At 48.2% G+C, this 141,449-nt stretch overlaps 2 protein-coding genes across 2 annotated transcripts in view; both read left to right on the top strand.

Moving 5' to 3' along the window:
* Positions 1–16,279: 16,279 nt before the first annotated feature.
* UBTD2 (ubiquitin domain containing 2) lies at positions 16,280–81,701 on the top strand. Its single transcript, XM_054168423.1, has 3 exons — positions 16,280–16,376; positions 49,172–49,408; positions 80,874–81,701. Exons 1-3 carry the CDS (start codon positions 16,307–16,309, stop codon positions 81,269–81,271), a joined length of 705 nt encoding a protein of 234 aa, XP_054024398.1. The 5' UTR covers positions 16,280–16,306; the 3' UTR covers positions 81,272–81,701.
* Positions 81,702–100,760: 19,059 nt separating this feature from the next.
* The window catches only part of STK10 (serine/threonine kinase 10), a 51,006-nt gene continuing 10,317 nt past the window's right edge, over positions 100,761–141,449 (top strand). Inside the window, exons 1-9 of the mRNA XM_054168379.1 lie at positions 100,761–101,011; positions 113,055–113,219; positions 130,117–130,165; positions 132,500–132,649; positions 134,007–134,079; positions 134,825–135,019; positions 136,092–136,173; positions 137,241–137,375; positions 138,158–138,691. Coding sequence (XP_054024354.1) covers positions 100,856–101,011; positions 113,055–113,219; positions 130,117–130,165; positions 132,500–132,649; positions 134,007–134,079; positions 134,825–135,019; positions 136,092–136,173; positions 137,241–137,375; positions 138,158–138,691 — 1,539 coding nt within the window. The 5' untranslated portion in view covers positions 100,761–100,855. The remainder of the gene's footprint in view (positions 101,012–113,054; positions 113,220–130,116; positions 130,166–132,499; positions 132,650–134,006; positions 134,080–134,824; positions 135,020–136,091; positions 136,174–137,240; positions 137,376–138,157; positions 138,692–141,449) is intronic.

Below are 141,449 nucleotides of genomic sequence, written 5' to 3' on the forward strand. Positions count from 1 at the left end.
GCTCTCCAGTCTGTGTTCATTGTTCCTGTTTCAAACAACGTGGTTTACCATAGCAACTACCAAAGAAGGAATCAACAGTTTTTGAGCAAACAAACACTTATTAAAACACCCTTCTGAAATATTTATGCTATGTTCCCTGAAGCCCACTAAGTGCAGTGACAGAGCGGTGCAGCACGGTGCTGCATGGCACCAGGAGCGTCAGAAGAGCTTTTACTCTGCTGCCTGGCAAAGTGGAAAAAACATTCTTCATCAGTCTGTTTATCAGCCCAGGAGTGTAACCATCTCTGCACAACGTGACTGGGAAGCTGGGAAATGGAAGGGACTCCATCAGAGATCAGGATAGCCTCAGTACCTCCTTCAGTCTCAGGTTAGCCTTGAAGAATGGCTCTAAATTCTATAGATATTTATTCATTTCATTTCATTTCATTTCATTTCAATTTGAAACCCCCCCCCCAAAAGAATTCACTCCAAAATCCAATGGACCAGTTTTTTGTCAAATTATACCTATGCTGATGTTTATAATGCATGGAAGGAGATAACAAACACAAAAAGAACTTGTGGGGTAGGAACTGGAAGGTGTTCAAGAAGCGAAGCAGAAAACCACACAGAAAAAGTAGGGAAAAGAGACTTAAGGACATCAAAGATGTCAGGTCATAACCACTCCCTTCAGCAGAGAAGGCAGCTATGAAAGTAGAATAGAATAGAATAGAATAGAATAGAATAGAATAGAACAGAATAGAATAGAATAAACCAGGTTAGAAGAGACCTTCAAGATCATCGTGTCCAACCTATCATCCAACACTACTTAATCAACTAAACCATGCAACCAAGTACCTTATAAAGTCTCCTCCTGAACACCTCCAGTGATGGTGACTCCACCACCTCCCCGGGCAGCACATTCCAATGGCCAATCACTCTCTCTGTGTAGACTTTCTTCCTAACCTCCAGCCTAAACCTCCCCTGGTACAGCCTGAGACTGTGTCCTCTTGTTCTGGTGTTGGTTGCCTGGGAGAAGAGACCAACCTCTGTCTGTCTACAACCTCCCTTCAGGGAGTTGTAGAGCGCAATAAGGTCTCCCCTGAGTCTCCTCTTCTCCAGGCTAAGCAACTCCAGCTCCCTCAGCTTCTCCTCATAAGGCTTGTGTTCCAAACCCCTCACCAACTTTGTTGCCCTTGTACTTGTCCTCCTCTTGCCTTGACCCACTTTGCTGGCATCTCAGGATGGCAGATGGACCACAGAAGCTGTTCTGAGAGCACTGAGTCCGTCTGGGATGGACAGCACCTTCCTGCAAACAGGATCAAGGAACAGGGATGGGGAGCATGGAAGGATGGAAAGACCTTTGAAATGGATTTTGCTGCTGTGTAATAGCAATCTGAGAGAAGTGCACTACTGAGAGCCACTTTTGTCTTTCATCCTTCATAGTTCATCACCCAGGACCTGCAGAATGGCCCTGTGGCCTCTTGTTGCCCAAGAAAGCTAAACACTGATGATTTTACAGGCATCTGCTCTTCTGGCCTGTGTTTCCCTCCCTCAGGAAGCAAATCAAACAGCTGCTTTTGCAAACAGGCTCCCCACAAAGCTCACTGTTGTAGGTGTGCGCCGGTATTTAGCGTGTCTTACACCAAGTGGCGTTTCCTTGACAGTGATGGAGCTGTTCAAAGCCAGGGCCATAAACCAGAATGAAACAGCTCTAGCTGAAGAAAAGTTGTTTATGATCATGTTTTCCTGCAGCTGTCAGCCAGCACTTACAAGTAAATATTATTTTACAAGTGAAAAACTGGCATGGGTCTGCCACTGTCGCTGGGTTTTTTTTAACTGGGGTGAGTTTTGTGCATAAATCAAGCTGGCAAGAAAATTGTGTACCACTAGACTGACAGGAAGGTTTAAAACACTTGAGGTGTTCAAACTAAACTGTGAGTCTTGTCGGAAACACCACAAACTGTGACAACAGGACACAGTCTCAAGCTGCACCAGGGGAAGTTTAGGCTCGAGGTGAGGAGAAAGTTCTTCACTGAGAGAGTTGTTAGCTATTGGAATGTGCTGCCCAGGGAGGTGGTGGAGTCACCGTCCCTGGAGGTGTTCAAGAGGGGATTGGACATGGCAATGAGTCATGAGGTCTGTGGTGACAGGCTGGACTTGATGGTCTTTGAGATTTCTACCAACCTTGGTGATTCTGTGATTCTATGAAGAACACTCTGCTGACTCTCTATCCATTTGCAGCTTCCAGAACCACCACAAGCTGGACTGGGAGATGGCCATTGCAGGAAGATTAGTGCACATTTGTACTTTATCTCATTGGTAGCTGGTGGATCTGGGGATGAAGGAAAATGTGTTCATTTCCCCATATTTTGCTTTGATAAGATGCAACACAAACTGTTAAGAAGGAGAAGGGGCTGCTGAAAGCAGCAGTGGGCATTGTTCACAAATGCAGTGAGGAAGTGGGTGCAATGGACCAAGCAAACATCTTGGAGGATGTCAGCCTGGCTGGTGGGATCTGCTTCAGTCTAGGCAGTCAGACTGGAAGGATGCAGAGAACATGACTGTCCCTCCTGTGCAAAGCTGATGCACACATGGTCAAAGTATGTCAAATATCCTCTACAGTGGGAAGCAAAGGAACATGAAGTAACACAAGCAAATGAATCAAAATCAGGCCCTGTTTTGATATACATTTAGATTGGCACTGCCATCAGCGTCCTTCATCCTGGATTCCTTTGCTTGTAGGCACTCTCCACACACTCTGCAGACAGGGATATCCATCTGCCCATGGAAAGAACTGCAGTGAGGTCTCCCTCAGCAGAGGTCAATCTAGATGGCTGTTTACCTTTCCTTCACACCAGGTTCCCTGGGCTGATTCACAGACACAGAGCAGAGGTGGTGGCACAGTGGCTGCAGTGAATGGCTGGGTTGAGGGGAGGCAGCCACTGCTGTCCACAGCTGCAGTGCCAGTTTAAACACACAGCCAACACAAAGAGCTCCTTTTGCTCCCAGGGCACATCTCCCCTCCACAGGCCCTTTGCTGTGTGCAGATACATGAGCAGGCTGTATCTTCTGAGCAGGATTCATGGGATATATGAGTTAACTCTGGCCATAGAAATGCAGCCTTTTGCACAAGCAAATTTCTTTGGAATGAATTTGCTAATCTCCATCCTACATTTCAGTGTGCTTTGAAGATGCAGGCAGCACAGATGGAAGATGTGGATTCCCTTAAGATTTTCAGTGTGATGGAGGGTCTCTGTCCTTTCAACCCCCGCTGTCACAAAACAGCAGAAAAGAGTTTGGAATGTAAACTCCTTTAATGGTTTGAAATGTCTCATTTTGCAAACCTAAAGGCTCTACAGTTCAGCTATCAATTGGATGCTTACAGAGCAGGAGATGAGTCAAGCTGAGAAAATGTGCTGCAGCACACTGCCCACCAAGAACCAGCCTAAACCACAGGCTCCCAGTGTCAATTCTCACTGGAACCAGAGCCAGCCCCTGCATGGACAGCAGTCTCCAAGCTGCTTGGCTACAGCAAAGCAGAGATTTTTGAGTCAAGCTTCAGGGGGGAAAAAAGGCAATTACTGCACCAGTTCAGCCACCCAGGGTCTATACAAAACCCACATTAACAAGGACATGCCACTGCCAGGGGTGATCTCCAAGAGGTGAAGTACTGTCCCACAGTGTCCATGGGCTCAACCTGCTCTGAGATAATAGACCACATTTCTTGCAGTTTGTTCAGGGCAGTAAAGCCCCCTAAAGGGCTATTCAGTGACTGACAGCAATGAATGCAGGGGATAAATAATGGCAAACTCCAGCTTTGATTTCTAGTGCTGGAAGAACATGAAGAAGGAAAATTATGTGAGTGTCTCACCTTAATGATGCCCAGCTGACTGTGTTAGCCTGCAGAGCCCTGTTTGTTTATCCAGTGATGCCAGACACAAGAATTTGGCAGGCTTCTCTCAAACTAAGAAGAAAAGAAGTTTTTCCTTAAATAAGAGAGCCCCACTGTCCTTTTCAGTGTTCCCTGTTGCAAGCAAACACAGATTTTCTCCAATGAAGGTTGTTACAAATCACCTAGATTTCCACCCAGCATGAAAAAAAACCAAGAAGGAGGGGGCACTGGTTTACTTCATGTATTTTTATGGCTTTGTTGCTGACACTTTTTCTTATGAAATCAGGCAGGCAGGTGTCTAAGGAGGAGTAACTGCCTTGCCAAAGCACCAAGGCTCCAACGTTCATCACCACAGTAAGCCACACACCCACGCTGGGTCACATAACAGGGGAGAGCCCAAGGAGCACACACTCACACCACACACAGGTACCACATCACACAATGTAGGGGCCAGGAGGTGTCCAAGACAAGGAACATCTCCTCTCTCATTTACAGATACCTGCAGCCCACGAGGCTCTTTCCAGCAGCTGAAAGGGACAGGGAGGAATTGTGGCCCTGCAGAGCAGCTGAGATTGTAAAGGCAGCAGTGCACCATTCTTGCTTTCTCTCCCCTTGTCCTGCTGATTAAGTTAAACTTAGAGCCACTGATCTCAGCCTCTACATAGCACTGTTTGCTCTTCCTCTTTGCCGAGGCGACGGGCATGAGCTCTAATCACACATTTTGACTCGTTTTGAATCTCATGATCTGAGACGTCGTCTCCATTTCACGCTACATCACCGCTGGCATAGGCTATAGTCTGGCTCACCCTAGTGGTCTGAAGCTTAATGAGATGTATGTAATGCTCTGTAATTGCTCTGGGGTGATTTAAGTATTAATGAAAAAGTCATCCAGTCACTTCTGAGCAGTGAAATTAAAAGCAAACTGGATTTTGCTAACTATGGTCTCCAGGTGATAAATGCTTTTTAACAAATCTCATAAACCCTTCCCTCTCTGCTGCACTGAATGTAATGGGGGTGGTTTATGGGTCTTTTTCATAGTTCCTCAAATAATTTCATCAGCCTGAAGTCTCCTCCTGGATGGAAACTTAATAAAAAGCTGAATTGCTGTGAAAGGTAGGAGCATGAGCTAATCTTTCCCAACTCCTATTCCCAGATCTTGTAAATGTATTCCTAACAGCCTGAGAGTCAATAATTAGCAAATGGAATAAATTACTTGGAGATTTCAAGCTTACACTGTGCTCTCCTCACCTGCCTGGACAATGGTCATTTAACACTTTAGAGTCTAAGCCAGATGCCTCAAAGCCTCTGGGGTCCAGTGTAGCCAACTGCACTACCCAAATAAAGACATGGAGTGTCCCATGCATTCTTCCCTTCATGACTGTGCCTGTGCCTTGGGCACCAGTGGGGTCTCTCTTGTTTGTAAAGCTGCACTAATGAGAGTTTGCTGGGTACAAACCTGGGCAAAAAAATCACCCAAATAAAGACACAGAAAACGCCTGATCCTTCTTTCAGGTCATGACAAGGCAGAACAACAGCCCAAGGACAGCAGCTATCATCTGGACCACGACTGAATCAATAATAAGATAAGGGTACCAAAGTCCCCAGTGCCAGTGATCTGTGTGCTGATGCTCCAGTTTCTTTACAAAGCCACAGCTGCAAGTTCAAAACCTGCCAGAACTCCCTGAATGCACTTACAGCCTTCTCTGGGTCACAGATGTCCTCACAGACCCGTTTGGGTGTATAACCAACAGCTGGTGAGGGGTTTGGAACACAATCCCTATGAGGAGAGGCTGAGGGAGCTGGGGTTGCTTAGCCTGGAGAGGAGAAGACTCAGGGGTGACCTTATTGCTCTCTACAACTACCTGAAGGGAGGTTGTAGACAGACGGATGTTGGTCTCTTCTCCCAGGCGGCCAGTACCAGAACAAGAGGACACAGTCTCAGGTTGTGCCAGGGGAGGTTTAGGCTGGATGTTAGGAAAAAGTTCTATACAGAAAGAGTGATTGCCCATTGGAATGGGCTGCCCGGGGAGGTGGTGGAGTCACCATCATTGGAGGTGTTCAGGAGACTTGATGGGGTGCTTGGTGCCATGGGTTAGTTGTTTAGGTGGTGTTGGATTGGTTGATGGGTTGGACGCGATGATCTTGAAGGTCTCTTCCAACCTAGCTTATTCTATTCTATTCTATTCTATTCTATTCTAGAGAGTTTGATAATCCATCTTATAATTCAGTAGCCTTACAATAGTGTTCTCCAGCTCAGAAGAGCAAGCACACCATCAGGAAATAATCCCTGTTTGGTGGCACGACTTTTAGGGACAACTGCTGCAAAAGCACAGGGTTACCTTTTTTCTGCAGAGCTGCATGAAAGGCAACATTCATTGAAATAAGCAGAAGTGGGTAAAGCAGCTCAGAGGTTGATTACAATCAGCCAGACCATGTTTGTGCTGTGGAGACCCAGACTTCCCATCTCCTTGCCTGGACACTTGCCTGTCTGTGCCTGGGCTCCCTTTCAGAGAGAGGCTGCTCTGCTCCATCTCGTTGTCTTCCCTCACACAAGGCATCACCTGGTGCGTGGGCTAGAAGGGAGATGTACATGCAGGCTAGAACAAGGGAGGAGCAGGTTTGGAAGTGTGTGGATGTCCTTAAGTCAGCAGAGCTAATGGAATTAATCCTGGAGCACTTGAGAACCAGCCAAGAAAATTTCTAAAGCATCAGTAAATATGTCAGAGAAGTGATGGTGGCAAGTCCCTGGGGACACAAGAAACAAACAGTGTCCTAGCTTTAGAAAGGAGAAAAGGAGGCCCCAGGAGTTATCCAGCAGCCTGCCTAACTCTATTTCTTGGAAAGATACTGGAACAAATTATGAAATAATCAATATAAACACCTAGAAGATAATAAAATGACAAGAAAAAGCCAGCATGGATTTCTCAAGAACAAATCACATCGAATCAATCTAATTTCCTCCTCTGACAGAGTAACAGGCCTGGTGGACAAGGAAGAAGCAGATGTGATATATCCTGACTGTAAAAAGGCTGTGTACTCAGTACTACATGACAGCCTCATGAGTAAATGAAGGGGATGGGAGCAAAACAGGAACATAAACAAAATCACCGTAACTCGTGTGCATAAACAGGAGGAAAAAACACTTCCCAGGCAGACCACTTCAAGTGGGAGCAGAGGAGCCTGGTTTGCTCATCGTGCCCATTAATAACTGATCTGTGTGATAGCAAAGATAACACAGTTTTATAAGCTGGGAGGCATTGTAAACAATGCAGAGGAGAGGATCTGAATTCAAATTGGTCTAGATAATGGGATGAAATCCGTCAGCTGAAACCCAATGAGAACAAATGCAAACCCACTCGGCTCAGTAGGCAAAAAATGGAATGTGCAGATGCAAAATGAGAAACAAATAACAAACATCATCAAAAGGATGATGATTGCAATTGCTTTATCACTTCTGTCTGTGTGCAGTATGTCTTTCCTGCTTTATTGCTGTGTGCTGATCCTCTCGACATTGACAGAGATGGTGAAAGTTGAAGTCTTCTTTATTTGGGGGGGGGGAAAGTATTGTTTTGAATGTTTACTCAATAAAAATTAACTTCTAGGAGGTGAGCTTAAGTGGAGAAAAGAAAAAAGCTGATGTTGCACATTAGAAGTGATCCTCTTCTCGTTTAAGGCAGAGTTTTACAGCAGCAGTGTGTGCAGTGTGCCATCAAGTGTCCATGAGCCTTCTGAGAGCTGGGCTGTCCACCTCATCACGTCCCCATGGGCACTCTGAGCCCTGGGATGTCCACCCGTGAAGGATGGAGCTTGCTATACTCATCCACTAAAGGCCCTGTACCTAGCACTGCACACTGGTCAAGCCCAAAGAAAGAGGGAACCTCAAAAATGGTCACTTATCAGCTACCATTCCCAGAAAGCTGTTTCCTGATAGATCCAGCAGCAAGGGTCCTGAAGCAGAAGTTTAAGAGCTCCTTCATGTTTCCATACCCAGTAAGTATGATGTTCTCATTCACTAACAGAAATATTTCAACCATTTTCCCATCTCTTCAGTTTTTCCCTATCACAGTTATCTTTGGTCAGCAGACTGCAGGGGTGACATGAGGTGACACGAATCCAGGCCACAGTGTTGACCATGACAAGGGAGGAGGTTTCCCGTAAGAAATGCTGGAGATCACTCCTTAACACCACTTCTGCTGGACTGGCTTCCTTTGAGGTTTCCAGCCCTGCCAGATTTACTCTAATCCCTTCAGTTTAAATTGCTGGAAGTGGTTCACAGAAGACTGAAGAGTGCTGAAGTGGAAATTAAAGCAACACTTCTCTGAATGAATGGATTTCTAAACTTGGCTCTGGGTTCCTTGCATGCACTGGAGGCCACGTCTCCACCAGGACAGGCCAAGGAGGGTCTCTTACACCGTGCTGCATCTCACACAGACATGTTATTTTCCATGATTCATACAAAGGCTATCTAATAAGGCAGGAGGAGAAACTGCTCTTTGTTTATTGGAAATAGAACAATAGGATCCTATTCTAAATCCCAAAGCAGTATACAGCGTGGAGGAGGACAAATAATAGTTGGAAGGAGACAAAATCTCTTCTTGTGTTTTTTTTGTTGTTGTTTTGGCTTTTTATAATATCACCATCAAAAGTTCAAACCAGATTTTCAGCCGAGTTTGTCATCCCTGATGCAATTCCACACACTCAATAGAGTTACAGTACACATGAAATAAGCTCCTCCTCAGAGACAATAGTGATAAGCAGAGACAAGCTTTTGCCACGCACCCAGGCAAAGCCATACAACAATTCAGTGTGAATATATTTGGCCATGCTGAGGATCTTGTTCAGATTTATTTTTCTTACTCCCACCATGTGAAGCTCAGTCACAGAACAGAGAACAAAAATATTTCACCTTTGGATACCACATGTCACTATTAGGAACCAGGACCTGGTGAAAACCTGGGAGTAGACAAGTTGCATCATTCCTCTTCTTGATAGCAGCTGGCCAGCAATAGCTATCATTGTCACTGCTGTTATTTCTGGTTTTCCCCACCTAGAAATTAAGAGGTTTGGGGACTATGCTCATTCACCCCTCACTCTTGTCCCATTCCCTCCCCTCTGCTGCTACAGGGATGATGCAGGAGCTCCCATTTCCCGGGGTCCTTTGGACGCCCTGCAAACATGGACAGCTGGCAGTGCCAGTGTTTCTGCCCTGCCCTGCCTGTGCAGTGAGCCCTTGTCCCTTTCCCTGTCTCCATTTCCCTTCTGGGTAAGCACCTGTCCAGACACACACACTCTTGTGACATGCTCCCAGCACTGAGTGGAGAAAGCAAAGGAACAGCTCAGCCAGATGTTTCCTGCTGCTGAGGAGAGCAGAGGAGCAGCGAGTATCTCACCAGAGCACTACTGTAGCCCAAATGAACGCTTCCCATGCATGTGCATCTTCCAGCCCCACAGTCCATGACAATGCTGAAGATACAAATTTCAAATATTTGGAATATTAACATCTATCAGTTTCTCACATTCCTTACAGTAACATATTTCTTGCATGACTGCTCCTGCCATATGGTAACATTAGCCTGTACCGTAACCATCTGGCTCAGTTTTAATTTTATCAGAAGCATTCTGACAGGAGGTAGCATCTTTCCTTTTCCACCCATCCCTCTCCTCCCGCCAAAACTTGTACAATTTCTCCTCAGATGAACCCAGTTTTTGGCCCTGCAGGAGGAGATTGTCTCTATATCCTCTCTAGGAAATAGCTCTTTAAATGCTTTGCGTTTGGAAAGCCGAGCTAAAGCCCAGGAACAAGGGAACTTTCAAACGTCTTTCCTGAAGGAATTTTTGGTGTCTTGGCTCAAAGCCAAGACAGAAGCCATGGATCCTTGGTGCCAATTACGTGCTCCACTGAAAAATTGTTCCTTCATCAGCCCTGGCTTACCCTGGTACCATTGCTAGTGTGTGCCTTCATTCTTGCACAGCAAAAAGTCTGGAAAAGAGAAGGTTCCAAGGTGACCTAACTGTGGCCTTCCAGTCTCTGAAGGGGGCCTACAGGAAGGCTGGGGAGGGACTTCACAGGATATCAGGTAGTGATAGGACTAGGGGAAATGGAATGAAGCTGGAGGTGGGGAGATTCAGGCTGGATGTGAGGAGGAAGTTCTTCACCATGAGAGTGGTGAAGCCCTGGAATGGGTTGTCCAGGGAGGTGGTTGAGGCCCCATCCCTGGAGGTGTTTAAGACCAGGCTGGCTGAGGCTCTGGCCAGCCTTGATCTAGTGTGGGGTGTCCCTGCCCATGGCAGGGGGGTTGGAACTAGATGATCCTTGTGGTCCCTTCCAACCCTGACTGATACTATGATACTAAAAACAGATTTAAAAAGGAAATCCAAATCTCTTGCTCTGTTTCTTCTCACTTATTCATGACCTCAGGTGTGTTTACCATGTCCCCTGCTACATTCCTTTTCTAAAGCAAACCACAGCCTATATACCCATGTCTTCCTTTTGAAACTTCAGTGTCCTTTCAGGTAGAGATATGGGATCCTGGGTGAGCTAATACAATATTGATAAGAGCAGCAAGTGAAGAAATAGCAATTACATAACCCATTGTGTGGCCTGTCCTTTTGTGCTGGCACAGTGACCCAGCAGCCTCTCAGACAGCTCCTGCAGTTTGCAGGTAGGCTCAGGGTCCTCATCCACGTTTGCTCTCTTTGTCCCACTGCTGCTAATCCTCTTCATTATTTAGCACAGCGATACACAACCCTCCTGCACCCACCCAGGCAGAGAATCAATTCAAATGCAGCTGAAAGAGGAGAAGTTGTCCACAAACAGCAGGTCGTAATGAGATAAGGTTCTCACAGCTTCTACCGCAGCCGATTAGCAAAAGCTGGCACTTGGTATGCGCCGGCAGCAGCCTCCGGCTTTGCAAACTGAAATCCAGCGCTGCAGCAATGACAGCGGGACGTGAATGACTGCTGGCCTGCAGCTTAGCAGGAAAGCAGCGCTCCTCAAATGTCCTCAGAATGGTAATACTGAAAAAAAATCACTTAAAATGTGCAATTTAGTCTGTCTGTCAGTGTGCAAGCAGGAAGGTCACCACAGGAGGGAAGCAGTGTTTCACTTTTGTTTCTTCGGCGGGCAAGGCTCGTTTTGGTTTGGTTTGGCTTTTTCTTTTTTTCCTTTTAATTCCATTTTTAATGTGTGTTTGGGCCATTATTAAAACCTCCCTGGCGTGACAAAACAATAAGTATCTCTTGTTCAGAGAATCCAAGTTGACAGGAGCTGGTTAAAGCTGGTGGGTTGCAAACGTCTGCTTTCGGAACAGCCTGCAGAATTCAGGCTTTATCAAAAATCAGAAGCATGTTTAAAAGGCAGAAGCAGCAATAAAGCTGTCATGAAACAGAGGATGCAAGTGGACAGCTCACTTGCCATCTGCATTTATGTGTGCCTTGTCACGACAGACAGCTGGTGGAAGGGCCTTGAACTGGTCTGCTGAGGAGCAGCTGAGGGGCCTGGGATTGTTCAGCCTGGAGAAGAGGAGGCTGAGGGGAGGCCTCATTGCTCTCTCTACAGCTCCCTGAGAGGAGGTTGGAGTGAGGTGGGAGTTGGTCAAGTGCCAGGACAAGAGGAAATGGCCCCAAGCTGTGCCTGGGGAGGTTCAGGTTGGACATTAGGAGAAATTTCTTCCCAGCAAGGGTTTCTCAGGCACTGTCCCAGGCTGCCCAGGGAGGTGGTAGAGTCCCCATCCCTGGAGCTGTTTAAAAGCTGCCTGCATGTGTTGCTGAGGGATGTGGCTCAGTGGCAGTGGCTGAGCAGCAATAATGGATTGTGAGCTCTGAGTGAGTGTTGGACTGCATGATCTCAAAGGTCTTTTCCAACCTCTACAGTTCTGTGTTTCTGTGACAGTACCTGCTGGCTAACAGTTAATACTTTAAGATACATGGTCCCTCTACTCGATTAAAACATTGCTTTGTTAAATTGCTGATTTCCAGTGCTGCCAACAAGAAATGGAACTTGGGGTGGAATTACTTCTACAGCCTGAAGTCAGAACAACTCTTTTCCTGCAGAAAAGACAAAACATGAGCTCCCAAAGTCTGGGTTTTAAAGATGTGAATGAAGAGACGAATATCTGATTCAACTCAGATTCAACTCAGGCTGATTCATTTATCCATTTCTGAGGTTTTTCAGGCTAAAAGGCACAATACTCCCATGGTCCCTGTAAAATAATATTGGTGCCAAAAAGCTCAATGAAAAATGAGCCTTTCCTCAGCAAACAGGCTGGGAGCAAAGGGTAGTGCCACTGGTGTATTCTGGGCAAAGCAAAACTGCCAGCAAGGAATACCTGCAGGGAATTTTATGGGTTTCTACAGCAGAATCAACCACTCCTGGAGCTTCTACAATCATCTCTGATGCTGCACTTTAAATAGCAATTTTTAGCCTTGCCAGTGAACCCTTTCTACAGCAGTTGAGAAGAGAAACCATTAAAGCCTTGCAGAAATGTTTAAAAGAAAGCTGAAATATCACCATTCCTTCTATTATTAAGAGAAGACACAAAGAGCCTGCAAAAGCAGTCCATAGGAGAGACCAGGAGAGAAATGCAACATGGTCTTCACAGTGATATACTCCTCACTTGATGGAAGTTCCCTCAGAAGCTCCAACTTCCCACCCCAGCATTTCCTGCAGCAGAAGTGTGTGCTGAGACATTGAGAGTAGGGTGGGTGTGCTCCTGGGGATATGCTGGAGGCACAGGCAGGACTAGACAGACATTCACTCTCTCTGTTCATAGTCAGCCAGCTCTGAATGTCCTGATGTCTGATGGGGTTCCTCAACCACACAGACCTCTGTGCAGTAGGGTTTTTTTTCTCTTGGTCATTCCAGGAAAACAAACTTTGCCCAGTTTGACATTGCTTTCACACAGCTTTGTGGTCTCTATCTAGGTGGTGGAGATGGATACCAGTTTCTTTGGCATGGCTTTTTAAGGGATAGATTGTATTAGCTTGGAGTCAGCCTAAAAATCAGTGGTGGGAGTTGTGGAAGAGGAGCTGGCATTCCTCAAAACCACATCTAAATGTGAGTGCTGTGCATCATACGGGGGCAGGGAAATCTCCAACATCTCGCTACAGCCTCATTAGCTTTCAGGAGGAGAGCCATGTGGAAGCAAATCTGAAAATGGCAACTTGCTACATTTCATCAGACTCTTTGAGGGAAAAGAAGGGCTCAGCATCACACAGTGGTTGGACTTCATGGTTCTTTCCCGCTTCAACTTCCTGTGGGACCTTTGGTGAATAATTTCATCTCTCATCTCCATTTCCCATCTATCAAAGGAGAATGAAAGAGATCTGAATAGACTTTCACTGACAGTGATAAGACTTTGATACTACAGTCCTGGGTAGCAATGATAAAAATCAAAATGTTGATGCCTCAGACAATTTGTCAGCATCTCATACTCGTTCCCACGCAAAGATGAATCATCAGAGAACGGGAATTCATCACACTGTACCATCGTGTGATGGCAAAACCCACCACCATTGACTGCAAGGAAACAGTGAGATCCCAGTCAGGGAGAAAAACTGGTGAACTCTACCAAATATTTTAATGCAGAGGAATATAGAGGAAGTATGTAGGAATACACAGGAAATAACCCACACGATGCAAATGTAAATCCACTTAGGGCTTTTCTACACGCTGCATTCCTTGGGCCACCAAACTCATTGCTCTGGCCTCCTTGGTACAACACACAGTCCAGTAGCACCTTGTGCCAGAATAAAACTCTCTAGCTGTGAGCACTGTAGGGTTTAGGACCCACAGAGAGTCATTTCCAACCACGCAGGACAGCCGTACCTGTATGGAATAGTCAATTCATTACACCACTTAATTTGTGAAATGACACTTCTCATCTTCAAAGTGTTTTACATCCTACACATTTCAGGCAGTTAACAAGCAATAAAGAGTAAGAATTAATTAATCCTCACCATGGCCCCAAGAGGTATGCAGACAAACATTAATCTGCTGATAGAAATAGAGCAACAGCGTCTATGTCCTGGGCCACACGGTGGGCATCCAGGGCAGAGCCAGGATTAAAATGCAGAAACTCTGATTGCAAAACCCAGTCCTTGCCTCTCCTGAAATTTAATTTTGAGAAGGAACACAACTTTCAAACCAGATAATCCATTTAGAAAAAGTCTGGGTTTGTCTTTTGTAAGTGCATTGCAAGTATATCCCGATACAGGGCTCAGGCAGCAAATAGTGACTTTGGCCCATCCTGGGTGTTTATATGCACACAAATACACATACATGGGTTATACAGAGCGTGTGTGAGAGAGGAACAAAGCATCTAGCTGAAGAGGTTCATACCACAACTGCAGAACAGCAAGCATGGATGTGCTATCACAGAGCTCCCCAGGCAGACTGCTGGCTCACTGTGGACATACTTTCCCACGCCAGCTCCCAGCCCTGCAACCACCCCAGCACGGAGCAGTCACACTATGTGCAAGCCCCTGCAGCCTCGCTGCTGGGCACTCTGGGGATGTCACCGGGCAAGGATGACATCCAGCGGCGGAACTGCCTGTCCCAAGCGCCTCACCACAACCTGTGCTTTCTCTGCAGAACTACCACACTATTGGGGATGGAGCATCCACATTGACACCTACTCTCACAATAACTTGCAAATATTCTGAACTTTCTTCTGTGTTCTCATAGTTTTGAACAAATTAAGTCCAAGCCAAAATAAAAACACCAGGAATACCTTTGATTCTGAGCAACCTGATCTGGCAAGAGGATGTCCCTGCAGGGGGGCTGGGCTAGATGACCTTGGGAGGTGCCTCCCAACCCAAACCACTCTGTGATTCTGCCTGTGTATGTTCAGGCAAACCCCTGTGTGGCTCTCAGACACAACCTGAAAAGAGAACTAGTAACAGCTGACCTCTGTGTTTCCTCTGTCTGGCTTCACCTTCTGCACAGACAAGGAATTTTGCTTGCCTTGTAATTAGTGTGTAGACTCTAATGATTTTTCCTTAGCTTTTCTTACCAGTCTTGACCTTCCTATTTGGCCCCATAAAGCAGACTGGCTCTGTCTTTCTGCTCTCACATGATAAAGTGCTTGGCATTTTGCACTGAGCTTATCTCATACAGTCGAGATTTTAATTATCGACACAAGTGCTTCCCCAAATGCTGGTTGGTCCTTCACTATGAAGAGTAGTTAGGCAAATTAATGGTAGGAAAATGGATTTGTCCATCTGTTCCTTTCAGTGTGGTGACTATGAGCTCTACAAACGGCTAGGCTATGTTAATTCTGAAAAATACATTTGCCGTGTCATCTTTAAGGAGGCAAAATATGCTCAGCTTGAGTTTTGTTTTCTGTGATTTTGTGTATCAGAACATGAAGCTGCCATGTATAGCAGAGCATGTGGGGAATCCAGAGCACAGTCTGTTACCAGGCTTTATTTTTTGCACTGTTTCCATTTTCCTGTGTTCTGACTTACTGCTGATTGTTTCAAAAAGCTACAGTGCATCTGACAGCGTATGAACCATAACTCCCCAAAGCCAGGGCGAGACTGCTACTGAAATGACATCACCCCTCTAGGCATTAAGCACACAACAGCCCAGCTTTTCTTCTCGGGACTGAACTCGGGTGCTGAGTGGCCAGGAAGCGCTGAACTTTGGGCTCAGTGTTACTCTAAGGGTCAGTCTGTCCACACCGAGCTGCTTAGACGATGAGCGGGATACGGTCTCACCTCGGGAGCGCGTACTTTATGTTCGTGTGCAGGCATCAATAACGCTGGAAAGCCCCAGACTGCGCGGCCAGAAAACATTAAATACATCTGGCCACCTCAGCGCGGCGACCCATCAGGAGCAGCCAGGCTGGCCCCTCTCACCCGGCCCCGCACCCTGCGCCTGGGAGCCGCCTGGGAGCCGCCTAGGAGCCGCCCGGGGCCGCCGCAGCGCTGCCCGCAACCGGGGGAGGGAGTCAGCCCCGCATTCCCTAGACAAAGCCCGCGGCCATCGACCTCCTCTCAAGGTTCACGCTGCGCCGGAGGCCGATCACGGCGCCTCAGGGCTGTCTGCCAACTTCCACTGGGGCTTCGTCCTGGCCCGTGGGGCCGCCGCCCGCCGTCACAGCCGCCGCCACCCGGGGAGCGAGAGGCGGCCTCGGTCCCGCCAGTGCCGAGCCGCGTCCCGTCCTATCCCGGCCTGCCAGCGGCTGCGGCTCAAGGCCTCGCGGGGCCGCCAGCCCACTCGGCCCGAAGCCGGGTCCGAGGCGAGTGCGGGGCCGGGGCGGGCCGGAGGCGGAGCCGGGCGGCGGGAGGAGGCCGCGCCTCGGGGGCGGTGTTGCAGAGCGAGGAGGCGGCTCCAGTGCTATCGCGCCTGCCCGGCTGGCGGCGGAGCTCGGCTACAGGGGGAGGGGGGTGGGGGGGCGGCTCGGCGGCGGGTCTGCGGGCCGGGCGGGCCCCATGGGCGGGTGTGTGGGCTCCCACCACGACTCCTCGGGCAGCCTCAACGAGAACTCGGACGGCACTGGAGGTGAGCGTCGGGTGCTGGGGCTGGGTTGGAAGGGGGCGAACGGGCGGGCGGGCCGCCCCCGGCGCCTCTGGGGGGACCCCCGGGCGGGCGCTGCGGGCCGGGGCCTGCGGCAGGGCCGGGCGAAGGGAACCGCGTTGCCCTCACCGGCCTCGGGGCGCCGCACTGGGCTTCGCTCCCCCGCGCCCGGCCCCGGCGCGGCCGCCCGGGCCCCAACTTTCCCGGGGCGGCGGAGGTGTGCGGGGGATTGCCTGCGGGACACCCCCGGGCCATGTACGGCGCCCGGGGGCTCGGCGGGGTGCCCCGGCGGGCGCACCCGCTGCGGGCAGAGCTCCCCCGCGCCCCGCAGACGCGGCCCCGGCGTGGCGGAGGGCTCCGCGGCACGGCCCCTTCGCCAGCCCGGGGCCAGCGGCTGATGAAATAAAGACAAGCTGGGGAAAGAGCCTGCCTGGGGCTCCCAAACTTTGTTTTCCTTGGGCTCAGCTCCTTGTGGTGTGCGGAAAAATAATTCTTCAGATAACTTAGATCCTGGCACTGCTGCGGGTTTGGGTTTTATTTTCCATTTTATTCTCTCCAAAAAGATGGATGCTTTCCTCCAGCCTAAATCACCCGTGCTAAATAATCAATTTCCAGCGACTTAAGATGCTGGAGCAGCGTGTTCTGATTCGTGTGCAAGTGTACACCTACTTGGTGAGCACAGCTTATATGGAAACACTGCTGCAGTGTAAGCGGCCTTTATTTAGCCCTTGGGTTTTTCTACCTAAATATCTGAATGATTGCTTTTTCAGTGTTCTTAGGTTTGTGGACCCCTGATGTTCTCCAGCTGAGCACTATATGCTTTATAGTCATTTAAAGTCAGTCTACCAACAGGACGCTTGACTTATAAGTTGTTCTCACACATGCAGGGTCCACAGATTTCAGGTTGAAAATTGCTGACCTAGGGCTGCATTTTTCCCTAGTGCTTTATGGAATATTATTTATCAATCTGGTTTTATTTTGGATGCCCTCGCTGCTGAGTGTTCTTTTGTAAGGGTGACTTTGCTGTCATTCCAGAGTGTAACAAAAAACATGCAGCACTTACAGTTATATCTGAAGCAGTCACCTGCTGATTAATGCCAGGTACATACAAATACCAGAAAGTCCAGCTGCTGAGAGCTGTGTAGGATCTAATCACATCATTGTCATTAAAAGGAACTTTAAGCTTTATCTAGGGTAAGTTTTCTTTGTTCTTCTCCATTATTACAAAGGGGAAGAAGTGAGTTAGCTGTAACACAGCTGTGCTAAGCAGACTTAACCAATTGGTAAAAAAAATGCCTTAAGAATGTCAGTACAGAAAGGACCACAGCATAGTAGAACTCAAAGGAAAAAGAAGGGTAGGAATCATCACATACACGAAAAACCTTGGCAAAAAATAGCATTAAAAGCTCTCCTGACAATTTGTTCTCAGACCTGCTTCAGTAAGTAGGTGTTACAAGGTGAGATCATGTCACAGAAATAGCCTCAGTTCAATTTCCGTGCTCTTGCATTACCTGTGATGTCAAATGAGTGAGATAGGGGGAGAAAAAAATTATCAGAGCTTGTCTGATATTGTAAAATAGTCTCATTACATGCCCAGCAGCTGCGTGTGAGATGAGTGGTGTCCATCCACGTTGTCTACAGAGTGCTGTTCTGGATGGAGTTGCTGGCAGCATGTTTCCTGCTTGATGCATACATGGCGTGAGACAGTGCTGCTTTGGGGTTAGACAACCTATTGTGCTTGGTGCATCAGAACAGCAGCTGGGCTTTTCAAGATGTAAGAGATGTGAAACGCATGTCAGCTGGCTTGTGTTGATTCATGCTCTAAGGGTAACGTTCCTTAAGGTTGTTTCACTGAAGAGAGGTGTGATGAAATTCCAGTTGAATTATGGGCTGCTTAGCACTGTCTTAAACAGTCAGCTGCAGTGTGCAGGAGCCTGTTTTGTAATGTTAGGTATCTGTTCGTGCCTCCCAACAAGACAAAAGGGAGTGCAGGTGAAGCTGAAAGAGCCTCAGAATATATTTCATAAATCTAACTCCCAAGATGTCCAAGTCTAGCCTGCATGAATTCTTAGCTTCACAAATTCTGCAAACATACCCATGCCAAGTATGAAATCTGACTTGATCTCTCAAGGGAGCTTATGTCTTGAGGCATCAGCAAGCAAACCAGCTGAAGCACAAGGAAGCACGATTTGGAGACTAGACCTGTGAGAAAGACGACTTAGTCCTGTCTCCTGTGTAAGGCTCATTTCCTCCAGCTCCTGGGCTGTGACCTCGTCTGGTGTATTCACTTTCAGCGTGCTGTCAATGAGCAGGGCCAGATGCTTTTATAAATCTCAAGGAGGTTGTTTTGTAAACAGGCATCTCGCTTTCAACAGGAGTGGTGTTGATGAGGGACTTACTTTAAGGAAGCTTTGTCTCTGCCTTAGAATGGAGAAGTTTCTTGGAGAATTACAAGTGGCCATGAGATTGATTAGACTAGTAATAGTAACCCTGGATGCTGCATAAAAGTAGGAACTGGATCCCAAGTCCAATACACACCAGCCTGAATCTATAGCAGTGCTGTGTGGGGTTGGTGGAGTCTTGCTCAATTGTATCACCGGACTTTAGATGAAGATTTGTCACATCCCTGTATTCTACTCAGTCCTTTTGTCAGGCTCTGGCACTTCCTGTTGCTTCTCCGCTTCTCAGCAAAGCAGACAGCATGTCCTGACTGCACTGCACTTCTTTTGTCTTTTACCATTGTTTTTTTCTCCAGGTTGAGATGCTTGTTTGTATCTGGAGAGCTGCTTCATACACTGGGGTGTGTAAGCTTGAACTAATCAAAAATATCAGCTCCCCTATCTGTGTGTACCAGCTTGTGTCATGTTTCTGTTCACACTGACTGAAGCAGGAATAGTTTGTTCCTTAACAAGAATTAAACAGATGCTGCGCTGCCCATCCTACTGGAAATGAAGTGGTCTTTGTAGATTGGTACCAGCTGTTTCGTTATCACTGCTCTTTTTAGCAAGTTTTCATTTCAACAGGACGTTGTTTGTTGTATTTGGGGGGGAAAGTTCCTGTCTCGATGTCTGGTCCAGCAGAGCTGCATCATGGTGGGTGGATGATCTGGGTGGCAAGATGGATTTCTTGGTGACTCTTTAAAGGAGATGCAAAGAAGAATAAATGATGGTCATTGTGATTTACAGACACATCCCTTTAGCTCAGCTGTCTCCTGTCAGATATACCAAGGTTTCAGGAGCTGAGCACAGCATCCTTTCTTGCTGTGCCTTGTCAAATGTGGCCGAGATCCTGCGGGATGTTGTGACGGGGGAAGAAATGGCTGTTCCCTGGCCTCATAAAGGTTATGTGACTTAGCTCTGTGTTCATAGAACACTGGGTTTGGATTTAACTGCTGGGAAACTCTGCCCTTGTGCCTGTACATAAGGTTTAACGGTTTATCAGGTATGTTTGGTTTAGCACCAGCAGGAGAGCTTGCATTGCCAACTTGCCATCCCCACAGCAAGTCCTTTCTGGAGGAGTCTTAGGTGGTGGGAAGGAAAAGGAGAAACAGCAACCCATTCATTTTCTTTTGGCAAACTGCTACCCGTGTTAGAAGCTGTATATTACTTTGTCTTACTTGGTGAAGTTCAGTAAGAGTTATTTGTGTGGAGTAACGAAAGGGCAGGAAATCCAATGTCTAGAAGTACAGGCATGACAAGTCATTACAGATTAAGCTTTGGGCTGCAGCTGTCTGGTTGCTGCTGCACTCTCCTTGACATGATGTTTGCCTGCCTGCTGGAGTTCTTATCGCCTTTCTTTGTTATAAAAGGCGGCGATTCTGTTTGGAATTTGTCTTCTTTACTGCTGCCCCTATCACCCAGCAGTGATAATGGGGACAAGTGGAAATAGGGCTGCACATTTGACTGACACACAAGAATGAGAGGTTATTAAAATTATAAACTCCTCCTGCAGTGTTTGAGGCAGTGCTGGAGCTTCATGGACTTCTAGAAAGCCAAATGTTGTGTTCAGCTTCTGCTTTTGATAACTGGACAACAGTTTCTTAATCATTTTCTTCAGAGGGCTGCATATCACATACCTAATTGGAAGTTACAATAACTGCTTTCGTGCTGCTTCTATGGAAGACTGACCAAGGGAATTTGCATATTAAGTAGTCAGATTTTTGCTCACAATTGGATTAATACAGGAGGGCAATGCATGGCTTGCACAGAGGGGTTAAACAAGCGTCCCATGACTGAGCAGTTAATAGCATTTAGTGCCTATGCCTTGTATCGGAGCATACAAAGAATCTCCCACTTCCAGATTGTGTTTTGCAGTGTGTTTGGGCTGTTGGTTGCAAGCTGTGATGGTGCATGCCTGCACACAGCACCTTGCTGGGGTTCTGTTGACATCTAAAGGAGGTAGCTCTGGACTCCAGGTTGTTTCTGCTGTTTTGTAATGCAGCCCTGAAATACGGTACTGGATGTGCTTTTGCAAAAGCAAGACTAGGTCAGAGCTGACCTAGCAGGTCTTTAGGTCTTTCTGTGGCTTCTTTTTTGCCTTTTTTAAACGGAAGAAACAGTTTTATAAGCTTAGCATGGCTCTTGCAGCTGGTTCTGAATCTCTCATGATGCCCGCAAGAGAAAGTGTGATTTTCATCAGGGCTTCGAATAGAAGCAGACTGGAATGACTTGGTTTCCTGATACTTCCTCTTGTGCTGAGAACAGCAGATAATTCAGTCCCAAGTATTTTTCTGCTGGAATTTCACTTTGGTGGTGTGGCACCTTCCATTTGTAAACTGATGGATTTTGTTTTGGTTTTTTTCAGGTGATAAACAAATAACTCTCAGAAACTGAAGGAGTGCTATTTTACTGTTAATAAGGGCGGAGGAATGCAGCTGTTCAGCTCCCTTTCTGGTGATGTTTTTTTCCATGTGATTGTTAATTTGGTTTCTAGATGGAAGTGATTTGTTTTAATTTCTCTGTTTGGCATTTCAGTGTTGTAAGCAGCCATGCCCTCCTCTGCTGAACATTAAATATTACAAACTGGGAACATTAATTGTGCTTTGGGGAGTTTTGATAAATGGAAAATATTAGTTGCCTGTTTGAATAAACCCTAAAAAGCAGGGATCCACTCTTACTGCAGCAGGTAATGTGAGAGCTATTATTTTTCATGTGAATGTTGAATAATGTAATGAATGAGTCACAAGTTGTAATGCAGTTGAAGGCAGGAGTAAAGTGTTTTTTCCTTTACAGTTAAGTCTTGCCAATTCCTGCAAGTCTTTCTGAAGGTACAAAGGAGGATCAAGTTGGCCACAGCTGGTCAGGCTACCCAGCTTCTGGGGGGAAAAAAAGAGTAAAATCAATATCTGCTAAACTTCTGTCCAGAAGTTGAGACATGAATACAACTCTTCTTTTGCTGGTTTATGAGAAGAAAAGGACCGTGGTATTTTTCGGGCTTGATGTAAAAAACCCCTTCCCCCTGTCTTGTAGATGAACACTGTGCATAAGTCAGGTGAGATTTTTTTTTAGGCAGTTGTTTCCAATTTGCTTCTTCTGCTTCACTCCTTTGAAATTCAGACTCCCTTGGTGCAAATACTTCAGGGTTTTTTTTTCCTCTCTAAGTCCTTCTTTTTCCTTTCAAATTGCTTATACCTCCTGCAGCGAAGTACACTGTGCTGGCCCGTAGGTGCTTCATGATCCTCCTAGTTCTTTCTCATCAGATTAAAAATTACTTTCTCAATAGAACTGGTGCAGCATGTCCATCTCCTCCTGCAGAGGAGCCAGATCCTTGTGTGTCTGCAGCTGTGCACCATGGCATTCCCATGTGCTGCTCTGAAAGAAAATGCAGGAACAGCTCCGTTTCCCTTTCCATGGAGTGCTTCCTGAGAAGTGCAGCTGGCAGTGCAGCCAAACATTCCCTTCACAGACTTGGTGGCATCCCTCTCTAAGGAAAGGAAGAGTATTTCTGTGTGGAGTTCTGCCACATTGCAGCCAGGATGAAGCAGGGAAGTTCAAATGTGGCAGCACTATGTGGGTGCATAGCACCTGGGCAGCAGCTTAAAGGCAGAAGCCTTCGTTTCTCCTACATGCAGGTTCTTCAGATGAAGTTTGTAGAGGTTTGTGGGTTTCATTTTTCTTCCAGCTGGAAGCTCTCTAGCACTCTTCCTTCTTTTGCAAAAGTCACATTATGAGATTGAGCCTTTCTGAATCTTCCTCATTCTAGTTGTAAAAGTTGCTCCATTTAGACAGCTGTAGTCATCATAACTGTGGTAAAAAAGTAAGCAGGCAGATGAGGTGGTCCTCAGGGACATCTGGCCAGTTTGGGATGCTCAGTTTCAACATGTGGAAAGGTGCTGACCTTGGATGGTGATGCAGTGTTGCATGTGTATGGTGGGGCTTTCAGAGGCATCTGCCTGCTTTGTTTACTGACAGCCTCCAGGCTCTGTTTGCACACAGTGATGCTAAGCCTTGGGCATTTGTATTGCAACTTGGCAGGGCTGGTGAATCCATGTGTTGAGACTGAGCACATAGGGTACCTCAGACCCACTTGCTGGGGAAGTGCCTTGCTTGCTTGTGCCACAGCTGCTGGGCCTGCTGGTGGGAGCCTGGTGCCTGATTTTGCTTGACACGGGTGTGTGACGAGAACGACAAGGCTCAGTTCCCTGCAATCAGGCTATGAAGTGACCCTTTCTGTGAAGCAGGTGGAGTACAAGGAAGAATAAAACAGCTGAAGTCATCAACCTGCTTTCTGGCTGTTAAATGAAACGCTTCACTTGCAATCTGAGGTTTTCAGGTGCAGCTTAATCAGCTGCCTGTACGTTGCCTGGCGGAAATCTAAGATTTGGCATGTTGTGCTACTTGGGAAGCAAAAGAAGTGTAAGTTGGGTTTGTTGGTTTGATTTTTCAAGAAAACTAAAGCCTTTCCTTCATGTGTTGATGTTTCAGTGTGAGAAGTGCAGAATCTCACTCAGTGTTTTATGCTGAGTTACTGATACCAGAGTGACACAAGCAAAAGAAGCATGAGTGCTCATTGCACTGCTGGTACAGTCGATGGAAAGCATCCATAGCATATAGTACGTAGCTTGATGTTTTACTGTCTTGACCTGTGTGCAGTAAAATATGCAGGATGTTTAATATGGTCTATTTCAGGTTCAGATGGAACCTGGATTTTGCATTTGCTGCCTTCTGCTGACCCTGGGCTCATCTCGCAGCTGTAAGCCATGTAGTAGCTTTCTCTCCTGGCACACTTGCATTAGGTATCTGCAAATGAGAGATGGACAAAAGATGAGGCAGCACAAAATGCACAAAGGGGTTTTATTCCATTTCTCATTAAAAACCATGTCTTAAATGCTGAATGGAGCTGGAGTTTCTTAGACTACCTTAAATATTTAATGACATAAGTAGCCTGCTATCCCAAGACTGTCCTGGGAGATGCAGGGGCACTGCAGGTTCTGCAGGTAATAAATGCCTGAGCAATTAATGCATGCTATCATAGAATCAATAAGGTTGGAAGAGACCTCAAAGATCATCAAGTCCAACCTGTCACCCAACACCTCATGACTACTAACCCGTGGCACTAAGTGCCACATCCAGTCCCCTCTTGAACACCTCCAGGGATGGTGACTCCACCACCTCCCTGGGCAGCCCATTCCAATGGCTAACAACTCTTTCTGTGAAGAACTTTCTCCTCACCTTCTCCTGGTGCAGCTTGAGACTGTGTCCTCTTGTTCTGGTGCTGGTTGCCTGGGAGAAGAGACCAACCCCCTTCTGGTTACAACCACCCTTCAGGTAGTTGTAGACAGCAATGAGGTCTCCCCTGAGCCTCCTCTTCTCTAGGCTAAGCATCCCCAGCTCCCTCAGCCTCTCCTGATAGGGCTTGTGCTGGAGGCTTCTCCCCAGCCTCGCTTCCCTTCTTTGGACACGTTCAAGAGTCTCAATGTCCTTCTTAAATTGAGGGGCCCAGAACTGGACACAGTACTCAAGGTGTGGCCTCTGTCAATTTGCAGGATCTGTTCTACATCCAGTTGACCTATTGGGCCCTACTGCAAAGCATTTGAAAATGGTGCTTCGTGCAGTAGCAGTGCTGGTGGGGATGGGAATTCTTGCTGCTGCGCTTGCATGTTACCGCTTCAACAGCTCCTCCCTTTATCCTTTTCTCCCTGTCCTTTCTATTCCCATCTCACCCCCTCCTTAGCGAGCAGGATTTAAAAGGGAAGACTCAAAGCCCAGCTTGAAAGGCATTTGTGGGAGGAGATGGGCACAGTTCTGAAGAAATGATTCTTCACTTCTATAGAAACTCAGATGTGCTGAAGGATTTTTTTCTGTATACATACATATATATAAAGGCATCCTTGTGCTGAAGATTAGGGCTAAGGGAGGGAGTTGGGGGAGTTTCTGCTCTATCCTGATTTCCACCCCCCCCCCCATCCTCAAACATGAAAGAAAAGGCACTTTACAAATGGAAGTGAAGAGTGCTTCAGTAGTTTTCAGAGAGAACAGGTGCTGCCTGGGGGGAAAAGATTAGAGACGAGAATGTGAAAACGCTGTAGATTGCATGTTATCTTTGCACGCATTTAATGGGGAAAGTTTACCTTCAAAGAGAGATTCAGCCTGCTGTTGTGGACACTTTACATAACTACAGTATTTTTCATGAAATGAAACTACAAACATTTTCTGGTTTATAATGATTTTGTAACAAATGTGACGCCTGCAAATCGTTCTCTTGGTTCAGACGATGGAGGAAGGCGTTTTCCTGTTCTCCCGGTGTGAGAGCGCTCCCAGGGCCCGAGCTGGCAGTGGGAGCAGAGTACAGTAGCTTGTGGCTGGATGCTTGTTAGCTTTGAATCTTTCAAATTCAGTTACAGAGCTCGATTTCTGCTCTCACGCTGTGATCAAGGGCACTCTGGATTCATGAGAAGGATCTTTCATGGCATTTACTTTGTCACTTTGCTGTGCTGCCACAGAGCTATCATCTCCTGTGATTTCTTGTCTGTATGGGTAAACACAGTCTTTTTGTAAAAGAGTACCTTCAAAATAGCAGACAGTGTCTGCAGCTGGCAAATGCCAGTTTGTCCTGCCAGTTTTTTTCTTGGTGACATGCTGCTGCTGGAGCCCCTGAACCTGCTGTGGAGCATCAGCAGCCACAGGGCAATGGCTGGCTGGTGAAAAGGTAAATAGAACAGAATAGAATAGAATTAACCAGGTTGGAAGAGACCTTTGAGATCATCGAGTCCAAGTGATCATCCAACACTGTCTTGGAATGGGCTGCCCAGGGAGGTGGTGGAGTCACCGTCCCTGGAGGTGTTCAAGAGGGGATTGGATGTGGCACTTGGTGCCATGGTTTAGTCATGAGGTCTGTGGTGACAGGTTGGACTCGATGATCTTTGAGGTCTCTTCCAACCTTAGTGATACTGTGTGATACTGTAATGAATTAAACCTGCTTACCCATGGCACCAAGCACCCCATCAAGTCTCTTCCTAAACACCTCCAGTGATGGTGACTCCACCACCAACCTGGGCAGCCCATTCCAACGGCCAATCACTCTGTGAAGAACTTCTTCCTAACAGCTAGCCTAAACCTCCCCTGGTGCAGCTTGAGACTGTGTCCTCTTGTTCTCCCAGGCTGGTTGCCTGGGAGAAGAGACCAACCCCTTCCTGGCTACAGCCTCCCTTCAGGTAGTTGTAGACAGCAATAAGGTCTCCCCTGAGCCTCCTCTTCTCTAGGCTAAGCAACCCCAGCTCCCTCAGCCTCTCACAGGGCTGTGCTCCAGTGGAAATTGCTGATTTTCCCCTTTCCTGTCTCCTGCACAGTATAGGGAAACAGTGCATTTATCACACATGCTGAACTTCTTGATGCCTTCCGAGTGGTTGCAGATGCACTTGCTGCAGCTCTGGTGCAGGAAAAGCTGTGTGCATCAAAATCTCTTTAATGCAAAATGCTTAGCTTGCAATTGGGCTCTCAACCAAGGATCACTTCTGAGCCTCTCTTGTGCGAGTTGCTGCATTGCATGTATGTACCTCATGGGGGTCAGGAAGGATCCCCACATGCACACAGGACCATGGTGGAAGTGGGGATGGAACATTCTATGTCTCTGAACATGGAAACATGTTCAAATGGGGTTTTTTGGTGCAGGTGAAATTCTAACTCTACTAATGACAGGCATTGTTTGCTCTAAGCTTGTTAACACAGACTGAAGGGAGGGTGAGGAGACCTAGGCATTAAGCAGTTTGGAAATGTTAATGGGAAGCAGAGAGTAGCATATGTGTGAAATAGTTTGGAAACCATAAACGTTATCTGAAGGTTGGGCTAACAATTTCACCAACTCTTGCTGGATGTATTCACAAGGCAGCTATATTTGGTGGCAGCGGTAGTTAAACATACGTTCAGCTGCAGCTTAGCACTCCAGTCCTTCACACCTCTAAGTAGCAGCTTCCTTCGCTGTTCCTGAATTTGCTCTGGTTGCCTGTTGGGGATGTGATGCGGATGCCCTGCTTGCTGAGGGCGAGTGAAGCCCTGCCTCTGCCTGAGCACTGCGCACACCCGGTGCATATAATGAGCAAACCCGCTGAGTCCAACAGGATGGCATTTAACAAGTCCAAGTGCTGGGGGCTGCACTTTGGCCACAACAACCCCATGCAGAGCTACAGGCTGGGGTCAGAGTGGCTGGAGAGCTGCCAAACAGAGAGGGACCTGGGGGTGCTGATTAACAGCTGCCTAAACATGAGCCAGCAGTGTGCCCAGGTGGCCAAGAAGGCCAATGGCATCCTGGCCTGCATTAGGAATAGTGTGGCCAGCAGGAGCAGGGAGGTCATTGTGCCCCTGTACTCTGCATTGGTTGGGCCACACCTTGAGTACTGTGTCCAGTTCTGGGCCCCTCAGTTTAAGAAGGACATTGAGACACTTGAACGTGTCCAGAGAAGGGCAACAAGGCTGGTGAGAGGCCTTGAGCACAGCCCTATGAGGAGAGGCTGAGGGAGCTGGGATTGTTTAGCCTGGAGAAGAGGAGGCTCAGGGGTGAACTCATTGCCCTCTACAACTACCTGAAAGGTGGTTGTAGCCAGGAAGGGGTTGGTCTCTTCTCCCAGGTAACCAGCACCAGAACAAGAGGACACAGTCTCAAGCTGCACCAGGGGAGGTTTAGGCTGGAGATGAGGAGAAAGTTCTTCACAGAAAGAGTTGTTAGCCATTGGAATGTGCTGCCCAGGGAGGTGGTGGAGTCACCATCCCTGGAGGTGTTCAAGAGGGGATTGGACGTGGCACTTGGTGCCATGGTCTAGTCATGAGGTCTGTGGTGACAGGTTGGACTCGATGATCCTCGAGGTCTCTTCCAGCCTTCGTGATACTGCGATACGGGTGGCACGTCACAGGTGCCAGCTGAGGGTGAGCGCTCTGGGAGGTGAAGGAGGGGAAAGCTGTCGAATTATCTATTTAAACTCTGTGTTTTTAAAGAGTTGGAACTGGGTGGTGAATTTCATATTGATGACTTGGCTCAGCAGAACACTTAACAGACTGATACTTATTTTTTTTAATTGGTTGGGTTGTTGTCATTGAGATATTTTTGGTGTTTGTTGTTTTGGGGTTGTTTGGGGTTGTTTTTTTTTTTTGCTGTGTGCCTACAGAAGTACATTACAAGCACATGGGTTGCTATAAATACATGCAATTATAGAATATGTTCTGCAAAGAACTTTTCAGTGTCTGATGTGACTCTGAGATAGGTTTAAATGTTCATTTGGGAGAAGTTCTTACTCATTTCTGTTTGAGTCCTCTTACTCATTTGTGTGTAGGTTTTTTCACATCTGTAGATCTCCCATTGTAGCTTTATCCAAATCTAACACTAATTCCGGTGCCAAACCAGCTTGATTTGCAACAGAAAAACCACATGAGTGTTGAGATCACGTTGCTGGATGGAGGTCACATGCTTTAAATCAGTCACGTCTTGTATAGCCTCCCGCTGCTGTTACTTAATGCAGTGTCCCATTGCTGCCTTAGTGCAACCAGAATGAGTGCGTTCATCACACGCACCCAGGACGCTCCAACTGCTGTGCTGGTATTACAGCGCAAAAATAGCTCCACACATACTACAGGCTGGGGGTTTGGCTCTAAGTGATACTCCTTTGGAAGGAAACAAGAGGGAATACACAATTTTAGTCTCTCCTCTGGGAGAATGAAGAAGCAGCAGCAGTGTCAGAACAAGTGAGCATGGATATTGTGATACGGTATTGCAAAGCAATACTCCTTTGAGAGTCTTTTAGGTGTAGATAATCTTCTAGTTCTTGAACTCTGGCTCAAGATAGAGACTTTCTAATCCAGTGTGCTTTTAAAATGGGGGGGGGGAACAATTCAGCATAGAGAAAGATTCCTGTAAACCTCTACAAACAGTTGGATTGTATTTGGAGTATCGTTTTTCTTCTAAGTGAACCCTTAGAACACACACCAAGATCTTCTCAACTGTGACTGATCTGCCTTGGAGAGATTGTGATGTGAATAATGCCATGTGTCCAGATGCAGGCTTCCAAAAGCTTTTTACCTTTTGTTTCTTACAGAGAGAAAGACTACCAAAATATGCTTCATTCTAGAGCTAAAGAAAAGCACAGTGTTTGGTGGCCATATGTATCTCTCATGGACTCTGTCCTGCAGGCCTCTTCTTAAAATCATGTTTCTTTGGGGCAGACAGGCTTACAGCTGGAAATGTGCTGTTCCTGAGTACTAGTTGTAGTCTGTGTCTCTGCTGAAGTAGCTCCTGAATACTGAATACATTGAACCAAAGCAACGGTAGTGGTCCCAAAGAGTTCTCAGTCTGATGACTGGCCCTTACAGGTTTGGTGACAGCAACTTCTTCATGTTATGAACTGTTTGTATTCCTGTGGGGTTTTTTTGGTTGAGTAAGCTTGAGCAGAAGGGAATTCTTGACTCCTAGCCATATCATCTTGCTGCTGTTTTTACCTTGCCTATTGAGCAGTAATTAATACTCCAAAGTATTTATGGTTTATCTCACTTCTGCATTGTTTGGCTCTGCAGTTGTTCACCCACCAAAGTCCAGCTAGGTGTTAGTAGATGTGAATCTTGAGACTTGTGTTTGCTTTGTCTCCCTGGGGATTTTTCACACCTTTTTTAGCAGAATGACTGCTCTGTTTTGCACTTCATTCCTCTTAGTACTATTCTTCTAGGAACTAGGTTTAAGTTGGGGAGGAAGAGAAGTCATGGCCGATGAGTCTGGACTTTTAGGGAGCTCGAAAAACCAATTATTCCACTGGTTTTTGGACAGTCAGAGAATCAATAAGGTTGGAAGAGACCTCAAAGATCATCAAGTCCAACCTGTCACCCAACACCTCATGACTACTAGACCATGGCACCAAGTGTCACGTCCAATCCCCTCTTGAACCCCTCCAGGGATGGTGACTCCACCACCTCCCTGGGCAGCACATTCCAATGGCTAACAACTCCCTCTGTAAAGAACTTTCTCCTCACCTCCAGCCTAAACCTCCCCTGGTACAGCTTGAGACTGTGTCCTCTTGTTCTGGTGCTGGTTGCCTGGGAGAAGAGACCCACCCCTTCCTGGCTACAACCTCCCTTCAGGTAGTTGTAGAGAGCAGTAAGGTCTCCCCTGAGCCTCCTCTTCTCCAGGCTAAGCAACCCCAGCTCCCTCAGCCCCTCCTGATAGGGCTTGTGCTCGAGGCCTCTCCCCAGCCTTGTTGCCCTTCTCTGGACATGTTCAAGAGTCTCAATGTCCTTCTTAAACTGAGGGGCCCAGAACAGGACACAGTACTCAAGGTGAGGCCTAACCAGTGCTGGTTACAGGGGCACAATGACTTCCCTGCTCCTGCTGGCCACACTGTTCTTGATGCAGGTTAGGATGCCATTGGCCTTCTTGGCCACCTGGGCACACTGCAGGCTCATGTTCAGCTAGCTGTCAATCAGTACCCCCAGGTCCCTTTCTGTTTGGCTGCTCTCCAGCCACTCTGACCCCAGTCACTGCCCAGCAGTGGAGAAAACAAAGTAACTCAGTTTGAAAAAAGGGGAATTTGGGTTCTTTATCTTTACCATAGTTGGTGTTACTTAGTGCTGCTGGTGGAGATGTCTAAGTGTTTTTTGGCAGAAGTTGACTGCTTACCAAACCAGCTGGGAGTAGAAATTCAAGGGTGCATTAGCTGAAACACCCTCTGTATCCATCCCCTTGATGGCGTTTGGCTAATAGCCTTACAGTAGTGGTTATGCATGCAGAATGGGTGAACTCTTTAACACACCTCATTGCCAGCCTTTGTCTGCCTCAGGATGTGATCAGTCATAATCAGGTCCTAGGGAGCAACTTTTCCTCAATAATTGCTAAGTAAACATATTTAAAGCAATGCTTACCACAGCTTCCTTGAAGTACTGCCTTGAAAAATAAGCAGGTATTTCTTTTGCATTCTATACAATTGTTAACTTGTAGAATTAACTTCTTTTTTACGTACCCCTGGCTTTATCCATCCCCAAGAAGACATGTGGTTTATCTCTTTTTTTTTTTCATTCCAATTATGTTCTTTCTGATGATTATATGTCAGGAAAATGGTGTGCCACAGGACCATGGAAGAAATGACATTAGCATTTTATCTTTCTGTGCTGGGAAACTTATTACCAAGAGTTAATAATTTGCACAGAGTTCCACAGTAGTTAGGAAAATACTATAGATACTTGGGGGGTGGGGGAGGAAGCATTTCAGTTCCTGCCAGTGTCCTACTTTTACATCTCTTGGCAGGCTCCATCCAGCGTTGATGAGAACACTGCTATCTGATCATCAAGCCTGTTAAAAAACCTGTTTTATTAAGTAGTGACAATCCAGCCTAAAACACGGTTGTGCAAAGTCCAAGGTGGCAGTGAGAGTAAAGGCTTCTGCATTTCCTAGTTCAGTGCTGTGTCAAACAGAAGATTCTGTCTTAGAAATTCTGCTGACTGATCTAATCTGGTCTTAAAACTCCTTGCAGGTTTGCCTACTCAAGTAGGCTGTCGCTATCTGATTGCTCTGCCTGCCAACTTTCCAAGCTGAATTCATCTCCCATTGATAAAGTGCATTTCTAGCTGCTCAGTGCAATCACCCTTCCTTCTTTCACATGTCTCATTTCATTACTATAAATTAATAGGAGACTCTTTTTTTTTTTCCCAGCTGAAGGACCTCTTGCCATGCAGTTCAGATTTGGGTATTTGCACCATTTATTTTCTTGTTCTTATTTTGAAACCTTCTAACTTCCAGTTATTTATGTCAAAGTAACCTTTTTTCTCACAAAACAGATATTTTTCTGTTAAGGTATTTGAATACAGATTATCATGGAATATAGCAATAGATGGAAGAGAAGACTCCAGGGGGATTTGATTGCTGCCTTCCAATACCTGAAGGGATCCTGCAGGAAGGCTGGAGAACACTTAAAAAGGGTGTCTAGCAATAGGACAAGAGGGAAAAGTTTTAAGTTGAGGGAGTGTAGGTTTAGACTGGATTTTAGGAAGAAGCTCTTCAGTATGAGGGTGGTGAGACTCAGAAACAGGCTGCTGAGGATGCTATGGGTGCCTCCTCCCTAGGGGTGTTCAAGGCCAGGTTGGATGAGGCCTTGAGCAGCCAAGTCTAGTTGAGAGGCATCCATGCCCATGACAGAGAGGTTGGAGGAGGTGATCCTTCAAACCTAAGCCATTCCATGTGTTAAAGTCAATCTTGATGTTAAATAATGAGTCTTTAAATTGAGCTCTTTTCAGCTGGGGGAGTTGGGGTGAGTGCTACTTGGATGTGACCATTTTCTGGTGAGTTTTTCTAACATTCATCCTTAAATGTGAAGCTAGGCTTATTTTCCCTTCAAGCAAGAGAAGACAGGGTGAAAAGAGGGTCTAACACCAAAAGTTCTGTGTGAACTCAGAACAAAAGATGTTTCCAGCAGAAATGTTAACTGTCACATCCAGAAACAACATACACTTACTTTAATCTGCTGTTACAGCACTCGTGTCTTAAATTATGTGGAAAAGTAGGAAAAGGGCATCTGTCCTGACAAATACTACTACTTTTGCTAATGATGATGACACTGGAGAAATGAGCCCCTTCCAGTGCTGAGTGCCTTTTGAGAAAAGACATGTGTAGGCCGTGGCCAAGACCTGCCTCAGTTGTTCCTGGGTACCTGATGGCTGATACCATTGCCAGCATAATTCTTGCACTGCCAGTTTTAGCTTGCTTCCAGCTGCTGAGAGTTAAATGCATTTGCAAGCAAATGATGTTCTGTAGTGATCCCTTCATTTGAAAGGCAGAGAGGTTACTTAAGGGATGTGCTGTTGTGTCTGTTGGAAACCTTGCCCTTTGGTACAGAACAAGCATCGCTCTATCCATTAATAGAGCTAAAGACTTAGGTGCTCAGGGACTTTTCAGAGAGATCAAATGAATTTGCTGAAGGTGGAAAGGCTCTGGCTACTTTAATCTATTTTCATGTGAGCAATTTAAATAAAGAGGGCAGTTTTCCTGTGCCTACTCCAGAGTCCTTCCACCTCACAGAGAGCTCCTGCAGAAGGAGGTTCACAGCAGAAGCTGATGTCCATGTCCAGTGCTGGTCAGAGGAGGCTGTGCCAGGGGAGGTTTAGACCAGGTGTTAAGAAGAAATTCTTCATAGAGAGAGTGATTGCCCACTGGAATGTGCTGCCCTTGGGAGGTGGTGGAGTCACCATCCCTGGAGGTGTTTAGGAGGAGACTTGTTGGGGTGCTTGGCTGCATGGTTTAGTTGATGAGATGGTGTTGGATGATGGGTTGGACACGATGATCTTGAAGGTCTCTTCCAACCTGGTTTATTCTATTCAGGTTTGTAATTCCAGCACCTTTGGTTAAATGCTTTAAAGTTGGATTGCACCAATGATCCTTAGCCATATACTATAATAGGTATGTATTTTTTTCCCCTCAGTACATCCACAGGGGGTTAAAATGGCCTTGAAAGGATGTAGTTTCAAGGCTGCTCTGTTCAAGTGCTTCCATTTAACAGCTGAGTGTTATTTTTGCCTGGATGTACGAGACCTACCTACAGGTTGCAACAAAGGCTTGCAGATCTCATTGCATATAGTTCATTGGAGGTTAGAGTGATGGATGATAGCTTTCTAATTATTTAAGCAATGCACTAGTGTCATTATGTGTTATTATTTGATTCTAACTCTGGGATAAATGTGTTTTGTTGACAAAAAGTGTACTTGAAAGGCAGGAGTTATAGATGGCTAAGAGGCTGGTATGTAGAAAACAGCTGGATGTCTTTTTCTAAAGGCAGCCTGGTTTTCTGAAGTTGCCTGGCCATTATTAGTAGATAGTACTTAAAATACTGTGGAAACATAGAATTTTTTGGGTTTAAGACCTTTAAGATCATCAAGTCCAACCATTAATTGCCAAGTCCACTACTAAATCATGTCCTGTCTTTAAAAATATCTCCAGGGATGGTGACCCCACTTCCCTGGGCAGCCTGTTCCAGGCCCTGACAACATTTTCTATGAAGAAGTTTTTCCTAATGTCCAACCTAAACCTCTAGCATAACTTGAGATTATTTCTCTTGTCCTATTGCTTGTTCCTTGGGCAGAGAGACTGACTCCCATCTCTCTACAATCTCTCTTCAGGTAGTTGTAGAGAGCAATAAGGTCACCCCTGAGCCTCCTGTTCCCCAGGATAAATAAGCCCAGTTCCCTTAGCCCTGTCTTATAAGACGTGTTCTAGACCCTTCACCAGATTCATTGCCCTTTTCTGGACACACTCCAGCACCTCATTGTCCCTCTTGTAGTGAGGGGCCCAAAACTGAATCTAAAATGTGGCCTCAGCAATACCAAGCATAGGGAAACAGTCAGTGCCCCAGTCCTGCCAGCCACACTATTGGTGATACAAGCCAGGGAGCTATTGAAAGAGGGGCATACAGGGTTTAGTGTTGGGCTTGGCAGTGCTGGGTTAACAGTTGAACTCAGTGATCACAGAGGTCTTTTCCAACCTAAGTGATTCCATTATTCTGTGTCTCTGTGATGTCACCATGTCCATGGAGAGTAGCAGTCAGCAGAAGAGATGTTGCCTCTTGCGTGATGGGAGCAGAGGAGGAGACCTGTAGGTGAGGCATGGAGTGGGATGCATGGATGGGTGGCAGGGGAGTTATCTAGCTTGCTTTTACTCAGAAGATGGTTTTTATCCTTTTTCTGCGCTGTCAGATGATCCTAATATGGGAGCTCCTCTCTTTACAAACACCTTTCAGGGCTTAGTTTTTATTTTCCTCCTGTGCTTCATAATCTTCTACATCTTTAGCTGGAGAACAGAGCTGCCTATCAGTTACACAGAGAGCTACTGCTTGAAAATTATCTTCAATTATTCTTTACCATATGTTCTAACTTTTGTTGGGAATGTGAGGAGCAATAGACTTTCTCAGGATCCCCAAACAACTGCTGATGGCTCCACATCCCTCTTGTCTGAGAAGCTCAAGTGTTCAACTTTTGAGCCATTGACGCTGCTTGTCTTTACACCCATTTGTAGACCTTCCAGCTGCTGAGCTTTCTCCAGCCTTGCTTGCTGGAGTTTCTTGGAGAATTATTGCCCAGAAGAAGAGACAGGAGTTTAGTATCAAAATTGCCTATTTAAAAACCTAAATTGCATCCTCATTTTTCCTTGGCTGTTTCCTTCCTTGCTTGTTTTGGATAACATGGTGTTGACCTGGAGGCTGGAGTTTGCGTAGGCTGTAAGCATATGTACTGACATGAACACATTTTCTAGTTTATTAACTGGATTGTGGATCCAGAAAGTGTTGACTGTAGAAGTAAATGAATGGTTTTGGTTTTCACTGGAGCATTAAGCCACTGGTCTCTCAGAAATCTGCCCTGCAGAAGTCAGTGTGCACAGTCAAATGTGGAAACATTCTAAGGAACCTAGTTCTTTGGTAACCTCGCTGCTTGGGAGCACCTGGAGGCTCAGTGATGTGATCATTTAGCTTCTGTGGTCTTAGTGATTTGTTAATGTAATGACCTGCTTTTTACTGATGGGAAAAAAGGGGCATTAGGGGAGGACAGTCAGTCCTGCTAGTTAAAGTATTGTGGCATGTAGAATCCTCCTCTCTGGATGAAGAGCCTTTTATGCTAAGGGCATCTGGACTGTGGAGGGGATTTTGTTAGACTGGGGCTTAGGGATGATTTTTAATCAACTTCCTGCAGAAATGAAGTTTCACCCTTGCAAGCCCTGGGGTTTTGTGATTTTGGGGGGTTGGTTTGTTTGTTTTCATCCTGTGGCTGTAAACTTGCCAGAAAGGACAAATATTCCAAAAAGATGGGCTTAGTGGAAAACCAGGTCCACATTCTGGGGGGGGTCTTGAGTGATGCTGTGGTGTCATGACTTGTGCTGTGTGACCTTAGAGGATAAATAGCAGCAAGTGGGGTACTAGATTTTCTACTCATAAATCACGAGTGTGCTGGTGCTGTGTATGGCAGGACTGACTTGACAGCTATTAAAGAAGACTTCACCACCTACTGTGAAGAGCTGGTTGAGGGATTACTTTGCAGAAGGAAGCTCTGTGCTATCTGAGGAGCATAGAGAATGCATTATCCCACCGTTACATGCCTGTCTGCAGGTGCCTGGCACGGCTGCATGCCCACAGGTCTGCCTTGTTCAGCTCGTACTGGCAGCTGCACTCAGAAATTACCAGGGCAGAGTCCCTGGGAAAGTGAGTGGGTAGCCTTCAGTTAGGCAGAACACTTTTTAAATGGGGATCACGTTGAAAGTACATAAAAAATGATACAAAAGCAATTTGTGATGAGTGTGAACTGGCAATTTCGTCGGGAAAAGCTGCCTCTTAAAATAGAGCTTAGGAAGGCAGCAAGTAGCATTCTAAGAAATACAGTTTCCTAGGTTAAATCTTCAAATGTTTGCTTCTGCATCTTTCACCTGCTCCTTCAACTTGGGAACTGCCTACCAGTCTTCCCAATGGCACCTGTGGAATGTAGTGTGGAGCTGTAAAATGGAGTCATTAAGAAGCTAATACGTGGTTGGTATGTGTGTCAGGTAAGATTTCTATTTTCAGCTTATACTGAGCTCTTAATTAACTGATGAGCTTAAGTAGCTGAGATACAGTAATAGTGCATTCAGTTAATTGGCTAATGTGAAACTTTATCCCTGCCAATAACTGTGACACTGGAATAAATTCAAGACGTGGTGTTAGATCTTGTAGCTAAGCTCATTTAACCATTGGTCATTGTAAAAGCAGTTACCCACTTGGAGACTTTTTAGTTCAGTCCCTTCTGGAATTTGTGAGTGCTGTGCATGGCAGAAGGGACATGGCAAGCAATGCCATGTTCACCTCAGTGTTCCTTAGGAACATAGTATTGGCTACCTGTCCTGTGCATTATACCCCTCGATTACACAGACTGGGGTAAATCTCAGATTTTGGTGTAAGGGTTTAAGGCAACATTGCCTGATGCAGATTAACACTGTGGTGAGATGGGACCTGAGAATTGGGTTGACTTCTGCAGCTCCTAGTAGCAATTTTACTTTAGGGGATGCCTGTGGGTTTTCTAAGATCTCTGCTTTCAAATTTTGAACCATAATGGTGACCTAAAAGGCTTTCAATGATGTTGAAACGAGTTCTGAATCTCTGTAGCGCTGCCTAAGCTTGTTTCCGTTGGGACGCTGAAGTGCCCCAGCTGTCCTTCCTCCTGATGCAGTAAATGGGCTGAGAGCTGCAGAAGTCTGGGTTACTTAATGTAGTAAGATGAATTCACTGGTGGCATCATTCAGTCTTCAGCGTGTACACACACTGCACGTGGGCCTGCTGTGGAGGGTGTGCCAGCTGCTTGCAGCACAGTTGCACCTAACTGAGGTGGAGCCAGCTTTATTCCTTAAAGGACATTACCAGCTTAATGTTTCGTGTCACTCTGGCAGGATGAAGGATAAGGCTGTCTTTTTTCCCTCTTTTTTTTTTTTAATGAAAATTGTGCTAGTGTTGAATATACTGGTGGTGCATTAAACAGACCAGGTGTACAACAGATGTCCCAGTCTGTTGCTTACCGAACGCAGAGCATTTGTGATAACCTTGCGGTGTCAGTCTGGCAGTGGCTGCTGCTGGTCGTGCTGCTCCCATGGATTAGGCCAAAATAAAAGCAGAAGAACTTTGGTTTGACCTCTGCTGAGCCAGACCCTGGTATGTGCCTTGCTCAAAGCATGAAGAACTTGGCTGTTAGCATGTGGAGAAGCACTTGCAGCATTTCCAGGTCTGTGTTTTTTTGACAGGAGGGATGTCAGCCTCCAGTAAACATCTAAACCTCTCCTTAGCATCTCATATAGATGCTAGTGGTGGGCATAGGGAGAACATGATCAAGGGATCTTCTGAGCCAGGATAGTGTTCATATGCAGCAGGGAATGCTGGATCTTTCCTTGTGTGAAATCCATGCTAGCAGATGAGACAGGTCTGTGCTGCAGGTGTGGAGCAGCAGGCAGGTTCCTGCACCACAGCCAGCATGGAGCTGACCATCAGAGGAACTCCACGCTGTACAGTTCTAGCTGATGTGTCTGAAGTTTCCTTATTAACTGAGTCAAGGGGAAGATACAAAAAAGGGTTAGTACGCTAAAAGTGTAGTTGCTGAGTTGCATTCTTCCTCATGAGGCACTGGGCTTTAATTTAGGTAAGCTCTGCAGCTTCCCATTGCATTCCCACAACTGCTTCCAGCTCCGTTGTGCGCTGCCCTTGTTTTGTTTTGCGTGTGAGAGGCTGCGTTGATGCCAGCTAAGACTGAATTTTAACTTAGCTATGCTTTGCAGAAGTCAAAAGAACCATGTGCTTCATGCAGCCTGTCTCAAACACAATATTGTTCCTTTCCTGGCAGCTCACTTAATGGTTCTTGTCACAGTTTCCAAAAGGTAGTCTACTTGTGTACTGAGGGTGGTACAGGTAAAGGTTTTGGTGCTTGCATGCTGTGATTTGGGAACGGGTAAATCTGTATCCTGTTCTGCATCCAGTTGAAAGCATGCATCTACCAGAGATAGGAGCAGTGTAAATTCTAGTGTAAACAGCACTGACAGGTAGTTGCATTGATAATGTCTGTCCCTCGAAGCTGTTCCACCTTAGTGCTGCTAGAACCTTGCTGTGAGGCTGAAGCTAATGCTGAGCAGCCAATATAGCTGCTGCCACTCTTCTTGTTGGTGTGGAAGCAGAATTGTTTGCTCTAAGTTTCTTCTGACGTTGTCAGGTAGAGACAGATGAGCATCCTCTGGCCTTTGCCCTGCCAGTCAGTGTTCTTGCTTCATTTGTCACCACCCCTTGACCAAGGCAGTAAGAATTTGAGGTGGTGACTCTAAAGGTGTTTACTCCTTAGGTATTTTATCTGTTGGGAGAAGTGGTGATGCATCATGAGCTTAATCCAGATGATCAAGAAATATTCTGCTTCTGCTTCCAGCTGGGCGCTGGGTGGGGAGGCCAGGCTCAGGAGTAACCACAAAGCTTTTGTGAGCTAGTAATAAAGCCACAGAATTAATGCTAGGAAATAGTGCTGAGCTTTTGAAGAGAGACTGGTGCAAAAAATTTCCTTTGAAAAATGTGATTTGAAATGTTGAGGCAAATGAGAGCAGAGAACTTCACAGCGGCTTTGTTTGCATTATTGCTCTGACACCACTTATTCGGGGCGTCTGTAACTGCCACGGTTTGCTGTCCTGCTCTCGCATCTCTGGCAGCAGTGCAATTGTCCTCACGAAACCTGCATGAACAGAGAGGAGGCTGAAGTTCACCTCTTGCCAGCTGGCTCTCAGCTGCGAATTTCTCCTCACCTGAGACAAAATATGACACATGGGACACACTGATACAGGTTCAGTGCCCGCGAAAGGCAGCCTAGATTATGGCAGTGTATCCCAGCGTGGTAAGCCGAATAGATCCTCTGTGTGCTGGGGGGAGGTGGGATGTTTGGATCTGGCATAGCATCAGGGAGCAAATCTCAAAAGTCAGAAGCATTTATTTCTTGATGCAGTACTGCTGGCTTCTTTGAAATGTGATGAGCTGCCTGGAAATACCAAGCTTGCTTGATTTCTTCTGCAGTTCCTGTTGAATTATGGAAGAAATGGAAAATACAGTGTAATGGCTGGTAATTAGAGTCAATTTTTCTTTGTCCAGCACATTCACATGCCCTCATCCTCTCATCAGTTTTCTGTCTCATGCTGTGAAGTCTCTGGATTGACTCTGCAAAGATTTAGTGTCTTGTGTATGCTGGGAGGCAGGGAAACTGCGCACATAGGAGTGTCCAACGCTGCCTGTAATTACGGGTGTAACTTGCATCTTACTCACTACAGCCTCTTCTGTGCAATTAACTCCTTTGGAGGAAGATGTTAAGAGTTGAGAAGACACCTGCACAGGCAGGGAAGGCACATTCCCTGCTCCCTCTTTGAGCAGTGCTTTGCAGCATCCCTAGTGCCAGCACAGGTGACCAGCTTCTAGGGGACAGAGCACTGTTTGGCTGGCTGGCATTGAGCATCGAGGTGGCACAAGTGATTGATGGCAGCCCTTTCCCCAGAGGGACCCCATACATCATTTAGCACCAGCACATGTCATGTCTGGCAGGCAGTTCTTGGAGAAGAATGATGGTGATCAGTCTGCTGTTCCCCACTGGTTCTTTCCTATCTCCATCTGATGTTTGTTTGGTTGGTTGTTTTTTTCCTTCTTTCCTTCATCCTCTTTAGGAGAAAGGGGAAATAACTGGGGCTGGTTGATGGGTTCACTGCTTATGTGCAGATGCATCTTTGCTGGGTTTGCTGCTGTAAAAAGCTTCAGGCCCCAAGTTCTTGTCTGGCTCAAAATTAGCTGGTTTGCCTACACCTTGATAATGTGGATTTGAGTCTGTAGCCTGGTGTTTTATTACATATCAGTTTAAAGACATAACTTGGATTTTTTTCCCCCAGGAAATGTAGTTGTTGTTTTAGTGGTTGTTTCACCCTCCCAAGTTCCCCCTCATGAAAAAAAGCTTCAAACTTAACTTTCAAGCATTGTCTGTGTCTCTCTCTGGGCCCCTCAATTTAAGAAGGGCATTGAGATACTTGAACAGAGAAGGGCAACGAGGCTGGGGAGAGGCCTCAAGCACAAACCCTATGAGGAGAGACTGAGGGAGCTGGGGTTGCTTAGCCTGGAGAAGAGGAGGCTCAGGGGAGACCTTATTGCTCTCTGTAATTACCTGAAGGGTGGTTGTAGCCAGGAGGGGGTTGGTCTCTTCTCCCAGGCAATCAGCACCAGAACAAGAGGACACAGTCTCAGGCTGTGCCAGGGGAGGTTTAGGCTGGAGGTGAGGAGAAAGTTCTTCACAGGGAGAGTCATTAGCCATTGGAATGTGCTGCCCAGGGAGGTGGTGGAATCACCATCCCTGGAGGTGTTCAAGAGGGGATTGGATGTGGCACTTGGTGCCATGGTCTAGTAGGCATGAGGTGTTGGGTGGCAGGTTGGACTTGATGATCTTTGAGGTCTTTTCCAACCTTGATTCTATTTATCTGCACAAAGCATTTGGGAAGCTCGTGTCTTTTTCGATGCCACAGGATCCCCAGGAATGTTACACTGCTCTGAACACTCTCAGGACCATATTAATAGGGATTTCCTGTAGTTTTAATTTGAAATCTCTGTGCTGCTTCATTTCCTTGTGAGGAAGGTTTAATTGTTCAGCATAATGTTTCATTTGTAAGGCTGAAAATCTTTGCTATTGTCTGGCAGCCCTTCCTTTCCAAAACACTGTTCTGGCCTTGCCGAAATGTCACCTTCTTAAGCAACAGAAACGCTGAACACCAGGCAATAAGCAGACAAGATTCTGCCATTTTCCTGTTGTTGTGTAAACCTGGGCTGCCTAATGTAATTTAAATTGTGTAAGTGCATGCTGCTTAATGTTATCCAAATTGTCTACTTTGTGGATGCAATACACTCCCCCCTGCCCCCTCCTCAGCTTTGTCTGCTCCTCTCCTTTCTACTGCCTTTTCCTCCAAACACTTCTGAAGGGATTACACCAGAGCACGATGCCAAGGTAATGATTAGGATGAACTGTACCTAGCTATTGATACCAAATTACAAGATAGCTTATGAGGAAATTGGAGCAAAACAGATTTAAAATGAGACTCATTTGACAGAACACTGCTCACTGGTTGTGGGAAGGGAAACCCTTGGGACTATTACTAAAAGAAAATGCATGGGTAATAAACTCTTACTTTGCGTTTCATTTATCTTAGAAAAATACTTTGTTAGCGAGTGATCCTCAACAGGGAAGCAGTTTTGGAAGGGAAATATTTTTTTTATCATTAGTTCAATTTGTGTAATATTTATTAGCTTTTCCTGACTGTCTTCAGATAATTACCCATTGCTGTTTCTCAAAGTGCACGACCCTGGGAGGATATTGCTTCTCCTGTGGAACCTCTGCGTGGCTGTGCTCTCAGAAAACCAACCAGTACCTGTGTGTCGTGGTCTCATGGCCTCAGCCTCTGCATGTCTGGGTCTGTGGTGTTTCCTTGACAGCTTATAATTTCTCTTCTCTCCTTTGGAGCCTGACAGTCATCAAATTTCCTTTTTATTCTATTGAGAATAGTTTCTGAAAACCTGTCTCATCCAGCCCGTTCAGACAGGCTGCTCTGGTGATTTTTCTGTCCTTCCTTCAGCACTTCTCGTGGGCACTCCTGCTCCTTTCCTCACAGTTCATTCAAAATCTTACTGGTCTCTCAACACTTAAGCAGTTGTCTCCATCTTTTAGATGGTTTCCTACCCCAAAAAAAAGGAGAAAAATATTACCAGAGCTTGCCAGATTCTCCTGTTACCAAGTGTCATTTCAGTGTCTTCCTAACACTTGGATTTTGTGGCACTTGCCTTTATCTGCTCTTACGTCCTGGTTGAGGGTCTTTCCATGACAGCCTTTCTCAGTGTTTGTTCCTTACTGTGTGTTGGTCTTCACACACATCAGCAAACACGTGAAAGCACAGAAAGGTCTCCTGTTTGCACAGCTGTTGGTAGATGCATGCAGATCAACAGCTTTGGGCTTCCGCTCCTGAAACGGAGTAAGTCCTGTTCAAGCATCTTCTCTTAGGAACTGCACTGCCAGGTTCTCTTCTCTCCATCCTCTGGGTTGGTTGTGTGTGCACAGAGACTTCTCCAGCATGTTTTGGCCAAATTGGGAGAGTTTCTCCTGCCTCTTACAGCAGCAGCAAAAGACTAATGCTGCAAGCAACATATGCTTCTGTTTCGAAAGAAAAGGAAGGAATTTGCTGTGGAGCACTTGCTTGAATTTTGAATGCCAAATTTCATTCCTAACATTATTTTAAGAAATAGGTGAAAGATACTTGAATGAAAGGAGGTGGGAAGGAAAAGCTCATGTAAGGCTGACTGACAGCAAAGGATACATTTCCCCAAATGCTTAAGTTTTTAGCTTGCTTGCCAGAGGTAACTTAGAGCTGCAGCAGGGGACCATATCCTATGGCCTCTCTTTACAGGGTTACCTGCATGGTCAGTAGCTGGAAAGGAAGAAATTCTAATTCACAATTGGAAGCAGAGGTCCACCTGTCCTTCTCCAGAGCCTATGAGCTATCTGATGCCTCCTTCAGCTGTTGCATATATGTTATTTGCTTTGACAGTGAGCCCTGTGGGGCAGAAATGCTTTCCAATTTGATGATCAAGTTCTGCAGTTCCTGGGTGTATAAACTGGGAGTTATGAGTGCTTTAGCTGGATATTGGCTTTTAGTATGGGGCTTTGCCATTACCAGCTGCTCCTCCTCATCTGCTCTGTTTTGGAGGAGGCAGCAGTGCTGTGATCCACAGTGACAGGGACATAACAAATACAACAGCTGTTAAAAAAAAGTCCTACAGAGAGGTTTTTTGACATTCTGTTCAGAAACTGATTTAAATATCTGGATTTATCTGTAAGCTGGCTGAAAAGAAGCATAGATAACCTTCTGATTCCATTGCTCTGATGGGAAGCTGTGGGAAGGGTTATAAAATAGACTTATTTTCCAAATCCTTGCAGACTTTCCTTCAGAAAAAGAGGACTTTGTAGTTTGCCAGGAGGTAAGAGTAGTGGGTCAGACAGTAGAATCCCAGGGTTCTCCTCTACCTTTGAAGGGGAAACTGATGGGGCAGAAACAGCCTGCTGCTTGTTTGACACTGGGTTTGGGTCATTTTGAGGTATTAAACAGTCTAATAAGGGATGCTTGACAAGGGAGGGGGGCTCAAGCAGTGCTTGGATTTTGCATGTGTGGGGACACCTGCATGGCAGACATGCTGGGTGGGTGGATACTGAGTTCAAATGAGATCAGCCTCTTCTTCACTGCTTCTCCATGTTGCTGCACACCACTGCAATCCTGTCTCCTGCATCAGTCCCCAATGTATCCCAGAGTGCCCAGCTAGTTGGATTTGGGTTAGGGTTTCTTCTCCTATGCATGCTGAACCCTCAGGAATTCATTCTGCAGCTAGTAGTTACTGGGATTTCTTTCCTGCTTAGCTATTGCTTCTGCCATTAACTGGAATGGACCTTAGCAGTTCCTAAAAATGCTATTTGATGTCAGTGCTCTGTGTACCCTGGAAGTAGAGGTGAAATTCGGACTGGCAGGGAACAGTGCAAGAGGCATCTTTAAGGCAACTCTCTGGCTGTAACAGGGCTGATACCCAAGAGGATAAAGAGCATCTGCAATCACTTTGCAGTAACCCCTTTGGTCCTTTGTAAGGCTGTGTGGCTCTCCTTTCTGAGAGGCTACTCTTAAGTAAGTTCCTGTTGGTCTCTTCTCTCTAACAACCAGCACCAGAACAAGGGGACACAGTCTCAAGCTGTGGCAGGGGAAGTTTAGGCTTGAGATGAGGAGAAAGTTCTTCATGGAGAGAGTCATTCATCATTGGAATGGGCTGCCCAGGGAGGTGGTGGAGTCACCATCCCTGGAGGTGTTCAAGAGGGGACTGGACGTGGCACTGGGTGCCATGGTCTAGTCATGAGGTCTGTGGTGACAGGTTGGACTTGATGATCTTTGAGGTCTCTTCCAACCTTCGTGATACTGTGATACTGCAGCTCGTCAGCAGTATCTTGCTCCTCTTTAGGATGTACAGCAGTACCTGAATATCTGTGAGCTATTAGAGCAGGAATAACCAGTCACTAATGTGCTGATTTTATTTTTTTTTTCCTGTTTGAAAACTAGGCTGTTGATGGTCTTCAGATTCCCTTCTAAATAAATCTCTTGCCAAAAATCTCGACCCTTGGCATCTCTTGCGATGGGCAGCTTGCAGCATCGCTTCAGAGCGAACATGCCTTCCTGGCATTTGTGAAACTATTCGTCATTTCAAGGAGGATATTAATAATTCCTTACTTATGTTGAAGTGATATAAGATGAAAAATTAATGCAGATGTTCCTTTCTCTTCCACATCTTGCAAACTGGTTGTGCCTGTGATGTGCGTGGCCTTAAACGAAGGCAGCGCTTGCTTTTGAGCTGTGGTTTACTTGCAAAGCAGGGAATCTAAAACTGACACCGTAAATACCTGACAAAAGTGTTTCAGATTGCTGTTGTGTTTCATTCATTGCCTATTCTGACTAGTCTTTGTCAGCCTTGTTACAGAAAAGGGGAAGTGCTTTGATGTGGTCCCAAACTTTGATTGTTAGCAATTCAGGTATTGCTGTTTCCCTTCAGTGACTAAAACAGGAGATGGAAAGTGAAAGATTTGGGCTCTTCTACACATTAGGGTTTTCACATGCCTTAAGTGTCTTATACCTCTGCTGCTCCATCTATCCACACAGCTAGAGAGACAGGGGATATTTCTTCAGGGGTGGCCTAAAGCTTTTAGGAGGGGATTTTTTTGCAGCACTTCTAAGACATGGTAATCACTCTAAAGATCTTTTCAAATACTGACTCAGGAAGCCAAGTTGTGTTGACAAACTTAGTACTGGGATGGATGGCTTGTTGGAATGGATTTGGCTTTAGAGGCATTTGTAGAGTCACTTTGTTCTGCCATCCTTCTCTCCAGCTTGAAAAAAAAAAAGAAAAGATGATTTTATCGCCAGGTTTATCATCACTGCTGTCAGGGTAGGAAGGATTGTATCTCCAGGGAGAAGTTATTTGAGACTGTTAGGATCTCTGTCTCTTTAGTCTCTATTCTTGTCCAGTGAAGAGCAATCTATTTGGATGCTGTCTTGGGCAGAGGAGGAAGCAGGAGAGAGAAATGGCCTGTTGGCAGCTTGTGTGGTGGTGCTGGATAAGGGGCAGGCAGGGCTGTGTGCAGGAGACGCTGCCGTGCTTGGGGACTGTGGGAAGTGCCTTTAACCCACTTTCATAATTAATGTTTGGGGAGAAGGAGAGGGCCTTGTGGGGTAAATTAGTATTCATTGAATGTACATGCAAACAGATGTTAGCTGAAGTAGATTGGAAGGAAAGATGCCCAGTGACCCAAATTTTTTACATTGCCCTGTTTGTCTGTCTGAAATGTTCTGACTGATGAGCCTTAATAAGGAAACAACTCCTTAAGTGTTTTACTACGTAGGTTTCTACACAATACACTGTTTAATGCATGCAGTCCATCTTCTCTGGGCTGCCTCCTTCACCATTGTTCCAGCCTGGACCATCATCAGCTCCCAGCTTGTGTGTGCTCAGCAAAGACTTGGACTAGTAATGGCTGAGCTTTGCCAGGAAACTTGGTGTTTTGTAAACTCCTGGGTCTGCTGTTCTGAAATCTGTTAACTGGTCAGCACTTCTTTGAAAAGCAAATGGAAGCAATTCCATGGAGGCAAAAAGCCATAAATGTTTGTGGTCACATGGAAGGTCTCAGAAGTTTATTATTGTTAGTTTCTGCATGGGATACAAAATAACAGCTGGAGACATTGTTGGTGTGCCAGGCAGTTGTAATTTGCTACTTCTAATTATCATCTGACTTTGTTTCCATGCAAAAAATATATTCTCTAATATTTATTTTGTCATTTTCTTTTTGAAATCTAACAGAAGGTTCATGCCTTCACATGGTTGGCAATGTCACCTTTCCAGCAGGAATTCTTTTAAGCATCCTATTTTTTTTCAGTCACTTCTGTCTCCGCTTCTGCAACGTGAATGGCATTTGGAATCCCAAGCTCAGGTATTTCTTTGGTAACATGAAGTTAGATCGTTAAAGGGTGTGAGGGGTGACCTTGTGTATGTCTTTTGGTCTCCCTAAAGCCTGTGTGAAGTTGAAATTGCTGTTGAAGTTGCTGCAACACCAGGCGCTGCTAGTCAACCCTGTGACCCAATGCTCAGAGTCAAGTGCCCCTCTGAAACCAGCTGAGTGCATCTGTGGCAGGAAAAAAAAGTGGTCAAGGAAGGAGGAGGAATATTTGAATTAAATCCTGGGTTTGCAAAACATTAGAGTTTACCTGAAATGAGTATTTCTGATACATTGACACCTAGTCTTCTCAGCCATGTTCCTCACCCCCACACATGCTGCCACGTGTAGTTAGCTGTAGAGATGCAATCTAAGTCTAGAGTAAGAACTAAGAAGAATATTTAGACATTGCTCTATTGTTCCAATGAAAGCAGAATGCTGGCCTAAGATTGAGGTGAAATGCAAGGGGTTTTTTTGTCAGCTATTGTCACCTTTCTGCCAGAAAAATGAAGAGGATCTGGAGAAAGGGAATCCCTAAGGTTGCACATGGGATACAGAATGCCGAATAGTCCTTGTGCTTGTCCTGGTGCTCTCCCATCCTTGCAGACTAGCCAGGAGCACCTGAGAAGCAGCAGCTTTACTTTGCAGGCTTTGATACTGTAGCAGCTGTGGTGTCTCATTCTTGAAAGAGAGATTTTATCCTTGGTAATGTGGATGTGGGGTGCCAAACTTCATCTCTTCATGCTTCCCTGGCCTGGCAACAGCTGGGGTTCCTTTGTTCTCTTGGGACAGCAAGGGCTCCCCAGCATCATACGTGGTGGGATCCTTAGTTGACTTCAGTCCTGTGTAGCTTACTTGCCTTTCAAGAGCCTTCAGTACTCATCACCCAATTTCTATGACCTGTCCTATGGAGGGTCTGCTTATTTTCAGCTGGAAGCACACTTAAATTTCATTTAACTGTTAAAGGTCACTCTATTCCCTGTGGACACATCTGAACTATTCAGAGTTTTGTGGTATTGAGCTGTGGTGAGAAGTGTTTTTGTGGTTTGTGAATGCACTCTTCCTTGACTGTCCTTGCTGGTTGTCAACCTTCCCACTGCCAGGAGGGGGTTGAAGGAAATAGGATTTTACCTCTTGCAGGGAGAAATTCAGGGCACTCTGAAGAAGTTTACTCCCTTGTTTTTCCTTTTTCTTTCAACAGAGGATGAAATAACCTCTTACTCACACAAATGGAAGTGAAGGGTTTACCACAGTCTTAGCCAAGCAGTTGAGCAGGTAGCTTTAATCCACCAACATCATCCCTATGTGCTTATCTTAACTGACTATTACACAAAAATAGCTGGAGCTAAAACAACACAAATGCTTCTGTGTTTATTGTGAATGAGAGAACCACTTTTCAAAGCTTGATGGCTTCCTGGATTATTCTTTAGGGATTCCTGTCTCTGACAATTCTAGCCTTTGTGTGTCTTATTTGCCTTTCTATAGATACTTCTACTAAATTAAATCTGTTTAAAAGGAGATGATACAAATAAATTCTTGTATTAATAAAGTCCCAGGGTTGCTGGGCAGAGAGTGTGGCTAGCAGTGTGCAGATGCAGTGCAGTTTCACCATCTGGGCTTTTTGTATTAATGAAGGACCAGGGCTGTTGAGCAGAGAGTGTGGCTAGCAGTGTGCAGATGCAGTGCAGTTTCACCATCTTGGCTTCTTGTATTAATAAAGGACCAGGGCTGTTGAGCAGAGCGTGTGGCTAGCAGTGTGCAGATGCAGTGCAGTTTCACCATCTTGGCTTCTTGTATTAATGAAGGACCAGGGTTGTTGAGCAGAGAGTGTGGCTAGCAGTGTGCAGATGCAGTGCAGTTTCACCATCTGGGCTTTTTGTATTAATGAAGGACCAGGGCTGTTGAGCAGAGCGTGTGGCTAGCAGTGTGCAGATGCAGTGCAGTTTCACCATCTGGGCTTTTTGTATTAATGAAGGACCAGGGCTGTTGAGCAGAGCGTGTGGCTAGCAGTGTGCAGATGCAGTGCAGTTTCACCATCTTGGCTTCTTGTATTAATAAAGGACCAGGGCTGTTGAGCAGAGAGTGTGGCTAGCAGTGTGCAGATGCAGTGCAGTTTCACCATCTGGGCTTTTTGTATTAATGAAGGACCAGGGCTGTTGAGCAGAGAGTGTGGCTAGCAGTGTGCAGATGCAGTGCAGTTTCACCATCTTGCTGTTCTGCTGCTACAGCCTTTGGAAGATGTCTCTGCTGTGTGTGAGTCTGCCAGTCAGGCACACACAGCCCAGGCAGAGGGTTGCTGAGTTTTTGGGGAGCCTGGGGAGAAGTTGTAGGGTGCTCAGGGGCTGAGGTGAAATCATAGTATCAGTCAGGGTTGGAAGGGACCACAAGGATCATCTAGTTCCAACCCCCGTGCCATGGGCAGGCACACCCCACACTGGATCAGGCTGGCCAGAGCCTCATCCAGCCTGGTCTTAAACCCCTCCAGGGACGGCGCCCCAACCGCCTCCCTGGACAACCCATGCCAGGGCTTCACCACTCTCATGGTGAAGAACTTCCCCCTCACGTCCAGAATCATCAGGAAGGTAGCCTTGGAGCCCAGGATAAGGGAGGTGATACCTCAGAAGACATGGAAAAAAGGATCAGGATTGACCCCAAACAAACTTTAGCTCCGTAGATCCTGAACAGAATAACCAAAGGGCATTTCAGTGATGTTTTTGGTACCGTGGCCTTGTTTTAATTTCCCTTCCTCTTTCTCCTCCACAGTTGCTCTTGGTCGGAACCAGCCCTTGAAAAAGGAGAAGCCGAAATGGAAGAGCGATTACCCCATGACAGACGGCCAGCTGCGCAGTAAGAGGGATGAGTTCTGGGACACCGCGCCGGCTTTCGAAGGCCGCAAGGAGATTTGGGACGCCCTCAAGGCTGCTGCTCACGCGTTCGAGAGCAACGATCACGAACTGGCACAAGCAATCGTTGATGGTGCAAACATAACACTGCCACATGGTAGGTTCACCTGAGGTGGATGTGGCCACCTGAAAGGTGGTTGTAGCCAGGAAGGGGTTGGTCTCTTCTCCCAGGCAACCAGCACCAGAACAAGGGGACACAGTCTCAAGCTGTACCAGGGGAAGTTTAGGCTGGAGGTGAGGAGAAAGTTCTTCACCAAGAGAGTCATTCGTTGTTGGAATGTGCTGCCCAGGGAGGTGGTGGAGTCACCGCCCCTGGAGGTGTTCAAGAGGGGACTGGACGTGGCACTTGGTGCTATGGTTTTGTCATGAGGTCTGTGGTGACAGGTTGGACTTGGTCTCTTCCACCCTTGGTGATTCTGTGATTCTGTGACTGCAGTGTTGGTGGATGGGTGGGTGTTGGGGGCAATGAATTTTTCAGGGGGAACCTGGTTCTCTTGCATGTGGGGACAGAGGATCAGGTTGGACTCGATGATCTTTGAGGTCTCTTCCAACCTTAGTGATACTGTGTGTGATACTGTGTGTGGCCTGGGAGAAGTGTTAACAGTGGGTTAAAGCAAATCAATTGAGACATCTCAGCGGTGGCGTAAAATACCTCTGTCTCAGGAGACACATCTTCCTATTTGCTGTTTCAAAGCAAAAATCACATTAGTGTGATTTTAGTACCTTTCTCTACTTACCTACACTTGAATCTTTAATGGAATGAAGCTGGAGGTGGGGAGATTCAGGCTGGATGTGAGGAGGAAGTTCTTCACCATGAGAGTGGTGAAGCCCTGGCATGGGTTGTCCAGGGAGGTGGTTGGGGTGCTGTCCCTGGAGGTGTTTAAGACCAGGCTGGATGAGGCTCTGGCCAGCCTGATCTAGTGTGGGGTGTCCCTGCCCATGGCAGGGGGGTTGGAACTAGATGATCCTTGTGGTCCCTTCCAACCCTGACTGATACTGTGATACTATGATCTGGTGCATGGAGTAATGCAGAGTTTAAGTGTCTGATCTCTATAGGCAACACCTGTGACTTTCTGTAATCTCTTGCAACACCTGGATGCTTGAAAGCACATTTTCTTTTTTCCAGCCTCCCTTAGTGAGTAGGTTTGTATATTCCCCCACACCACCCTCTTCCCCAGATCTTAAAGGTTTCTTTGACACACTAATTGTGGTTTTAAAGTATCTTATCTGTATGGAAAAACTTGCCCAAATACCTGATGTTGGCAAACTGCTCTAAGATCTTGTATGAGATGAACAGTCAGTGTTATTTTGGGTGCTTTCCCCTTTGCACAGTTGTTCTGAATTCTGTTGTGGCTTTTGGTTTTTTTTTTCAAGCTCTGTTCTCCCTCATTTCACCCTTCTGCAATTCATCATTTTCCTTTATTCCCAGGAGGAATGCTGCTCAAGTTCTGTATTGAAAAATGTTAAATTATAAAACTGAATGGATTTGTAGCCTAGGTAACATGAAACAATTAGGATGGAATTAAAATCAAGCCAAAAAAAACCCCAAAAACCCAAAACCCTAACCCACACTAAAAACTAATTAATAAAAAAACTTACCTGTAACAAAATGCACAGAACTGAGCCAAGCCTCTGTTTTGGTTAGGCTCTGCTTGGTGTCCTCTCCTCCAGAAGAGGTGTGAAGAGACTTGCTTCAAACAATGAACTTGTTCCTGATGCGTATAAAAGATATAAGTGTGCTGACTAGGGTCTCCTGGGAAGAGAAAAAAGATGATTTTAAAAGGTCATGTACCTGGCTTTCTGGGGTAACTAATCTTCATGAGACCAACTACTCATATTGCCTATTTAGAATAGAATAGACCAGGCTGGAAGAGACTTTCAAGATCATAGCATCCAACCCACCTAAACAACTAAACCATGGCACCAAGCACCCCATCAAGTCTCCTCCTGAACACTTCCAATGATGGTGACTCCACCACCTCCCCAGGCAGCCCATTCCAATGGGCAATCACTCTCTCTGTATAGAACTTCTTCCTAACATCCAGCCTAAACCTCCCCTGGTACAGCCTGAGGCTGTGTCCTCTTGTTCTGGTGCTGGCTGCCTGGGAGAAGAGACCAACCTCTGCCTGTCTACAAACTCCCTTCAGGTAGTTGTAGAGAGCAATAAGGTTACCCCTGAGTCTCCTCTTCTTCAGGCTAAGCAACCCCAGCTTCCTCAGCCTCTCCTCATAGGGCTTGTATTCCAAGCCCCTCACCAACTTTGTTGCCCTTCTCTGGACACACTCCAGCAAGTCAACATCCTTCCTAAACTGAGGGGCCCAGAACTGGACACAGTACTGGAGGTGTGGCCTAACCAGTGCAGTGTACAGGGGCAGAATGACCTCCCTGCTCCTGCTGGCCACACTGTTCTTGATACAAGCCAGGATGATTTTCCTGGCGCTGTTTAAAGCCTCACTTTCCTGAGGAAGGCACCATTGGTCATGTATTTATCTTGGAAGGGGTAGTTTGGGGAGCTCTCTGTCTTTTCCCATACTAAAGGCTGAAACATTTATAATACTTGTGGTTTAAGGTGTTGTTTTCCCCACTTCTGTCGAGCAGTCAGGATCTCTGAAGCATCACTGAGAGGTGGAAACTTCCAGGGCTGCAACACAACCTGGCTTTTCCATAATTCATGGGCAGTCTATTGTGGTCCTCCAGATCATTGTTTGTTTTCAGGGAGGTTTGTGTTTTGCTGGCTTGACTGATAATGAGGGAGGTTTTGTCAAGGGCAGTTGCACATAAGGAAATGGTTTCTGTAGTAGCTGTGGTTTTAAAGAGGATTTTGTCAATTATTTCCAGAATGGAAGTCTCAGGTTTGTCTTTGACAGACCTCTTGGAGGTCTGTGTATGTATTAGGCCCAACCCATGAGAGAGAGAGGATTTCCCTGCTCTCAGCTAATGTGGCTTTCAAAAGAGAGAGGAAGGAATCAAGTTATGTAGTGTTGAACTAGCATCAGAAGACCTCTTTCTGTGTTTATCATGTTTCCTTGCTCATAAAGCTGGTCAAAATCTGGAAATCCTAAATAACCTACCATACTACTTGATTTTACCTATCCGTGCTGTATTTTAGATAGAGTATTTTATTTATTCTGTGCCCAGAAAGCAACAGAAGATTCTCCTCCTAAATTGATGATCTTGTGGATTTTTGTCCTTCAAGAACCATCTGCCTTGCTGAAAATGTCCCAGAAGAAGCTAGATGCTTAGGCAGCTTGTGAGCTGGAGGGAATTGGAGGGGGTGGGGGGCGTGTCTGGCAAAGTGGATGACTGAAGTTACTGATCATTTGAAGTCACCATTCAGAAAAGATAATTAATATCTCAGAGGTTGAGTGTTTGCAGACCTAAAGTAGTCACTTTATTGTTTTGCTTAGTTGCTGAAATAAAAATAGTAGAGGTCAGGAAAACTCAAAGAGTTATATGTGGGGAAAGGTTACCAAAATACAAATTGCCTTCCGCTGTGGTCTTTCACTGCTTAAGTGATTTGCTTTCCAGATCAGACTTCAGCTTAGCCTGAAGAATTGTCTCTTGGTGTGTGAATGTTCCCTCTCCTCAGGGATGGTCTGAGCCTGCTTGTGGCCATACAAAGAAAACTGATAGCAATTTAATTCTTCTAGCAAATGGAGGTTTGAAACATGAACACGTCTCTGCAGTGAGGGGGATATTGTTTGTATAATGTGGCTTGTGGAACTTGACGAGACCCCAGTAATGAGCTATTTTGACAGCATTAGATTATGTATTCAGTTTAAATGTTGCACAAGTGTACATATGAACAGCACTTTCAAGGGAAACATTGAATTTATGGCATCAAAGCATAGAAAGGAAGCATAACAACTTGTAATTGCGGGGGAGGATTTTGTACAAGTGGGAAAGTTTAAGCTGTTTAAGCCTGTCTGGGAGATTAAGTCTGTCTTTGGGTTCTGAGATGAAGTCACTTGTGGGTCCACGTTCCTTGCTTATGACAAGACAGGATGTGTGATGTTTAGTTTCAACACTCCCAAATTTGCAAAGAGTGTTTCTTAATTTATGTGATGTATGGCTGCTTGTTAAGCTCAGACTTTCTAACTGTGTTTCAGGCTTTTTAAGTCCCTGCAGTTTCTGGTTGCAAGCAAGAATCTGGAACTGGGCAAATGACTCGGATTCTCTTTGAGCAGCCTGAGGAACGTGTGATGGATGCTGTGCCCTGGAAGTTATTCTTCTAATGTCATTGAATGCAATACTTAAGGGGGAAGAAGTATGTGAACTCTTAAATCTGGCTTTTCAGCAGATAACTTGCTTGGGTTCCTGCCTACTGCTGGCAGACCGTGGAGTGCTTTCTGAGGCCCACGTGCAGAATATTCAGAATATTTCATAAGTAAGTCAGAAATCAAACTTGTACCACAGGCTCCCTGGCCCAAGCCAGGCCTGACTTGAAGATAGATTACAAATACAGAGAGTGTGTTGAGTGTTTATCTAGAGTCTCAAGTTTAGTGGTGATTTTTGTACCTGCAAAATTGCTTTAATTGCTTTTTATTCAATGTTCTGCAGGTGACACTTTGTTGTGCCTCAGCTGCTTCTGTGGTTCTTTGTGCAGTGTGACCTTTCCACTGCAGAGAAAGCTGCTTCTGTCAGAAATTCAGGCATTTCTCAGCCCTCAGTATTGTTAGTGCAGCATACAAATAGATTATGAATAAAAAGCTTTCCATTTATGGGCTCAGTAATGCCTGTTCTCAGCAAACTGAGCTCATCTTCAGGCAGGTAGGACAAACAAACTCTACTTGTTCTAAGTGACACCAAAATCCTCCTTGGTTCTGTTTACAAAAAAACCCTCATTTTGCAAAATGTAAAATGAGGGGATAATGGATTTTTAAGAAATCCAGCTGCTGCATATGCATTAACTACAGAGTCCTGTGCTTATCTGGCTTAACGTTTCCACCTCGATCTACCTAGGTAACTGCAGAGCAGTGCAGTGTCCTGCACAGGGTGGTCTGTTCTCCCACTCTGCCCTGGGCCTCTGTGTGGGGACCTGGAGCACTGCAGGAGACCTGTGTCACATCTCAAATGAATCTTTTATACCCTTTTTATTGTCTGTAGCTATTCTTCTGGCTGGGCAGCACATACACATCCAATTCAGGCCGTGCCTTCTGCAGCAGAGGTAGGAGGGCATTTAAAGCGCTTGCAGAGCTTCCTGGAAGAAGACCTAAATGTTGACGTGCAATTTTTGTCTCCTGGTCTGCCTGAAACCCTAGTAGAAATTGCTTGGGTGTGGCAGAGTTTCTTCATGGAATTGAGGCTTTATTTCTTCAGTTGGGAGGGAAAAAGGAAAATGTTCTGCTCAGGCTGTACATGAAAACACTCTGTAGTTCCCCAAGGAAGGCAACTGTTGAGGAAGATGACATGTAGAAGTCAAGATTATTTGGGGGGGGGGGGGGGGCTTTTGTTGTTTGGTTTGGGGGGATTTTCTTCTTGAGTAGCTTGACATTTTTGTGTGTGAAAGCTTGTACTCGTGATGGGGCAGGCAAGGATGGGACATTCCCATTCTCACCACAGAAAACCAGCATCAGCTGAGAGAAATTCCTTTCACTCCATTGGAAAAAAAAAAAAATGGCAAATTTTAAATTGCTTTTTTTTTTTTCCCCCCCCTCTCCCAAAGGAAGAGGTCTTCCCAGAAGTGATGCAATACTAGGAGGCTATTGCATTTCTTCTCATTTATTTTCTGTGTGCACAACGGAGGCTTAGAAAAGGCAAATCAAAGCCATACATCTCCGTCTTAACGGCCCTTGTGCGCTAGGCGTGGTGTGGATGCCATCGCCCCGTGTGTTACGTACAGAATTAAACCTTGTGGGAAGGGGGGGGGGGGGGGTGGGGAGCAAGGGCTGACAGAGGCTTGCAGCTACAGATTCTGGATTAGCTGATGCTGCAAAACTAAAATTGCTTTTTGATTCCAGAGACCTGTAGGAAAAGGGAGGAAGCAACACCTCTCCTCTTAACCGCTGCATCCAGCCAGATCTCTCGCTTCTCTGACCCGTGTGAGGAGGACTCTTGCCGGTGTAATTTTTCTAATGGATGCTTTTTTTTTTTTTGCTGTCTTCTGCAGTTAAAAATAGCACATAAGAAGTATTAAATAAATAAATAAGCTTGTGGGCTGGGCTTAGCACTTCTCATCTATCTTGGGTGCCTCTGTGGGATGTATTTAAAAATAGAAATAATGTTATCACCGATTTATACTCTTCTTTTTCCTCTTCTCTTTTTTTTCCTTTTCCTGATGTCTCAAAGTAGCACATCCTCAATATTTTATTAATAAGCCTATTTAAATTTAATGGGGGATCAGTTTTACATACTTCTCAGCTATCAAAAAGGAAATGTTGGAGTGTGTAGTATTTTTTTTTTACTAGGCTCTGAACCGAATGTTTGAGTGTTGAGCTGATCTGGTCCTGAAACTAGTTTAATGTTAATTAGAACCTGTCTGGGGTTAAGTGGAGTTTTTGAGTTTCAGGATGGACACTTAATTTGCTGTAGCAGAGTTACTAGTGTATTAGATTTAACTCCTTTTAATGCTGTCTGAATGATAAAAAGGGGCTTCTCTGTTAAACAGTACCTTTGTGCTTGGGAGCAGGCAACTTCTCTGTGTTTTAAAGTACAGCTCCTGTAGCTCTCAGCATGCTCTCACAGTGAGCAGTCTTGCAGCAGTGGCTCTTTGTGCGTGAGAAGACCTGTCACATGTACTGGAGATCATGAAAAGTGGGGATGTGAGTGTTTAACTGAAATGCTGATGAAAAGTAGGTGAAATTACTGAAATGCTCTCGCTGTGAATATAGCATTTTCTTCCCCTTTGGGTGAAATACTCATCAGAAAGCCAGCAGTAGTGGTGTAAAGGAAAGCGTGCTTCACCTCTGCTGTTTACCCCTTTCCAGTCCAAACACAAATTCCTAGTGCCAGCAAAACTCTTTATCCTACTGAGCTGTAGCTGTGCATCCTAATGTGGTATTTGCTGCCTTTGGGCTTGATGTTTCCCTGCACTAAAGAGCAGCTTTTAGTGGCTGTGCCCGCAGTCCTCCATCCCTCTGTGCACTGCCTCCCCTTTGTGCGCTCTGGGGTTACAGAGGCTGTTGCTGCCTGAAAGGACACATTACATCACGTCATGTACCGGCTGCACCTTGCTGCAGCACTGTGGTTCAGTAGACCATTGGGATGCATGTCATCCTTGCTGATCAGGCTTGAGGGATTTTTGGTATTTTATTTGTTTAGCACTTACCCAGCACAGTGTGAGCATGCACTATTGTCAACCTGTACTCCACAGTCACCACCTCCTGTGCTGAAAACTCTGGGTTTGTATGCAAATGAAAGACTTCACACTGTTCCTTAAGAGCTTGGGGGAGTGTAAGGTGAAGGGCAGAGAGGATGATAGCTAAGGCTTAATGGAACAGGGTGATTTGGGGTGAACAGGAGAGCAGCCCATGGCACAAGTGTGGTTGGCAAGATGTCAGCGCTGCTTTTAGTGTTGCTCGCGTTCATTGTGCGAGAAGTTCCAAGGAGGTTTTTATGCTGCTCAAGTAAATTCACTGGGAGTGCTAGAAAAGTTCTGCTGCTGCTGGCCTTTCACCTTCTTCTTGAAGGATTTTGCCTTGCTTTAACTTTTCTGTAGTGGTTTTATGAAAAGTGTCCATACCAAGATTCTGCTGGTATGAGAAATACAGGATTTGCCCCAAACAGTTGTCCCCAGTGACCGAGTCTGAATGAAGAAACAAAGCATAAGCAAAATACCATTTTCCTCTTCTATGCAGGGCAGAGGAACACAGTAGTGATGGGAAATCTGAGCAGTACATGCCATCAGTGTATGTTAGTCATCCCAACCAGCCTCATCCTTGCTTATAAGGAAAGGGGAGGGTGTACAGACCCTCCTTTGCAGGACAAAAACATCCAAGGTTGTGTGCAGCTTGGAGTGAGGGAAGGGATGGCAATAGCTTATTTTTGTAGAAGCAGGAACTAAGGAAGAAAGTAGCACTCAATGCTTTTATTGAAAAGAAACCAGACTGTTCTCTGTCCAGGAGAAGGGAAACTTAGCACCCAAATGCCAGCAGTCCTTTTAAGGCTGTATCAGCTGTTAGTGCCTGTGCCACTTGGTATTAATTTAGTGAAAGGTACTATATATCATAGACATGTAATTTCTTTGTGTTAAAGCCAGTTCCTGTATCAGAAGTGAACTCAGACTTAACTCTGAGTTTTAGAAAATTCATCTGCTGTGCTATTTTTACCTATTAAATAGGGTCTCTTTAGCTTGGAGAACAGGAGACTTGAGAGGTGATCTCTGAAGCAGGAATACCTGCTAAACCCTGCTTCTTCGTGAGTGTTAAGGCTTGATCACATGCATGGCCTTCATTAACAGCCAAGAAGTGCTATGACTGCAAGTGCCAGAGATAGGATGCTACTGTAAATAAGCTTTCTGCAGGGACCTAGTGTTATCTGTCATGTACTGATTTTCCAAGTTCCCAAAACAATGATTGCTAAAAGTGAGTGGCCAGACATAGACGGGAGTGGGAGCAGTGGAAACAAAGCTACATCACAGCTCTTTCACACTGACCATTTAATGTACAGCTCCCATAAAATAAGTAGCTCCAGAAGTGTAACTCTTAATTTTTGCAGTGCTTTTTGTGTGGTGGCTTTATTGGACTTAAGTGTTGTATTGATGAAGTTGTGGTTGAGAGAATCTGCACAGTCAATATCACTGTGACATCTTCAGGGTTTAATTCGAATCTGCTGCTGTAAACTGCTGCCCATTAAGCCACAAGATCCTTGTGGTTTTTCCTCCCACCCTTCCCTGCAAGCTGCTGTACGCATCCTTTGCCCTTTGCTAGCAGGTTAAGGCTGTACAAATTGCTTTCTCAGTAGCTCATTTGTCTGAGGAGACTTTTAATTTTCATTGATAAAGTATTTTCTCTGTCACGGATGACATTGCTCTCCACACGGACAATAGCTTTTTGTCTGTGGATACAGAATGCTCAACCAGGCTTCTCTAATGTCTCTCTAAAAGGGTAGTGAAAGGTATTTTGGTGTCTGTGGCTGTCTAATTTTAGATTTCAGCAGTTATGAAAGCTTTGGGAGGTCTGACTACAAAAGTGTTATCTGTCAGTATGATCAGCAGCAGTACTGAGATGAGCAGGCAGGCCGTGAAAGTTAAGGAAATTAAAATCTTCCTGTAGTGAGTATCATAACATTTCCACTTGAGGCTACTACTGTTTGGCTTTTTGGGTTTGATTGTTTTGGGATATTGGATTTTACCCACCCCCCTCTAGACTCTGCTCAGCAGAAAGCAGGTTTTTTTTATTGTTTAGAATAGAGTAGAATAAACCAGGTTGGAAAAGACCTTCAAGATCATCACGTCCAACCTATCATCCAGCACCACCTAATTAACTAAACCATGGCACCAAGCACCCCATCAAATCTCCTAAACACCTCCAGTGATGGTGACTCCACCACCTCCCTGGGCAGCACATTCCAATGGCCAATCACTCTCTCTGTGAAGAATTTCTTCCTAACATCCAGTCTAAACCTCCCCTGGCACAGCTTGAGACTGTGTCCTCTTGTTCTGGTGCTGGTTGCCTGGGAGAGGAGACCAACCCCCACCGGTCTACAACCTCCCTTCAGGTAGTTGTAGAGAGCAATAAGATCTCCTCTGAGCTTCCTCTTCTGCAGGCTAAGCAACCCCAGCTCGCTCAGCCTCTCCTCACAGGGCTGTGCTCCAAACCCCTCCCCAGCTTTGTTGCCCTTCTCTGGACACATTCCAGCAAGTCAACATCTTTCCTAAACTGAGGGGCCCAGAACTGGACACAGGACTCGAGGTGTGGCCTAACCAGTGCAGTGTACAGGGGCAGAATGACCATTTTGGTTGGTTGGTTTTGGTGTAGGTTTTGGGTTTTTTTTCCTGTTTGGTTGGGTTTTTGGGGGGGGGTTGGAATTGGGTTGTGGTGTGGTGGTGGTTTTTTTTTTTTTTAAGGGGAGGGACTTTTTTTTTCCTGTTTGGTTTTTACTTCAGTTTAAAAAAAAAAAAAAAAAAAAAGGACCAAAAGTAAGGCATTAAAACCCCAAAATGGTGGTGTCTTGCAAGAAACCAGAATAGCTGCTGTGAGTGCTGAGCACATGAATGTGCATTAGGAGGATGCTTGTATTTTGGGATTTCTTCTGCTCATTAGTGTCTATTTTTGAATGTTGTTGACATCAAGTTCCCTCTTTAGGTGTATCTTGGCTGAAATAGTGAGTGCATCGAGCCTGGCTTTTAACAAGACTGCATCAAAACTGGGTTTGTGTCTTGCTGCCTGTGTGTGTGTGCATGGCACCAGCAGATACTCTGGAAAAGGGTTGCTCACCCAGGTGAGAGCTCTGATCCCAGTTTTGGTGGTGCCTCTCTCAAGCCTTGACTGTTCCAGTTGTAGTCTCCTCACTATGTTACTTCTGAAGTGTGAACATGGCATAAGAACACAAGAAGTGCAGAAAGAAATGCTGCCTTCCATATGCTGGGTGGGCACCTGCCCTGGTGAGAGAGGTGAGGGAGACAAACTCATCTTCAAATCCATTTCATGAAGCAACTTTGGGCATGCTCCTTCTGTCATCTCTGTCCTCAGAATGTACCTCCTGCTGATGAGAAACGTCTGAAATGCTCTGGCTGTTTCACTTCTGCTCAGGCACAGTAATTGCTTTGTTAGAAAGCTTCATCTAGGTTAGGGATCTTCAATCAACAGCCTCCAGGCTGTGTGCTCCTTGCTTGGACACTAAATTCAGCCTGATCCAGCCTTCTTCCTGGTGGCTGCTCAGAGACAGCTGGCAGGGTAGCAGCTCCTCGTCCTCTGCTGTCTCTCGCCTCTGTGATGCTCAGCATTTTCTGTGTCCACTGCTGAGCTGGCATGCCTGGGAAGGTGGTTTCATTGCCCTTGAAAAATACCTTATTCCAGGGAGGTCCATGTGCATGCAGTGCTAGGCAAAGGCAGCTGCACTGCTGCCCTGCTGCATGAGCAAAACACTTACAGATGTTACACTCTAGTCAAGAAAGGTCCCTTTGCACTTGAAAACTGGCCCAGTGCTTAGAAGGTCCAGCAAGTTGCCTGATAAAAGGAAGCAAACTCTTTCATTTTTTGGTTTTGATGTGAAATTTAAAAAGCCTAAAGTCAATTATTCAAACTTCTACTGTCCCTTGGAAGAGGAACTGCAGACTCAGAATGTAGATGCAAGCTGCCAAAGGTTCAGAGCTTTTGTTAAAGCCTTGTTTCTCGTTCTTTGGCCTCTTTCTGTTGTCATTTGGTTTAACGGTGCTGTCAAGGCCGAGCAGCCTCATCACATGCCTGTTGCACAATCGGCAGCTTTGGCTGCATTTTTCTTACCAAACCAGAACTTCAAGGAGGAGATACTCATTGTATAAAGGAGAGCGAGAAAAGAGCTCTTCCTAGCTGGAAATACAGCACGTTACTTCAATTCCTGGATGCTTAAAGCAATCCATTTGTTTACCTTCACACTGAAAAAAGGGCAAGTTAGCAGCATTAACATACAGACTGTAATGCAGCAGAAACACCTTGTTTTGTACCAGCCACTTCACAGCTGGGAGTTGAAAGCTTTGGAGAAGCTTTTGATTTGATTTTTATGTTTAAGTGGAGTTGTGAATGCTTATGCTGGAGTACTTTTCCCACTTACCCTTTGAAAGCCTTCTAGGGGAGTGAGGCAGAGGCTAATGTGAATAACCCCATCCTGCACTGACCTGGAGCGTCACAGCCCATTGGTTTTGCTCTCCAGCTGTGTTTTGTCTGTCTTCGCTCCAGCTTTTCCTCTTAACAGGATCCATGGAAAGCATAGTGTTGCTGTTGGGGGTGCCTGTAAAGTACAAAATAAACCAAGGAAGAGAAACCCTTGGTTTGTGTGAAGTGGTATAAAAGTTTTCTGAATTATCAAGTGCAGTTGTTGCTGTTGCTTGGATTGTTTTCACTTGAGTCAGAGGAGGGATATGAAGGAGCAGGGAGACAAGGCTGTACAGCAGGGTGGGGCTCTTGCTTTGCCAAGTCCCTTCTTTAGAGCGCTTTGGAGGGGAGAGTGTGCACCCTAGCAGCTCATGTCCTGAGAGCTAGCAACTCTGGAGTGTGTGGATGTGCTCAGTGTTTCTTTCAGGCATGAGGCACAGCGTGGAAGAAAGCAGAATGTGTATTGTCAGTTTGGCACAGTGGAGCTGGCTTCCCACAAACAGGGCTGTGGACCCTGAGTGCTTTAAGCAGTGGAGCAAGATGAGCAAGCTGCCTGCTTCACTTTACACAGCCTCCAGTTGCTGCCTCTCCAAATCTCTTTGCAGGGCCACAGAGCAAAGCAGGGTCAGTGAACGTCGCTGAGTTTGAAATGTCCTTTGCCATAATGTTTGATAGCTTTTGACATTCACCATCTTCCCTGTCCAGTTTGTGAGATAGCTGCAAGCACCTGTAGCAGGGCCACTCAGCTGCTACTACAGCAGCAGGAACAAGCAGATGCTGGGATCAGGCAGCTGTGAGGATGGCCTTGCTGCTGAGAAAATTGCCTCAGAAGTGGTTGGGAGGGACCACTTATGTAGGGCCTCTGCTGTCACAACCAGTGACTTGCGTGCCTTTCAGAAAGAGAAGGTTCTAAAGCAGCAGTGAGTTTGTTGGGTTTTTAAGATGCAGGGCACTGCAGAGGAAGCCTCATCTGCCATGTGATGAAGTGATTCTTAACAGCACCACCAAATGGGTTTTTCCATTTCCATGGACCCAGCGTGTGGCTGAGGAGAGAGGAGGCAGCTCGAGGAGCTCAGCACTGGGAGCTTGCTTCCAGTATCTGAAGGGGGCCTACAGGAAGGCTGGGGAGGGACTTCTCAGGATATCAGGTAGTGATAGGACTAGGGGGAATGGAATGAAGCTGGAGGTGGGGAGATTCAGGCTGGATGTGAGGAGGAAGTTCTTCACCATGAGAGTGGTGAAGCCCTGGAATGGGTTGTACAGGGAGGTGGTTGGGGTGCTGTCCCTGGAGGTGTTTAAGACCAGGCTGGATGAGGCTCTGGCCAGCCTGATCTAGTGTGGGGTGTCCCTGCCCATGGCAGGGGGGTTGGAACTAGATGATCCTTGTGGTCCCTTCCAACTCTGACTGATACTATGATACTATTTCCATCCCCTGAGCACGGTGTGACTCCAGGGTGTTTTAAGAGCACTGGGGTATAGCCCCTCTGTCTTGGGAGGACTGTGCTCCACTGGGTTGTGGTTAGATGCAGAGATGCCTGAGGAGATGCTTGGAGTGATTCTGTGACCATACCTCAGTAGGCTGACACCATGCACCTCGTGGCTGACTTGGAGCCGTGTGGCCTGTACAGTGTTTGTCTTAGCAAAATGCTTCTTGTAAAAGCGAGCTCTTCAGAGATCCCCTGACTGAAAATTAGAGGAAAAACCAATACATTCATTTGTAATTGGTGAATTCCCTGTGTGAAGCTGGGTCTGCAGCGCCTGCCAGGCAGTGCTGCACAGGGCTGGTGTTCCTCTTGTTCCTAAGGGAGGAAGTAACAGCCAGGCTAAGGCTTGGCCACTGTTCCTGTTCTCTCTGCGGTGCAACCGCTGTGCAGAGCGTCTGGTGGCAAGCTGAGCACAGTGATTTGTGAGCAGAGAATGGGGGGAAATGACAATGGCTAATCAATGAGGCAATTAAAGATAATTGTTGTAACAGGGTTTGTGTGGGGCTGCTGGAGGTGCTTTTATTCTAAGGGTGCACCCCTTTCTGTTACTTGAATGCTTGTTTTCCATCTTCCTGAAAATTCCAGATCGCTCTGCTGGGATCTCTTACTCTCTCCTCCTGTTCTTTTAAACCTAGCATGCTTGGGCCAGTGCTCAGACCCTGAGAGAAGTGCATGTGTTCACAGTGTCAAGTGCACCTTTTGCTTCAAAGCTTGAGTACTGTGTCCAGTTCTGGGCCCCTCAGTTTAGGAAAGATGTTGAGTTGCTGGAACGTGTCCAGAGAAGGGCAACAAAGCTGGGGAGGGGTTGGGAGCACAAGCCCTATGAGGAGAGGCTGAGGGAGCTGGGGGTGCTGAGCCTGGAGGCTCAGGGGAGACCTTATTGCTCTTTACAACTACCTGAAGGGAGGTTGTAGACCGGTGGGGGTTGGTCTCTTCTCCCAGGCAACCAGCACCAGAACAAGAGGACACAGTCCCAAGCTGTGCCAGGGGAGGTTTAGGCTGGATGTTAGGAAGAGATTCTTCATAGATAGAGTGATTGGCCATTGGAATGGGCTGCCCAGGGAGGTGGTGGAGTCATCATCACTGGAGGTGTTTAGGAAGAGACTGGATGGGGTGCTTGGTGCCATGGTTTAGTTGGTTAGATGGTGTTGGGTGATAGGTTGGACACAATGATCTTGAAGGTCTTTTCCAACCTGGTTCATTCTCTTCTATTCTACCAGGGAAGATGGTGAGGAGACCCACCCATATTTGGAGATTTCCTTACCCCCCATATAGCCTTGGTTGGCAGTTGCAGCACTGGGATATGTGATTCTGTGGCTGCTGGCTCATGTGTCAGGTGTTTTCTGTAGGAGTTGTACAAGCTCTCTGCTGTCCCAGCAGCACCGTGTTGGGGCTGGTGAGGGACCTGTCACAGGATATCACAAGATCACAAAATCACAGAATGTCAGGGGTTGGAAGGGACCCAAAGAGATGGAGTCCAACTCCCCTGCTGGAGCAGGACTGTATAATCTACTTCAGGTCACAGAGGAATGCATCCAGACAGGCCTTGAAAGTCTTCAGAGAAGGAGACTCCACAACCTCTCTGGGGAGCCTGTTCCAGTGCTCTGTGACCCTTACATGGTTTAGTTGATCAGGTGGTGTTGGATGATAGGTTGGACACGATGATCTTGAAGGTCTCTTCCAACCTGGTTATTCTATTCTAGTAAAGAAGTTCCCCCTTGTGTTGAGGTGGAACTTCCTGTGCTGCAACTTACATCCATTGCTCCTTGCTCAACGCTGTTGTGCTTCACCAGACTCCTCTTAACCTTGCAACAGAGTCTGTTTTCTCCAAAGCCTCTTCATTCCACAGCCACAATTAAGATGATGCTTTCTGTCACTTCTGCTGTGATTAATACTTCTTTTTAAACAATGCCCAGCATCCTTTCTGAGGCCTGCTGGATTTCCATCTTTCCTTCAAATGGAGCTTTGAGTCACATCATCAGGATGTCAAGCAGTTGTGGCTGGCTGAAATATTTATATATCTAAGTGCAGGTTAGGAACAATCAACCCTTCAAATGAAAACCTGCTTATAGCTGCATCCTACAGTTGTTTTCCTTAAATGTCTGTAACTTCTGCTCTGTTGGTTTTTTTTTTTTGAAAGGTATTTTTAGGAGCTTTGTCAACATAATTGCTTGGACTCTTCTCAAGTCTCTTACCCTGGTAGCATATGCCTGTCTGTTCTCTGTCTTTGGCTCCAATCTGCCTTTTCTGGTGCATTGTGGGCAACTGTACAGCGCTGTCTTCAGATCTGTGTGGTGGGTTTGGGTGCTTTTTGTTTGTTTGTTTTTAAGCCATTAGAGTGGAACCAGGAAACTGAAGCAAACTCTTAAGGGAAATTAAAATAAACACCACCCAAACAAGACTGAGTCTGTGTGATAGCTGTGAAATGCTCCAAATAAATCCAGGCTCATGACAAAAGAACATCTCAAATTCTTCATATAAGAAACTGCAGACTGGTTGTTAATTTGTGTGTTGAAGATCTTCCAGGCAAGCAGTATGTCTATTTAAAGTGAAAAATACTCCTCTAGTGTCTGATAGTGGTCAGGACATCAGGTCTAGTTTATTAGATGCTTCACTGGAGTAGACATTTACTCCATCATTGGCTACTTACAACATTGAGAATGAGGATCTGCTTCATGTGCCTATATGAGAAGAGGAAATATGGAATGTTTGCAGTGTATTCCTCATTGAAAACCTCAGTGCAAGCCAATGGGAGCCCCTGAAATGCTGCCTTCTGGGTGAAAAGGTGATCCTCAGAGGTGGTGTTGCTTCTGTAATTGTCAGCATTTTGCTCTGGAACTGGTATTCCTCAAGGAATTTGTGTCTTTCAGAGTGTCTCAATCAGTAACCGAGGGGTTCAGCCAGACCTTGAGTGCCTCACTTGCTCCTTGCCCATGGATGCATCCTGTTCTTCCTCCAGCTGACAAGTAGCCATGACATTTGTCATCCTGTTTTGGCTTCAAGTATTTAAGTAATAGAAAGATGGTAACTTTCTCCAAGACCAAGGCAAGATAATTATGGCCAGAAGTGTCTGAACCTCAGCAGAAGACTTCTTCCTAGCACAATGTTATTGGAAAGTCCTACCTGGGGTATGTTACAGAGAACCTGGGCAGTACTCTCCTGCCTGGTGGTGAGCCAAAAGGAGATACTCAGTGCTTCTAAATCTTCCATCACCTCTTTCAAGAAATACCTTGGGGTAGTAACTTCAAGTCATGACTGTGCTTCAGTGAGTGCACTACAGAACAAAGAAATCTCTTGAATAGCCTCAGAAATTAGCAGGCTGAGAAGGGTGCATTGGTGAAATCCAGATTTGCCAGCAAGGGGGAAAACACCAATTTCTAAGAAATGTAGTTTTTACCTTAGGCCTAACGTGTAGCTTGAAAAGACTAAAACAATAGGGGCACTTCTAAATCATAACTGGAAAGAGACCAAGCTTCTTCAGTCGCTGCTTTTGCTGACAGTTATGATTGAGAAGCTGAGTGGGCTTTCCTTTTTGCTGATACACGTCTGAGCCTTACACACAGCCTCGTGTGGAGTAAGCAGTGCGCGTGTGTATGGCGCTGCGTGGAGGAAGCGGGGGGCACGTGTGCGGGGCACTGCGTGGAGGAAGCGGGGGGCGCGCGTGCGGGGCGCTGCGTGGAGGAAGCGGGGGGCGCGCGTGTGTATGGCGCTGCGTGGAGGAAGCGGGGGGCGCGCGTGTGTATGGCGCCGCGTGGAGGAAGCGGGGGGCGCGCGTGTGTATGGCGCTGCGTGGAGGAAGCGGGGGGCGCGCGTGTGGCGCTGCGTGGAGGAAGCGGGGGGCGCGCGTGTGTATGGCGCTGCGTGGAGGAAGCGGGGGGCGCGCGTGTGTATGGCGCTGCGTGGAGGAAGCGGGGGGCGCGCGTGTGTATGGCGCTGCGTGGAGGAAGCGGGGGGCGCGCATGCGGGGCGCTGTGTGGAGGAAGCAGGGGGCGCGTGTGTATGGCGCTGCGTGGAGGAAGCGGGGGGCGCGCGTGTGTATGGCGCTGCGTGGAGGAAGCGGGGGGCGCACGTGCAGGGCGCTGCGTGGAGGAAGCGGGGGGCGCGCGTGTGTATGGCGCTGCGTGGAGGAAGCGGGGGGCGCGCGTGTGTATGGCGCTGCGTGGAGGAAGCGGGGGGGCGCGCGTGTGGCGCTGCGTGGAGGAAGCGGGGGGCGCGCGTGTGTATGGCGCTGCGTGGAGGAAGCGGGGGGCGCGCGTGTGTATGGCGCTGCGTGGAGGAAGCGGGGGGCGCGCGTGTGTATGGCGCTGCGTGGAGGAAGCGGGGGGCGCGCATGCGGGGCGCTGTGTGGAGGAAGCGGGGGGCGCGTGTGTATGGCGCTGCGTGGAGGAAGCGGGGGGCGCGCGTGTGTATGGCGCTGCGTGGAGGAAGCGGGGGGCGCACGTGCAGGGCGCTGCGTGGAGGAAGCGGGGGGCGCGCGTGTGTATGGCGCTGCGTGGAGGAAGCGGGGGGCGCGCGTGTGTATGGCGCTGCGTGGAGGAAGCGGGGGGCGCGCGTGTGGCGCTGCGTGGAGGAAGCGGGGGGCGCGCGTGTGTATGGTGCTGCGTGGAGGAAGCGGGGGGCGCGCGTGTGTATGGCGCTGCGTGGAGGAAGCGGGGGGCGCGCGTGTGTATGGCGCTGCGTGGAGGAAGCGGGGGGCGCGCGTGTGTATGGCGCTGCGTGGAGGAAGCGGGGGGCGCGCGTGCGGGGCGCTGCGTGGAGGAAGCGGGGTGTGCGTGTCTAAGGTGCTGTAACAAGGAAGCTTGCACCAAAATGTAGTGTATGTTTCTGTACGTGTTTTGACTCTTAGTCGTTGTGGAGGAAGAATGAGATCTCAGACCTGTCTCTTCTCTGTAGGGATCCAGCAGGGCTTTTTTTGTAGGTCATAGCTGTAGCAAGGCCTTGAGTTTTTAACCTCTTTAGTCTCTCGCTGCCTGTTCAGATCCCCAAATCTCTGCTAGGTGCACATCCAGGGCATGATGCACTTCTGACTAACATGCAGTAGTCTACCCTTATTCTTGGTCAATACTTTTTTTCCCCCTTTTTTTCGTTATAGGTAACTCTGAAGGAGCAGCATCTTGGAGGTGAAGAGGAGATTAGCTGGGATAAAGCTCTGCTGCAGCCTTCTGCTGCTTCAAATCTTTCCTGTAACCTTCCGTAATCCCCCTCCGCCTCCACCTTTTTAAACAGCTTTGTGGTGTTTTATTTTAGGCTGTAGGTACTAATGTGGGATCATGTCAGTTTGCTTGACCTCCCTGGAGCCTTTGACATTTCTGCTGGCTACACTTGGAGACTGAGCATGTGAATTAATGAGTTCCATGCTCATTAACAGGTCTTTGAATGTCAGCACAGGGATACAGGCAAGTTTGGGAGCAGTAAGAGAAAAATGGTGCAGGGCATGCTTCTGTCTAGATCATTCTGTGCTTTCTTTTTGTTCTCTGTTGCATATAGGATGGTCTTGGGGACAGTTGTTTAGTCCTAGAAAGTATTTTCCATATTCTTTTCTCATTGCAGACTGATGTGGGGCTTCTCTATACTCCATAAAAGCCAACATTATCCAAGGTGTGGTTTCTGCTGCTCTGTTAGCTGAAGCTGTAATAAATGTCACCTCAGGTTGAATCACTGCCCTTATCCACTTTGGACACAGATTAAACCAAGTCTCAAGCATCATTCTGCTGCCCAGAGTGGGCCTTGTGGTGGGCATGGGATTGTTCAAAGGTTAAGCACACTGGCACTGTGCATGCGACAGAGTTGGTGCCGCTCGAGCTGCTGCAGTCACTGAGTTGGTAATTGAACCTCTGTGTAGAATAGAAGACAATAAACCAGGTTGGAAGAGACCTTCAAGATCATCACAGCCAACTTATCATCCAATACCACCTGATCAATGAAACCATGGCACCAAGCACCCCATCTAGTCTCCTCCTAAACACCTCCAATGATGGCGACTCCACCACCTCCCCAGGCAGCTCATTCCAATGGCCAATCACTCTCTCTATGTAGAATTTCCTCCTAACATCCAGTCTGAACCTCCCCTGGTGCAGCTTGAGACTGTGTCCTCTTGTTCTGGTGCTGGTTGCCTGGGGAGAAGAGACCAACCCCCACCTGGCTACAACCTTCCTTAAGGTAGTTGTAGACAGCAATAAGGTCTCCCCTGAGCCCCTTATTCTCCAGGCTAAGCAACCCCAGCTCCCTCAGCCTCTCCTCACAGGGCTTGTGCTCCAAACCCCTCCTCAGCTTTGTTGCCCTTCTCTGGACTCATTCCAGCAAGTCAACATCCTTCCTAAACTGAGGGGCCCAGAACTGGACACAGTACTCAAGGTGTGGCCTAACCAGTGCAGTGTAGAGGGGCAGAATGACCTCCCTGCTCAGTGTGGTCAGACTATGCCTTCTGCACCTGGGGAGCAAAAGGGACCTGCTTTTTCTTGGGGTGGCTACAAGAGTCAGTCCAAGGTAGAACAAGCAGTTAAGGACAATTGGATTGCACGTAATGAGATCAGTCTCAAGCAAGGTGAAGTTTTCCTTGTGTCTTGTTCGGAAAGGAGCGCAGCAGCCTGTGGCATATTTGTTGGGTGATGATGCAGTCCACAGCACTAAAGGAAAATCCCCTTAAAGTAAAATGCAGATAGTATAGCAGTTACTTTGTCTTCCAGACTTACCTGGAAACAGCAAAGCAGTCTGTCACGTTAGGAAAGCAAGACAGAAGTGTTACATTTGGTAAGTGATTGTTAAGCAGAGCATCCTAATGTGATGGACAAAGGCTTTCTTCTTCTCCAAAAGCAGTGCTCACAAAACATGTTGCTTTCCATAGGATGGTGGAGCCTTCCTAAACATTAGGGTTAACAGGACTTGAGCAGTCCAAATGCCATCTTCTGCTGTTTTGTGTGAGAGTGAAGTCTTTGTACCTCCAGAGCCAGCACGCTACGTTTTCTGGTAGCCTTTCTGCAACGTCGTAGTCAAACATCGATGACTTCAAGCAGGCTTCTACAAGTCTGTTTTAGGGGAGCAGAGGAAAAGCTTTGTAGACCTGCAAAGAAAGGAAAAAAAAACCTGCTGAAGTCTTTGTGGTTGGCAAGAAAAAGGAAAACCTCCCTCAGCTGCACAAAACAGTGCTGTTAGCCTCCCATTTGATTTTCTGTTCTAACTGTGCTAGTTGTGAGATTTGCTATGCTGGGTGCTAGGTATTCACTCCTGGTTTATGGAAACAGCAAACTAGTTACAAATTCAGTGGTGACAGGCAGTAACAACTTCTATGCATCTGAGTTAAGCTTCTGGGCATCTTCACACTGAACAGATAACCTGGTCACTGGAACCACTGCCAAGTCAGCTGTCCATGCAGCAATATGATGCCGGCTCGGATGGTTGTGATACTGTGCTTTCTTTTTGCTTCCAAATCCCCTCACCCCTTTTAAGGAGACAGATAAAGGAGAACAGCAAATGTAAATGAAGAGGGTGTACAGAGAAAGTCTTTTACTTTTTATCTATTTATTTTTTATCTAAGAAGCCTGCCTAGACAGGCATTTATTTTAATGGCATGCAAAGCAGAATGATGCATGAATACTTCATTAGTGAAAAAAACAAACTTGTCAGCTTTGAACCCTGATGTAATGTTTCTTGGAAGCTGTTACCTTCTTACAATGTTGGATCCAAGATTTACAGAGTGGCACAAGTGGCAGTACATATGGTGCTGCTAACACAACAACTAGCAAGCATTAATGCACAACTGACTCTGTCAAATCTGATTTGGGTAAAGAATGTCTCACCTCTGAATTGGGCTGTTCAGGAGTTCATATTGTGGCAAAAGCCTGCAAGGAAAGGGATAGAATAAACCAGATTGGAAGAGACCTTTGAGATCATTGTGTCCAACCCATCATCCAACACCATCTAATCAACTAAACCATGGCACCAAGCACCCCATCAAGTCTCCTCCTAAACACCTCCAATGACGGTGACTCCACCACCTCCCCGGGCAGCACATTCCAATGGGCAATCACTCTCTCTATGAAGAATTTCTTCCTAACATCCAGTCTGAACCTCCCTTGGTGCAGCTTGTGACTGTGTCCTCTTGTTCTGCTGCTGGTTGCCTGGGAGAAGAGACCAACCCCCACCTGGCTACAACCTCCCTTCAGGTAGTTGTAGAAAGCAAGAAAGTCACCTCTGAGCCTCCTCTTCTCCAGGCTAAGCAACCCCAGCTCCCTCAGCCTCTCCTCATAGGACTTGTGCTCTAAACCCCTCCCCAGCCTTGTTGCCCTTCTCTGGACACGTTTCAGCAACTCAACATCTTTCCTGAACTGAGGGGCCCAGAACTGGACACAGTACTCGAGGTGTGGCCTAACCAGTGCAGTGTACAGGGGCAGAATGACCTCCCTGCTCCTGCTGGCCACACTGTACCTGATGCAGGCCAGGATGCCATTGGCCTTCTTGGCCACCTGGGCACACTGCAGGCTCATGTTCCACCTACTGTCAACCAGTACCCCCAGGTCCCTCTGGCTGCTCTCCAGCGACTCTGACCCCAGCCTGTAGCACTGCATGGGGTTGTTGTGGCCAATGTGTAGAACCTGGCACTGGATGTGATGAGGAGACTTAAAGGATGCCATGAGTGGGTGAGTGGTTAACCAGCCTCTGAACCCCTGGTTGTGGTTAAAATTCACCATCTTCCTGCACTGTGTAGTTCGTAGTTGTTGTTCGTAGTCCTGGTCTAGTAACTGGCAGTCCTCAGCCACATTGTGTATTGCAGGTGAGTTCCAGCCCAGTGAGTGTCTTAATGGTCTTCTATAACCAGAGCAGATGAAAATCCAAGGAGCTGTGTAGAGCGTAGATATTTGTCCTCCAGTAAAACTGTGTTAAGAAAGAATTAGCTCTGTTCTGTAAGTTGCACTGCTGTCAATTTTTGAGCTTTCTGATGTGGGTCCCCTCTTGCCTGGCTGCTTCTTTGGCAGATGAGCACAGGCTGAACATCCCAGATCATCTGACAAGATTGCTGCTGCTCTCATTGGCATTAGCAAGGATTTTAACGAGGACTTCTGAGGCAGTTTGTTCATGGGCCTGACCTCCCCTTTCCCACAGGCATTCTCCTTCCCAAATTGGTTTCCATCCCTACCCACCTCTCCTCACATGGCAGCTTCTCTCCTTGCCCTCCAGCACAGCAGAGGATGCACACCTACTGTGTCTAAAATGTGAAGGAAAGTGGCTTGCTTCCCTAGTGCAGAAATTCCTATCTTGCAGAAGACTCTTAATTACCTTTCACCTTCAGCCTAGTTAATTAGTGCTAACGAATAAACTGCTGCTGATGCTCTGCTATGATAAAGGGAGCAGATCAGCATGCCCAGCAGATCTGCACCAGCCCTTTTGCAAAGTAAACAGCTACTGCTCTTTCCCTACCCCCTCACCCCCCACCAAAATCCAACACAAAACTAAAGGCTTTAGACAAGCAATGGCATAGAGGCAGCCTGGCTTTCAGTTGCAACACACAGGTGAGACACACCTCAGGCTGGGTGGTGATAGTACATCCCTCTTAGCCAGCAGAGCAGTGCAGAAGGAGCTGCACAAACACCTAGTCTCACTTGGCTGTCCAGATGCACCTCGGTTTCTTTGGCAGGTGAGTGCAGGCAGTGCAGTGCTGCTGCCCTCTGCTTTCATTAGAATCATAGAACCATAGCTTTGTTTTGATTGGAAAAGATCTCTAAGGTCTTCTGTAGTTTCTGTAGGTACCCCTGTACTCTGCACTGGTTAGGCCACACCTTGAGTACTGTGTCCAGTTCTGGGCCCCTCAGTTTAAGAAGGACATTGAGACACTTGAATGCATCCAGAGAAGGGCAATGAGGCTGGGGAGAGGCCTCAAACACAAGCCCTATGAGGAGAGCCTGAGGGAGCTGGGGTTGTTTAGCCTGGAGAAGAGAAGGCTCAGGGGAGACCTTATTGCTGTCTACAACTACCTGAAGGGGGATTGTAGCCAGGAGGGAGTTGGTCTCTTCTCTCAGGCAACCAGCACCAGAATGAGAGGACACAGCCTCAAGCTGCACCAGGGGAAGTTTAGGCTCGAGGTGAGGAGAAAGTTCTTCACTGAGAGAGTCATTTGCCATTGGAATGTGCTGCCCAGGGAGGTGGTGGAGTCACCATCCCTGGAGGTGTTCAAGGGGGAACTGGACGTGGCACTTGGTGCCATGGTCTAGTCATAAGGTCTGTGGTGGCAGGCTGGACTTGATGATCTTTGAGGTTTCTTCCAACCTTGGTGATACTGTGATACTGGACCCCCCTGATTCAGCAATAGCAGTTTGGGTTTTCCTCCTGTGTGCCAACGTGCAGGCATGAGTTGCAAAACTGGTTTGAAGAATGGTTTGCTGATGAGATCTTGGTTCACAAAGCTACCCCACAGCAGGGTGCACTGTGCTGAGGTCCAAGTGTGATGACTTAGAGACATGGGGGGGGGGGAATCTTTGGTTAGATACTCAGACTGAGTTGCTGCCTCACAGAGCCTTTTCAGAGAGCTGAATGTACACTGTTTTACCAGTGATCCTGGAGCCTGGGTGAGCTCCATCCAAGAGTGGAGAGGAACATGAACTGTGCAATAGCTGATTCAGTGAACCAGCTGTGAGGTAGTTCTCCTGCCAGAGAACAGGGTGAGAGGATCACAAAGGCAGTAGCAAAGTATCTTAGTTTTCTTCTCCTTTCCCTTGTTGTAATGCACTAAGCACAGTTCCACTCTGTCTTGCACCAGCTGCTGCAAGTAACTAAGCTCACCAAGGATCTCCTGCTGGCTCTGGGAGCTGCTCTCCTCTGTGGAATCGAGCCAGACCAATAATGACCCCTTAATGGAAGAGCTGTTTTTCCACTGCATTTGAAATGAAAAATATTAAATGCTTACCAGTTCTTATCTACAAAACCCATTCTTTCAGGAGCTGGGCTAAGACCTTTATTATAAAAGCAGGCTGAAGAGGAGAGCAGAGCTGGGTTGTGTAAGCAATTGTGCTGTGGCTTGTCAGACAAGCCTGTAGCTTTATGGTAGCTGAAATTTGCATAGCCCATGGAAGTTTAGTGTGGAGGAAGCATGGGGGGAGGGGGGGGCTTATATGTGTGGGTTGCTATCAAGTGCTTCATCCACACCATTAACAATTATAGCTGCATTATTGTTCTCTGCACGTGGTACGAGGCACAGGCTGGCACGGGTGTGCCTACACATTGCCCTCCAGAAACCGGGAGAGCTCCAGTTGCTAGCTGCAGCATTCAACCATTTCAGTCACTATTAAGCTATGCAGGGATTGATGTGAAAGAGTAAGGGGTTTCTTTTCTATTAACTCCTCCCAGTTTGTGATGGTTGTAGGTGTGCTGGCACAAACCGCTGCCTGTGTTCCCTTGTTTTGTCTCGGTGCAGTTCACACGCTGAGCAGTTGCCCTTCACCACTCTCACAGACTCGTGGCGTCAGCACATTTGTTTTTCCCCTTTATAAGAGTCTTTACTTCCCAGCTGTTACCTCAAATCAGCAACCAATAAAGATTCAAGAGATAGTTCAACATTCCTGGCTCAGTCATTGCTCTCTAGGAATCATTGTACTGTAGGACCCAGAAGACGACCCCCTTGTTTTCTGCTGCTTATGATGAGTTTCAGGCATTAATGACCTATGTTGGATTCAAACCAATTGCCTACAGGTGAAAACTCTACTATGGCAAATTTATTCAGCAATCCAGGCTCAGCTTGGGTTTGGAATGGAGCTTTCCATTAAGAGTAAAACAAATGAACCAGCTGTTCCTCAGGCAAACATGTTATACACAGGCACTTAAGCTACTTAAAATTAGCCAGTCTTATTGCAATGCTAGATTTTGGGTTGTGTCATCTTAATTTCTGCTCCTGCAGCAAGTCTGTCTGGAGGAAGAGAAGGAAATCTGCACAGTTCTGAAGTTTTTGGCATTTCTGAGCAGTTCTTCTCAGAGCTGCTCAGAATCTTGAAGTAATAGAAGTATATCAAACGGAAAACAAATTTCCTGCTTTTTCTGGAGAGAGTGGTATGCAGCTTTAAAGTCATGCCAGAATGTCAGTGAAGTGCACTGCAATCTCCTATTGCTCTCAGATGAGTGTGGTCATATTCCCCATTTCAGTAACTCTTGCAAAAGTTTACTTCCATGTCATTTAGGTCTCTTTAAGTTGCTAGTTCTTTCTTATTTTAGGACAAGTCTAAACTCTGAACTGCTTAGAGGTGGAAGCAGTGTCTCAGCCACTCCTTTTTGTAGTGTTTTCCCTTAGCAATTCAGAGAAATCTCTCCAGCCTAATAATTAAAAAATGTGTTGGGTTTTTGGGGGGGTTGTGGCCTGCAAGGCAATTAATTTCAAAATGTTCCAATTCCACTTGCCTGATGATCACATCTGCTTATTTTCCACCCGAAACTCTCAAGCTGTCTCCTACCTGGCTAACAACCAACAAGAAGCTCTGCCTGGCAGCTCACTCCAGAATTCCTCAGTCTCTGAGCTGATAATACTTTTGAAATATTAAAACAATCCCATCTGCTGTGGTTGTAGCATTGTATCTTCTGTTCTGTCTGATGTAATCAAGCCTGGAAAGTTTGTCCTAACTGTGTTGCAGCACTGGTAGTGAATGTCTCAGGAGCCAGCTTGATGGAGTAAGTCTTTAACTGGCAACTTTTCAGAACAATTAATTGGTCTGAGAGAGCCTCAGAGTACTCAGACTGGATGTTAGGAAGAAATTCTACACAGAGAGAGAGAGATTGCCTGTTGGAATGTGTTGCCCTGGGAGGTGGTGGAGTCACCATCATTGGAGGTGTTTAGGAGGAGACTTGATAGGATGCTTGGTTGCATGGTTTAGTTGATTAGGTGGTGTTGGATGATGGGTTGGACATGATGATCTTGAAGGTCTCTTCCAACCTGGTCTATTCTATTCTATTCTACTCCGAAGATCACATGCCATGGCACCTGAGTTCTGAGTGATAGAGAGTTGGATTAGTCTTTTCCAACCTGGTTAATTCTATTCAATTAGGTGCCTAGGTTGGTTGGTTTGTTGGTTGTTTCTGTCACTGGCTTTCCTCAAAGGCTGTTTGTCGTATTGCTTCCAGGATGTTGTCCAGGTTTATTAAAGTCATGTCAGCATCTAAAGGAATATTTAAATACTTGAAGAATACTGAAGTATATGAAGTGAAGAACTTAATTTGTGCTTTCCTCAATATTATTGTAAGATCTTTGTATAACTTCCTGATCTGTCATGTCCAGTGTGGAATCCTTCACCTAGAGCTGCATGCCTGCCACCCACCCTCTCTGCTGCGCTTGCTTCCTGAAATCTGCCTCTTCTGTGTTGTTTCCTTGTATGATCCAGCAGTGAAAATTCAAACTACCAACTCAGTTTCTAGGCTTTGGTGTCAGAACTTGGTTAGGTTGCCTGATGCAGCATCCATCTGCAGTATCTGGGGAAAGAAGGGGGGAAGCAGGAAAGGGGAAACCTCTGCAAGTGGCAGAGCACAGTGCTGGCAGGGCTGGGCTGCAGCACAGGGCTGTGGCTGCACTGCGAGACCTCTGCTTGCATTGCATTTTCCTTCTCTGCTTTAAGGGAGGCTGCATCTTTTCTGTGCTCTAACTGGCTGGTGAGGACCCTGGTTGCCTAGGTAACAAGGAAACCTAAAAAAAAAAAAATCAAATACCATTTTTGTTGCTTTTTCCTCTGTATTCTCTCATAAAAGCTTGACATTCTCTTAGTGCTCTTTCCTACTGAATAACTTGTGTGGTCCAAGCCGAGAGGTCTTGCAGGAAGGATCAGAAACACGGTTTTCAATTATATCAGCAAAATTACAAAGGGTTTTGTAGTTTGGCTGTTTGATTTCCTGTGTGCTTGGCACTGTGTAAGGGACGCTGCAGCGAATGCCTCGGTGAAGAGCTGCCATCTGGCTGGTGAGATTGGCCTTGCCGTGGTGGCTGTGGGTAATTTAACCACCTTCTCTCTTCCTCTCCAACAAATTGGGTTTGCCTGCATCACTTAAAATAGCTCCACATTCACCATGCCTCCTGTTTAACACACTCAGCCATAGCTTTGCTTTGGAACTCCAGCCAGCGTGACACCCCTGAACACTCTGCCGTTGAGTTCGTTGACATTTACATCTTGAAGGCTGTAGCAGAGTCTGACCCTCTGCAAAGATCCCTTAACTGAAAGCCTTATAAAGACCATCAGGAATTATCTGGCTGCATGTACCTAGCTCCATGTCTCTTTGAAGGTGAGCACCAACACCTCCTCATCTCCTTAGAGGTCTGGCTCGGCTTTCAGCAGATGTGGTGTGCTAGTAAGGAGGTGCTGCCATTGTGAAGTATCTTTGGCTCACAGTGGTTATCTTCAACATAGCCAGTCTTGAAAGGCAGTAAGACTTGAGAATAGTATAGAGCAGTATGAGTGGAAGAATGGGATTACTGGTGAGATTTATGGTAGCCTGTTGTTGCATTAACAATTTGTTATGAAGCTTTTCTTAGACAGGGATGGGACTGTGCAGTTTTTACTGGCAAGAGGTTTCCTCTACTGTGTCTTTTTTCTTTCTTTTAGTTTTTTTGCTTGTGAAAAGGCAGACCTCCAACTTAGCTGCTGTTTCAGGGGATTTTTTTTTTCATATTGCTTATCTGATTATGATTAAGCAATCCAGTGTTTATAGCATATGCTTTGACCTTGATGTTGGTTCAGCTGTGCAAGGATATAAATGATGAAGAAATTCCTTTTGCAAGCTTATCCCATGATAGTTAAAGTTAACTCTTTGTGATGCTGTTCTAAAGTGGGATCCATGTAAAAAGCTTCAGGCCCCAAGTTCTTGTCTGGCTCAAAATTAGCTGGTTTGCCTACACCTTGATAATGTGGATTTGAGTCTGTAGCCTGGTGTTTTATTACATATCAGTTTAAAGACATAACTTGGATATTTTTTCCCCAGGAAATGTAGTTGTTCTTTTAGTGTTTGTTTCACCCTCCCAAGTTCCCCCTCATGAAAAAAAAACTTCAAACTTAACTTTCAAGCATTGTCTGTGTCTCTCTCTGGGCCCCTCAATTTAAGAAGGACATGGAGATACTTGAATAGAGAAGGGCAATGAGGCTGGGGAGAGGCCTTGAGCACAAGCCCTATGAGGAGAGACTGAGGGAGCTGGGATTGTTTAGCCTTGTGAAGAGGAGACTCAGGGGAGACCTTATTGCTGTCTACAACTACCTGAAGGGAGGTTGTAGCCAGGAGGGAGTTGGTCTCTTCTCCCAGGCAACCAACACCAGAACAAGAGGACACAGTCTCAAGCTGTGCCAGGGGAGGTTTAGGCTGGAGGTGAGGAGAAAGTTCTTCACAGAAAGAGTTGTTAGCCATTGGAATGTGCTGCCCAGGGAGGTGGTGGAGTCACCATCCCTGGAGGTGTTCAAGAGGGGATTGGATGTGGCCATGGTCTAGTAGTCATGAGGTGTTGGGTGACAGGTTGGACTTGATGATCTTTGAGGTCTTTTCCAACCTTGTTGATTCTATGATCCTATTTTTTTTAAGATACATGGTTGTTAAAGCTGCTGTGGCTATATCTAAAGGCTGTTGAAGTTTGGACTTGGGGTTGGTGGGGGTTTTTTTAGCATCAAACAATCTGCTTGTTTCTGTGAACTGCGATCCTGTGACATGTATGAAATAGATCAGGCGTAGAGAAGGAAATGAATGTTGCCAAACAAAAGTGAAGCATGGGGACTTTGGGCTTTAGCCTGTAAGCCACAAAGTACCATGAAAGGTGTGGGTTCAATGCAGTTTTGATACAAGCTGCTTTGCTCTGAGATTCCTAAGTGACACAGGCCTGCAATGAGTGGTATCACTTTTTCTGGGTTTGCTGCTTTGGTTTTGTTTTCACAGTGCACCTCAGGGCACAGCTGCCTTGGTGTGCTACCTGTACACACAGAAAAGCCTCCAAAAGCAGCTGCACCTAAAACATGGAATCATAGAATTGTTAAGATTGGAAGGGACCTCAAGGATCATCCAGTTCCAACCCCCCTGCCATGGGCAGGGACAGCTCACACTAGATCAGGTTGCTCAGAGCCACATCCAGCCTGGAACATCGGTCTTGCAGCCAAAGACTTTGTCCATGTGTTTTAGACAACACAAAATAACCTTTAAAAGAGCAGGGCTTCTGTCTGAAAGAAAGGTTTCCAGAGAAGATGCTGCTGTCACAGTGTGCTGAGTGACACAGTGTGTCCCCAGCTTACAGTTTCATATTGGGATAATTTTGCTGATCAAACAGCAAAGTCAAAGGCAGCTCACTGTCAGCATGACAAAACTTCCAACTGAGAAACCACCCTTAGTTTCCAGCAAGGAGCAGCTGGGTGTTGTGTGTTGGGAGCTGTTAAAATACTCTGTAGCTCAAGGACTTCCTCCTCTTCAGACACTCCTGGCTGCAGAAGGATGGGTCATCTCGCAAGGGAATGTGCCCCCTCTAGGGGCAAGGCTGTGGAAACCCGTGAGGGCACGTAGATTGAAAATGAGGGAAGTGTTTGTTTGGAGCGTTGCCTCTTGGGGTTTCTGTAAGCACAGTGAGAAGAGATTTCTGCTGTGATTCAGGATGCAGCCTCCTGAGCACCTCTGGCTTGCTACAAGAGCTGAGGCGTGCTGTGTGCTGCAGGGCTCTGCTTTCAGCCTGCTCTAACTCTGAACAGACATTTTTTAAGATGTGCTGCTGGTTTTCTCAGGTGGTTCTTTGAAATATCTTCATGAAGTGTCTCTCACAGTGTGGAAAAGTCAACTTGTCTTTGTTCTTTCAGTCAGCATTACAAGTCTTGAGCCATTCTGAGCACGTTGTACCATGCTGGTAGGAAGGAGTGCTGGGTGCAGGGCAGCACACCACTGCCCCATCATCCTTAACACAAACACCCAGGTTATCCCAAGGAACCTCTCAGGAGTCTGGGCAAATAAAAAATCACTCCTGAAACTTAAGGTCTTTGAACATGAGAGTTGCAGATGCTGTGCAAATATAAGAAGCATGTGCTGAGTGTCACTGCTGTGGTGGTGACACCGTGCTCTGGCCGGAGCCACAGAGTTGTCTGGCTTGGGCGCTCATGTTTGTTTGTTCTGGCAGTGCTCACTGAGACCTGAGTCCTATATGAAACCATTTCAGCAGCCTTTGAATGTTTGAGAAGTTACAAAGTCTTTCTTTCACAGTGACCTTTGGTCTCTGCCATTTCACAGGTTGAGGATTGTGTCGTTCGTCCAAGTAGTATTTTCTTCTTGCACGTGTGCCCGGAACTGAGGATGTGCTGCTGGAGAAATAGTCCCCTTGTAAATGGCACGTGGGGAGAGCAGCATTCTGCCTTGCCTCTTCCTGTGGGCTGCTCTTGAAGTTTATCCTGGTTTCTCTGGGGGGAGGGATGTGTTTGGCTTTTAGGAGGTGCTTTTCACTCACCCACAAGTTTTGATACGAAACCAAGATGAAAACTTGAGATTTTTGTGTCCATTTCGAAAGCCTGAATTCAGACCTCGTCATTTGGACGGTTCTGCACATTGGCAACAGCAACCCCATGCAGTGCTACAGGCTGGGGTTAGAGTGGCTGGAGAGCAGCCAGGCAGAGAGGGGCCTGGGGGTACTGGTTGATGGTAGGCTGAACATGAGCCTGCAGTGTGCCCAGGTGGCCAAGAGGGCCAATGGCATCCTGGCCTGTATCAGGAACAGTGTGGCCAGCAGGAGCAGGGAGGTCATTCTGCCCCTGTGCTCAGCACTGGTTAGGCCACACCTTGAGTCCTGTGTCCAGTTCTGGGCCCCTCAGTTTAGGAAGGAGGTTGACTTGCTGGAATGTGTCCAGAGAAGGGCAACAAAGTTGGTGAGGGGTTTGGAGCACAAGCCCTGTGAGGAGAGGCTGGGGGAGCTGGGGTTGCTTAGCCTGGAGAGGAGGAGACTCAGGGGTGAGCTTATTTCTCTCTACAACTACCTTAAGGGAGGTTGTAGACAGGTGGATGTTGGTCTCTTCTCCCAGGCAGCCAGCACCAGAACAAGAGGACACAGTCTTAGGCTGTGCCAGGGAAGGTTTAGGCTGGAGGTTAGGAAGAAGTTCTACAGAGTGAGAGTGATTGCCCATTGAATGGGCTGCCTGGGGAGGTGGTGGAGTCACCATCATTGGAGGTGTTCAGGAGGAGACTTGATGGGGTGCTTGGTGCCATGGGTTAGTTGATTAGGTGGTGTTGGATTAGATGATAGGTTGGACGTGATGATCTCGAAGGTCTCTTCCAACCTGGTTTATTCTATTCTGTCTGTAGGGTAAATGCTTCTGAGTGTGACCACTTCAATGCTGAGTGTCAAAAGCTTTCATACTCATTGATTTTCCTCTCTTCTCTCCTAAAGGTGCTCTTACGGAGTGTTACGATGAACTGGGCAACCGCTACCAGCTTCCAGTCTACTGCCTTGCCCCACCTATCAACATGATAGAGGAGAAGGGCGACCTGGAGACTCTGGATATTCCTGATCCCCCCCCCAATTCAGGGCACGAATGCCAGCTTCGCTTGCGCCTGTCCACAGGCAAAGACCTCAAACTCATGGTCCGCAGCATGGACACAGTCTACCACATGAAGAGGAGGCTGCACGCGGTGGAGGGAGTGGAGCCAGGCAGCCAGCGCTGGTTCTTCTCGGGCAGGCCCCTGGCAGACAAAATGAAACTGGAAGAGCTGAAAATCCCAAAGGACTACGTGGTGCAAGTCATCGTGAGCCAGCCCTTAGCCAATCCCACCCCAGTGGAAAACTGATTTCTGCTTGCTCATTGATTCTTTCCTCCGTCTCTGTCGTGGGGTTTGTTTTCACTGCCCTCTCTTCTTTTGGTTTGTCCTGCTAATGGATTGGCTCCAAGAAATGACCAGCAAAAATTCCATCTGTGATGGAGATCTGCAAAAACAAAACATAAAAATGTAAACTGGCCTTCAGGGTTTGCCTGATCTTGTATTTAACACAACTGCAAGCAGCACAGGGCAAGGGCAAAGGAAGGAGTGGGAAGAGACAAGAGAGAGGAGGTACAAAGAGGGAGGGAAGTGTGGTTCACTCAAACAATACAAACACATCGAGATTCTTACAGCTGTAGGTGGTGTCCTGCTCCACGGAGCCAGAGCAACAGAGAGCACTTTTGTTTAAAAAGAAAAACAGCAAAGAGAACCTAATCAATGTCTAAAAGTCATGTCAGCACCACAGACGGTGGATGCAGGAATCTCAGCTGCTGTGGGTGGGTCCTGCGCTGCCTGCTTGCAGGGATCCTCTCTGGTTTGACCCAACTTGAGTGCTTTGCTCAGGCACTGCTGGGGTGCAGCCAGCCCCAGGCAGCTAAGCTGGGCTGGGGGCTTGGTCTCTGTCCCACGTGGATGGCTCCTGGTGATGCTCAGACCAAGCAATTGTACATTCCAAGATGGCAATGCAGTCCTGTGCCATTGCTGGCTCCCAAGCTGGGCATGCAGCCCGCTGGAGCCTTAGGCAATAACTTAGTCAATGTATACTCTCATGTACTGTACTGTAAATTTACTTACTGCAAAACTGACTTGGCCTGAAGTTTACAGGCTGCTGGGCACCTCAGTTGGTGTCTGCTGAATTGTTGTGCATCACTCAGATCATTAAGGCAAGCTTTGATCAGGCTAGCTACCCTGAGTGGTGTGCTGGTCTGTGCTCAAGCCTTGGGTGCATCACCTCTGTCACATGGCACCGATGCAGTTACACCCACGTGCAATGGGTTGCATCTCACTCTGCTCAGTTCCTAGAGGGCACAAAGCATGGAAGATGCAAGGGAGGACATGACAGCACACAGTTTTCAGCTTTATGTGTGAGTGCCATTAGAAGCAGCAGCCAGCCCTCTAGCTCTGGTGACTCTCCAGCTGAGACGACTGGAGGTATCCTCACCGACACACTCACAGCCCAAAGCACGATGCTGTTTCCCAGCCAGAGTGCAAGAGCAGCCCTTTCAGCACAAGACAAATCCTTTTGTAGTCTTACAAATCTGAATTGAAGCATTTTTTCGGGGGGAGATGTGAAACCTAATTGCTTATTCCCTCAGTTGGACCTGCTCTCTGTGTTCCTTTGGCTGCTCTTCATCCCCGTCTGGTAATGCCTCTGGCCGAGATCAAATGCCCTGTTCCTTTTTAAAGGTGATTTCTAGTTTGCCTGGTTTTTTCAGCCACCATTGAATTGACTTCACTTCTTCCAAAGTCCAATGTGCTATTCAGGTGTGAATAGTGAGGGGTTTTTTTGGGTTTCTGTCTTCCCTCTCTGATCAGTGGTCTAAAGCTGCAGTCGTCCCAGCACTTCTCGTCTGCTAGTGAAACTGGTGGGTTTTACTGACAATTTTAAACTTGTTGCTTTTGCTCATTCATTAATTCCCTAGAACTCAGTTTCTCAGACTGAAAGGGAGCTCTTGATTCACAAGCATCAGCACAGAGCCAGAACAAGCAGAGGTCACTTGTTCATCATGAGCCTTTCCCAGCAGATGGAAGCAGGCGCAGAATTTACAGCGAGGGTTAGGAAACAGATTCACATTTTCTATATATCCCCCACCCTACCCCTAATAAACACAACTTGCTTTCTGGTCCCCAGGTTGTATTAAGCCTGTGGTTTTCTGACAGCTCCTTTAGCCCTGAGTTGATACAGGCTGGCTGAAGTGCAGTGGCAGAGCTGTGTGAAGAAAAATGAGTTCCCTGTTCTCATAAGCACCAAAGTGACCTGGGTTTACTTTTGGCTTTTCTTTCCTCTTTTGTTCTTCTTTTTACAGATGAACTTAAAGCTGATAAATACTAATCTATAACAAATGTTTTTCTATTGTGGAGTGTTTCTAGAGACAAATATGATTTACTAGACTGGGTTTTTGCCAAGGGATCTTTTGCATTCCAGAGTGGGGGGGAAAAAGTATTTGATGTATCAACAGCTCAAAAATCCCTTGGATTTTCACTGGGCAAAGGATGGTTTCGTGCCAGAGACACTGCTTTTCTCATGAGCTATAGCTTACACCTCTAGAGGAATCTTTCTGTGATGCAATTTCCCTTTATTTCCTTCTGTCAGGGGGGAACATCATGATAAAGGAGAAGCAAACCAGGGGGACAATTCTGTAACTGTGAGCACTGAAACACTACTTTTTGGGTTGGTTTGGGGGTTTTTGGTGGGGTTTTTTTTGTTTCTTTGTCTGCACAAAAAGATAAAGTTGTCACCACCTACTGGTTTTGAGATGGCAGCATGTAGAGTCTGGGAGAGCTGCTGCTTTTACTCTTTCCCCACCCAGTTAGGTGGAAAGCATTCATGGTGGATGACCATGGTTCATATTACTTTGCTTTTATGTTGGGGAGCAAGGTGATTATCTGAAGGCCCTATCAGGAGTGGGCTTTGTGCATAACAGAGAATGGGTCGATGGAAATACTCTTTTCTCTAACAGCCTTCCCTCCTCCCCTGTCCCTTAAGTACATATCTAAAACTGAAGTGGCAAAATGTGAAAAGGAAGACTTTTCAGCCTCTTCTGTGTGAATGACAGATGTACTAAGCACATACTCTGCTGGGGGGGGGGGGGGAACCACCACCAAAACTTTGCAAGATTTGTGTTAGGAAAGAATTTTAAGTTTCCAAAAAATACCTATATTAAAAAACTATTGATAACAAAGGCATACAGTGTGTTGACTAACATATCCCATGTATAGAACTGGGGGCTGCAGTATGTATTCAGAGGAGAGTCATTTCTGTCTCTGAAGTGCCATGCCTGCGTCCCACGAGGTGGGCTTCGGTGCAGACGCCAGTGCAGGGGACGGGGCCGGAGCTGCTGGGGCAGAGCAGGGCTCCCTGCGTAGCTGGAGGCAGTAGGGAAGGCAGAGTGGGCATGACTGAAGTGAGACTAACCCAGTACTAAACAGCTGTTTAGCTGGCAGCCCTGGTGAGAAGGACTGGTGCAGGTCTGCATGATGGACACCAGTGGCTGCTCCTGGGGAGGATGAAGCACGCTGGTGTGTGCATCTTGATTCTGCAGTGTGAATGTGTGCTGAGCTTGCAGCTCAACCCTGCTGGTGGCATGGGCTGGGCTGGGTTGTGACATGCCACTGCACTGTGTGCTTCTTGGGTATGATTGAAGCAGTGCAACAGGTTTTTTAACACATCCAGCCATGAACTGCAATGCTAGGTACAGGCAAGTGAGGAGTAAGAGGAGGTTTTGTTTGTTAGATCCATCAGCCCCTTGTGTCATTCCTGATTAGCTCTGGCTATGAACTCACCCAGTAGGTCCTGCCTTTGGCTGTTACTGACAGGTCTGTTTGATGTGATGCAGACTTTTATACTCCTTTATATTGCTTCTGCCTGACCCAGAAGTAATAACCTGGTGAAAATCTACACTCCTGAACAGCTTGAAGGGCAGAGGAGCATGCACACATGTAGTCTGTTGGGGCAAGGGAGCTGCAGGAAAGCTGGAAGTGCATTACTCAGTGTCCTACAGAAGGATGCCCAGGGTCGTCTTCCACACCCAAGTCACCGCTTGCTCCTTCGGAGCGTCCAGCTCCCAAAAGTTTCACTGACTACCTTGGCTCTTTGCACATCACAGTTTACTGGTGTCCTCAGCAGAAAACACAGCTTGGAATAGCTGCACTGTGAGAACATTTTAATAGTTTTCTCAAAGCCTTTGCTTCTCTGAAATGGGGAAATGTTTGGGAAAACCAAAGGATCCAAGTCAGCAGCGTAATAAGCTGGGGGGTTGGTTTTTTTAAGACAGCCCAATGCTACAAGCAGTAGTAACAACACAACCTCAGCCTGGGAGCAACCCAGCTCCACTTTGCCTTTCACAGCAAGTCCCTAAGTTGTTTTGGGAGGAGAGGAAAGAGGCTCATTGGGGCAATGAGGCAGCACACGGCAACCTGCATTACCTGTGGATGAAATATGGCTGCAGTACGACATGCTTCTGCATAGGCATCCAGTGCTAGGAAATGGTGTTAAAAAAACACCCAGCTTTTTAAACACTAGATTAAAACAATAAAAGTCTTTGTTCTAGGGGTGGGATGCTTTCAGCTGTGGGGCTCTGAAAGCATTCTCCCTGTGTTAAGTGTTGGCAAAATGAATGCTGTGCGCTCCTGTCCGTTTCTGTGCGCTCCTGAAGCGTCAGCAGTAGCTGCGCTTCTGGCTCTCGAGCTGCATCCTCCCAGCTCGTTTCTGTGTCGCTGTACATATACAAGACCCTGCACCTTATGCAGAGAATGTTTACATTTTTTTAGAGAGGGGGAAAAAAAAAAGGGGGGTTGTGTTGGCTTTTTCACTGCGCTGCTCAGCCCCTCTGATGTTGAAATGAAAGTAGTCTCTGTTTGGAAAAAAAGGGAGGGTTTGACTTTGCGCTCCGCCACATCCCCCATAAATCTTAACTCCCTCCTGGATGATGGCTGGCAGCTCTTGGACAGCTTGAACTCTCCTGGAGTAGGATACAGAAGTATTTGAGAAAGGCATGCTTGAAACTTGCTTTGGTGGGGGTGGGGGTGGGGGAAGAGTTTCATGTGCTTTGCAGCTGCCTTGGAGGGGGACAAAAAAAAAAGGCAAGCTGCTTCAAAGCCGCTAGATGCTGGTGGTCTGCCTTGCAAGGTGACTGATCTTAGGAAGGCTTGGAGTTAAACTTGCCAGCAGCCATGCTTCTGTCTTCTCCCAAAGAAGATGAATGTCCTGCTATTGTATCTGCAGCTCCAAACACTTCTGTTGGTTAATGACTGTATATACAAGTCTGCCTGCTTCGAGGCTTTCCTTGCCATAAAGTGTTTTTGATTGCTCTGTTCGGCAAACGGCTCTCCTCGTCCATATTTCATCTGCTTCGATACCCTGTAGCTGCGTGTGTGTTGCTCTTGTTCATAGGAGATGGAGCTATAGCTCTCCTTCCAAGGGAGATACGTGCCACTGAGCCTACAAAAGTTAAATAGTGGGAAATGTTTTAACCAGCAGGCTTCTTACCATGGACTTTGAGACTTTCAACAAATGTGTCCACTGGACTCTCCTTGCATAAGTATGTTCCTGCCCTCTCTGCAGGACCACTTACTTGTTGGGTATTTCTCCAGTTAGAACTCTGTATTTGTGTGTTTTACAGATGAAGACCATTTGATCAGAGCCATGGGGCAAATAGAGAACTTAAAATCCTGATTCCTGCCTTAAAACATTTTAGTTCATCTTGAGCTCCAAACAAAATTCTGCACCTGCTCATTCCCAAGTCCCTCTTCTTCTTGTTGGTATTTTTTTTTTCCTTTGGGAAATTTAAATCCAGTCAAAGGCTGGAGACAATTTAAGGCAATTTAAAACAAATTTTAGCTGATGGCTTTATTAAAATAACTAACTGGTCTCGTATGGATAATAAACAGAAAAATCCTATTTGTGCCTCTCTTTAAGTCCAGGGAATGTTTCAAAAGTAGAGAGGTGGCTTTTGAGCAATGATTGACATGACTGCATTAGCTGGTGATTTGTAAGACACTTGCTTTCATGTGCTCTGAGCAAGAGACTTCGGTTTGTGTCCTCTCTGCCTCATGGTAATGGCTTTCAAAGATGGCTGGTACCATCAAATTTGTACTTCTTGAATAAATATCTTCATTTTTATGGTAAAACCTTTTGTATGCAGTTTGTTTGTGTGTGCCACGTGGCAGCCGTTCACCTCACCTAGGCCACGGTGCTGGGCTTGGTACCGACACGGAAAACACACAGCTCCACCATGCAGGAACGAGGGGGAGGCATCCCAGTGATGTGTGAGACCCTTTTCTCCTCCCTGTAACTTCTATAAAGTCTTTTGGAATCAAATCCAGCAGCTGTGTGAAATGTGCTGTTTTAACTTTTGTCCCCTCTCTGGCTCCTGCACTCAGTGAAGAACCCCAGGACGACGTAAAGGAGCTGTGGACAGCAGGTAATCTTTGAAATCATAGAATCATCAAATCAATAAGGTTGGAAAAGACCTCAGAGACCATCAAGTCCAAACTATCACCCAACACCTCATGACTAACTAAACCGTGGCTTCAAGTGCCATGTCCACTCCCCTCTTAACACCTCCAGGGACGGTGACTCCACCACCTCCCCGGGCAGCCCATTCCAATGGGCAATCACTCTGTGATGAACTTTCTCCTCACCTCCAGCCTAAACTTCCCCTGGCACAGCTTGAGACTGTTTCCTCTTGTTCTGGTGCTGGTTGCCTGGGAGAAGAGACCAACCCCCTCCTGGCTTCAGCCTCCCTTCAGGTAGTTGTAGACAGCAATAAGGTCTCCCCTGAGCCTCCTCTTCTCCAGGCTAGGCAACCCCAGCTCCCTCAGCCTCTCCTCACAGGGCTTGTGCTCCAGACCTCTCAAAATGCATTATGCATTTTTGTGTTGACATAGCACATACCTTGACTCAACTGCAGAGCACGAGCAGGTTGTCTTTAGACCGGAATTATATGATCTGGGGGGTTTAACCTAGGGAAGATCTTTTACCATTGAGAGCAAACCATCACGATGGGCTTCTCTTGGAAACAATGCACAACATTTCCTGTACTTAAGAGCAAGAAGCCAGAGTAACTCTTCTGCCCCTGCACTTCAGAAATAGAATGAATGCTGGAAAGGCCACACCAGGAGAAGGAAACTCAGTGTGGGTTTTCTTTTTTCATTTCATCAGCAGTTCTGAGCTGGAGCTCTGCAACTTCTTCATTACCTGTCTGACGCCCCAGAGAGACATTTTGGTACTAGCTGTGGGGTGTGATAACATTTTTATCTTGCAAATAAGGTGTGCAGCCCGTGGAGAATGCAGAGCCTGGAGATGCACTCAGGCATCCAGCCTGCACCTCCTGCGAGCCCAGCTCCTGCTGTCTGCAGCTGTGCTTCAGGCTCCTTGGTGAACAGTGCAGAATAATGGAGCTGTGTAATTGTCCTGTAATTACATTAGCTGATGTGTTGTCTCAATTCAGGTCACCGCTCTCATACTCTTGATTAACTACCTAAGGTATTAAAGGAGTAGGAATCTCTTTTTTTTTAGTAGGCCACTTCAGTCTAATGGTATCACAGCTAAATGTTCTAGTAGCTGTGCTTTGCTTTCTTTTTTTATCTCAGGATAATTTCACAGCAGAATTTCTGATGTGGGTTGCAAACCAGCATGCCATTTTCCTGGGGCTTTCCCCCCCCTTTTATAGATTTTTATGTGCTTTTTATTCCTTTCATTCTCCTTCATAGAGAGAGTGATTTGCCATTGGAATTGGCTGCCTGGGGAGGTGGTGGAGTCACCATCACTGGAGGTGTTTAGGAAGAGACTGGATGGGGTGCTTGGTGCCATGGTTTAGTTGCTTAGGTAGTGTTGGATGATAGGTTGGACTTGATTCCAAAGGTCTCTTCCAACCTGGTCTGGTCTATTCCATTCCATTCCTTCTATGTGTGTGTGTGTGCATATGTACAATCTCTTTATACTCCCTTCTTAAATATATGTATGTGTGTAAACAAGTTGAATGGCTTGTTTGTAGCCATTCCTTCTGACCCATGAGACCATCTTGCTCCCATCTGCCCCAGCAAGTTCTCAGAGCTGATGTCCTCAAACACCAGGATTAGAAAACTATTGTTTGATCTTCCTTTACCCATCTCCTAGCTGAGCAAAGGGTGGTCGCTTCTCAAGCAGTCAGCATGATGTCCATCCTCCATTCACTGAGGGTGGTGGAACACTGGAACAGGCTGCCCAGGGGGGTGGTAGAGTTTCCTTCCCTGGAGAGACTCAGAACACTCCTGGATGCATTCCTGTGTGATCTGCTCTAGGTGATCCTGCTCTGGAAGGGGAAGGGGGTTGGACTAGATGATCTTTTGAGGTCCCTTCCAACCCCTAACGTCCTGTGATTGTGTGATCTCACGTTGTCACACGTGTGTACATACCCACACCACTTCAGTGTGTGAAGTGGGCTGGGAACGCTGGGCTGGCTGTTGACTGAAGCAAAACACCACAAGGATGTGGGTTCTAGATCTGAAGTGCACAAGAGCTGTCATTTTCTCAGTCACTGCAAGCAGTGAAATCAAGGGCAGCTTCATACCCTACAGCATACAAGCTTAGGGGGAAAGGCTCTGTATGATTTGCAGAGCTATATTCTGTAGATTGTGGTGTTTCTGTTCCTCATTAACATAATTAATGTTTGGTTTGTGCCTGTATTCACATTGGCTTGACCTGTATCTGGCTGTATGACAGCACATAATGTGCTATGCACAGCGTGGGGTCTGCTCCACGGTGAATGTTGCACCTTCACTCCTGGTCCTGGGCCAAACTCTGATTCCTTTCTGCTGGCTAAAGCTGCATCCTCATTTGGCTGATGCACCACCCATCCTGCTTGCACCATGGACCTGATTTTGCTGCTGCTTGTACTGAGGCAACCACCCTGGTGGCGAGAGCAGAATCCCGAAGTCCATCTGGAGACCATAAGGAGCAGCTAGCTGCAAGCTTGCAGTGACTGGTCCCTTCCTCCAATTAGCAAGGTAACTTGTGGAAAAGGCACTGAGCTCTCAGCTCTGGAAAGAGTGGCCTACTGTGTTCTCCCTTTCTCTGAAGAATCCCAGAAGGTTGGGATTTCAGCCATGTAGTTTATTTTCTCTGGCCTAGGAGCAGTTGCAAAGGTCTGAGAGGTGGGATGCTGCCTTACAGGCATGCCAAAACCTCACTTCATGGGAGGTCTTGGAGACTGGAATTTTCTTTTCTAATTAGTGCCTTATGCTGCAGCCATGCTGCTTCATTAGGGACACTCAGTAATGGCAGACAATGGCTGAATGATGTGATGCCCTGTAAGGTGAGGGGGGGGGAAAGAAATTCACTGGGCTGCTGTGCCCAAAGGATAAACAGTCAATATCTAGCAAGAGGAACTCCGCTGCCTCTCTTGCTGTCTCTCCATATGGACTTAATTAGGTGGTTTTGTTAACAAACCAAACAGCATTTCCTCTCTTGGGCTGTTCCTCACAAGCATGGCAGTGTGAATGGAGGGAGCTGCCCAAGCCTGGAGCACGCAGGCACAGGAGGCAGAAAGTGAAGTATGGGAGCAGAAGGCTGTCAGTGTGACTAGCTCCACCTCTGGAGGCCAGCCTGCCCTATTTCAAGCCAGCCTTCCTCTCTCTGCATCTGAATGCAGCAAAACAGCAGCACTGGGGCAGAAGGCTCTTGCTAAACCGAGGTGCAACATAGAGGGCAGGAAGAGGTTATCTTTAAAATACCAAGGTGGCACACCTCTTGCACTGCATGGGGGACAATAAGGCTGACATCAGACTTAGTTCTGGGGAGTGGTGAAACATGAAGCTGAAGTTCAAATTGCATCAGCCTTTTATCTCTCCTTGGACCACCTTGGCAGAGCAGCAGTGCTGTGCAATGGAGAAAACACAACAGACAACTGCTCTGAGTTGTTCACTTGCTACAAGTTTGATCAATCTATCTGGTAGCTGTAAGCTGAGAGCAGAGGATTGGAGAAGTGAGGCTGTGTCATTCCCAGCTGGGTAAAGAGTTCTTGTTAGCCTGTTAGAAGTGCACTGCTCTTGCTGGGAGGCCATTCAGGATCCTCTTCCTCTTGTTGCTGTTCCTTGTCAATGCAGAAGACTGCAAACACCTTCGATTATCTGTAGATCAGCTGGAGAAGAGAGAGATCTGTAGTTTAGCAAGGCAGCCCTGCACATTATCAACAGTTATTTCAGAGGAGGGCCTCAAGTCCAGGCTCTTGTCCCCTTCTCCAACTGGCTCTAGTTTCCCAACAGACTCCAGAGTAATTGGTTTCAACTGACTGCCTCCGGCTCATCCCGAATGTGTTAAAGGCTCATGGGGCACCTCCCTGGCACATGGCTGTTTCTCTGCCATTTCTAATGACTTGCAGATGCTGGAGTGATTCATAACAGCTGGGGTTAGGATGTGGAAGGGAGAGCAGAGAGCAAGGTGCCTTTATGGCTGTGTCACAGCCATGCTGCTCCTGCTTGAAGTAGCCTTTTAATCAGGCCCCCTTGAGATGAAAGGACAGAGCAGTGCAGCTTGGGTCTGGAGCAGCCTGCTCTGGGGAAATGGGGGCATTTAGAGGGTTGTCTGCAGGCCCCAAGCAGGACAGGTTTGATACTTTGCTGTGCTGCTAAACCACACAGGAAATGGGCTGCAGGGCTTACAGGAGGCATGCAGCAACTGCCTGTGACAAATAATTGAAGAGGATACTGATGGTGGAACACAGAGGAGGAGAATTGCCAATAAAATCAGTAACCCAGGAACACAGCAGTAGAAATAAGAAGAGAAAGGATCTCCCTCAGTTACTCATGGCTGTCTTGCTAAATGTACTCCTGGAGCATCCTGGGTTGCTGCAGTCCTGCGGCCAAAGTGAAGCAGTGACAGAGATAAGAGATGTCTACAGTTTATTAATGACTTAACTCCCTGCCAGTGTAGCTGCAGGTGGTCATTAATCAGAGAGTACTTCAAAGCAGAGAGAAGTCTGAAAGAGCACCAGTGACCACAGAGGGAGAAAGGTGAGCTGGTGGCAAAAGCAAATTGGCAAGGAATGTGTGCACACACCTCTGTAATGAGGACTGTGTCAAGGCAGAGCTGGACAGGAGGTGCTGTTACCAGCTTTGTGCTCCTTCTGGTTGCAGGGAGCTGCTCCCCTTCATGAGGTAGGGATGGAAAAGATCCCAACAGTTTCTCACTGAAACCTGGAACTGATTTAAGGCCGAAATGACAGATCTACCAGAGAAAACAATGAGCTTGCCCCGGGCTCTTATCTAGCATTGATGTCTCCATGGCACAGGTCTGTGCCAAGGTACCACACTTGTAATGTTTCTAGAAGGAGTTTCAAGTCTGAGTGTACTGCACCAAGGCACCCCTGCAGCCATATGCTTTGAGAATGAGCAGCAGAGAGCTTGGGAAATAATGAGAAGCTACAAGTGAACTCAGAAGAAATTGGCTTAAATAAAGGCACTGCTGCCGGTCCTGCCTACCTCCTCTCATTAGTCTTTCCTCAGACAGAGGAATATTCCTGCTGTAACTCCCCCCAAATATTCCTTCCTGTTACTATCTTGCAGTTAAATCGTTTTCCATTCACACTGTGCATGCAGTAAGTCACCAAAAGCCCACTCCTGAAGTCAACAGGAAGAGAATTCAGGCTTGAGTGAGAAGTGGCTGCACACAGCGGTGCCAAATGAATCCCAAGGATTCAAAGTCAGGGGCACTTTCAAGGCTTGTATTTTGACTGTAATTTCTCTGATTTTACCTCATCTCCAGAAATATCAAGGTCCTTGACCATGTTCTTACGCTCTTTCTGGATGCTGAAGAAAAACCCTGTGGCTCCAAACTCCTTAAAATCAATCATATTAACCCCATCTACGCCCAGCAGTCGAAAGGCAGGTCCCAGGTGCCAGTGGATGAACGGCTTTCAGGATGGTTCTGTTTCAGAGCAGAAGGGCGTAGAAACAGATGATCAGCACTGATTTCCTGCTTGGAAAGACTACCTGGAATCCCAACTGATGCTCCCATCCAGAGAATAAAGGTGCCCTGCTGCTCGCCGTGCCTGCAGGAAATACCAAAATCCTGCTGCTTCCTGCTGCGGAGCCGCACGGGAGCATGCGGCTGCTGCCGGCTGGCTGTGGGCTCTGCTGGGGAGAGCTACTGACAGCCAGCCAAGCTCCAAGGCTGCCTTGTGAGGTCCTTTCCCATCCCTCCCATGTGCTGAATGACTTGCAGGGCTATGGTCCTGCAGTTGGCTCCTCACCTTCCACAGGCAGCAGCCCCAAGCCCTGGCCCTTAGCCAGGTGCCTGGTCCGGAGCAGAGCTGCAGGACATGCCCAACAGTAAGGCTGAGCTCTAGGAGTAACCCTGGCTTTACCACCTGGCTCTCACCACAGCCTGCTGGCCTCGCTGCTTCTCCCTGAAAAGGCTCTGGCCTCTCCCCAGCCTGGCAGTAGGCATTGCCAGGGGGCTGAAGAAGGGCAACAGCATGTGCAGCACCAACAAGACAGCAAGAACTGAGGGATGAAAACAGCTGCTGTGCTCTATTCCCCACAGCTAGACACAGCTGGGCTCTGTGGGGGTTTTTTGAGAAGATGGACAGCCTGACCTGGGAAGAGGGCTTAGGTGGTTCCTACCTAGCACAGGATTCAGGTGTGGGTTTATCCTAGAGAAGCAAGGTAGGTATTAACACGAAGACTGGTGATTCTGTGAGTCTGTGTGTGTGACTGCTCACTTCCCTGAGGATTTAGGGACCCTCTCCATCCCTTGTGTGCCATGAGTAAAGATCAGCTCCAGTGGGCTGATTTCCTTTACAGAGTTGTTGGATGGTGCCAACGTCCCTGCATCAACTCCAGGACCCACAGGGTACACAGCTCGTGGGACAGGAGGATGTGTACCCCCATGTGGAACTCATTAAAGCAAGCCCTCCCCATGGTGTTCCAGTCCAGCAAGTTGAAAGGCAGTATGATCTGGTCCTTATTCAGGTTGCTCACACAGCAGAGAAAGCAATAAAAATGCAGATCTGGAAAACAGGGAGCTCTCAGGCACAGTCTGCACAAAGCTGTGAGCAATAATGAGCAGGATTTATTTTAGTTTAAATGCCCACTGATCCCAGACAGCTTCCACAGGCAATTAAGACCCAGTAGCAGGCAAGAGATACTGTCCAGAATTAACAGACAGTATTAATAAGATGGCCTGATACATGAAAGGGGCATGTGTGATTGCTGCATAGAATAGAATAGAATAGAATAGAATAGAATAGAATAGAATAGAATAGAATAGAATAGAATAGAATAGACCAGGTTGGAAGAGACCTTCAGGATCATTGTGTCCAACCTATCATCCAACATCACCTAATCAACTAACCCATGGCACCAAGCACCCCATCAAGTCTCCTCCTAAACACCTCCAGTGATGGTGACTCCACCACCTTTCTGGGCAGCACATTCCAATGGCCAATCACTCTCTCTATGAAGAATTTCTTCCTAACATCCAGCCTAAACTTATCCTGGCACAGCTTGAGACTGTGTCCTCTTGTTCTGGTGCTGGTTGCCTGGGAGAAGAGACCAGCCCCCACCTGTCTACAACCTCCCTTCAGGTAGCTGTAGAGAGCAATAAGGTCTCCCCTGAGCCTCCTCTTCTCCAGGCTAAGGAGCCCCAGGCACTGTTAAAGTGCTCACAATATTCTGCCTTTTTACTCTTCCACCCCTGAAGGAAAGAAGGAGTTTTCCAGCAAAGCAGAAACATTGGCAGAAGAAGCCATTTTTCTTTAGGAGATGTAATTTTTAACTCGTGATGCACTAGCAATTACTTTCACTCCTATTCAGTCTCCTCCAGTGCAGAGGAAGAGCCAAACCCCCAGATCCAGCCTTTCTCTCAAACCTTCCCTAAGTGCTAGCAGAGAGGACAAACAGCCTTCTGCCAAAAAAACCCCCAAACCCTCAACTGCAGGCTGATCTGATTCTGCTGCCCTTAAACCTCTGCTAGTGGGGTGAATCCATGGGAAGAGGCATCATTTGAGCTGGAGCACCATGGAGGCTTGCAGACCATGGCAACAGACCCCATAACTGCAGGTGGGGGGTAGGGAAGCTGTGAGCCAGCAGACAGGGCTTTGCAAACAGCCTCAAGTGGAGGACACTGCTGGCAAGAACCCCACCTGCTTGCTGACCCAGAGCACGGTCAGTTTATGGAAAGGATTACATTGGGAGGTTGCTACGGTGCTAAGGAATTAGCTGTATTGAGCCAGAAGTCCCCTCTTGTCCTCTGCTCCTGGCATCTCACTTGCACAGCTGTGAAGAGCTCCTTCAGGGCTGGGGTATTCCTATGCCAATTATCTGCTGGTTGTGCCAGGACCTGGTTATCACGTTTGCACAGTACTAGCAAGCCTGACCTGTGGGGTGGGATCCAAAGGGTAGCAAGAGTAGAAAATCAGACAGTTTTTATAGGCTCTTGGACCTTCTTCTGTCTCACAAATAAGGAAGGAGGCAATGGAAGGGGAAAGGAGCATGTTCAGCAAGAGCTGAAAATGCAGCTCGGCGGCTCTGCACAGTCCCCTGAGCCATCCCTTATGCAGAAGCTGATACAGGAGTATCCAGGCCTTGCAACCTTCCAGAGCAGCTAGGGCATGCTAGAACAGAGAGGACACGGTGATACATGCTGTATCTGAAAGGTTTTTGGGGTACTGCCAAGCACTTGTATTAACCACACCGGCAGGTAATTAGTCTTACAGAGCGCTGCCTTTGTGGGAACATCTGAAGTGCAGTGTTTGTGATGTCTGTGATCTCTGGTTTAAATCCTAAGAGATGTAGCATTCTGTTTATCTCTTTGCAGCAACATTACACAGGACCTGTAATTTTAGAGCACTGAAGCTAATCTCATTTTCTGAAGTACTTATTCTTCAGGTAAATCTTTCAATGACTGTCCAGGCGCTGGAAAGACTCTGCCAGGGCCACAGCATTTCTTACTGACAACAGGCAGCAGGCTGCATCTAAATGCAGATGCTGCAGGAAACACCCAGATTTCAGCTGGCTGTGGAGGATCAGAGGAAGAGAATTAGCACCATGGCAATGACCCTCACAGAAGGAAAACTCTGCCTTAGTACCAGACACGACCTCAGTGACACAGCTCCAATGTTTTCCTACGGTTTCAAGAGTTCCCCTCAGAGGTGGAGGCAAAGGCTCCCCTTCCAGCTGGCATCAAAGGGTAATGCACACTAAAATCAAGTGACAGAAATTATTCTTACAATGGTCAAGAGCATAAAATCCAATTAAAATGTGAAAGACAGCACAGTCTTAAGGATTTGGTTTAAACTGTAATGCAAATCTCACCTTCAGAGGAGTGGTACCCCAGGGTCTCTTGGTCCATGCAGAGAAGGTCCTTCGTAACAGTCACTGCAGGGCTTTGCTCATCCTCTTGGTCAGGGCCTCGGTGTTTCTGACTTCCAGTACCTGAGAGCTCAGAGATGGAGGCTTTTGAATGCTCCATTTCATGTTGAAATTAGCTGCTAGGAAGCTGAACTGGTCTTGGATTTATAGAAAGTGTTTATCACCCATTCCTCTTCTAACCCAGAACAAGTCCAGCACAGCGATAACCATTCAAAGTGCCCTTTATTCCCTAACCTATACCAGGAACAATACTAATAAAATCAAACACCACTGGCTTATTTGGGCTGACAGACCCTGTGAAACCTGACATTTAAAGCAGGGAGCTGTATAGATCCTTGCACTGAGGGCAGCACTTTCTTCTCACTGGGTCATAAAGCTGAGGGAGGGCTCAGCTCTGCTAACAGGTGCTGCCAAGAACTGCTGGCTGCTCCCAGTGGTTGTGGTTAATGCACTGGCAATGCTCTGTCTGTCCATGGGATGAGCTGTGCTCTCATGAGCCTGGGGCAGGTTTGTAAAGCTCTGTGGCTTTTTTTGGAGGTTTTATTTTCTCATTTATCACTTGAGAAACAATAAGAACGAGTAATCCACAGACAGATAATTAACCTGTTTCCTGGCTTGGCTTGACACCTGTGAGCTCTTTGCAAGAAAGGAGTGGAAAGGATCCAAATGGCTTATTTCCTTTGGCTGTGGAGCCACAAGATAACAAATCTGCTTATAGGGTGTCAAGTGCTGAATGAAACATGCCAGAGCCCTCAAAATACTGTGCCGAATCAGAGCTGCCCAGAAACTTTCTAAGGGGTAACTTGAGTTTGAAGACTGTGTCAGCAGACTAACCATCCCTCTGAGCCTCAATCTGAACTGCCTACCCTCAGACAGTCTACAGGACATCTGCAAGCCCTTGACCACAGGGTTTATCCTGGAATCATGGATTACATATATTTCCAGCACCTGGTAAGGACAGATGTCCCCATTACCCTTGTAGGGGTAACAGATGACGAAGTCAAACACTTCTCAGGGAGGCAGATGACAGAACAATGGGCAATGACCACAGGTTGCAGCATAGGAGGTCCAGTGGGACCTTCCTCCCCCAGGACGGTGATGCACCTTGGAGCAGGTAACCCCAAGAGGCCAGGGCTCCATCCTGTGAGGTTTTTGAAGACACAGCTGGACAGACTGCTGTCTGACCTAGCCTGGTGCTGGTGACAGAGAAGGTGTCCAGAGAAGGGCAACGAGGCTGGGGAGAGGCCTCGAGCACAAGCCCTACAAGGAGAGGCTGAGGGAACTGGGATTGTTTAGCCTGGAGAAGAGGAGGCTCAGGGGAGACCTTATTGCTTTCTATAATTACCTGAGGGGTGGTTGTAGCCAGGAGGGGGTTGGTCTCTTCTCCCAGGCAACCAGCACCAGAACAAGAGGACACAGTCTCAAGCTGCACCAGGGGAAGCTTAGGCTCAAGGTGAGGAGAAAGTTCTTCACTGAGAGAGTCGTTAGCCATTGGGATGTGCTGCCCAGGGAGGTGGTGAAGTCACCATCCCTGGAGGTGTTCAAGAGGGGATTGAACGTGGCACTTGGTGCCATGGTTTAGTCATGAGGTCTTGTGGTGACAGGTTGGACTTGATGACCTTTGAGGTCTCTTCCAACCTTGGTGATTTGGTGATTCTGTTCTGTGATTCTGTAACACTCCTGCTCCAAGGAGGAAGCTGGCCTAGATGGTCTCTGGGGGGGGTCCCACCCAAGCCATGTTTTTGTGCTTGTGCACAATGCCCAGGTCCCCTACTATAATGAAGTAAAAACTCCACTTTTAATAAGAATAATAACTTAAAAAATAATACATATATATATATATATATTTAAATAGCTAAACCGGTGGAAAAATCTAGAGTAAAAGAGATGAAATGTTGGGATTAGTTGCTCTGTCCATGTCCCATTCTGTTCTTATCCCAGTGGAGCCAAATCCACACATTGTATCAGATAGATCCAAATCCCATGAGTTAGGTTAATGAAAAAGGAGGGGGGGAAAGAGGTGCTTCACTATTGTCAGCTTCTTACTGTTTCAGGGGTTCACTTGGGTTGCATTTTCAGTTCTTTTTTTCTGACAGCTCAGTTGGGGGAAGGGCAGAATTAGGGGAACATGAAACCTGCTTCCAAAAAAAGGCTTCTGAAATTCTTGTGCAACCACAAATTTCCAGGAACTGGAGATGTATAAAGTATTTCAAACATCAGAGTGGGGAAATTCCTGAAAGAAATGTGAGGGCTGATCATCCCCAGGATAAACCCATTTTTTTTTCTTAACAGCAAAGGCAAGGGGAGGAGACAATCAACTCCCCATGCTTTGGGGTACAATATATCAGGGAACTGATGAGAAAGCACCAAGGCCAGATGTTCTCAAAGCCAGATGATGAGTTTTGCTTGCATTACTCATTGGGATGGAGTCTGCAAAAGCACACACACCCCCCTGCCTCTCATCTGCTCAACAGGACACGTGTGGAACAAGACATACACACTGGTGTGAGCAATGCTGGGACCACTGAGGTTTGCCTGGACACCTGGAGGTCTGTGTCCAGTTCTGGGCCCCTCAGTTCAGGAAGGATGTTGACTTGCTGGAATGTGTCCAGATAAAGGCAACAAATCTGGGGAGGGGTTTGGAGCACAAGCCCTGTGAGGAGAGGCTGAGGGAGCTGGGGTTGCTTAGCCTGGAGAAGAGGAGGCTCAGAGGAGTTGCTCTCTACAACTACGTGAAGGGAGGCTGTAGCCAGGTGGGGGTTGGTCTCTTCTCCCGGGTGGCCAGCACCAGAACAAGAAGACACAGTCTCAAGCTGCACCAGGGGAAGTTTAGGCTGGATGGTAGGAAGAAGTTCTTCACAGAAAGAGTGACTGGCCATTGGAATGTGCTGCCCAGGGAGGCGGTGGAGTCACCATCACTGGAGGTGTTTAGGAAGAGACTGAATGGGGCACTTAGTGCCATGGTTTAGTTGCTTAGATGGTGTTGGATGATCTCAAAGGTCTTTTCCAACCTGGTTAATTCTATTCTATTCTATTCTATTCTATTCTATTCTATTCTATTCTATTCTATTCTATTCTATTCTATTCTATTCTATTCCTATTCTACTGTACTCCTATTCTATTCTACTGTACTCCTATTCTATTCTACTGTACTCTATTCTATGCTATCATTCACCACTGAGCCCTCAGTTAAAACCAGAGATGTTAGGAAGCATGGCTGCACCGTCGGGTGTTTCCCCTAGATGTCCCCATTTAATACTTGATTTCAAGTGAGCTTTTCTTGGGATTTGAAGTTTTGCCAGGGAAAAGACACAAACCTTCACACTTGACACCAGTTGGGTCACGTCTCTAAAACAAATTCATGGTGGGGGCCCACGGTGCTGATGCGCTGGAATTCCTGCTACTGAGAGTTGTAACAAATATTTGTGTTTGGCTGTTTTCACATTAGATGAACCCAGGGAAGAGGGAAATGTCTCCCTGTTGCCAAAGCAGTTTAGGATTATGTTTTTGCACTCAGATGTGTCTCTTTGCTCAGGCTCCAGCAGCACAGCCAGCCGAGCATGAACCAATGTGCGCTCAAGTGGCCAAGAAGGCCAACAGCATCCTGGTCTGTGGCAGAAATCCTGCGGCCAGCAGGACCAGGGCAGGGATTGTCCCCCTGTACAAAGCACTGGTGAGGCTATACCTTGGATGCTGGGTACGGTTTTGGACACACTCACTGCAAGAAGGACATTGGGGTGCTGGAGGATGTCCAAAGAAGGGCAACAAAGATGGTGAAGAGCCTAAAGCCCAGGTCTTAAGGAGAGCGACTGAGAGAAATGGGTTTATTTAGTCTGGACAAAAGAGGTCTGGGGGAGACCTTCTGCAAAAGGAGGTTGTAGTCAGATGGGGGTTGGTCTCTTCTCCCAAGGAACAAGTGAGAGGACAAGAGGAAATAGTCTCAAGTTGGATATGAGCAAAAATGTCATCACAGAAAGGGTTGTCAAGCCCTGTACCAGGCTCCCCAAGGCAGTGGTGGTGCCTCCTGGAGGAACTGAAAAGCCTTGTGGAAGAGGTGCTGAGGAACGTGGTTTAGTGGTGACCGGGCAGTGCCAGGTTAACCGTCGTACTCAATCATCTGAAACGTCTCCTCCAAACAAAACGGCTCTGTGGCTCCCTGGCTCGTTCAGGGGCACGGCTTGCCGATGGGGTCGAAGTGAGCCGCGCTGTGCCACATCGGACGGTGCGCTGGCTGAACGGAGCCGAGCCCTACCGCGTAGTGCCGTGCCGTGCCGTGCCGAGCCGAGCCGTGCCGTGCCGTGCCGTGCCGTGCCGTGCCGTGCCGAGCCGGGCGGGGCGGGGCGGGGCGGGGCGCGGCGGCGGGACCAGCAGGTGGAGCGGCGGCGGCTGTTCCTGCGTCGTGCGCGGCTGGGGGCGGCTCCGCGTCCGCGCCCGCTCCTGCCTGGCCGCTCCCCCGGGCGCGCAGCGGCTCCGGCCTCCCCGTGGGGCAGGGCGCGGGAGGCGGCTGGCGGCAGCTCCCCGGCAGCCCCGCGCCACTCCGCCATGGCTTTCGCCAATTTCCGCCGCATCCTGCGACTCTCCACCTTCGAGAAACGGCGCTCCAAGGAGTACGAGCACGTCCGCCGTGACCTGGACCCCGGCGAAGTGTGGGAGGTAGTGGGGGAGCTGGGCGACGGAGCCTTCGGCAAGGTCTACAAGGTGGGTCCGCGGCGAGGGGGATCCCGGATGCGGGGCTCAGCACCTGCGGCCCCTCTGGGTGCCGGCGCCTGCTCTCGCAACTCGGGCTCGTTTGTAGCTCCCCGTCTGCGGGAGAAACTCTGCGGGGCTCGGAGCCGGCTCAGCGCATCCCGTTAGCTGCTGCCGCGGGAAGGGAGCGGGACGGGGGGCAGTGACAGCGGGTCAGCGGGATGGGGGGTAAGGGGGATCGAGGAGTGCCTGGGGCAGGGCAAAGGAGGGAGAGAAGCATCCCCCCCCTTTTTCTCTTAAAGCGTCTGTTTTCAGAGCGATGCCTTTGTAAAGCGACGAGGTGTGCCTTTGCCAAGGCTGTCGGTGCAATGAATGGAGGGAGATTTCTTGGAAGTCAGCGGGCTTGGGGCCGCCTCCAAGTTTTGCGAGGCTCCTGGGGTGACATTATTTGTATTCCTGTGGTCCTCGCCGGCAAGAAACTCGGAGCGAGAAGAGAAGCTCAGCTCCTTGAGAGTGAGGATGTGCCCAGTACTATGGACGTTTAACCTTTGTGTTGAAGGATGGGGGTTTTAAAGGCCAAATACTGGCTGTACTTTGCACTCCAAAGCGACATTGTGCTTGCTGTGACCAGCTCTTGAAATACACTGGTTTCAGCTGAGAGAGGAGGCTGAGGCTGGCTGGAGGAGCAGGCTGGGGATCCATCCTCCCCGGAGACCTAGGTTACACACATCGTTTGGAACTGGGGTTGTGAATGAGCTGTTGGGCAGCTGGTTTCTGATGGTATTATTAGATCATTTCCCTTTCCATAACTGAGAAATAAGTAGTGGCTGAAGAGAAGCCCAGGAACTTGCTTGTTGTCTCCAGCGTGGTCTGATAGAAGCTCTAAAAGTACCTAGGTGCCAAGTATCCATTGAGTAGATATCCTTGGTGAAGGGTCCTATCTGCTGATAAAATATGGTTCCTGAAAATGGTATTTAAATCCCCAATACATTTACCCATACCAAACCCCAGCAGCAGCAGTGTTCAGTGCCCCTGTTACCAGTTGACTTTAGTGCTGTGCATTGAAAACTCATTTGTATATTTCACTCTTCTTGTGGATAATGATTTGCTTAGATTTGCTTAGGTTTATCATTCAATGATAGGAGCGATGTAAACATTGCAAAAATAGTTAATAGGCTTCTGGGTCACTGAAAATCTAGGCAAAAATAACTAATTTCAATCCTTTCTCTTTTTAAACATGTCTAACAGAGGCACTTAGTACCATGGTCTAGTTGATTAGATAGGGTTGGGTGATCAGTTGGACTTGATGATCCTCGAGGTCTCTTCCAACCTGATCGATTCTGTGATTGCTTGCTTGCTGGAAGGAACATATCCAAATTAGAGAACTTTCAGAATAAGGCAACTTTATAAGTGGCTGGCTTGATTTTTTAAGTCCTGTGTCATACCTGAATGTCTCTGCTATTAACTCCAACCTCATGCCTCTCAGAAAATTATCAGAGTAACCTTATGTGCTGTAGGTTAAGAATGTCAGCCTGTCAGGTAATACCAATTGCTTCCATCTCCTTTGATCCCCATTTTGACCCAAATGAAAACATGGATTAGAGTAAACAACACAGTGAAGGGCACGTGTTAATAACCAGGAGTTCACGCTGCCCATAACTAGTGCAGCTGTCTGCTTTTGTGATGCTTTAACGTGGTTGGTTGGGGGGTGGGGATTAATGTGCCAGAAATCAAAGGGCTCTTTAATTCTTCTTGGTGAAGGTTTAATTTTCCATCTTCTTTGATCTCTGCCTGTTCTCCATCCTGACTGGTGAATGGACATGGGTTTTGAAGAGTTCTCATGCAAGGTTTGGTTTGTTAGTTCAAGGATCCAAGGTTCTTTGGGTGCCACACACTGTACAGGCTCATGTTAGATCATAGCCAGTGGTGTCACTGCAGAGGTGGTGTTTCCTGCCATGCTAAGATTAAACCTGCGTGCCGTCTTCCTTTGTCTTTCTAAATCTGAAGTGATGCACACGGGATGGAGGTGTGAAAGAAGAGGCTTGGCCTCTCGTTCTGCTCAGCTGCCAAAGCCACCCAAACCAAACAGATTAATCCTCTGGTGTGCGAGGAGAACATAGGTGGCCGAGATGCATGAACAGTTTTAATCTTTCTCCTGGCGTCACTCTAAAGTCAGTTTGCTCTTCACACAGAAATGGGCAGTTGGAGCAAGGCTGAGTGTTGAGTTTCAGGATGTTTGAATGAAGTTCCTGCCTGTCTTCCGCCCCTTTTCCACACACGGAAGCGTGGGGAGGTGATATAATCTGCCTGTGCCTGCATCCTGCCTCACATACCATATGTTGTCCTTGCTGGAAGAGCCTGTTGTCCCTGAGCAGTGCAGAAGGGTGGAATTTGTGCATGAGGAGTCTGACCTGGGAGAAATTTGGATGTGCTAGAAAGGAGAGAAAAAAAAATAGTGCTCCTTTCAGTAGGTTTGGTTTTCACATGGTCAAAGTTTGAGCAGAGGAAGGATGGTTTAGCTGACTGGGGGTTTTCCTGGGGAGTGTTACAGCCCTGCTGAACCCTGTCAGGGAGATGTGTCTTGGACTCCCCATGCACTCAGCTGAGCAAACTTGACACAGCAGTTGCAAAAGTAGGACAGGCTTACTTTAATTAATTAATTAATTACAAATAATAATAATATCTAGTGGAGCCTGACATGTGTACAGCAGACCCTAAGAAACCTGGAGCCAGTGGAAGCTAGTGCAGTTTCCCTAGTTTCATACATAGACTTGGTTTTACAGTGAAGGAGGACCTGTTTGTATGAGCAAACAGTGTGGTTGCAGAGGGTAATGAAGCTGAAAAATAGGAAGGGGGTAGGGAGAAACTGTTTCTTTCTAGTTCTCATTCTATTAATGTCTCAGGTTTGGTAAATCCAGCAGATATGATAAGGAAGCATCTGGTAGCAGCCCACAGACAGCAACACACTGCATGGCAAACACACTTTGTTATCCACCTCATCCAAAGCTCATTACATTGAGGGTCTTAAATCAAGCAGCAGTCAGGAGCATGAGAGCCTGGGGAAGTCCACAGCAGCTCAAGGGTTGTGGGCTGATGAAGTTCCTAACTCAAGCCCTTTCTAAATAGTCTTCAAGAAACAGTTCTTTCTCTTCAAAAAGACCTAAGATACAGTTCATAAGAGAGTGGCTGTGGCTTTACTGGTTCAAAGCTGACATCTGTTTGTGTGAGCAGGGTGGGAGAAGCAGTAGTGGTGTCCCCTGAGCTGCTCTGCTGAAGCAGAGCTGTGCTGATCTCAGGGCTGTGCAGATGCCTAGAGCAAAGCCAGCACTGCCGGCTGCCGTGGGCTGGGGGCTTGCAGCTGCTGAACCACATTTCAGTCCTGCAAAACCCATTAGCTGGTGCAGTATTTACTGCTGCAGGTAGTTGCATTAATGTCAGCAGGGGCAGATACAGAAGGACTCTTCTGGGCATTGGGAATGGCCAGCTAGCAGGGGGGTGGACTGGAGCTTGCAAAAACGTGGGCTCTGCTGGAAGAAGCCCTGGAACTCATGGCCTTTCTCGTGGGGGGATTGCTTTGCTGCGTTCAAAAGCGTTGTGAAACGCTATCTCCCCTTCCCAGCATGAGCTGATGGGGACACTGGCTCCCTGATAAGGCTTTCTTCTCACAGGGTGGGGACAGGCTGTGAGAGTATGGGCTGCCTGCAGCCCCCAGCGTGGCCAAAAAGGGGTTGTTCACTTGAACACTCCTTCAAACAGCTCTCCACGATGGCTTCCAGAGAGATAATGCCCAACCCTGTGCCACAGCAACTCATAAACACGCAATTCATGTTGTTTTCCTTCTTAAGATACAGCTTTAAAAGCTGAGTTTGGATTATCTGGTCTGCTGTGGTGAGATTAATGCTGTACATCCTACGGACTATAAGTGCTCTGTTTTGAAATTTGGATGATAAAAGACTAATTGTTAGATGTTGTGCAGCTGCCTTACAAGCCTGGCTTTTGCAGCCACAGGCCCATTCAAAGGCATGAGGCTGGCCCTGCCACTTGCAGACCTCTCCCTGCTCACCAGCCAAACCTGCACCGCTCTGGTTTTGCATGCGTTGGCTCAAGTGACTTGGGTTCAGCTCTTGTCAGTTTGATTCATGAGGGATTTAATGTGCAATTCCTGGAAAGGGTGTCACAGAGAGATGCTAATCTGCTGGGTTAGTTTAAAAAGGGGAAGGGGGCAAAAAAACCCAATAAAGGCTAGAGGGAAGCTTAAGATGATTGTAACTATGGCCACCAAAAAACCATGCTAAACAATGGTAAGGCCAAATCATGGCCTTGTCCCTTAGAGTAGCTGAAGGGTTTTCTTAAAATGGTTCAGCTGGGGAGAGCAGAGGAATGGGAAGACATCACTCCTTCACTTACAGAGCAGTGGCCCAACGATATTATACCTGGTTGAACTTTAAACTGGATGTTCACTTTAAACTCGCTGGAATGCGTGATGCTCCATCCCTGCTGAAGTCCAAGTGAAGCTTGTCCTGCAGTCTGTGGAGCCTCAGCTCTGGCCGTGTGGCAGGGGAGAGGGATAGCCTCTCCATGGCCTAAATATTTTGATAATGACTTCAGTGTCATGGCCCAGAGCTTGGCAGTGCTGCTGGCAGTGGGAGCTATGGGCAGCTGCATGGGAGAGAAAGCTTAGATGAAGGCTTTGAGCCTTTCACCTTCACGCTCATGGCAATCGTTGCCCCGTAGAAAAGTCCCTGCCCAGAACATGTCATGATTTTTGTTTTCCTTTTTGAATGTGCAGTTTCCTTGGGGGAAAAAAAAACCCAAAAAGTTCTTTTTTCTTATCCTACAGTCTGTAAATGTGGGGTTCTCCCAGTGCTTGTGTCTTCTGACATCATTGCGTTGCTGCCTGGCCTGCGTTTCTCTCTCTGAGCTGTGGGCAAGCACGGGTCTGCTGCTGGGGTGTGCTCCCTGGGCAGGCTCATGCTGTGGAGACAGCAAAAGTCTCATGTGTTTTGTGTTCTTCTGTCAGGGCCTTGCTTATCTGATGCTTTTCTGTCACAGTGTGAAAGGGCTGATAGCCAGGCACGCATGCTACCACTGCCTCTCTAAGCCCCATTTCCTGCCTCTCTGTGCTGGGTTAATGGTTGGACTTGAGGATCTTAAAGGTCTTTTCCAACCTAAGTGGTTTGATAACTCTCTCAGGCATAGCAGCCATTCAGCCCACTGTTCAGACCTCAGCTCTCTATGCACCAAATTTGTTGCAGAAGTTGCTAGGAAACTCAGAAGTGGTTGTTTGGCTTTATCTCCTCCTCTTGTTAGTGTTTTTTTTGGGGGGTGGGGTTGTTTGGTTTTTGTTTTCTTTCAGTGTTGTGGCATTGACTGAATGAAGATGGGGCTGGAATGTTTCCCTTGGAGCATTGCACTCTGCCAGGGGGCCAGTGGTCTTCCAGAGATTTGAAGGATGTTCCAGCCTTCCAGTGTAGGCTGATGTAGGCTGAAAATGCTGGATCCATGTGGATCTTTCCTGTCTTCAAACCTTGCATGGGTATTTGTTCCACTTCACACTTGCACCAGGACCTTGAGGTCTGCTCAGTTTCTGTAGGTGGGCTATAGTGAGCTGTACCAGCAAAGAAGCCTCTTCTTCTGGCCTCTGCTGCTGTGTGTGGGTGCAAGGTCTGAAGCACTGCATGGAGCATTTAGAGGACACAGTCTCAAGCTGTGCCAGGGGAGGTTTAGACTGGATGTTAGGAAGAAGTTCTTCATAGAAAGAGTGATTGGCCATTGCAATGGGCTGCCCAGGGAGGTGGTGGAGGTGTTTAGGAAGAGACTGGATGAGGTGCTTGGTGCTATGGTTTAGTTGCTTAGATAGTGTTGGATGATAGGGTTGGACTCGATGATCTCAAAGATCTTTTCCAACCTGGTTTATTCTATTCTATTCTATTCTATTCTATTCTATTCTAGCCCCTTGACTAACGTCTTGCTGCTGGGGCTTGTTATCTCTGTCCCCCTTCTGCTGGGCTGTTGCTGAGCTTCTAAGGCAAGAAAAGTTACATGTGCCATGCTTTGGTCACACTTTGTTTGTTTGTTTTTTTCCCCCACATCTCTACAAAGAAACCAAGTCTTTAGCTTGAGCTCTCTGGTGTTGTTACTTTCCTTTGCAGCAGACCAGAGGAAGGCGTTTCTGGGCTATTTTCTGTTTGTTTGTTTTTCCCCAAGTAACACTTCTTAGTTTGTTTCGCAAGCCACTTCCACTTCCCCCTAGCCCTTGCAGAAACATTGCCACAACTGCCAGAGCAGCAGCATGGGCTCAGCCCAGCGCAGTTGCAGCCCTGCCCAGCCCAACGCCTATGGCACGGACCTCTGTGAGGGGCTGCTGTGCCAGAGCTGTGCCAGCCTCACTGCTGTGCCTGTGCCCACTTGTCACCACAGGTGGGTGGCACCAAGGGCTTCATTTATGGTGATACAGTGAAGTGGTTCCAGGAAGCATGTTGGGCATGGAACTTGCTTCAGCCCCCACTGATTATCTGACAACAGTATGAGCACTGACTCAAGCCTTCTGCATCTTTGTTTATTGATGCAGAAAGCTGAGGCAAAGTTCATCAGAAGGCAACAAATCATTACATAATCCCTCAGAAATATGTAAGGGAGCAGTTGCTGGTGTACAAAGACACAGGGCAGGAATAGGTTGTGTGGGTGGCGCAGCGGACTCAGAGATACCAGCCCCCAAGGGCAGCACCCAGAGAGAGCACCAGGCTTTGTACTCTTGGGTCTTTAACTCAAGCTCTCTGGGCAGAGAGAGAAGGCTTACAAGGATGGGAAGAGTAGGACTGATGTGTTGCTGGTGCTAGCTGTCTTCGCTTATGAGAGTCCATGCAGGATTTTCCCCTCCTCACCTAGCAACTGGCCGTCCCTTTGGCAGTCCCACTTGAGGAAGGACTGAACAATCCAATCTTCCTGTAATGTGTACTTTAAAGGCTTAAAATAGTTCCTGGGCTTGGCACAATCTGTATTTCACAATAGCTTGGAGGGTGAGTCACAGGCAAAGGTCAAACAGCCTCTTCTGTCACCTGAGCAGGCACCTCTCAGCCCTTAAATCCATAAGCTGAGCAGTAGTTTCTTTATGCTTTTGCCTTCCAGGAGTAATCCTACTCATCCCTTCCTCCCTAGTATTTGGCAATGGCATGTCCAGCACCCGTCTCTGGCAAGATCCTTTGCTTTGTATCCTGCCTGGCTCCTGGTGTGGCTTTCTGGAAGTGGTTTACTGGATGAGTTTGATTTGATCTGTTTTCTTTCGTGGAACCATTTGTGTTCCGTTCCTCTGTCTGCGCAGACCCGTGCGGTGTCTTTGCACAGAGGCCAGTAGTGGCCATCAGGGCTTTGCAGGTTTTAAATGCCAAGACTGTAATGAACCTGACTGTAGTTCAGCAGCACATCCTGGGCACTATGCTGGCAGATGTCTGCTCTGGTTTTCTTATGGTGCTAATTAGTGCTCCAGGGACAAATTATCCGTGGCATTAAAATGCCTGGGACCGGAGGGGAGAAAGCCTGGAATTGGATGTGTTCTTTTGACTGAGCAGCCATAGGCAATACAATGGCATCAAACAGCTTCTGTTCTTGGGATCTTACTATCTGGGTGGTTCTTTCACTTCTGTCCATAAACTTCACTAGGGGAAAAAAGGGAAGAGCTGTGAATTCCTCAAAGGCTGCATGTTTGGGGGTGCTTTACCTGGAAGCAGAAGCATTCTCCCCTTCTCTGCATTCTCTGCATGGGCTTTTGCTGCATTGGAAACCTTGTGATTAGTCTAGGGTTTGTAGAAGATTTTTTTGATGTGGAGTTCACACCATGTGTTTTGCAGGATTTGGTGTCAAGTGGTGTGGCTGGCTGACAAACTCGGTGCTGGTGAGCCATCCTGAAGGGCTTTTTTCTTGGGTTTCTGCTTGCTTCCATATCATTGTCTCTGACTTGAGATCCCAAAGAAGGGAAAACCAAGCACTTTACTGTGAGAGGAGTTTTCATTTCCATTGCTGCAAGATGAGGACATGGCCCCCAGTGCAGCTCAGGATAGAGATGCAGCTGCAGAGAGGCTGGCAGTAACCCTTTTCTGCCATCCCACAGCTCTTGGAGGGCAAGTGGCAAATGCTGCCTCTTCTCAGCCTGGTGGTGTGTGTCCCCTTGCCATGAGGGGTGCTGCTCAGGCCTGCAGGTTACAGGCTTGGAGGTGCTGGCTCCTTCTGCCTATTTGCTAGCTTAGCTTTTTGAGGTCAGAGTAAGCTGTGCTTTGCTTTGTGCTAATGTCTCAGGGCAGATTCTGATCTGTTGCACAGAGATAAGCAGATAGCAGGAAAGGCCTTTAAACCCTGAAGCATCATCTCATGCCTGGGATAGCTGAAAACAGCTCCCAGGGCTGGCAGTGGATGGTTTTTGCCTGGTTGGGATCCAAACAAACCTTCCTGGAAGAATATCTCTGTTTTAATACATTGTGTGCAGGAAAATACCAGCAGAAAAGCTGAAGGAAATTGCCAGACACGAGTTACAGAAACTACCCAGGGTACTTGGCCAAAGTCTGAGGCTGCCTGTGTGAATCGCAGTTGTGTGAGCAGCTTTTGGAGCTGGCTGGCTGCAGCAAGGGGCTGGTGCAGCTGGTTGCCTCATGGCAGGCAGCTGCCAATCCCAGGGAGGCTGCCTGGAGCATGGCTGTAGCCTGGTATCAGGACTGGAGGACAAGCAGATGGAGGAAAAAGGGAAGGTGGAAAAATGGGCAGAAGATCCTTGGATTTCCAAAGCTCTTGTGATGACAAATGTGAGTTGCTGAGCTCAGTTCAGGAATGCCCACAGCAACCGGTGTGCATCTCCCTCTCTCTGGTGTGGTAGAAACACTAGAAGCTGGGTTTGGGCTCAGTGGAGCCACAGACAACTCCAGAGAGGATCAGCTGTGCAGCCTGTATGAGTGTTGGTGCTCTCAAAGGCAGCTGTGTGGGGCAACCAGTCCCATCTCCACCCTGCAGTGGGCCATGCTGGACACAGTTCATTTTCCAGAATCTCCTGCTGACCTCATGGCCTCAGGTTCCCTTCCTGCTTCAGCTGCTTCTGCTGTCCCACAGGCCTGTGGGGCATTTTAATCCCTTCTGGGAAGTGCCATGAGTGCATTCACTTGTAGCAGTGACATTGTCACAGGGCTCTGGAGAGTGCAGGGTTCATGCCCACACCATCCTCCTGGCTTCCCCACCCACGGGAATGTGCTGTTTCAAAAGCTCCAGTTCTCGCATCATGAGTTCATGGTGTCCTAAGCTGACTTCTTCTTGGAGGTATTAGTCTCACTTCTGCTGGTGTGACCAAGCACTGTGACCTCCCAGTGCTGGCTGGCCTGGGAGTATGTGGGACAGCAGTGCTCCTCTCCCTTTGGGGTGGAAGCCCAGCGTGTGCAACTCATGGGATCCCCTCCCTCCCCAGGCTGTGATCCCTGCTACAATGGATGAGGAGATGGAGATGGCTGGGCAAGCACTCCTTTGGGACAGTCCAAAGTGGTAGAGAAAGGCAGCAGCTAGTTCTGTTATGGCCATCTGTAAAGGCTGAAGGCTAGTTAGGAAGCCATCTCTGGGGGTTGTTTACCCAGTCACAGAAGTAGTGATGAGGGAGGTCAGGCTGCCAGCGTGAACACATGGGCTGTGCACACTCCCCTGCCCACAGCTTGCAGCCTGGTTTGTAAAACCACGTCCTCCAGCTTATCACCCAGCACTCCTGCATGCCTCAGCAAGCCCAGGTGGGGTTGAGAGGTGGCATTGTGGCTGCCAGGGTGGCTCCCCCAAGACTTCAGGGTGAGGGCAGCTTGGTTCAGAGCTCTCAGCGTGAGCTGATGCTGTGGGGGAGCTGGGGCATGCTCTGCTCCTGGGCTTTTTCAGATGCCTGCAGGGCCCCAGCATCCTGGAAGGGCTGAGCTGGCCGGGACCCTGCCGGTGGGAAGTGTGCGGTGGCTGACCTCCAAGGGAAGCCCCACCTCTTCTCACAATATTTACTTCCCCTCCTTGGACCTCTCCCAACACTGTAAGTGCAGAGCAAACACAGTGGGGCACCTCTTGCTCCTATTTGGAAGCACTGTGCTTTTGCCTTGCTGCTTCTGCTCTGCATCTCCCCCTGCCCTGCTCTTCATCTGCTCCTCGGGGCACCTGGTGGCAACTCGGTAAGAAACAAACCAACCCGAGAGAAAAAACCCACATCCCCCTAATTTCTTCTACAACCAGCACGAGCTGCTGTCCTGCATCTGGGCCAAGAGCCCAGGTGGAGATGGGTTTTCCCCCTGTGGCAGAGGCACAGCTGCCCATGCCAGCCTGTGCAAACGCAGCAAGTCTTCAAAACCAGAGATTCAGGGATCCCTTACTGTCCTCCCTCTGTCGCACCATTTTTGCCTTGCTCCTTCCCCAGCCTGTCCCTCGGTACAGAGTTTACTGTCACCTAAGCTGTATACAACTGTATTCAGCAGGGCTTGTGGTGTTTATACTGGAAATTAATCCTCCTGTAAGCTCCCACGAAGGTTTTCCAAACACAGATATGTAAACAATGCAGTGAGAAAGGTCACAACTAGAGCTTGCTCAGCTCCTCTGGTTCTAACAGCCGTGGTGACACTTTTTACCCTGGGGTAGAGACAGCCCAGTGTGGGAGACATGGAAGGAAAGTGGGTAATGAACTGGAATGGCACTGTGGAGGCTCCCCTGTGTCAGTGGGGAGCAGAAGGGGTGAGCTTTAGGGATTTGTCCTGTCCCTTGATCTGCTAATTCAGTGCCCTTCTGGGAATGGTGGGGAGCTCCTGAGTCAACAGCTCCCATCTCGCCTCCTCTCCTGGCGTGTGGCACAGCTCACAGCGAAGCCCTGTGTGCAGACAGTCTCTCCAATGCCCTTTTGGCATTTTGTTGCAAATTCAGAATTCTTGCACCAGTCTGTGCAAATTTGCAATTGCAGAGTGAGGCCTTGCACTGGCAGTTTTGGAGGAAGCCAGTGGATGGTGCTGGGTGGGTGATGCTCCCAGGTGGTCCTCTGTGGGAGCAGCTCGGAGGCTCACCCTGCGCTGCCTGCTCACAGACGTTGCTTTTAGCCAGGCCTTTAATCAGCTGCCTTTTTCTCTGTGCAGGATGGGGCACAAGAGGAGGGACATGATAAGAAACCTGTCTGCAAATACTTCCAGCCCAGCATTAATAGCATTTTGCTGGTGTGGGGCACCTGCAAACAGAGCAGCCCCCCGCGGCTATTGGCAAACCCTTCCCAGGCAATGAGAGCTTCTTGGGGAAGAGTGTTTGCAGGGCAGGAGGTCAGTGAGCTGCTAACCCAAGGGTACATTCCTGTGCTCTTGTGAGGAACTGGGATGGGGGGGAAGGCAGCAAAAGTTTTCCAACCACTGTGACAAAGAGGCCATGATGGTTTTCTAATGATTTGGTGAATAAGCAGGTTAAAGGGACTATATGAAGTGGAGAGGGCAGCTGGAAGAGCACGTGTGGTGTTTTCCTTGCTGATCTGAAGTGCTTACTAATCTGCAACACCAGAAATCAAAATGCAGCCTGCTTCTTGGCTTACCTGCTGAGGAGATGATCCTTGTGTTTCCCCTGTGTCTTACAGACAAGCACCTCGATGAGAGTCCTGGTGAGGAAGGGCAATGCAGGGATGTGCAGGGTTCACAGCTGTGCTGTGAATTTGGTTGGATTGCCTGTGTACTCAGAACTTCTGTTAAACAGAGCTCTAGCCTGTGGTATTAACAGAGTGCCTACACACCGAGGTTTGCTTGCTACAAACAATAGGATGCATCTCCTTTTTCTAAAAGCCTTTCTCTGTGATGGGAACTGGCGTGGGCATTAGGGCCTGGAGGGAGGAAGGAGGATGCTTTGGTCCTTACACAGCCATTCATCCTTCCTGCAAAGCTATGGACAGGCTTAGGAAGAAGAAATGCACCTGCAAATTTCCATGCCTGTGTTGTGGCTGCTACCAGCCGAGCTGAATATGAATTGGAGGAGCAGGATTCGTGCAGGTTGTGCTTCTGGCTCTCCTGATCTTTGTGCTCATGCTGGTTTTGTCTTGCAGGCAAAGAACAAGGAAACCGGCGAGTTAGCGGCTGCCAAAGTCATTGAGACAAAGAGTGAAGATGAACTGGAGGATTACATGGTGGAGATTGAAATACTGGCGACCTGCAATCACCCACACATTGTCAAGCTGCTGGGAGCATTTTATTGGGATGGCAAGCTCTGGGTAAGAGGCTCTTGCTCTGTGTGTGACCCGTGCAGCTCTGTGTTGCTCACTCTGCAGCTTAAGGCGAAGCAAAACCTCTGGAGCATCCTGAGGCTCCGGTGTGAGTTAGAAATAACCCACAAGCTGTGCTGTGCTCACTGCAGGAGCAGTGCCTGGAGTTTCCCCACTCTCTTTGATGGGCAAACTATCTTCTGACTAAAGCTGCTGGTAAACTGCCCAAGGAAGATCAAGAGATCTTCGCTATTAAGTGAAAACTGGAGGTGGTTGGTTCTTCTTTCACCTTTTGGAGTTTGGAAAGTTAGCAAATCCAGCACCAATGAAGACCATTTCTTCCCCATTCATTCCCTTTTTTGAAAGACCAAATGGAAGGATAACCCTGATTTGCTGATCTGTGCCTTATTTCTGGCTCAGCATCTGTAAAGCAGAGGCAGCTGGTAGCAAGAGCTCCGTTTCCCATGTGTGTAGAGGCACAGGGACATAAACTGAATGCAATCCGGTGAGTTAGTGCAACAGTTAGTTGTGCTGCAGCTGGAACAGCAGATTCCTGGATCTCTTTCCCTTAGCCAAGCTGGTGGGGGGGTGTATCTCTCTATTACTTTTTTTCCCCTCCTTGCCTGCTGTTTAGAGTGCCTGGCAGCAGGGAAGGTGAGTGTGAAAGGCACCTTCCTGCATGCTGCCACAGGGCAAGCCTAGGGGGGTGGAGAGGGTAAGGGTATGCACCTTTGTGTACTTGCCCCATGCCAGACTCAAATAGTTGTATGCATGTGTCAAAACAGTGGAAATCAGGTGAATAGGAGGATTTGCAAACTCATCTTCTTGGACAGTTCATCTGCACCTTACAATTACTGGCAAGTCAGAAGTGACAAAGGGGGCATTCAGCAGCTCTTTTTTTGTTGTTGTTGTTGTTTTCTTCCTCCTTTTAATGTTTGAGATAGCTTTGTGGCCTCCCAGGGTAATCTTAGTGGAGTTAAAAAGAAAATATAAAAGAGGTCTTGGCTTTTGAGACTTGCACTTGTGTGAGCTGAGCTGTCCGAGCTCTAGGTCCCTGCTTGTGCTGAAGGCTGAGCCTGGGGCCTGTTGCTGGGATAATGCAATCCACGTCTAGCTCCTTCCCCGGTTAAGCAATGCAGAAGTAGTTTTATTGGGCAATGTGTGCTTATTCAGCAGCAGCCTGTCATGCTGACACAATGGCAGCATGTGTTGGTGTCCTTTCTTAGCTAATAAAATCCATCGACAAAGCCCCAAACGTCTCTGGGAGCCCCTGCTGACAGGGCTGTGGTACCCAGCGCTGAGCATCTTCTTGCTTCAAGGGAGCTGGGCTGCTGGTTGTCCAGAGACTTGGTGTTTGGATGGCTGCTAATCATGATGCCGAGTCCTGGGTACATTAAAGACCAAAGTAAATATGTACCCTGCTAAGGAAGTGAAAGGCAAACCTCTCTCCTAGGAGGGGGACTCGGGATTTGGACAGATTGCGGCTACAGCAGAACTAATCTCTGCAAAATTAAAAAGGCAAACATACGCCGAGCCTGGCTGAGAGGTGGGGCTGCTTTACAGTCCACCTCTGCTGCTTTTGCCTCCCTGCTCGGTGCCTTGGCTGCTTGAATTTTATACGTTGCCCTTGCTCGTTCTCTCTAAAACGTCAGCCCCCTCCCCTTCCCCCTATCACCTCCTCCCTGCAATAGGAAGCTTTGCCTTCCTTCCTGTAGCGAAGTGGATCGCAGAGCTCCTCGCCTCTGCTTTTGTCTGAGAAGTGCTTTGTAATGTCGTACTTGCCGACCTCCTGAAATTAAACAGCTCCTGAGGAGCTCCTGGAACAAGAGCCTCCTGTTCGCGGCTGTCCCGTGAGGGCAGACATTAGAGCCCCGGCCATTGTTTTGGGCGGAGGATCCTTCTCTTGATTTAATTGCTTAAGTGGCATTTGCATTTCACGGCTCCGGCTCTTCTTGTTAGTGCTCCAGCGTTTGACTGCCTTTGAGGCAAGTCGATAAGCCAGGCTGTTATTCTTCTGGAAGGTTTCTAGTCACTGCCAGCTTTTCCCTAAACTCAAAGGCACTGCTGGGGAAAAAAAAATTTGCATCCCAGTGTAAACAACATCCTTCATTGTCTCGACCGTACCCCATCCCCATTTCTGTCTGTGCCGTTGTTTTGGCCAGCATTTTACTGGCTGAACCGGCACTTGCATGAGGGCTGCAGGGAGTCTACTGTGTTTTTGCCTTCAAGCAGCCCAGTCCTTGGGTAAAACTTCTGTGGGTGTGTGTCTGGTCAGTGGTCTGCTGTGGTTTCCATGTCCTCACAGCCCAGCGTGGAAGGACCATGTTCAAAGTGAGAAAGGGGCAGGAGTGGAAGCACACAGATGTGCTGGCAAGGGGTCCAGACGTGCCCATCCTCCTGGATGGCAGCTCTTTGGCTCTGAATAATTTATGGCTTGGGCTGTGCCACAAGCAGTCACAGCCAAGGGCACTGAGAGGGGCTCAGTGCTGGGAAGGGTTCTTGCTAAATCAGTCTGTTGACTGTTCTCAGTTTCTTGAACTAACAAGGAAAATATGTGAGGGAACCTGGCCTTCAGTGGTGGCTGCTGCAGAAGCTTCCTTGTCCTCCTGAGCTGCATGAAGTCCCCATGACTCCTTTCTGCCAGGGTTTGGCTTTGTACTTCAGTAACCAGAAGGTGACATGCAATTTTTATGGGGAAAAACCCCTTTTTGTGCCAAGGGAAGTGGCTTACCCTACAGCAGCTGCTTTGAAATCCATAGCGCTGAAATGGATAAGCATAAACCAGCAAATTCCTCTTGCTTTTATACTTGACTGGCATCAAGCTGAAGGAGAGCCCCAGTTCTTGTGTGTGACAGAGCAGAAGCCCACTGTGAGCCACAGGAAGGGGCTTGGGAGGCCCCCAGTGAGTCCCCAGGAATATAATTGGTGAGGTGACAGAGTCCAGCTTCCTTGGCGTATGAACACACTGCAGAGATGCCGTGCCCCCAGCAGCAGTTGCTATCTCATTCTGTTGTCCCTCCATCTTCTTTTCTGTGCTCAGGCACTCTTGTGCTGGTTGCAAGCAGCCCAGGGAGGCTTGCTAAACTGCAGTGGTGGGAGCTTTCATGATTTTATTTTATGTTTATTGTAAGCCCTGTGGCATTTGATGTTCTTTTGCATAAATCCCAGCTGCTGGGACTGGGGGCACCAAATGAAAGCTGAGAATCTCAAGCTATTAAAAACCAGAACTCTTGGTTTGAGTCCTTGTGGCTGGGCCACATTTTAAAGCCTTTTTTTCCAGGACTTGGAAACACAAAGGCAAAACCCTCCTGATGTTAAAGCTGTTTTGTGACTGAGGGATGGGGCTGAGGTATAGGTTTTGAGTGCTTGAAGTCAGTGGTGCTGAATTTGTGCTGATAATTGTTAGTATGTGGGAAAGAAAGAACAGACCTTGTGTGTTGTGTCCCTCTCGAGGGCTGTGTGGGTTTGTTTTTTTTCTCCTTCCAAAACAACACAAAAAGTCTGAAATCTCAAAGGAAGGGAGGGACTTTTGATCTCCTGCTTTTGAATATCTCTGCTACTTCCGAGCGTCTCCTCGCACAGACAGAGGAGTGATAAGATGACCAGGGAGGAGAGTCTTGTTTGGGGTGATGAGCTCAGGTTTTCCTGTGGGAGATGTCTGCTCCCAGGGGACAGTGGGCATCACCACCAGGCAACCCAACCCACTGTGGTAGCTGATGTGTGGAGTGGGGCAAGAGAGCTGGGATCCCTCCTGCAGGAGCCTGCTGAGCTGCTCCAGCACTGAGTCTGCAGGGTTTGCTGGAAATGCAGTCAAAATGTCACTTGGCCCCAGGTGTTTAACCACAGGACTCTGTCAGTGGTGGTACTTTTCTAGTGAAGCACTGGGGAAATTCTCTCCCCCCACACTTCTTCCTCCTCTTCTGTAAACTGTGGTTGCTACAGCAAACAGGCTTTTGAATAAACAGGCATTTCCTGGAGATCAAAGCAATAGTCAGTGTACCATGCAGGTAACCCTGCCTTCTCAGAGCATTTTGGGGGTAGTTAATTTAATCAGCTTAGAGTTTCTTCTCTCTGGCCCTCTGTGTGGGTATGGAGCTCGTACAGCTCGCAGAGAGGCACCAGCCTTGTGGCTGCTCTTTGTACTTCCCTTTACAAAAATGGCTTGCATTTTCCATGGGCAGGCCCTGACCTGTTTAGCCAGAGCCTTTTTGGATTGCTACCCCTTTGATATGGATGTTGACTGGAGACTTGGGCATTCTTGAAAATCCTGTATCATGAAGAAATGTTCATTATCCCATGCACTTGACTGCTGGGCTATGTAAAGCATCTGCAGCTTTTGATTCCCTTCAGTTCAAAATACCTTTTCTTTAAAACAAACAAAAAAGGAAGCTGATAACAGTATCAGGTTCCCTAAGGCCGCAGGGAGGTTATTGCAGCTTGCAGGGATGTCTCACAGGGTGAGCAGCCTGAGCTGTGGCTGGCTGCCCGTGGAGAATCTTTTAGCACCAAACCAGCCTGGAGAGGCTTCTCAGCCATCTGTCCCCTAGGAATCTGAGGGCTCTTTGTGTCCCTTTAACTTTACACTTGGCAGGAGAGCTGCATTCTAAACTGGCCTTTCCTACTTAGCCTCCTGCTCCTGAAGCTTTGTACCAAACTTCCCCCCAAAGTGCCTGAACAGTTGGCAGCTCCTGAGTGTCGAACTGTGCACAGAGCTTGAGCACAGCAGAGGAGAGACCCAGAAGGACAGAATGATTCCTAACCCATGAACTTTGTTAAACAGCTAGGCAATGTCCTGAAGGAACAACCCTTTCCTTCCTTTTCCTCCTTTGCACAAACTGCAGAAACTCAAATCCATGCCAGATTTGGCTGCACACAGTGCTGTGCTGCCAGCTGGGCTGTGCTCTGGTACCTGTGAGCTGCTGTGGGATGAGCCCTGCTGGGTAAAGCAGCGTGGGGGTGGTGTTTGTTGGACTGGTTTCTAAATTCCTGCCAGTCCAGAATTTGGACAGAACTGCAAAACAACCTGGGTAACTTCTGCAGAGTGGGTAAATGAGGAGCAGATATGGGCAGACATCTGCACACATCAGAGTGTTGCTTGCCCCAGGAGGCTGGGAGTATGGCAGGGATATCGCTGTGACCCCTCTCTGTCCTTAGAGCCAGCTGGGTGCACATCATCTTGGCTGAGGCTGGGAACTGGAAAAAGCAATGTAGCCCAGTGATTCTTCTGACACTTCCCTGGGTTTCCAGGTTTCAAGCAATGTGCTGTTCAGAGCAGCATAACTGACTTCAGGGGTGATCACTTCTGCTCCAGCCTTGGGACTGTGTCTTCCCCATCTGTGATGCTACAAAGCAGGTATCTGGGTGGCATCCTCCCTCTTCTCCCTGCCACCCTCTGCCTGCAAAGCAGTAAAGCTTCTTTCTGCCTCACCCTTATGGAGGTTGTTTACTGCCTTTCCCAAAGGCATGGAGGTCTAAATCTTCTTCTGCCCTCCTCTCTGCTGTAAAGCTGGGCAGCAGGTTGCATGGGACCAGCATGTTTGCTCTCACTTGTGAATGTGAGCTTGAGCATTCGGGCTCCTGGCAAGTCACTGGAAATCCTATTCTGGGTAAAACTGGGGCTTTCCCTTAAAGCTGGGATGGAAATGGAGTGATTTTGATCAACCACCAAGAACTACTTATGCAGCAGGTAAAACACCACAGCCCAGCCAAGTTCAGGAGCGCTTCTACAGGTAGCAACATGACAACACAGACTAGAATAGAAGCCTTTGCCATTCTTTATCCAGGATAACACTGCAAGAAAAGGTGGTTGAGGCAATAATAATGCCTTGTGATTTCATACCCTTGTCGTCTATACACCATGGAACGCTCTGTGAAAGAGACCTGGTGTCATTATCCCAGTTATTAGAAGGGGAAGCAGAGGCACAGACAAGAATTTGCCTGAAGTTTACCCAGCAGGTAAATGGTACTTGAGAGTAAGTCCTATGGGCTGAATCTCAGTCCCAGGTTCTAACCATAAGGCCTTAGTTTTATGAAAAGGAAGGAGCAGACGAGAAGCCTACAGGCAAATCAGCTTTCAAAGCACTCTAAAACTTTGTTTAGAAATGAGTTGCAATAAGCCACGTTCCCACTTGGCTGGCTTTCCAAGGGAAATGCTGAGGAACAGCCTTTGCATGTAAATGAATATTGATGTTCTGTATATAGGGAACAATGCCTTGAAACCTAGCGTCTGCCTGCGCCCTGGAATGAGTGCTAGATTGCTGGTTTAGACTTCATTTCATTTCAGTTACAGCCCTGAAGTTTCCATTTGGGAGGGAGGGGGATGGCCTTTTGCAGACCTTGTGGCTTGGGGAGGTTTCTGTTGACTTCAAAGCCCTCACTCAAACAGTTAAGTAGCAATGCTCTCATCGTGTGTGATGGATCCAGGCACCTTGTGTTGTGAATCTGGGGAGGTTCAGAACAAGTAATTGTTTCTAGGAAGATGCTGGGCAGGAGTGGAAAATGTAAAGTTTTTTTGCTGCCCCTTCAACAAGTTGTCCTCCTGGCTGGGACAGGCTTTGAGGTTGTGCTGGAGCTGCTGGCTCTTAATAAAAGACATCAGGAAACTTGTCCTGGGTCAAACTCCAGCTTTCATGGTGAGCTCTGCCCTTCTGAAATGCATCATCTGTTCTAGGCAGTGGTACAAACTTCAGACACTTGAGCTTGGTGAATCTTCCCACAGAAGCAGCAACTTGTTCATTTTAGCTATTTATATGTGTAGGAATTTTCTGCACTTTTTGGCCTGTCCAGTAACAAATGCTGTGGTGAACTGAGTGGCCTCTAAATGCTGATTAACTTGGTGAGAGAAGGGGGATCTTACTCACAGCCCTCCAAGCAGCAAAGGCTTTGCCCTGTGCCCGGGCAGAGAGCCATTGCCTGGGTGTTTTTCTGGTTTCTATAGCAAATGAGCCCTGGCCTTCCTCCCACCATCCCTGCTCCACAGAGCGTGACTCTGGGAGCCTGAGCACTTGGAACTGGTCTTGGTCTGGTGCTGCAAGGCAGAGCTCGTGAAGGAGCCTGTATGTGTGGCACTTAACCCTTCCTGCAGTGTTTGGCAGCCCAGGTACCGCTGCCTGGCTGTAGCTGTGCTGACCCTCTCTGTTCTGCATCTTGCAGCTGTCGGCTTCCACTGGCCAGGGGTGTTCTGGGGTCCTCAGCCTGCTGGGATGCTGGTTAACAAGTTGGGATGGTGAATTCAGAAAGGGCTGGATATCAGTCCTTGTCAAAAGGAACTAAATGCCCCCATGACTCTAAGGAGGGGAAAGGATGCTTTTTGCAACCTTCAACCCATTTCATTTCATTAAACTAAAAGGAGTTTTGATTGTTTATGCCAAAATATCAGCAGGAATGGGAGTTTTTCTTCCAACCTGTGGGGCAGCAGTTGAAGGAAATATTTTGTCATCTCAGAATGATTTGTATGTGGAGAACTCGTACCTAGACACCTATGACAAGCAGGGAGCTCTGTGTTTCAAGAAGAGTATGCAGTGTTATGTGACTTTGTCCTCAAAAAAGCCTTCCTGCTCTGAAGCTTTCTAAGCCTTGGGTTTCCTCACTTGCTGCCCTGAATCTTCTTTCCCCTGCTTGTTATGGGGACAGACCTTTTTTTATTTCAAATACTTTTCTCTGTAGGTTATTTTGTTCAGAAAAGGCAGGGGGAGAAAGAGTTTATTATATTTAAAGTCTCTGAATAGTGTTCTTGTCTGTAAGGGAAAACTGGCAAGCTTGGGGCACTCTTTTACAGAGAGCTAATTATTTCACTTCCACCTACAGCATACTTGCCATGTCAGACAAGCTGTTGACATTTGTGCTGTGGCAGCAGAGGCTTCTCATGGCTTATATATTGTTTCATGGCCTCTCCAGCATGCACTGAGGGCCAGTGGCAGCCAGAGGGGAGCTTGGAGCTGGTGACTTTTGCAGATGCCAGTGGTTCTCAGAGTTTTGTCCCCTTTTGTGGTGGTACACTGACCTTGTGGGGTTCTAGAAATGAGGTTAGGGAGGGCATCCCATGTCCTTGGTGCATGGCAGGCTGCTGTAGTGTCTTGCTGCGTCTTCAGTCCCTAGCAAATTAGCCAGGGCAGCTCAGCGCATCTGGTTCATGAGCAGTGCTGGGCTGGCATAATCTGTTCCCTGTTTTCCTCCAGCTCACTGGCATGTGTTGGGTGAAAGGCATTAGGCAGGAGAGTGATGGGGAAAGTGCCAAGTTACATGGGTGTGGGAATGTGATCCACCTCCTCCCTCCACTCCATAATGTAAACTTAATCCTTGGACTTCAGTCGGAGCAGGACTGGCTGGCTGAGATAACAGGGAGCCTCTGCATGCTTGCAAACAAAACATGGCCCCAGACTTTACAGGAGAGAGTAGATCCGGCCAAATTCTATTTAAAAACCAAACTGGTGCTCCTCAAAAGCAACCCCTATGGTCCTGCATGCCCCTTTACTGTGGGGGAAAGAGTGGAGTTGCTCCTGGCAGGGCTGGCCCAGCACTGCTTGTCTTGCCTCCTCTTGCAGCCAGCAGGACAGCATAGCTTCACTGTTAACCACCAGAACTTGGGTTCAGATGTCAAGAAGATGGAGTAAAGGACCTGCCCCTTGACCATGACTAAAAGCAGTTTCTGTGCCTAAATATATCGCTGTGTTCTTTCCACCAGCAAGGAACAGCTCTGTCCTCTGGGGTTTGTGTTGCTCAGAAGCTGAAGCCCCTTTCTCAGTCCTGGGAGGTAGAAATGTGTCCAAAGTTTTTGCCGGCACCATGAGGATGAGCTCAGCCAGTCAGCCCAGGGGACATGACAGGGTGGGAGGGACAAGGGATGGAGCTCTTCATCCTGTGCTTGAGTGTTTGGAGGCACTGGGTGCAGGTAGAAGCTCTGACTGATAAGCAGGGTGAGGTGCGAGTTGTTCGTGGGGAGACTGCCTGGCCTCCCCATGTGTCTGGGCCATAGCCAGGCTGCAGAGGCAGTGCTGGCATCTCGGGGTGCATGTGGAGGTTGTCATCTGCTCTGCATGTGGAACTGGGCCTCTGGCACAGAGTAGTTTCAGGATGGGGCTTGAGGTCTGGAGCCATCATTTATCTGTGTGGCTTTTGGGCAACTGGCCATCCATGTTCCTTGTGCTACACTTTGTGTTTGCTGCAGTGAGTGTTGCTAGACCAGGGTCATCCCCTTCATGGGTTTTGTGTAGATTTTTGCCCAGATGCTCCATGACCTTGTCTGAGTGCTCTCAGTGTTACTACAGTAACACACAGAGTTTGAGAACAGTGCTAGCTGTTGCCTCTGTCCTTTGATTTCCATGGCATGTGTATTACAGGGCCAGCAGGAGTGTGGGATGGCCACTGTAAGCTGCTGGGTGACTCTCATTCTGAAGGACTTCAACGGGAAAGACCATGTTCAGTAGCTACTGAGCAACTGCTGTGGGCAAGAGGGCAGGAAATTTTCTGCTCCTCTAGAACCAGGACTGAGGGCTGTAGGAAGATGGTCTCCTGGACTTGGTCTCTCTTCTCTGCCTCTGAGTCATCACCAAATCCTCTAGGAGTGTCTGGGCCCTTTGCTTCCCACGGCTTCTTCAGGGCTTCAGAAAGGAGGCTGTTTTGCCTCTGCCAGGATGAGAGACCTGCCTAGCCATGACTCCTCCATACCCTGTCACAGGTGAAGTCTAGCCTGTTTCCTCCCACCCTTCCTGCCTTCCTCTTGCAGCCTGTGATGATGCATCCTGAGGTGATGCCTCCTCAGAGTGCTGCCTCAGCTGCCGCCTTTCCTCCCAGCTACCAGTTCTGCCATGGTGGGAGGAGGATCCAGACTTCCCCTTTTGGGCAATCCCCTTGCAGAAAGGCAGGGTCTGCTCTCTTGCTGTGTTCTAAAAAGCAGCTTTGAAAATTCGCCGTAAGGGGCTTTCTTCCCTCACCACAGCACAAGTGGGGTCTTCTCACGTTTCTGCACTGGAACTTGTGGGGCTGAGCAACCTGTGGCTCTGGAAGTACTGTCCATTGCCTGGATGTGCTGGGAGGAAGCACGGGCTTTGGCTTTCAGCATCACTGACTCTGCGGGCAGGGTGACTGCAGTGACAGGCAGCGAGGGGAATGCAGACACAGAGCCTTGGGGCAGCCAGGGAAGTCCCTGCTAACAGTTCGGCACCATCCTCCCTTCACCTCTCGCTGCAGCACCGGGAGGGTCCGCAGGCAGCCAGGACTTCTCTTCCCTTCGTCCCAGTTTTGCTGAGTGTGAAGGGCTGCCGCCCCCAGGCTCCGTGCTGCCTGGGAGCTGTGCCGGCAGCCGCGGGGGCTGCTTGCGGCGCTGCTTCCGCTTCTCCGCTGCGCGGCTGGGCGATGCCAGCAAAGCTCTCCTCTCCCTGCTGCCATACCCACAGGCACCCACATCTGCCCTGACTCCTTCCTCCGGCCTGTCCCTCCTGGGTTGCCACATGGAGGGGCAGCCCAGGAATCCGCCACCCTCCTCCCGCATGGAGAGGGTCCCAAACCTCTGACAGTGGGCATGGCTGAGGCCATCTGTGGCACACCCTGCCCCTTCGCTGTGCCTTTCTCAAACTTGGAGAACACTGAGATGGAAGTGACCGCTGCTAATGGCAGCGTTCCCCCAGGAGCTTTGTGCCAACTCAGCATCCTGGAGAGAGGGGAAGTGGGAAAGGTGCAATAGGTGGCAACCTGGAGAGCATTTCCCTTCACCAGCTTGATCTACAAATGGAACACAGTTTCCTTTACCGCATTTGCTTTTCTTATCTCCCCAGTCTCTCTGTGCCCATACAAGGTGGGAGAGCCAGTGGCTGTGCTGGAGGGTGCCTTCTGCTGTGGGTGATGAGGACAACTCTGTGTTGCCCCACAAACAAGGCTGTGCATGGGCGAGGGAGGCTGCCGCAGCAGCAGGATGCTGTGGGTTGCCTTTGCCCCAGCAGCAGGCAGCTGCTTAAACATAACGAAACCCTCTGCTGCAGATTAGGAGAGGAAATTGCTAAGGTACTTCAGTTTTGAAGCAGTTTTCTGGGGGTAGATGGATCTTGGGCATGCAGGCAACTTCCCGAGCCCGCTGATGCTCAGGGCTCGTGCAAAGGAGGATGGCTGGGTGGTTACAGTGCTGAGCATGGTGTGAGCCATTGTAATGGCCTGGGTGCCCTAGAGCACCCCTGTGACTCCAAAGCAATTGGTCTATTCAAAGTAGCAGAGCAAAGTCACAGGAAAAGCCTGCAGGCACCCACCACCTCCGGTGACCTGGGAGCAACTGGGCTGCCGGCCAAGGGCTCCTGCATCCTAAGGGGACCTGGTGGCCTCCCTGTGCAGCTTGCTGTACTTGAGGAAAATGCCTGGCTGCCTGGGGCCAGCACCACCAAAATGAGCTGCCCTCAGCTTTCCCAGCTGATGGGGTGTTTTTTCCTCTCCATCTCCCTTCCTGGCTGGAAAAGGCATTGCTCCAGCACTGTTGCAGAGGGAACAGTTCACGGGCCTCTGCCTTCTGACATGCCAATCGAGTGAGTAAGAGCTGGGCTGAGGGTGTGCCTTTGCCTCTTAATTGATTTTCAATTGCAAACCTCAGTTCAGGGACATCAGCTGTTCCACCCTTGGTGACTGTGCAGTGTTTGGCAAAAATACCTTTTAAGATAAGCTGCTTTTTATTATTATTTATTACACTTTTTTTTTTTTCAGATGTAGAAAGTTCTAGGAGTTCAGACACAGCCAGGAGGCAGGACCGGTCCTGCCCAGGGTGGGAGGAGCGAGCAGGCTCTAAGCCATACCTGAGAGGACTGCCTGGGCAGAGGGTGCTGCTCCTGCTTTGTCAGATACAGACACTTCACTGGGCTCTAATCCCTCCCAGATTTGTTTTCTGAGCCTCTCCTGGTGTTTGGTACCAAAGGGATTCTTCAGGCAGAGTCTCCCATCTGCTGTCTTGAGCTGCAAAAATCATACCATGCTTTTCAATAAACGTGTGGTGCCCACTGGCTCAGGTACTACTGGAGTCTGTGTCTGCTCTGTGTCTTTAAGAGCACTTGACTTAAGCTATAGCTATTTCATACATATGTATGTATATTTATTCTCCTGGGCAACCTCAGGCTCACTGGACCCTGCTTCCTTTCCTCCCAGGCAGCCACTTATTACTTGAGCAGCCCAGAAAAGGGCCCCAGGCACCTCTGTGTGCCCCACTCCCACTTGGGCTACAAAATGCTTCCAGGTCCTGCAGTGTCTAAAGGGAGGATTAGGGTGAGGCATGGGGTAAAAATCAAGTTCATCAGCGAAGCTCTTCAACTTGGAGTGGAATGTGCTGCCCAGGGAGGTGGTGGAGTCACCCTCCCTGGAGGTGTTCAAAAAGGGATTGGACGTGGCCCTTGAAGCCATGGTTTAGTAGTCATGAGGTGTTGGGTGACAGGTTGGACTTGATGATCTCTGAGGTCTTTTCCAACCTTACTGATTCTTTGATTCTGCTTTCAAATGAATTTTCAATGTAGTTTTGCCTGTGCAGAAGTTTGAAAGGAAAATATTCCATCACTTCTGCGTAGTGACCTCTCCATTCTTGCTGCTTCCCTGAAGGCACAGGAGAAAAGGGACCATTTGTATGGTTTGGTTTGTTTTCTTTTGTCTTTCTTTTAAATAGCAGTGCTCTAAGTGTGGTACAAAGGTTTTGAGAGGTAGTGAGAGCAGGTTCCTTTCTCTCTGTAAACCAGGTGCCCACATCTGTTCTCTGTGTGCACTTCATGCATCACTGTCGAGCTGCAAATGAGCCCAGGGTGGTGGCTGGGTTTCTTGACCATGGTGTTGGATCTGAGACTGGGGATCTCTGGCTGTGCTGGAAGGCAGCCATTAGTTGTGTAGCTCATGGCTCATTGAGGGGAGCTATCAGGGAATTCTGCATGTGCCTGTGAGGTGCTAGTGGACTGAGCTAACATGCCAATAGTGCACAATCCCTGGGGTTTAGAACAGCTTTTGGGTGGCAGCAGGAGGGAGAGCTCCTCTTGCTGCTGCCTGTCTCCCCCAGCAACTCAGCACAGCAGAGGGGCTGGGCAGCCTGCAGTGAGGAAGTCCCTGGATTTCTTGTACAGAGGAAGTCATTATAAACAGGATGTTTGCTCTAGCCCCATTCCATTGCTTGCTGGACCCCAAGCAGGAGGAGGAGGAGGTGGTGTGGATGCTTGCCCCAGCTCTAATTAGTGTGAAGGAGCTGCTTTCAGGATGTCGCCATTGGGACAGAGATCACCATGGATCTCGTCTCTCCAGTTCACAAGACTGCAGGAGGATTTTTGTGACCAGATGAAACTTCGAGTTTGTGGTGCTGTTGTAGCTCTGTGCTGGGTCCCAGGTCTTGCAGGTCCTAGGGGAATTGCTGGGTAAGGCCAAGAACAGAGCAGGCAGCAGCACAGCACTGAGATTGGCACTGTCACTGGAGCAGTTGCTCCAGTGGGGACACCTCACTAAAGGAGTAGTCAGATGATATATCACAGCACATGGAAAGAGTTGTAAGTAAGAGCCAGACTGCAGGCCTGGGGTAAATCATCAGCCTCCTGTCTGTACAGATGCACAGCTCTCTTCTGGGATCCTGAACTTGTCCTTCATTGTGGCAGGAATGGCAGGCTGCCCATCCCAGAGTGTCGGCAACCACCCCACTGCAGCTAAGAGGAGTGTGCCTGCACAGCTTCCACTCTCCATGAGTATCCTGCATCCCCCAGCTCACACACAGACATCCCTGGGCTGCTGCCACTGGGCTGCCTTCCTACCTGCTTCAGAGGTAAAGCCCTTTAGAGGCTGGCCCTGCTCCTGGCAGGCAGTGTGCATTGTGCACGCCGTGGGACTGCCAGCCACGTTTGCTTAACTCAGAGTTTCTGGCCTGAAAGGAGCCCGTCAGGGTTTTGGATGTTCAATCTGATCACACCCATGATTATGCTCTGGCACCTCTGTCCTTGTTGAAAATGTGTATTTCTGAGTTTTCCCTATTTATTTCCCACATTCCCAGTGCCTGGCTTGCAGCCTGCTGTGCCTGCATGGACAGACACGGTCACGCTGGCTCAGGGGGACTGATTTCCCTGATTTTCTCACTGCTACACTGCAAACCTGAATGAAACTTGGTGAGATGAAGCACATCCCACATGGATGCAGGGGAGGGTGCATTGTGCTTGGCCCTTCCCCATCTAAAAGCTCAGTATGTGTGAGCAGAGCACACTTGGGCTGTGCTGGCTGAACCCCTGATGGGAAACCTCAGCACAGCATCTGCCTGACAGGGGAGACATCGTGGGGCTGCTGGGGGCTCTGCTGACTGGGGCAGCTGTGGCTGTGACCCAGCTGGCTTCCCACTGTGTGTCTCACCCCTCAAATTTAGAATTACATTTCTCAGTCTGGAGGCTCTGCAGGGGGAGCTGTGTGAGATGCCAGGGGACTTGGATTAGTTGGGACACACAAAGAGGCAGAAGCTGTAAAGCTGCTTGCTGAGCATTCCTAGTGAAAGCACCGAGTCAGCTGGATGGCAAAGGCCATGTTAGCAGCTGATTCAGGCTGCATTGTTTGACATTTTGGGACTGTTTAGATTCAAGAGCTGAGCCTGAGACAAGCATCTTTGTCAGGCTCTCCTTACTGACTGAATGTAAGCAAGGCTGTTGCTTGAACCTGGAGACCACCCTCTTTGAGCAGGGGAGTTCCCGAGGTGCCTGGATCAGCAGGAGCAGGAAAGGATTGCTCATGTGAGATGACCAAAACCTTGGGCTGTGATTCAGTGATGAGGCAGGATCATTTCTAGGGGCAGGGCTGCCAGCCAGAGCAGAGCAAAGCTGTCATACTCGGGTGGGATTTGGTCTGAACCGTCTGTCTGTACCCACGGCATCCCTGCACTGGCTTGGGTCACACAGGTCATTTGCTCTTGGCTGGGCTAGTGCAAGGTTGGATAGTCTGGCAATGGGCATGTTCCATGGGCTGCATCATGGTATCACTGCATGGAGGTACCATCACCAGGCTGGCTGTGCCAGCAGAGCCCCACATTTCCCCTCAGCTTACCAGAGCAAGGGAAAGCCATTGCTCTCCCAGTTGGCAGGTTGGCATTGATATGGGGCTTGTGTGGGATTTGCTTCTGGCACTTTGGATTCTGAGGAGCCTAGGAGGGGCTGGCATCCACTGGTGGTGTTAGTCTGCTCTGATGAATGTGATGAGGAACATTGTAAAGTAACTGTTTGAAATGAGTCTCCCAGAACTGTTAGGGCAGTGATGGGGCACAGGGTTTCCAGTGGGGAACTCTCTGCCTGGGAAGACCAGAGCAGGAGGCAGTTCTTGCCTTTCCATTTGCTGGTGAAGCTGCTGGTGTTCTGGTTCAAGGTGTGAACTTGAGCAACAACTCCACAATGGCATGGCTCATGTGTGTAAGGGCTCTGCTGGCCTGCCAGGCTCCTGCTCAGTTCAGAGTCAGCACAGATTTGTTCTCCTGGTTTGCAGATGATTGGAATGTCATCCCAGTTGCTCCTCTCCATCTGTCTGCTTCAAATGCTTCCCCATTCCTGGCCTCTGGCTATTCCTCTCTGCTTCCTCTGACGGTGCCTGTGTCATGCTGCCCAACCTGCTTCTTTTCTCAGCATTGTCTCCCCCTCTGACTCTTGGACCTGGGCCAGTTCTCACCAAGCAGTTCAAGGTTTGCTGCCTCCCAGCACCTGATCCTGCTTCTCCAAAACAAAGTAATTGTGTCTTCCACTGCAGTCTGGGTTGATAATAATGTTTCCCTTGTCCACATGTACAAACTGAAGGACAAAAGAGTGGGATGTGACTTGCCTGGAGCTGCAGGATTAGACCATGGGAAAGAGGGAACTTGAACCTTCTCCCCTCAGCTCCTGCTTCAGTGCTTAGAGCCACATTGAATAACATGACCTCCACTTGAAGGTCTTAGAGAGCTGTACTGGTAAACACTGCCTTCAGTCATTGTCCTCAAAATAACCTCTGGCATTTCACCTCTCCGGTATGTTGCCCTGTGTTACCTCGACAAGAAGAGCTTGTTGGGGAGGTGAAGCATCTCTTGTCCTTCATAACCCCTGGCTGTGATCTGTTTTTCTGAGCAGCCTCCTCTGCCCCTATGTGGAGTGGGGATGGGCACCAAATCCCACCCCAGGAGCAACACTGGCTGAGTTAGTGTGGCAGTGAGGGGAAAGAGGACCCGCATCCCCTAGGTGCTGGGAAAGGGCTCACGCGGAGTGTGCTGCACCTCCTGTGGTAGGGGACAGCAAGGGCCAGGCTGGCAGGGATGGGGGCACTCTGTGCATGTCCCTGGCAGAAAAAGATCTGGTGAATGTATTTGGCCTCTTTATTGACATAGTTTCCCCTCAAGTTGCTCAAAATCGAGAGAGCAATGAACTAGTGAGCAATGGAGGGGGGAGAAATAGCGATCATTTGAACAATAAAAAAGGGAGATGACAGCCCTCCCCAGCTCTCATTTGGCAAAGAAATCCTGCCTGATTTCTCTGAGCCACGTCAGCTCCCAGCTATTGCAGCTATCTCATCTTGTTGGCCAGGCTGCTCTCTGGAGCAGCCCTCCTTCCAAAATGCATTGGGAAGAGATGTAAACGGAGAGGCAGCTGGAGCCGAGGCTGGCTGCGCGGGGTGGGCGTCCAGGTACGGGGCCAGGCGTGACTGCCGGGGGTGTCACAGCGGTGGGGACAGTCCTTCTGAGCTGGCTGTGGTGGGTGATGTACTCTACTGGGTCTGGCCTCCAGGCTTGGCTGATATTCCTGCTGGGGCTGCCTGGGGATCTGCCTTGGGGAGCACCAAAGCGTCTTCACCCCTGTGCTGGGGTTAGGAGGCAGCTTTGCCATGCTGGGAAGCAAAAACCCAGTGCTTTTGTCTCCTCTTCCCTACCTGGTAGACTCAGTGAGACACGGCTTTGACTTTGATTCCTCTCTCTTTGTCTCCCCAGATCATGATTGAATTCTGCCCAGGCGGGGCGGTGGATGCCACCATGCTGGGTGAGTGCAGTGCGTGGTGCCAGGCTCTTCTCTGTGCTCGGGGTAGCGCCTGCAAGGTGTTTGCAGCCTTCTGGCATGCTTTCAGGGGCAACCTTTGGACAGGTGGCAGACATGGATGCCCCAGCTTCTTCAGCTACCATTTCTTCTCCCATGAGTTTGCCTATTTTCATACCTGGAGCAGAAGGTGTGGCAGCTCTGGGGCATTTCTTGAGCTACTTTGATGTCCTTTTGTGATTTAAATGCTGCTGGGATCAGCAGATCACAAGGCAGGGGGAGAAGGGTGAGTCTGGCTGGAGGAAAAAGATGGCTTTAAATATTTATCTGCTGGAGGCACCAAGTGCTTGGGATCTTGTTCTCACAGCTTCCCCGGCAGGGCAGCGAGGCCGAGATGTTGAATCTGGGTGCCTGTCACCATGAGTCTCCCTGGATCTTCTTGCTGAGCTCTGTGTATGGCTTTGGTCATCTGGTGAAGCAGCAGTGTCTGAATAAACTGCAGTTTGCAGCAATTCCAGGAATCTTCCCATTTTTAACTCCTCCCTTCCACATAATGCCTCTGAGGCTGGGAGTGTGTGGGTGTTCCCCAAAACAGCCCTGGCTGGTGCCACAACTACTCCATGCCAGAGCTGTACAGACCCCAAGGAGGGTGACATCAGCTCTGGACATGAATGTGGCTCTCTCAGGTCCTTTTGCCTGGAGCCCCTGGGACACAGGTGTGTCTCCCTGGGGATTACTCCTTTTTAGCTCTGGAATTTCCAAAGACCTCACTTTCTTTTTATTTTCAGAAGTGTGGACCCAAATTTGTCATCTTTCAGTCAGCCCCCCTAAAACTTGTGCCTCCTTTAGGGATCTCCTTTAAAGCAGGTCCAAATCACTGCTTCAAGAAGTACCTTTTCTGAATTGCTGGAGGAAATGATGCCTTCCCCCTGCCAAGCCTCAAAAAGGGGGCTCTGGCTCTTGGGATATGAAAACCCCCTTGAGGATTTGTGGGGCCATGTCCAGGGCAGTCAGTCTCTGGAGGACCTGGGAAGGGGGAGCATGGAAAACTGTGAGCAAGTGGCCTGGCTGTTGTGCTGTCACCTCCCAAATGAGGGGCAGGAGGAGCTGTGAGTCTGAGCTCAGCAGTGCTCCCAGCATGAGTAAATTCAGAGCTGCCAAATGCTGCCTGCTCTACCTCCCCGTTGCCACCAGCAGCTGAGGTTTGACTTAGACACCATCTGTACAAAACTGTGTCCCACTGCACCTTGCTTTTGCCAGATGCTCCAGGGGGAGTGAAAATCATCAGCTTGCCCCAGAGCAAGGGAGATCTTGGTGGGAAAGAGGAGGAGCCAAGTAGCTGACCCAGCATCCCCCAGCCTGTGGTTAAGATGCTCTCTCTGAACAATAAATCTGTCCCAGTTGCTGAGGTCTGTCTGTCAGCCCCCATCCTGGCCATGCAGTTTGGTCACTTGGAGCTGTTTAAGGCTTGGTCTGCTCCACTGCATGCTCAGCTCTGCTGGAGGAGGGCTTTGCACTGCAAGGGCCTGTCAGAGAGAGGAAAGGAGGGAAGCTCAATGATGCTAACCATCTGGAAGCTTGATGGTTTGCAGAGCTTGTCTTGGAAGTGGTGAAGGTGGCCAAGCAGAGCTCAACAGGGAGGTCACACCAGTGGCTGCATGTCCCCACAAGCTTCACAAGCAGGGACAGACAGCAGGGTACGATTTGGTGTGCTGGTATCAGATGCTACTTGAAAAAAACAGCTCAGAGCAGTGGGCTGGGATAACTCTGGTGAACAGCTTATTGCTTGTTGCTTTAGGAAGTGGTGAGGCCCTGATGACGTTCAGGGGGTTACACTGCATCTCCATGTCAGGAGTAGCTCCCTGGGGGATGAGAACACAGTTGCAAATGGAGCTGCCATGCGTTCACACCTGTGTTTGACCCTGCTGCCTCTGGCGGCTGAGTTCAGCTCCCTCCTCTCTGCAGCATCATCCTCACCCTGGGTGAGACCTGCCTGCAGGGACCTGTTTCACGAATCAGCAGGGAATTTGCAGTTCAGTCCCTATCTTGGGAGTGCCTGGCCACCCTGCCTCATCCCCCTCATCTGCTGTTCTTGGGCCAGGTGCCTCAGCCCTGCCTTCCTGGAGGGGGCTATGAACCAGCAGCTCCAGACAGGCCAGCACTGCACTGAGTGCTGGCTTAAGGAATAAATTACCCCAACAGGCTGATATGCATCAGTGTCCCACTGCTTTGACACAGCGGTTTTCAAATGGTCTGCTGGGTAGTCTGTGCCTTCCTGCTGGAAGCAGGCATGGCTCAAATCCCTGTCCTGGTTAACAGCTCCCTTTTCCCTCCCTGCAGAGCTGGACCGGGGCCTGACCGAACCGCAGATTCAAGTCATTTGCCGCCAGATGTTGGAGGCTCTCCACTACCTGCACAGCAAAAGGATCATCCACCGTGACCTGAAGGCAGGCAATGTGCTCCTCACTCAGGATGGGGACATCAAGCTTGGTGAGCCAGCAGTGTTTCAGGTGTTTGCTTGGCTGAGCTTGATGGGAGAGCTGCCAAGGGCGATGGTGCTGCTTAGGACCATTCCTCACCGCACTCATGACAGTGGGAGCTGGACTGCAGTGTTAGGCTGTGACTGAGTGTAGGGGATTGAGGGATGCTCTCTGGCTTCTGTCCTGCCTATGGGACATCAGCTGCTTGTCTGCTGGCTGGTGAGCTCAGGCAGGAGAAGGTGGGGGTAAACTTCTTATTGTTTCATGGGAGCCCAAATCTACCACTGAGCTGTGCTTAGCTCCCAGCTAGGCAGCAAGACTCCTCGAGCCACAGCCATGCTCAGGCCCTTGACTGACTTTTATGAATTTGCTTAATCCCCCTTTGACCTTGATTTTTATGCTTTTTGGCCTGTTGAGCATCCTGTGCAGGGTGCCAGGTGGCAGAGCTGGGAGCTGGAAGAATTCATCTTATCTTCAGAGCAGGTCTGGTGGTGACAGGGAAAGTTCTGCCAAAGAATTGCTTTGCCAACTAGCTGTGAACTTGGGTTAAATTGGCATCCAGCTACCTGCTGGGGGGTGAGAAGGTAGCTTTTTCTGTAGGGATGGGTCAGAAAGGTACAGACCTCCTTCTGGACTCTGACAAGGGGTGCCAGCAGCTGTGAGGTGTTCTTGGGATTTGTCTGTGGGTGCTGGGGGAGACCAGCCAGCTTGGGAAGATAGAAACCTTCCTGTGACCATGGGTTGTACTCCAGGGTAGAAACACTCTCCTGGCTTGGGCCAAAGGTAGAGATGAATAACAGCTCCTCCAGAGGTCATCAGGGCCAGCTTGGAGAGCAGACTGACCTGGAGTGGGCTCAGCACTCTCTGCAGGTCTTACCAAACTAATTTGGGTTGGGTTGATTTCAGCAGTGCTTTATAGGAGGGACAAGCCCAGAGACAGAATGCAGTAGCTGCTGTGCATGGGGCTGAAGGGAAGAGATGGAATGTACCAGCACTTTGGGTTTTCTGGTGTAAAATGTGGCATTCTACTGTGAAATAGCAGTCCCAAAAGTGATCTGCTCCTGATCTGCTTTTGTTTGCTTGTGGAAAAGGTTTTGACTTCTCTCTAGATGTGTAGGGTTTGGATTACAGTAGGGATGGCTTTGTTATTCCCTTGTCTTACAGAACAGGAGAGGGGAAGGTCTCTGGTGGTTGTATACCCAAAAGTATATTTATTTTCTGATGCTCAGTTCAGAGTAAACAGCAAATTTTATCTTCTCCTTGCATTGAATGTGTGTTTGCTTTTAACCCTGCATTTCAGCCAAGTGTGCTAATTCAGGAGGGTCTTTCAGTTTTCCTCTGGCATCTAATGTTACTGCTCTTTGCAGCTGACTTTGGAGTGTCTGCCAAAAACATGAAAACCTTGCAGAAACGAGACTCCTTCATTGGGACCCCATACTGGTGTGTAACCTGCTTGCTAAGAAATCTCAGGTTCATGAGGAGCTTCACCCTTCTGAAAATCAGGCTCCCTCAGGAATGGGGAGCTGACAGCCTTTGGGACGTGTCGGACCATAGTGCCTTACCTAGCATGGGTGGGAGGGCTTTAACAAGGAGTCATGGCCAGTGCCTGTGGTAGGCACAGTGCCCCATGTGCAAGGGTTTCCTTTGCTTGAAGGGAGCTCTGGGGAGGCTCAGTGGTGCAGGAGCATTGCCTTGTGTCAGGGTGCCCTGAGCCCGTGGAGGGGTCACCACGCTCCCAGCTTGGAGGAGCGAGGGACACGTGTGCTTGCGTGTGTGCGCTCCCCGCTCCCCCCACCCTGGGGGGTAGAGTGGGCTTTGAAGCAACTCCAAGCACATGGGAACAACTCCTCCCTCCAGAAACACAACCTCTAAATCACTCAACTTGCTGAAGGAACGGGATCGGCAAGGATTAATTTATTGTCTGAGCCACATCCGTGCCAGATGTCAATGGCCTGGGGGTTTCCACAGCCTGCCTGGGCTGTCTTGGCTGGTCTGTGGAAGAGGGAGGGGGTTGGACCCCTTAGAAAAGATGCTGCTGCTTCTGAAACCCGGAGCTGGGAGGAAAGGATGGGTTTTATTCAATGCTGTGGATTATTTAAAGCATGTGATTGCTGCTGCCTGGGTCACCTTGTGTGGCAGTGGTGTCATCCCTCCCCGTCCCTGCCCCTTGCTCTGCCCCTTGCAGGATGGCCCCGGAGGTGGTGATGTGTGAGACCATGAAGGACACTCCATACGACTACAAGGCAGACATCTGGTCCCTGGGAATCACTCTGATTGAAATGGCCCAGATTGAGCCCCCCCACCATGAGCTCAACCCCATGAGAGTCCTGCTGAAGATTGCCAAGTCTGACCCCCCCACTCTCAGCTGCCCTTCCAAATGGTGAGCAGTTTGGGGCAGCAAAGGAAGCGTTTCCCAGCTTACACTGCTCAAGAGAGACAAAAACCCCAGTCTTTTCTAGCAGTATTGTTTAATTGGAGACCCCAGGACAGGATTCCAGCTGTGTTCGAGGTCCAGGTGTGTGCTGGTGGCCCCAAGAGCACTACTGGCTGAGGGCAGGTTGCTCAGCTCGCCTGTGCTGTGACCATGCTGATAGCATGCAGGCAGCACAGGGTTGGGGGGGGAACCTTGTGCCCACCCACAGCCCTCTTGAAGTCTGGGCAATCCCCTGGCTGTTCTTTAAAACATCCTGATTTGTGCAAAAGGCAAATTTTCCTCTAAACCTGGAGCCAAGAGCTCCAGAATTTCTTTCCTGGAGTCTGGGAAGCCTCTTCTGCATTTAAAGAAGTCCAATCAGTTGATTTATTATTTTTTCCAATCATTATTTTTTCTAAATCATGATAAAACCTGCTGCACAATAGCCAGTAGCAAGTTGCTAGCAGAGTCCTGGAGCCACAAGCACTGTTAAGTTGTTCAGGTAGCAGCCCAGAGTCTGCTGCTCAAACCCAGCAGGCAGGATGGGAACACCTTCCCTGGAGCAGCTCAGAAGCCAGAAGTGGATCAGGGACCTGCTCTCTATCTGAGCTGCACTTTGCAGGCTGAGGCTGCCCTCCTATGGGGTTCCTGGTCCTTCACAGCCATCCTTTCACACTGTGACTGTGGGGGTGGGTCCTGGAGAATCCTTGCCCCAAGAGCAGTTCCACCCATGGACTCCATCTGGAGGGTAACTGCTGTTGTTCTCTCTTACCTCTCCACCTTGGCCCTGGGTTCCAGTGGCTGGTGTTCAGTCTGTTGCCATCACAGGTAAGGCAAAATCTGGTGTCTCACTTGGTCATGCTGCTGATCCTCCTACACATAAACAGAACTGAGCACTGGGATTCTCCTGCTGGGAGTGGAGCAGTGGTCATGGCCGCTTGCAAACTGGGATGCAACCTGCGAAGGGATCAAGCAGACTCCTGTGGCATCTGAGGCCTTTCCCTCTTCTGGGCCTCTCACCAATGACTGCTTTTTTAAGGTCCCTGGAGTTCAGAGATTTCCTGAAAACAGCGCTGGACAAGAACCCAGAGACCCGTCCCAGCGCTGCCCAGCTGCTGGAGGTAGGGATCAGCCCCAGCTCTGGTCTGGGGCTGCAGCTGGTGGCAGTGTCTGCCTGGCTCTGTGAGTGTCTGTACAGCCTGATTCTCCTCAAGTGAGGGCTGGAGAGGAAGTATCGATGGCTCCTAGGCTGGTTTTGGATGATCTTTGTCTTGTTCAGGAAGTTCATAGTACTCCTCAGCCACTAAAATGCTCCAGAAAGGAACAGCAATGCTCTTCCCCTTGGAGCAAACCACAGAGCCCCTATGGATACCATCTGGAATAGAAATCACTCCTGTTGCCTAAGAATGCCCACGTGGCAGTCAGCTTGGATTATACCTGGTTATCCCAGATTTAAATTCAACTCCTTTCCCCCTGTCCCCCTTCCAAATCAATAGCAAAAGCCTGGAAGATGCTTTTCCCCAGTGAGTGCAGACACTGGCAGGCTGGCTGTGTGCTGGCTGCACGCTTCCTGTCCTGCACTGGAGCCAGCAGCAGGAAGCTGTGAAGGTCGCTGCAACCCCAGGGACTCCCTAGCCTTCAGCTGAAGCTCAGCACAAACACTCCTCTGTGTGTACTCAGCGAGAGATTCAAGCCCAATGCCAATTAAACCTTTCCCCAGGGGCTGCTGGCACCCAGGGATCCTGCAGGCTGGCTCTCGCCCTGCTCCTGGTGGCACTCAGCTGGCTCAGACCTGCACCCTGGAGCTCAGCCTGCCAGTGGTGAGAAGGGACATCTCTGCAGCAAGAGTTCCTTGTTCAAATGCAGCTGGTGCTTTTGTTTGGGGGAGTCTGAGATAGAGCAGCTCTGCAGAGCACCACGCTTCAAGCATCTGTGTGCAGAGTTGTCTCTGAACCTCAGTGTCATGTTCTCTGTTGCTCTCCCTCATATATGCAGCACGTGTGTAAATTCATCTGGGGCCTTAAGCCTGGTGACACTGCCAAGAACTGTGTCCTGAGGTCTTTGTGGGTGTTTTAGAGCAAGAAGTCCTTGCCATAGCTATCCTTGTGCACTTGCTCAGCAGCAAGCTCACAAGATCCATTTTTCCTTTTGTCCACCTCATGTATGTCTGTTGTGCTTGGCTTTTCAGCATCCCTTTGTCAGCAAGGTGAGCAGCAACCGGGCCCTGCGTGAGCTGGTGGCCGAGGCCAAGGCTGAGGTGATGGAGGAGATCGAGGACAGTCGGGAGGAAGCAGAAGAAGACGACTCGTCAGAGTCTGCCTCAGTGAGTGCTTCTGGCCCTGTGCTGGCAACTTTGTGCAGCTAAGGTGGAGAAAGAGCCCAGCAACTTTTCTAGGCTCCAAAAAAGCTGGTCCCCAGCTCTTCTGGGCCCCCTCAGGTGGAGGGGGAAGCAGTTGCTTGGCCAGGGAGTAGCCATTTTTCAGTGGCTGCCAAGGGCATAGAGAAACAACGGTGCTGGCAGGTGGCCCAGCTGCCCACTTGTGGGAGAAGCTTGCAAAAAAAGTGTTTTAAAAAACAGAGGAAGGAAAGTAGGCCCTGATACAGGAGAAGCTGGAGTGGAAACAACACCAGCAGCACGTAGTGAGGCACCATCAGCCCTACAAGGGAGCTTGGCAAATCTGCCTGTGAGCTGGGCTCTTTGAAGGGGAAGTTTCAAGGCTGTGTGGGCAACTTCGCTGAGGAAAGCTGGGGAACATGCCTTGACCTCCCTCATCTGTAGCAAAGGACAATGATTAATCCATGGTGGAGTTAGCCAAGTGGAAAGGTGTTTGATACACAAGCTCCTAGGCTGCCTTCTAAGAATGTGCAAGTTCTGGAGCTTTCCCACAGGATCTTTCCCTCCAGTATCTGTAGCTCTTGGGACCACAAACCTGGAGAAAGAAGTATGTGAAGTACCCCAGGGCAGGTGTCCTAAAAGGGAAGATTTCCTTCTAGTACCTTTCATCTGTGGGTGACATTGCTCTGAATCATGAGGACTTGCAGCTCTTGCAGTTGTTAAAGCAATGGTGCAACACTCAACACCTACCTTCCTTTCACTCTTTCCAGCCCCCTGGTAAGCACAAGCGGGACCCCTCTGAGGCAAGTCAGCTGAGTTTTGATGGGGAGAAGCCTCTGGATTCTTCCTTGCCCAAGGCAGTGAATGGGTCTGTGGGGGCTGGCAAGGAGACCGCGGCTGGACAGAGCAATAAAGTCTCAGATGATGCGGTAAACGGTGACAATGACAAACTGGAGAGCAAGCACTCCACAAAACCCTTTGCCAGCTCAGCCACCCAGGGCAAGCCTGACCTCATCTCACAGCCTGGACAGCTGGGTGAGTCAACAGAAGGGGACAAGCAGCCCAGGCCAGGCAGCAAAGAGCGGAAGAGCATCGTGGAGCGACCAGAGAGTAGCCACCTGGAAAACTTCACGGAGGAGAAGCTTGCCAATGGGAGCTTGGAGCCCTCAGCTTCATTCCCTGGCAGCCAGTCCAAAGAGGGCTCAGATTCTGGCAGTACCTCAGCCTCTGAAAGCATGGATCTCACCATCTCCCTGTCTGCTGATTTGTCCCTCAACAGAGAGAGTGGCTCCATCTCCCTGAAGGTGAGAGGGGTGTGCAGAGGGAGAGAGAGAAAGGCAGCAGCTCCCTGTTAACAAGTGCTGAGGCTTGTTTCCCTTTTTAGCCAAGTCCCTGAAATTCAGACCCCTTCCTTGGGAAGCTGTGCATGTGCACACTTCAGCCCTAGGCCCTTAAGCCTGTTCCTGAGAAAACAGCATGCTAGGCTTTAGATGGACTTGATCTTTATCTATGGGAGGAGAAAATGAGTTGTTCCTAGTCTGCTGAAGACCACCCAGGCGCCCCCTCCCCTAGTGCTATTTGGTGAGATAACTGCAAAGGCTGGGTGCAGCATTTGCAATGTGGGCATCCAGGCTTGGAGATCTACAAATAAACACAGGACCAGCCAGGCAGGAGGAAGGCCATTGCTAGGCAAAGCCTTTGATAGTTTGTTTTCCCCATCTCTGGGACCCCTGTCACAGAGCACATCCTCAAGTGAAGGAGAAGCTCTTGGGGGAGCTGCTGCAGGTACATGTCTCTTCTGTCCCAGAACACTGAAACCTACTGGAAGTGTAATGTTTTGTAGCTATTTTTGGGTTCCTGAGAAGCATGAAGTAACCATGCCACTCCTCTTGACTTGTGCAGTCATACACAGTCAGGGCAAGGACCAAGTATGAAACCCAAAATGTGATTTCCTAAACTTTATCCATTGCCCATCACTCTGCTGCTCTTTCCTAGAAAACTAGCCCCAGGAGGAAGCTTCTGTGAGTTGGTGCTTCTCTCAGTTTTTCCAACCTGCCATAGATCTAGCCTGGTTTGTGTCAGCAGTGACACACACAGAGACCTCCCAGGCTCCTTGGCTTTTACTAAAGCCTTCTGGAGGCTGGAAATGCTTGTGAGCCAGAGTTGGCCAGGTCAGCATGGCTCAGAGGAGGAGGCAAAATAACTGGAATAATATTTGCTGAGTTTCAGAAGAAGAAATATGTGTGACTTGAGGGGGCAGAGTAATGTGTTGCACAAGATCTTTATCCAGTTGCCTGCATGAGTGATAGCTTCCCTGCACAGAAACGTGCCCAAAAACCATTCTCAGCAAAAATTTTCCTCCCCTTCTGTCTCCTGCTGTGAGCATGAGCCAGCATCCCCCACAGGAGCCCCCAGTCAGCATGGATCTCTAATGAGAGAGTGTGATGTTCTTGCATTGCAATTCCCCCCTCCTCACTGCCTTTCCCATGACACCTGGTCTCTCTGAGGCCAGCCAAAGGTGGATACGATGCCACACGTGTAATTGTTCTCTCCAGCTGGTCCCCTGGAAGGGGAAAGGAGTTGTTTGGGTTTTAGAGGAATAGGTCTTAAAGAGCTGGTCATGTTAGATCTCAGCTTGAATTGCCCCCACTAGAGATAATGCTCAGAACAAACCAAATGGTATCTCTCGGAGCAAGGCATTCAAGCAGAGCTCCAGGAGTGGTGCTGCTGGAGGGCCCTGAGCAAGATGCCTGTGGTTTGCACATTGAGCTGTGTGCATGGGCATAGGGTACCAGACTGCACTTCTCTCTCCTCAGCCAAGCTCCTTGTCCAGCCTTAGCTTCATGGGCTTAAACTCCCCTGTTCTGCCCTTGCTCATGTTCCTGGTGCTGCTGGGGTTTGTGTGCAGCCTGCCAGGCAGATTGCAGCGAGAGAAGGAGCAGCAAAGAGTTAAACCACTTCTGGCTGTAAACATTAACTATTATGTGCTTTTTATCACAGGCTGAACTGCAAAGTTGTTGTAACTCTTTCATTACCAGACCATTTCCAGTTGCTTATCGTTTTGGTGTTGCTGGGCACTGGTGCTGGCACAGACACCTGAATGGTGGCATTTTCTCTTTTGGAAAAGGCAGGAGTTTTAGCCAGCTGTTTTCATGCAGTTTAGGGCAGGAAGAGCCTTTGTGACCTGAGCTCTCCAGGAGCTTGCTTTGGGCCTTGGCAGGTTTGCATGAGGCTCTTCTGGCATTTTCTATGTCTGTAATGGTCATCACTGTGAGAGCAAGAGGGCTTCAGTGGGACCATTTGCTCCTTCCACCACTGTGCTTGCCCCCTAGGGCTGCATGGCTCAAGTTGTTCATTTACTTATTTTTTCTTCTCTTTGCCAAAGAAGTAGAGTCCCTGAATGCAGTCCTTCAGCCAGGCTTAGGCTGCTGACCCTGCTAGGGGGATGCTGACCTGCTGTGGCACTACTGGAAGAGGACACAGTGCTCCTGGCACTTGGTCCCTGCCTGTGCTAATGAAAGTAAGCCTGGGCTGTGCTTTGTGGAGGTCACTGTAAGGGCCTCAAAGCTGGTTGTGATTAGTGCAGTATCGTAATGAGGGCCAGAGGGAAACGAGTGCTGAGCCTTTGAGCCTTTGGGCAGGGCCAGCTTGTTTCCCTGTGGCTCCATCTGCAGCCCCAGCCTGATGCAGGGCCCTTGCCTTCCTTGCACCAGCAGGGATGTGTAGGGGGGATACCTGTTGGTCAGATGGCTCAGGGACCATTCCAAGCTTCTTGTGTGGATTCTTCAGACATTCAGGGGGTCCTAGCACCCCTCATCAGACTTTGGTTGCTTTAATTGGACATAGTGAGGAAGGGTCTTCAGGTGGTGGGTTGGCTCTCCTCCAAGTCAGGTTTGTGCAGGATGGCAATGCCACTGTACTCTGGCCTGGCAGCAAGGCTGCATGGCTTGAAAGGCTCCAAATCTGCTGATGATTTTCACTCGGTCTGGTTACCTTGCTTGTGTTCTTCATTGACAACAACAACATCAAAACTGCTCTGAAGCTTCCAGCCGTAGCACCCCA

The sequence above is a fragment of the Dryobates pubescens genome, chromosome 16 (assembly GCF_014839835.1).
Source record: "Dryobates pubescens isolate bDryPub1 chromosome 16, bDryPub1.pri, whole genome shotgun sequence".
Classification (NCBI taxonomy): domain Eukaryota; kingdom Metazoa; phylum Chordata; class Aves; order Piciformes; family Picidae; genus Dryobates; species Dryobates pubescens.

Coding starts and splice junctions, on each gene's coding strand:
- UBTD2 (XM_054168423.1), top strand. CDS start 16,307: ATGGGCGGGTGTGTGGGCTCCCACCACGACTCCTCGGGCAGCCTCAAC. Junction 16,377..49,171: donor GAACTCGGACGGCACTGGAG/GTGAGCGTCGGG, acceptor TCTCCTCCACAG/TTGCTCTTGGTCGGAACCAG. Junction 49,409..80,873: donor AAACATAACACTGCCACATG/GTAGGTTCACCT, acceptor TCTCTCCTAAAG/GTGCTCTTACGGAGTGTTAC.